Source organism: Oncorhynchus keta, chromosome 17, assembly GCF_023373465.1.
Source record: "Oncorhynchus keta strain PuntledgeMale-10-30-2019 chromosome 17, Oket_V2, whole genome shotgun sequence".
Lineage (NCBI taxonomy): Eukaryota > Metazoa > Chordata > Actinopteri > Salmoniformes > Salmonidae > Oncorhynchus > Oncorhynchus keta.
Genome location: NC_068437.1, coordinates 10,144,114 through 10,288,292, shown reverse-complemented (window position 1 = coordinate 10,288,292; position 144,179 = coordinate 10,144,114). Strand labels below are relative to the sequence as shown.

At 42.7% G+C, this 144,179-nt stretch overlaps 7 protein-coding genes and 2 long non-coding RNA genes across 17 annotated transcripts in view; 7 read left to right on the top strand and 2 right to left on the bottom strand.

Moving 5' to 3' along the window:
• Nucleotides 1–38,413: 38,413 nt before the first annotated feature.
• LOC118396398 (creatine kinase U-type, mitochondrial-like) lies at nt 38,414–54,727 on the top strand. Its single transcript, XM_052465437.1, has 10 exons — nt 38,414–38,535; nt 40,659–40,871; nt 41,941–42,139; nt 43,005–43,100; nt 44,130–44,351; nt 44,510–44,595; nt 48,354–48,477; nt 50,852–50,986; nt 52,362–52,487; nt 53,922–54,727. The coding sequence occupies exons 1-10, from the start codon at nt 38,441–38,443 to the stop codon at nt 54,027–54,029; spliced, it is 1,404 nt and encodes a 467-aa protein (XP_052321397.1). The 5' UTR covers nt 38,414–38,440; the 3' UTR covers nt 54,030–54,727.
• Nucleotides 54,728–60,228: 5,501 nt separating this feature from the next.
• Nucleotides 60,229–65,312, top strand: LOC127908188 (uncharacterized). Its single transcript, XR_008066244.1, has 2 exons — nt 60,229–60,378; nt 63,438–65,312. It is a non-coding gene; the product is annotated as an uncharacterized LOC127908188 (long non-coding RNA).
• LOC118396214 (cation channel sperm-associated protein 2-like) lies at nt 60,374–77,804 on the bottom strand. 2 transcript variants are annotated; one of them, XM_052465436.1, is made up of 11 exons: nt 76,770–77,804; nt 76,357–76,425; nt 74,169–74,341; nt 71,578–71,739; nt 66,763–66,887; nt 66,272–66,450; nt 65,864–65,963; nt 65,587–65,613; nt 65,344–65,429; nt 63,404–63,562; nt 60,374–61,940 (listed from the first exon to the last, which is right to left on the bottom strand). In XM_052465436.1, exons 1-11 carry the CDS (start codon nt 77,131–77,133, stop codon nt 61,909–61,911), a joined length of 1,476 nt encoding a protein of 491 aa, XP_052321396.1. In that variant the 5' UTR covers nt 77,134–77,804; the 3' UTR covers nt 60,374–61,908. The 2 variants fall into 2 exon arrangements, with proteins under 2 accessions (XP_052321396.1, XP_052321395.1); XM_052465435.1 differs by having other exon boundaries at nt 60,374–63,562.
• LOC127908189 (uncharacterized) lies at nt 70,402–74,293 on the top strand. The gene is made up of 3 exons (XR_008066245.1): nt 70,402–70,505; nt 71,586–71,755; nt 74,172–74,293. It is a non-coding gene; the product is annotated as an uncharacterized LOC127908189 (long non-coding RNA).
• A 382-nt stretch (nt 77,805–78,186) lies between the features above and the next one.
• On the top strand, nt 78,187–87,182 carry LOC118396396 (protein disulfide-isomerase A3-like). The gene is made up of 13 exons (XM_035790574.2): nt 78,187–78,484; nt 79,483–79,561; nt 79,753–79,870; nt 79,989–80,096; nt 80,233–80,362; nt 81,568–81,684; nt 81,985–82,110; nt 82,381–82,563; nt 84,885–84,993; nt 85,259–85,387; nt 85,478–85,557; nt 85,689–85,746; nt 85,894–87,182. The coding sequence occupies exons 1-13, from the start codon at nt 78,351–78,353 to the stop codon at nt 85,996–85,998; spliced, it is 1,476 nt and encodes a 491-aa protein (XP_035646467.1). The 5' UTR covers nt 78,187–78,350; the 3' UTR covers nt 85,999–87,182.
• Nucleotides 87,183–87,247: 65 nt separating this feature from the next.
• LOC118396397 (apoptosis-enhancing nuclease-like) lies at nt 87,248–91,303 on the top strand. Of its 2 annotated transcripts, none has more exons than XM_035790578.2 (4): nt 87,248–87,596; nt 87,937–88,695; nt 88,976–89,176; nt 90,342–91,303. In XM_035790578.2, the coding sequence occupies exons 2-4, from the start codon at nt 87,961–87,963 to the stop codon at nt 90,540–90,542; spliced, it is 1,137 nt and encodes a 378-aa protein (XP_035646471.1). In that variant the 5' UTR covers nt 87,248–87,596; nt 87,937–87,960; the 3' UTR covers nt 90,543–91,303. The 2 variants fall into 2 exon arrangements, with proteins under 2 accessions (XP_035646471.1, XP_035646469.1); XM_035790576.2 differs by having other exon boundaries at nt 87,249–87,596; nt 87,949–88,695.
• Nucleotides 91,304–106,667: 15,364 nt separating this feature from the next.
• On the top strand, nt 106,668–111,566 carry LOC118396393 (retinaldehyde-binding protein 1-like). Of its 2 annotated transcripts, XM_035790571.2 has the most exons (8): nt 106,668–106,761; nt 107,599–107,642; nt 108,299–108,427; nt 108,782–108,986; nt 109,372–109,550; nt 110,363–110,521; nt 110,786–110,896; nt 111,432–111,566. In XM_035790571.2, exons 2-8 carry the CDS (start codon nt 107,631–107,633, stop codon nt 111,558–111,560), a joined length of 924 nt encoding a protein of 307 aa, XP_035646464.1. In that variant the 5' UTR covers nt 106,668–106,761; nt 107,599–107,630; the 3' UTR covers nt 111,561–111,566. The 2 variants fall into 2 exon arrangements, with proteins under 2 accessions (XP_035646464.1, XP_035646465.1); XM_035790572.2 differs by lacking the exon at nt 108,299–108,427 and having other exon boundaries at nt 106,722–106,761.
• Nucleotides 111,567–112,148: 582 nt separating this feature from the next.
• LOC118396395 (monoacylglycerol lipase ABHD2-like) lies at nt 112,149–137,356 on the bottom strand. Of its 6 annotated transcripts, none has more exons than XM_052465431.1 (13): nt 137,242–137,356; nt 132,920–133,008; nt 132,603–132,664; nt 132,107–132,343; nt 129,942–130,117; nt 126,017–126,184; nt 122,310–122,493; nt 120,182–120,274; nt 117,005–117,106; nt 116,823–116,892; nt 116,418–116,502; nt 114,101–114,298; nt 112,149–113,856 (listed from the first exon to the last, which is right to left on the bottom strand). In XM_052465431.1, exons 4-13 carry the CDS (start codon nt 132,319–132,321, stop codon nt 113,840–113,842), a joined length of 1,308 nt encoding a protein of 435 aa, XP_052321391.1. In that variant the 5' UTR covers nt 132,322–132,343; nt 132,603–132,664; nt 132,920–133,008; nt 137,242–137,356; the 3' UTR covers nt 112,149–113,839. The 6 variants fall into 6 exon arrangements, with proteins under 6 accessions (XP_052321391.1, XP_052321392.1, XP_052321389.1 ...); XM_052465432.1 differs by lacking the exon at nt 137,242–137,356 and adding an exon at nt 133,280–133,298; XM_052465429.1 differs by lacking the exon at nt 137,242–137,356 and adding an exon at nt 133,074–133,247.
• Nucleotides 137,357–143,718: 6,362 nt separating this feature from the next.
• The window catches only part of mfge8b (milk fat globule EGF and factor V/VIII domain containing b), a 44,351-nt gene continuing 43,890 nt past the window's right edge, over nt 143,719–144,179 (top strand). The window contains exon 1 of the mRNA XM_052465209.1: nt 143,719–143,935. Coding sequence (XP_052321169.1) covers nt 143,854–143,935 — 82 coding nt within the window. The 5' untranslated portion in view covers nt 143,719–143,853. The remainder of the gene's footprint in view (nt 143,936–144,179) is intronic.

The following is a 144,179-nucleotide window of genomic DNA, read 5'->3' as shown; positions in this document are numbered from 1 at the left end:
CCCCCACCATTTCTCCTTTACCAAAATCCAGATAGCTGATGTTCTGAAAGAGCTGAAAAATCTGGTCCCCTACAAATCAGCCGGGCTAGACAATCTGGACCCTCTCTTTCTAAAAATATCTGCCGAAATTGTTGCAACCCCTATTACTAGCCTGTTCAACCTCTCTTTCATATCATCTGATTGGAAAGCTGCCGTGGTCATCCCCCTCTTCAAAGGGGGTGACACTCTAAACCCAAACTGCTACAGACCTATATCTATCCTACCCTCTCTTTCTAAGGTCTTCGAAAACCAACTTAACAAAAAGATTACTGACCATTTCGAATCCCACCATACCTTCTCCGCTATGCAATCTGGTTTCAGAGCTGGTCATGGGTGCACCTCAGCCACGCTCAAGGTTCTAAACGACATCATAACTGCCATCGATAAGAGACATCACTGTGCAGCCGTATTCATTGACCTGGCAAGGCTTTCGACTCTGTCAATCACAACATTCTTATTGGCAGACTCGACAGCCTTGGTTTCTCAAATGATTGCCTCACCTGGTTTACCAACTACTTCTCAGATAGAGTTCAGTGTGTCAAATCGGAGGGACTGTTGTCCGGTCTTCTGACAGTCTCTATGGGTGTGCCACAGGGTTCAATTCTCGGGCCGACTCTCTTTTCTGTATACATCAATGATGTTGCTCTTGCTGCTGTTGATTCTCTGATCCACCTATACGCAGACGACACCATTCTGTATACTTCTGGCCCCTACTTGGACACTGTGTTAACTAACCTCCAGACGAGCTTCAATGCAATACAACTCTCCTTCCGTGGCCTCCAACTGCTCTTGAACGCAAATAAAACTAAATGCATGCTATTCAATCGATCACTGCCCGCACCTGCCCGCCTGTCCAGCATCACTACTCTGGACGGCTCTGACTTAGAATACGTGGACAACTACAAATACCTGGGTGTCTGGTTAGACTGTAAACTCTCCTTCCAGACTCACATTAAGCATTTCCAATCCAAAACTAAATCTAGAATCGGCTTTCTATATCGCAACAAAGCATCCTTCACTCATGCTGTCAAACATACCCTCGTAAAACTGACCATCCTACTGATCCTCTAATTCCGTGATGTCACCTATAAAATAGCCTCTAACACTCTACTCAACAAACTGGATGCAGTCTATCACAGTGCCATCCGTTTTGTCACCAAAGCCCCATACACTACCTACCATTTCGACCTGTACACTCTCGTTGGTTGGCCTTCGCTTCATACTCGTCGCCAAATCCACTGGCTACAGGTTATCTACAAGTCTCTGCTAGGTAAAGGCCCGCCTTATCTCCGCTCACTGGTCACCATAGCAGCACCCACTCGTAGCACGCGCTCCAGCAGATATATATCACTGGTCACCCCCAAAGCCAATTCCTCCTTTGGTCGTCTTTCCTTCCAGTTCTCTGCTGCCCATGACTGGAAGACTGAGCTGGAGACTCATATCTCCCTCACGAGCTTTAAGCACCAGCTGTCAGAGCAGCTTACAGATCACTGCACCTGCACCTGTACATAGCCTATCTGTAAACAGCCCATCTATCTATCTACCTCATCCCCATACTGGTATTTATTTATTTATTTTGTTCATTCGCACCCCAGTATCTCTACCTGCACATTCATCTTCTGCCGATCTACCATTCCAGTGTTTAATTGCCATATTGTAATTACTTCGCCACCATGACCTATTTATTTCCTTAACTTACCTCATTTGCACTCACTGTATATAGACTTTTTGTTTTCTTTTGTTCTACTGTATTATTGACTGTATGTTTTGTTTATTCCATGTGTAACTCTGTGTTGTTGTATGTGTCAAATTGCTACGCTTTATCTTGGCCAGGTTGCAGTTGCAAATGAGAACTTGTTCTCAACTAGCCTACCTGGTTAAATAAAGGTGAAATATATATATTTTTTTAAATGAAACATACACCACCTTTCTTCTTCCTGGTGAGTTCTTTATTCCTGTCTGCGTGATGTTCTGAGAACCCAGATGTCTGTATGGACGGGGACAGTATATCCCGAGAGAGCCATGTTTCCGTGAAACAGAGTATGTCACAATCCCTGATGTCTCGCTGGAAGAAGATCCTCGCCCTGAGCTCACCTACTTTATACCTTAGACTGAACATTAGCGAGTAATATACTGGGAAGCGATGGATGGTGTGCACGCCTCCTGATTCGGACTAGAAGTCCATTCCAAATACCTCTTCTCTGCCGGCAGTGTTTTGATGCAGCCTCTGGAATAAGTTAAATTGCCCTGGGGGGTACGAACAAAGGATCCAATTTGGGACGTATTCCTGGTCGTAATGCTGGTGAGTTACCGCTGCTCTGATATCCAAAAGTTATTTCCAACTGTATGGAATAACACCAAAATAATGCTGGGCTAATAATGTAAGAAATAACACACACAAAAAAAAATACTGCAAAGTTTCTTAGGAGCTAGAAGCTAGAAACAGCCGTCTTAACAATGGCAGCCTCATCACCTTGATTGGGAATACACTGTCTGGCTATAGATAGCTAACTAGCTATCTAGATCATAGCTCATTATCTTAGTAATCATTATTGACATACACTGTAGATGTTTATTTCCGAGTTATACAACTAAAACAACAACTAAAATGTAGTGATAGACAAAAAATGTTGTTGAGGCTTATTTAATCAAGCCTAAATGAGCATTAATATTAAGTGTTATGGTATTTGTGGAGACCTTTTTGCACACCTTTAACTATTCTCGTCATTTGAAGTTTGATGGAATAACTGTTTCACTCACCCTCATGTGCACGTGTGTGCATGTGTGTGTGTAAGTTTATGGGTGCATCCACCTCTATGCTTGTGCACATGCATGATCTATTACACTCCACACCAATGGTGTGTGATTTGGTCGTGAGCCTGCTTGGTGACCCTGCTCGTGTAATGTCGTAAACAGACCCAGCACTCCAGACAGCTGGATGCATATAAATAGTCAATGACCCCACCAGGCCCTCCAAGAAACCCCAAAACAGGCTAATCATTGTGTTTACCATGACCTTCTATAGGTGTCATATATCTCATACATGTTCTTCTCATTTTACCAGACCATGCAAGTCAACAAACATTTGTTTCACAGATCAGAGGGCAGGACTTGAGGGAAGGGAGGGATGGAGGGGAGAGAAAGAAGGAGAGCAAGAAAGAGATACATGTTTTTCTCATTGCTCGTGTCGTGGTGACAGATTGGCCACTCTAGTTCATGTCTCCTTTCTCGCTCTCCTTCTCCAACAACCTACTTTTTATACTGTTGCCCTGGAGATGGGAACGAGTGATAAAAATGTGATTTACAAAAAACAACCCCCACCCTTCGCTTTTGGCAACACCTCCCTCCAAGGCTGATACTCAACACCGCTTCATTCCTCCTGATGCTAACTCCCTCGGACATTTTGATCATGAGCAACCATTCCGGCTCAACAACATGTTCAGTTTCCTTATCGTTAATGATGTTTCACAGTTGGTGATCCTCACTGTGCTGCTGTATATTGAGATACACTAGTATAACTAATATTTTATCTCACCCTATGTCTCCAAAAACTGTTAAGCCCAATGTTTGTTTGAGGTGTTTGTGTTCCAATGAAATGTTGTTTTTTGTTCTAGGCAGTATCATCAGTTGTTCTGTCGTTTCTTATGTAACAGTCTGTTCTGTTACATAAAGATTTCAGTTCCAGATCAGATGGAGTCTCACAGGGAAAGAGAGTGGTGGGGACAAGAGTCATGCCAATAATGGGAGTAAACAACAAGGCAACATGCACAGAACTCCTGCTTGTGCTGTGCTTATTAATATTCTTGCATTGTTTTGCCTTTTGAGCATCCATGCCTTGTCCAAAGGATAGTCAAGGTGAGTTCCATTGAGATAAGAATCCCGAGCCCCATTTATACCTGCTAACATTTGTCCTTTGACCTGATTGCGCCCACAGCCTGATTGTGCTCACATATTTTAGACAGGTGTAGACGATCAAAAAACACACTGCGAACTGATTATAATCGGATATTTTTGACCACCTCCGGAGGTAGTCTGGGACGCACTATGTATCGATAGCTCCCAAGTGTAGACGGATCTGGACCAGGAAAATCTGGTCACAATGCAGACATGGTGGACAGACGAGACACATTTTAATGCCATGTGTAGACGTAGATCATCTTGATCAAATAGTGATTGGATCATCTTGATCGGATGACGACAACCATATATTAGCACCAGGTATAAACGGCTTCTTTTTCAGGGGAGCCCAATATCAGTTCAATCGAGTACATGCTTAACCGAATGAACAACAAAGACGGATTGCAATATTACATTTTATTAAATAGTTTGGGGAATGGCCTGGTCTCTTAGGGAAGATCCTTGGAGCCAGATGATGTAATGGCAGTTTGCTCTATGGCTGGTTGCACAGGTTGCTTGTATCGAAACCCCACCGCTGGGCAAAAGGAGTTCCAATGACAGGTTATTATAGTTGGTGGTGGTGGGGAGGTAGATGGTTGTCAAAAACTGTGGCTGAAAACAACAAGTGAGAGAACGAGGGTGAGTTGACACACTGAGTGTACAAAATATTAAGAACATGACAGAGATTGACCAGGTGAAACCAGTGTAAATCAAATCAAATGTTATTCTCATGGCTTGGAGGTAGAAGCTGTTGAGAAGCCTCTTGGACCTAGACTTGTCGCTCCAGCACCGCTTGCCGTGCGGTAGCAGAGAGATCAGTCTATGACTAGGGTGGCTGGAGTCTTTGACCATTTTTAGGGCCTTCCTCTAACACCGCCTGGTATAGAGGTCCTGGATGGCAGGAAGCTTGGCTCCAGTGATGTACTGGGCCGTACGCACTACCCTCTGTAGTGCCTTGCGGTCAGAGGCCAAGCAGTTTCCATACCAGGCAGTGATGCAACCATGCTCTCGATGGTGCAGTTATAGAACCTTTTGAGGATCTGAGGATCCATGCCAAATATTTTCAGTCTCCTGAGGAGGAATAGGTTTTTGGCATGCCCTCTTCACGACTGTCTTGGTGTGTTTGGACCATGTTAATTTGTTGGTGATGTGGACTCCAAGGAACTTGAAGCTCTCAACCTGCTCCACTACAGGCCCGTTGATGAGAATGCGGCATGCTCGGTCCTACTTTTCCTGTAGTCAACAATCATCTCCTTTGTCTTGATCACATTGAGGGGGAGATTGTTTTCCTGACACCACCTGGCCAGGACTCCGACCTCCTCCCTATAGGCTGTCAAGTCGTTGTCGGTGATCAGGCCTACCACTGGCATTGGTAAATTTAATGGCAAACTTAATGATGGCGTTGGAGTCGTGCCTTGCCGTGCAGTCGTGAGTGAACAGGGAGTACAGGAGGGGATTGAGCACGCACCCCTGAGGGACCCCTGTGTTGAGGATCAGCGTGGTGGATGTGTTGTTACTTACCCTTATCACCTGGGGGCGGCCCGTCAGGAAGTCCAGGATCCAGTTGCAGAGGGAGGTGTTTAGTCCCAGGGTCCTTAGCTTATTTATGAGCTTTGATGGCACTATGGTGTGGAAGCTGAGCTGTAGTCAATGAATAGCATTCTCACATGGGTGTTCCTTTTGTCCAGGTGGGAAAGGGCAGTTTGGAGTGCAATAGAGATGGCATCATCTGTGGATCTGTTAGGGTGGTATGCAAATTGGAGTGGGTCTAGAGTTTCTGCCATAATGGTGTTGATGTGAGCCATGACCAGACTTTCAAAGCACTTCATGGCTACAGACGTGTGTGTTGCAGGTCAGTAGTCTTTTAGACAGATTACCTTAGTGTTTCTTGGGCACAGGGTCTGTGGTGGTCTGCTTAAAACATGTTGGAATTACATACACGGACAGGGAGAGGTTGAAAATGTGAATGAAGACACTTGCCAGTTGGTCAGCGCATGCTCATATTATACGTTCTGGTAATCCGTCTTGCCCTGCGGCCTTGTGAATGTTTCAGTGTTATTTTCCTCGAAGCGAGCATAGAAGTAGTTTAGCTCTTCTTGTGGGCTTGTGTCATTGGGCAGCTCTCGGCTGTGCTTCTCTTTATAGTCAGTAATGGTTTGCAAGCCCTGCCACATCCGACGAGTTTCGGAGCCGGTGTAGTACGATTCGATCTTAGTCCTGTATTGACGCTTTGCCTGTTTGGTGGTTCGTCTGACGGCAGAGCAGGATTTCCTATAAGCTTCCGGGTTAGAGTCCCGCTCCTTGAAAGTGGCAGATCTAGCCTTTAGCCCAGTGCGGATGTTGCCTGTAATCCATGGCTTCTGGTCCATTTCAATCAGTGTAGATAAGGGAGAGGAGACAGCTTAAAGAAGTATATTTAAGGCGAGAGACAATTGAGACATGAATTATGTATGTGTTCTAATCAGAGGGTGAATGGGCAAGACCAAAGGATTTAAGTGCCTTCAAACGATACATATATGATAGTAGGTACCAGGCGCACCGGTTGAACTGCAACACTGCTGGGTTTTTCAAGCTCAACAGTTTCCTGTGTGCATCAAGAATGGTCCACCACCAAAATGAATCCAGCAAACTTGACACAACTGTGGGTGTCACACCCTGATCTGTTTCACCTGTCTTGTGCTGGTCTCCAACCCCCACCAGGTGTCTCGCCTTTGTCCCCATTTTCTCCTGTGCATTTATACCTGCGTTTCTGTTTGTCTGTTGCCAGGCACACTGGACCCACTCCAATTTACCTACCTCTCCAACTGATCCACAGAAGATGCCATTTCCATCACTATTCACAAGGCCCTAACACATCTGGACAAGAGGAACAGCTACAGTATATGATAATTCTGTTCATTGACTACAGTTCAGCATTCAACACTATTGTTCCCTCCAAGCTCGTCACCAAGCTCAGAGCCCTGGGTCTGGACACCACCCTCTGCAACTGAATCCTGATGGGCAGATCACAGGCTGTGAGGATTGGCAACAACACCTCCTCCACACTGACTCAGTGTGTCCTCGGCTCTCTGCTGTACTCCCTGTTCAGATACGACTGCGGCACCAACTCCATCGTCAAGCTTGCTGAAGACACCACGGTTCTAGGCCTAATAACCAACAACAACGAGTCAGCCTATAGGGAGGAGGTAAGTGAACTGGCATTGTGGTGCCAGGACAACAACCTCAACACCAGCAAAACAAAGGAATTGATTGTTGACTTCAGGAAGCAGAGGAGGGAACATGCACATGAGGAGGGAACAGAGGAGGGAACATGCACATGAACACATAAACGGGACTGCAGTAGAGAGAATCAAAGTCACGCACACCCACACAGACTTACACACATCCACAAACGCATCCCCACACACACACACACACACACACACACACACACACACACACACACACACACACACACACACACACACACACACACACACACACACACACACACACACACACACACACACACACACACACACACACACACACACACAGGAACATTCATGCTACACACACATCACAACAGACACTTATTTACAATTTAACCACTTTCCCCCCAAACCCATTTCTCTGATACATGTGTAAATGTTGTACTATAAAACACTCCTATAATTGCAAGCTTCCGTTGTATCTCATCAGCCTTGGCTAACAGCATGTTTCTTCACTGACCTGTCCACTCAAGGGAATCCAACTTCAATTTGCCCATAAACTCACATACAGTAGGGGAGAATCGGGTAAGTTGAACCAAAGAGGTAAATTGAGACACCTTTGTTTCTAGGAAACCATACACAAAATGAATACTTTTAAATATTTAGGAAGAGGTATTCACCTCATGGAGTCTGTGAAGGAAGAAACCACATGGAAAAAGTGGTAAGCAAATTATGTTCAAAGAAATAAGTCAAATGAATTTATTGTGTTAGAGGTTTCATGATGTTTGTATCTAAACCAAATAAGATAATTGAACGATTGTTCTCTACATCAGTTGGGGTCTCTATAAGCTTCAATATAAGGTCATAAACCTAGCATGAAAGTGCATCCTTGTATCTGTCTGGGCTAATATAGTCCAAATGTTTGCCTTGGGGTAAGTTGAGCCAATGGTTGAGCCAATGGTTGAGCAAATGGCAAGTTGAGCAAACTGAAGTGTTTTCTTCCCAGGCGTAATACAAGGCATTATCGACAAAAGACAACAAAATAAATAAGCTATAGTGACAGTGTTGAATTGTGTTTGGGAAATAAAGATAGACACAGATTTTTAATAAGTAGTGGTAATATTTTATTCAGTACAGAAATTTGAAGCTGTCTTAACCCTGTCCCGCGGCTCAACTAACTCCATACCAAGGATAAGTTGTGCCAAGAGACCCCTTTTCTTTCGCACAAGCTATGTTTACTGCAATGTTTACATGAATTCTGATTATTTCCAGGGATACACAACATCCTGAAATATATGTAGATATCTTTGTTTCGAAATAAAACCATATTTCCCTTAATGGAGTGATGCTGAATGTAAAAAAAATCTCAATTGAACCCTTCTCCCCTACAGTACCCACCTCTGAGGCACAACCCAAATAATGGGTAAGGCAATCTGGAGATGTTTTGAGTTCGTATTTACCCCATGCCTCATCAAATTAAATCAAGAGAAATGTGCCAGTGTTTAGGTTACAGTTTCATTAGTACTTCCTTTAAATAACTGGGGACATTTTAGATTACGATACATTAGGTCACACATCAAAACGTTTTGCAACAGAAAACAAAAATTATACATTCTTAATGGACAAGTTCAGGTAGTCCCTCCCTATTTTAGTCCGTTTTCTTTCATTTGATGCCTCAGGAACACGACTCTCTTGGTCATTGTCATGAATACCACCGAAGGTGGCTCCCCTTCCTGCTCGGGTGGCTCCCCTTCCTGCTCGGGTGGCTCCCCTTCCTGCTCGGGTGGCGCTCGGCGGTCGTCGTCGTCGGTCTATTAGCTGCCACCGATCCCTTTTTCCTTTTCGTTTGTTTTTGTCTAATTGTTTTCACCTGTTCCTTGTTGGGGTTTTGGGAAGGGTGTTATTTAAGTTTGTTTTGCCCGCTGGTGTTTGTGCGGGCTTGTTGGTTGTTACGTTTGGTGATGTATCGTGTTTTGGTTGTGGGTTTTTCGCTGTCCAGTGTGCGTCTAGGTTTTGGGTTGGTTTATAGCGCCAGTGTTTTGGGCATTCACCCATGTTTTGGACCTGTTACGATTTGAAGGACATTAAAGCGTTTTCCCGTTCATTTCGCTCTCTGCATCTGACTCCTCACTCATTTCACTCACCCGGCGTTACAGTCATGCTATTTGCTACATGTGATTTGGGCTCCAATTCGTGCCTACAGTGTGTTTGTTTGATGACAGTCATTCCGTCCTTAACGAGATGAAATTCTACCCAGGATTTGGGAAATAAGCAGAAATCCTCTCTATAAGTGCAACACTAGCGAGACAGAACATTTCTGTCATGTCAACCGCTATCTTTGTTGAGCTTGACATCAGAGGTAACAGGATTTGAATGGCTGTATCTTACTTGTCGATCAGTTCCCGAGGTGTACGTATAATGATTGTACCTGACAGAGGTGTGGACTCGAGTCACAAATATGATGACTTGCAACTCGACTTTGACTTTAACACCAGTGACTCGTGACTTAACTTGGACTTGAGCCTTATGACTCGACCTGACTTGATACGCTTCCCCCAAGCCCAGATATTAAAAATGATGCCATTAAAAAAAGTGTGCGTGGCAATACAGAGGATCGTCGGCGGGTGAATTCAGAATACCGTAACCACACAGAGAGAGTGTGTGTGTGTTTTAAGGTTGGGCGAATGTGTGCAAGCCTACATCGCCCGATTGCGCCCCATAGCCATCCTCGATTATTGGGGGGTGACTTGACTTGATACTTGACTGTCTTGACTTGAGACTTGACTTGGACTTGCCTGTCTTGACTTGGGACTTGACTTGGGTGTCACGACTTCGGCCGAAGTTGGTCCCTTTCCTTCTTCGGGCTATGTTCAGCGGTCGACGTCACCGGCTTTCTAGACATTGGGACTTGAGTGCTAAGACTTGAGACTTACTTGTGACTTGTAAAGCAATGACTTGGTCCCACATCTGGTACCTGACACATGCTGTTCATACGGAGTGTACAATCATTATAAACTATAGCCATCAACCAAGTTGGAGATAATGGCCCTTGATATTTCACTCTGTCCCCATTTCTCTAAGGTTTATATGATTATGTTGGCTGAATGTATTTTTTGTTCAATTGATACATTATAACAGGGTAACATACACTACAACCTTCTTTAGGGCAGTGTACATTTTTTACTGTCAGACAGGAAGGAAGACACGCACACACACAGAAAAAGGGCCTGTGAGTGGGCTGGAAACATGTCTTAACTAGTCTCGTTCCCCAGCTGGCCCAATTACCTGGATGTCTGCTACCCAAATGGCAACCTATTCCCTATTTAGTGCACTGCTTTTTGACCAGGGCCCATAGGGCTCTGGTCAAAACAAAGTAGTGCGTGATGTAGGAAATTGGGTACCATTTGGCACGTAAGCCTACAACTAGCACTGACACCAACCAGACCTTTTGTTGAGCCACTCATGTAGAATACATTAATGGATATTTTTTACCTCAATATTTGCTTTGGAACAATTTTCTTTCACTGTAGTTTCAAAGCACCTCTTTGAAAATCCACCCACTGCTTGTACACTATCATGTAAAGTGGGTTCTTGTCATTGTTCGGGTGAGAGTGTGCATGGGTGTCCATATGTGCACTTCTGCTGATAACCCCCTTATTAATAATCCCATCTATTGATATTTAAAGTAGGCTAATAAATGCAGTCTCTAGTTTAGTGGGTACTTAATTGTTTACTATAGAGACGGGTTAGCTGACAACGTCACAGAAACGATGTGCTCACTTCAATGGGGCAGAAAGCTGTGTGTGTCACGCCTGCTCCCGCTCTCCCCACCCTCCCCCGGCGCAGTGCCAGGATCCCCAGCATTACGCACTCAAGCCACCATCAGTACGCACACCTGCCTCCTTCATGTCACGCGCATCAGCAATCATTGGACTCGACGTGGACTCAATTACATGTGTCATTACCTTCCCTATGTCTGTCCCCAAGCTGTGTTCCCTGCTTCGGGATTAATTGTCTCATGTTCGTGTTACCTGTGTTCTCACGCTGTTCCTGTCTTGCTTCCATGTCTGTTCCCGAATAAATGTCTGACTCCCCGTACCTGCTTCTCTTGTCCGGCGTCGGTTGTGATTCTGGATGGCCAGATAGTTAGCAACAATGACAGGAAGCTCACGGTTGCTCATTTCAGCTAATTTTATCTTGTTCTTGATACCATGTCTTTTTTTTCCTTCTTTTTTTACCCACTTTTTTCCCCCCAATTTTGTGGTATCCAATTGTTCGTCGTTACTGTCTTGTCTCATCACTACAACTCCCTACGGGCTCGGGAGAGGTGAAGGTCGAGAGCCATGCGTCCTCCGAAACACAACCCAAACAAACAGCACTGCTTCTTATTAACACAGCGCGCATCCAAGCCAGCTGCACCAATGTGTCGGAGGAAACACCATACGCCTTGCGACCTGGTCATGGTGCACTGTGCCTGGCCCGTAACAGGAGTCGCTAGTGCGCGATGAGACAAGGATATCCCTCCCGGCCAAACCCTCCCTAACCCGGACGATGCTAGGCCAATTGTGTGTCGCCCCATGGACCTCCTGGTCGTGGCCGGCTGCGACAGAGCCTGGGCTCGAACACAGAGTCTCTGGTGGCACAGCTAGCACAGCGATGCAGTGCCTTAACCATGTCTTGTTTTGAGGTGTTTTTACTGCTGTCACGTCTATGCGAATATGGCTAAAATTCCCTAGCTAGCTAACCAACAACTGTAACAATGTACTTGAAAGACAACAAGTGCAAATTGTGCAAATGTGTTTATGTTTTCAATTTACATTGGAGATGATATATAGTTTACATGTTGTCAACAATCTAAGCCAACCCTGTCTGTTTTGCACCATAGTTGCACACGTGTCGGTTTTGTTAATAAACAGCCAACCTGCCTATATGATAGACAAACCTAAACTGGCCTTGGAACCTTAGTTTGCATTCAAAGGCTTGAAAAGAAGACATTTGCATTTCAAATTTGAGTAGAAAAAAATATATATTGCTCAATTACCATACATAAGCTACTGAACTGTTCTGTCTCAGGTCAACAATAATCATTGATCCTTGAATGCCAAAAGCTCCTTGTTTGTGTAGAGACCATCTCTCTTTGTGGGAACGTTTAGAACCAGTACACACTCAGGTTGTGCAACTGATGTTAATCACATTTGGTTGTGATGAAACTGATATTTTGGTGACACAATAGACAGTGCCAAATGTGTGTACAGGGACTCTAAATATAACCTTTATTTAACTAGGCAAGTCAGTTAAAAATTCTTACTTACAATGACGGCCTGCCCCAGACGACGCTGGGCCAATTGTACACCGTCCTGTGGGACTCCCAATCACGGCCGGATGTTTTTCAGTCTGGATTCGAACCAGGGACTGGGATGCAGTGCCTTAGACCCCTGCGCCACTCGGGAGCCCCATGTAAATTATGATCAAAAGTCCATATGGAGTGTGTCTGTTTCTGATTTGACCAGTGATTGGATGGTGGGACAACCAGAGGGATTGCATGAAGTTGGAGATCAAAGCCAAAAATCAGTGAAGCAGAGAATTTTCCGAGAGAGAGAGAGAGAATTTTCCGAGAGAGAGAGAATTTTCCGAGAGAGAGAGAGAGAATTTTCAGAGAGAGAGAGAGAGAAATTTCAGAGAGAGAGAGAGAGAGAGAGAGAGATGCAATGTCTCTCAACACTTCACTTAGCATGCCAGAACAGGAAAAACAGCCTCTAGTGACCAGCTATTTTCCTTCTGCAGTCTCTGCCAGTCATCTGCTCAGAGACCGCTGACAGCGATGGGAGACCATGACAGTGATGACACACATTCAAAACCAATCAGCTACTTTTCGTGGGTTTGGAACGAACAAATATGAAGTCTTGGCATGTTCAACTGCTTGGAATGAAACCTTCAAACAACACTGCACTGTGTAAAGCCAACTCTTTGAATCCTGCTTACAAACACTCACATCACTGCTTACCTTGTTGAAGAGGGAATTAATCCTAAATATAAAACTGTCCTGGACTAAAAATCACTTAACATGTAGATTCTCCATTGAAAATGCTGTTTAGTCCCGGACTAAGGCTAAGGGCCCGAAACCATATGTATCGCTGAAGTGTAACTCCCAAATGAGCCGACATGTGCAGCGTTTACCGTGAATGCAGTCTCCACTAGCGTCCGGAACAATTTAAGACATTTGCCTTTAAATGTCAATGCTGTAACGTTGAACTTCCTCCATATGGATTGAATAGAGCCCTTTTATTCTTTGTCCGGGAAACCAGCCCTGAAAGAGCTTGTGTCTAGGGTGATATGAACTTATTTGGTTGTGGATGTGCCTTAAGCTTCAGTAGTCTTGTAAACCTACCTACCTGGTCAAATTTTGTTGACTGACACTACTATGTGACATGTCTAACAGAGGGACACAACCCACATTTTCAGTCCCATTATAGGCCCTTCTTTTACTGTTTGGAAGAGCACTGAGGCTGGGAAAAGAGCTTTGCTGTCTGGTGTTTGTCTGGTGCCAGGGCACATTGTCTATTTCTGTCTCACTTATTCTAAGCAGTCAGCACTGGCACATAGTGCTGTCTTGATCTGTATTTGGCCACAAACGGGTATTAAAACCCTTCAAGCTAAATGTGAATAAAATAGGGAGGCTAGAAGATGGAGAAACAGAGACTAGAGGTCACAGGATTTATTTAATAACTTGACATTATGTTACAGTACCAATCTTGTAATTGTTTCCATGATGCCAACATTTGAATGAGAGATGGTGTTTTTGAGCCCTGGAGGTGAATTGATAATCATTCATATGACCCGAGCTTTAGATGAGGTTATGATGTAAGAAATCTTGAGTTCAGGAGTACCATTTTGAGTCTACAAATTTACAGCAGGTTAGCAATTTTTTGGGATTAATCTTATTCTGGAGGCAGCTCTGCAGTAGTCACTAGCTAGCGCTATCACAAATTAATAACATCTGATTTTAAACCTAACCCTAACTTTAACCCCAACGTAACCACACTGCAAAAAAAATAAAAATATCTGAAAGCCATGCCCCAAATAGGCTACCCCTCCTGAAAATAACCTGATTACCCAAACATGGGTTAATTTAACCATCAGTTTGTTTTTTATTCACTCATGCTGGGTTGACCTAGCAGCTGGGTCTTTTTTATTGTAATCCATAGGTTATATTCAGGTCGGGTGGCCTATTGGGGGCGTGGTTTCCATAGTTATTCTTGGACACCCGTGAGAGTAAATGTCATTCCTGTTCAACATTTTAAGTTGTACATTGTAAACAAACATGTTCCTTCAATATTTATGCACATGAATAAATATTTTAATATAAATGTAATAACATTATTTAAATATAACAAAGTGGCAATTATCCCAACATTGGGATATGCATACAGTGGGGCAAAAAAGTATTTAGTCAGCCACCAATTGTGTAAATTCTCCCACTTAAAAAGATGAGAGAGGCCTGTAATTTTCATCATAGGTACACTTCAACTATGACAGACAAAATGAGAAAAAAAATCCAGAAAATCACATTGTGGGATTTTTTATTAATTTATTTGCAAATTATGGTGGAAAGTAGTTGGTCACCTACAAACAATGGGTGTGGCTGAAATAGCCCAATCTGCTAATTTGAAGGGGTGTCCACATACTTTTGGTGATATAGTGTATACTGTATGTGTACATTGTACTATCAATTGGTGAGAGAGATCCTCAAATATCACATTCAATTTTACATAACCACTGTAGGCTATATATGAATCGCAGCAAAGTTAGATCCTGTTTCAGTCACGTCTTTAGTCACGTTAGCATGAGTCAAACAAAAACACCCTAATGATTGGTTGACAATAGAGCTGCCCATAATGGAGGTGATGGCTGCAGGATGAAGTTGGTGAATAGAAACTGCAGAGATTTTCAGTAGACTGCAGTCAAAACTTCATGATCTTTGATCACATGGTTTTTGTAGAGTTCATGTAGTCGTCATACAGTCACAAGTCTGACTATTTTTATACCCATAATGCAACACACTTTGGAAGGATGACCAACGATGGTCACCAACTTGACAAAATGAAAGATATTCATGAGTGCTGTCATGTTGCCAGGGGTGGAAACATGCTCAGGAGGCCTTTGCTCGGACCAGTTCGTGTGACCACTGTCTCCGGCTGGGTTCAACTTCCGTTGGGAGTCGAGCTGTCTTCATGAGGAAGATTGGTGGTCGGAGTTGATAGGGGTGTCATCTCAGCCGAGCCTCATTCCGGGTTTCTCTTGTAGTGTTTAGAGTCCGGATTCCGGTGATGATATACTGTCCTTGATTGGCTCTGGAGGGTTTTCAGAGTGTGAATTGGCTGACTTCAGTCCGGGGCAGCCTGAAGCCCTGGTTTTGTATTCTGCGGGGGAGAGTGAACCATTGGTGGTGAATGCGCCTTTGATGGAGTTTTTCTCCGCCGCAGCAGAGTTCCTCCAGGTATAGGGGAAGGTATTTACCTCCTGTCTCTCCTGTTTAAAGATGTCGCCGATGAGTGGTGAGTTACTTAGCTTCAGAGGCTAACAAGGGGGCTAATCCCAGCTCAGAACTCCCTGAATCCGGTGTGGGCTGGGTTTCAGAACTCACCTTTCCTTCCCCACATTCAGACACATGTTTGTCAAGAGTGGTGAATATGAAAACAAGCATGACAAAAAAGTGGACAGTGGTGTAAAGTACTTAAGTGGTGTAAAGTACTTTAAGTAGTATCTGTACTTTACTATTTATATTTTTGACTACTTCACTGCCTTCCTGAAGAAAATAATGTAATGCAGACCTCATAAATTTATATGATTATTTATTTACTAACGAGCTAAATGATAACATAAGATATGCACACACATCGCCTCCACCGGTGCAGGGAGACCCTCTGTCATCTACTAGTGCTACCATCACCAGTGCAGCGAGGCCCTCTACAACGTCTACATCATCCACAAGTATGACCACCACCGTTGCAGCGAGACCCTCTACAACGTCTACATCATCCACAAGTATGACCACCACCGTTGCAGCGAGACCCTCTACAACGTCTACATCATCCACAAGTATGACCACCATTGTTGCAGCGAGACCCTCTACAACGTCTACATCATCCACAAGTATGACCACCACCGTTGCAGCGAGACCCTCTACAACGTCTACATCATCCACAAGTATGACCACCACCGTTGCAGCGAGACCCTCTACAACGTCTACATAATCCACAAGTATGACCACCACCGTTGCAGCGAGACCCTCTACAACGTCTACATCATCCACAAGTATGACCACCACCGTTGCAGCGAGACCCTCTACAACGTCTACATCATCCACAAGTATGACCACCATTGTTGCAGCGAGACCCTCTACAACGTCTACATCATCCACAAGTATGACCACCACCGTTGCAGCGAGACCCTCTACAACGTCTACATCATCCACAAGTATGACCACCACCATTGCAGCGAGACCCTCTACAACGTCTACATCATCCACAAGTATGACCACCACCGTTGCAGCGAGACCCTCTACAACGTCTACATCATCCACAAGTATGACCACCACCGTTGCAGCGAGACCCTCTACAACGTCTACATCATCCACAAGTATGACCACCACCGTTGCAGCGAGACCCTCTACAACATCTACATCATCCACAAGTATGACCACCAGCGGTGCAGCGAGACCCTCTACAACGTCTACATCATCCACAAGTATGACCACCACCGTTGCAGCGAGACCCTCTACAACGTCTACATCATCCACAAGTATGACCACCACTGTTGCAGCGAGACCCTCTACAACGTCTACATCATCCACAAGTATGACCACCACCGTTGCAGCGAGACCCTCTACAACGTCTACATCATCCACAAGTATGACCACCACCGTTGCAGCGAGACCCTCTACAACGTCTACATCATCCACAAGTATGACCACCACCGTTGCAGCGAGACCCTCTACAACGTCTACATCATCCACAAGTATGACCACCACCGTTGCAGCGAGACCCTCTACAACGTCTACATCATCCACAAGTATGACCACCAGCGGTGCAGCGAGACCCTCTACAACGTCTACATAATCCACAAGTATGACCACCACCGTTGCAGCGAGACCCTCTACAACATCTACAAGTATGACCACCAGCGGTGCAGCGAGACCCTCTACAAGTATGACCACCAGCGGTGCAGCGAGACCCTCTACAACATCTACAAGTCATGACCACCAGCGGTGCAGCGAGACCCTCTACAAGTATGACCACCACCGTTGCAGCGAGACCCTCTACAACATCTACAAGTATGACCACCAGCGGTGCAGCGAGACCCTCTACAAGTATGACCACCAGCGGTCATCCTCTACAACATCTACAAGTATGACCACCAGCGGTGCAGCGAGACCCTCTACAAGTATGACCACCAGCGGTCATCCAACATCTACAAGTATGACCACCAGCGGTGCAGCGAGACCCTCTACAACATCTACAAGTATGACCACCAGCGGTAAGACCCTCCAACATCTACAAGTATGACCACCAGCCACCCCTCTACAACATCTACAAGTATGACCACCACCGTTGCAGCGAGACCCTCTACAACATCTACAAGTATGACCACCAGCGGTGCAGCCATGGAAGATGATGAAATGGAGGACCACCTGAGATTATTATGAACCTCACGGAAGTGATCACTGAGGACCTGGTTGAACAGGATGTGGCCGTGGAGACAAACGAGGAGAGAAACAAAGAGGAACAAAGAGGAACAACGTCACACCAGGCGTCATCGGAGGTACCAGCCCCCAGATCCACTCAACTGATTTCAGCAGAGGCTCCTCCGAGTCGTCGAGGGGGATACAACCCAACCTGATTCTCACAGGAAGGAGGATGAAGGGACCCTCTTTGCCATGAGCCTGGTGCCAACACGGAAGAGGCTGCATCAGCAAAGAAAAGCAGCAGTCGAGGTTAAAATGTATCTGCTGCTTTTCGATGCCGAGTTCAATGGCACATTTTTTTTTCTCTCCACATCACAAGTAGTGTCATAAGTGTTGAGACAGTGAGGTAAAGTAGGTCATTTTTATAGTATACTCATGTAGGCTAATTGGTATTTCAGATCAAAGTATTAATATGAGGCAAATGTATAGCTGTTGTTTCTGGGTTAGAAAATATCCTAAAACAACAGTTTGCTGTCTAAATATTCGCCTGTCATATTCATCTTTTGATCTGAAATACAAATTCCATGAGTAAACAGCGAGAATTACCACCTTTACCACACTGTTCCAATACTTATGCCACTAACTACACTATGCAAGCAGCATTTAGTTAACATACATCTCACCTTTTATGGTGTCATATTATTTAAAGCTTGTATGTGTTGTTTTTCTCTTCGCTTCCAGAGATGGAGTCAATTTAGCCGACCAGCTCACAGGAAGGACAGGAAGAGGAGAGGAGTTGTCTGGTTGTTGTTTTGATCACCCTCATTGTATTTTTCTTTTCACACACACACACACACACACACACACACACACACACACACACACACACACACACACACACACACACACACACACACACACACACACACACACACACACACACACACACACACACACACACACACACACACACACACATCAGTTTCGTTTGCATTCAGTCAATTCATAAAGTAATATGTTTATAAAGTCTTAGAATAGCATTCATTATTAGAGTTACATAGATTTCTGAATTGACAGAATTGAAACTCGTACACAGGATAATTCACAGATGCTCTTGTTGGTCTCTCACATGACTAAAGGTCAATATATTTATTTCATTTAAAACTACTTGAAAACAAGGGTGTTGAAACATTTTGTGAAGTTTTGTTCCAACGTCATGGTCCATGACGTCCAGCGGCCATTTGTTTATTTAGCTGTGTTATGGCTACAAATTATTAGCTTTTTTTCAGAGACAGAGACACACCTATCCTCCACTCCTCTCTGTACCTCAGATCTCCAGTGCCCTGACCTCTCTCCCTTTATGGCCATGTCTGAAGTACCCCTACCACGTCTAGGCTTTATGAGTAGTGCCTGTATCTGTCTGCAATTGTGCCAAAAATACATGCTCTTGTTGTTCTCTTACAGATTACAGGCTACACATAATTTTTTTTTTACACGCACATACACACACTCAGTTAGGATCACCACTTTATTTTAAGAAAGTGAAATGTCAGAATAATTTTGGCGAGAATGATTTATTTCAGCTTTTATTTCTTTCATCACATTCCCACTGGGTCAGAAGTTTACATACACTCAATAGTATCTGGTAGCATTGCCTTTAAATGGTTTAACTTGGGTCAAATGTTTCGGGTAGCCTTCCACAAGCTTCCCACAATAAGTTGGGTGAATTTTGGCCCATTCCTCCTGACAGAGCATGGTGTAACTGAGTCAGGTTTGTAGGCCTCCTTGCTCGCACACACTTTTTCAGTTCTATCCACATATTTTCTATTGGATTGAGATCAGGGTTTTGTCATGGCCACTCCAATACCTTGACTTTGATGTCCTTAAGCCATTTTGACACAACTTTGGAAGTATGCTTGGGGTCATTGTCCATTTGGAAAACCCAGTTGATACCAAGCTTTAACTTCCTGACTGATGTCTTGAGATGTTGCTTCAATATATCCACATAATTTTCCACCCTCATGATGCCATCTATTTTGTGAAGTGCACCAGTCGCTCCTGCAGCAAAGCACCCCCACAATATGATGCTGCCACCCACGTGCTTCACGGTTAGGATGGTGTTCTTTGGCTTGCAAGCCTCCCCCTTTTTCCTCCAAACATAACGATGGTCATTATGGCCAAACAGTTGTATTTTTGTTTCATCAGACCAGAGGACATTTCTCCATGTGCAGTTGCAAACCATAGTCTGTTTTTTTTATTGCGGTTTTGGAGTAGTGGCTTCTTCCTTTCTGAGCGGCCTTTCAGGTTACGTTGATATAGGACTCGTTTTACTGTGGATATAGATACTTTTGTACCTGTTTCCTCCAGCATCTTCACAAGGTCCTTTGCTGTTGTTCTGGGATTCGCACCAAAGTACGTTCATCTCTTAGGAGACAGAACGTGTTTCCTTCCTGGGGCGGGCTGCCACCACCATGTTTGACAGTGGGGATGGTGTGTTCAGGGTGATGAGCTGTGTTGCTTTTACACCAAACATAACGTTTTGCATTGTTGCCAAAAAGGTCCATTTTGGTTTCATCTGACCAGAGCACCTTCTTCCACATGTTTGGTGTGTCTCCCAGGTGGCTTGTGGCAAACTTTAAACGACACGTTTTATGTATATCTTTAAGAAATGGCTTTCTTCTTGCCACTCTTCCATAAAGGCCAGATTTGTGCAATATACGACTGATTGTTGTCTCCCACCTCAGCTGTAGATCTCTGCAGTTCATCCAGAGTGATCATGGGCCTCTTGGCTGCATCTCTGATCAGTCTTCTCCTTGTATGAGCTGAAAGTTTAGAGGGACGGCCAGGTCTTGGTAGATTTGCAGTGTTCTGATACTCCTTCCATTTCAATATTATCGCTTGCACAGTGCTCCTTGGGATGTTTAAAGCTTGGGAAATATTTTTGTATCCAAATCCGGCTTTAAACTTCTTCACAACAGTATCTCGGACCTGCCTGGTGTGTTCCTTGTTCTTCATGATGCTCTCTGCGCTTTTAACGGACCTCTGAGACTATCACAGTGCAGGTGCATTTATACGGAGACTTGATTACACACAGGTGGATTGTATTTATCATCATTAGTCATTTAGGTCAACATTGGATCATTCAGAGATCCTCACTGAACTTCTGGAGAGAGTTTGCTGCACTGAAAGTAAAGGGGCTGAATAATTTTGCACGCCCAATTTTTCAGTTTTTGATTTGTTAAAAAAGTTTGAAATATCCAATAAATGTCGTTCCACTTCATGATTGTGTCCCACTTGTTGTTGATTCTTCACAAAAAATACAGTTTTATATCTTTATGTTTGAAGCCTGAAATGTGACAAAAGGTTGCAAAGTTCAAGGGGGCCGAATACTTTCGCAAGGCACTGTATAAAGTATATCCCTTTTATCTGTCAAGTTTCCATCCAATACGTTGTGCATACAGTATGAAAAAAACGATGAAAATAATTTGGTTGAGATAGGAATGTGATTTTAGGAGGTATAAGAGAATCTGTCTCTTATAAACTGTGCATAAGTAAGTAGCTACACCCCGAGTGAGGTCAGAGAGAGTGTCAGACTGACGGAACCCATTGGCCAGAGTGCATTAAAAGGCTTGGTAACGAAATTAACATTAGACCAGGAAATGTGAAGCTGGAACTACATGTTTGAAATGGTTAGATTTGGAGTCCACCTATGGTAAACACGAGGTGAAGAAAATACTTCACTTCCCAGATGAGACCAGAACATTGCCAGGTTGCAGCTGTCCATGTAAAGTGGTCTGAATCCTGAATGCTGAGTATCAACACGAGGTGTACGCGAGAAGCTCACCTTCCAGACAATCACTGTATGCTACTCTCATCACCCCAATGGGAACTGTCGATGGCTGGCTGGCTAGCTTCTAGAGTGAACAACAGTAGAAGAGATGGGTCCGGACCCTTTTTTTCACACTCAGAGCCTGACAAGCGTGACGCTGAAAGGCCAACTCACATCCTTCCTAAGAAGGTCTGGTTCCAACAGATATAAACGGCGAACAAAGGCATTCATACGTCAATACATTCATGATTTTGTATTCAAAACGGGTGGCGGATCATGTGCAAATGATATTACTGTGAGAATAGTTCTGAAATGTATCGGCGATAAGTGTATTTTTCTCTCTCTCTCCATGTTGTTGTGTACAAGCCGCCATATTTTGTCAGTCCACTAGGGACCTTTGCTCATGTAAAGGGAGTATGTTAATTCTGTGTTATTTAGTTAGCTAGTAAATAAATAATTAAACCAAATTGTGTAGCACTGAATCAAGAGTAAGGCTGTTTTTTTTGCAGAGACATGAGGTTACAACTGTTCAGAATGATGATAAGAGGTAATGATTAATACGTTTCAGGAGATGCGAGCTCTTTAAACAAACTCCTCTGTGGTGCTCAAAATTCCTAATGAGTTCATTGTTACATGATTAATTTAATCGGGTAACAATTACACATAAAGTGGGGCAAAAAAGTATTTAGTCAGCCACCAATTGTGCAAGTACTACCACTGAAAAATATGAGGCCTGTAATTTTCATCATAGGTACACTTCTCAACCCCATAGAAAATCTTTGGAGGGAGTTGAAAGTCCGTGTTGCCCAGCAACAGCCCCAAAACATCACTGCTCTAGAGGAGATCTGCATGGAGGAATGGGCCAAAATACCAGCAACAGTGTGTGAAAACCTTGTGAAGACATACAGAAAACGTTTGACCTCTGTCAAATGTGATTTTCTTGATTTTTTAAATTTTGTCTGTCATATTATAGTTGAAGTGTACCTATGATGAAAATTGCAGGCCTCTCTCATATTTTTAAGTGGGAGAACTTGCACAATTGGTGGCTGACTAAATACTTTTTTGCCCCACTGTAGTTAGTGGAAGTCATCAGATTAATGAAAGTAAAGTCACGACAATCGGGTTCTGGTTCAACTCCCTCCCCTGATTGCTCAGTTTGTCCGGGCTGCCCGCTCTAGGAAGAGTCTTGTTGGTTCCAAAATTCTTCCATTTAAGAATGAGGTAGGCCACTGTGCTCTTGGGGAGCTTCAATGGTGCAGAAATGTTTTGGTACCCTTCCCCAGATCTGTGCCTCGACACAATCCTGTCTCGGAGCTCTACGGACAATCCCTTCTACCTCTTGGCTTTTGCTCTGATATGCACTGTCAACTGTGAGACCTTCAATATAGACAGGTGTGTGCCTTTCCAAATCCACATTTACCACAGGTGGACTCCAATCAAGTTGTAGTAACATCTCAAGGATGATCAATGGGAACAGGATGCACCTGAGCTCAATTTCGAGCTTCATAGCAAAGGGTCTGAATACTTATGTGTTTCTGTTTTTTATTTGTAATACATTTGCAAAGATTTCAAAAAATCTGTTTTCACTTTGTCATTATAGGGGTATTGTGTGTAATTTGAAAAAATGTAATTTAATGAATTTTAGAATAAGGCTATAACGTTACAAAATGTGGAAAAGGGGAAAGGGTCAGAATACTTTCTGAATGCACTGAATTTAAAGCCCAAATCATGAATTTAAAGCCCAAAAATGGACGTAGCAATCGCAGATTGCCCCTCTAAACTTTTACTCTCTACAGTAAGTCAGTGTGTATCTCTCCCTCTGTCTCTCTGTCTCCGTCTAGGCTGCTCCATGCGGTGCCAGAGGGTGAAAGCGAGGAGGTCAGGGAGATGAGCTGACGGGCCCTCAGCAGGATCTGGTCAGCAGCCTGGCAGAGCTCTATCAGAGAATTACATCCCAGGTCCACAGCGACAAGACGCAGAAGAAACGTAAAGAACTGGCGCTGCATTTCCCCCATATGATAGGTCTATGCCCGCAGTGAGCTCTGTTGGGAATTTATCAATATGAAAGGCTCATGGCTCTAAAGTATAAAATTACGCCTCTTTTTTTGTACTAATCAGTGAGCGTCTCATCTAAACAGTTGGCTTTCGATTCTTCTGTGATACGCAATCAGTGTAACAGCTCAAAACCTACAATGGCGAGAAGCTCGTGACTATGTTCATCTTCCCCTGCGGAGTGTCTGTCCACATCTCCCCAGCCGCCTGCAGGTGGCGCCCAGCACTCTCCGGTGAGGCAGAAGATGAAGACGATGAACCGCTCGCTACAGATGCTTAACGTTGCCCGTCTGAATGTGGCCCAGAAGAGCCAGGCTAGGGAGACAGGGCCACGGCTGGACCCAACATCCAACGTAAGTGTATCTGTCTGACTCAACATGATCTAAGGGATTTATAGTTGGTATTCAGTCGTCATAAAATGTCTTATTTACTTTGAAGAACTACTAAAATAGTGATTTTGTCAGACAGCATAGCCAGCAGCTCTATAGGGATGAAATGATGACATAATAAAGTAATCAAATGAAACATGTAATATACACAACTGAAATATTTTATTGAAGTAATGTAATGTGAATCAATTATGGTTAAGTGACTGTCTTTCAGTGACTCTGGTCACTGAAGATCCCATGGCCCTCATCGTAAGAGTACGGGTGTTAACCCCGGTGTCCTGGCTAAATTCCCAATCTGGCCCTCATACCATTATGGCTACCTAATCATCCCCAACTTCCAATTGGCTCATTCATCCCCCCTCCTCTCCCCTGTAACTATTCCCCAGGTCGTTGCTGTAAATGGAATGTGTTCTCAGTCAATTTAACAGGTAAAATAAGAAATATCAACCGTAATGGGCAGTCACTACCATCATGGGACTTTTATTAATTGTTTTATTGTGTCATTACAGCAATCAACCCACATAGTGCATTTAATGCCTAAAGAAATCGAAACGGAAAACATTTTTTTTGTAATAATTCAACCGAACCGATTACTGTCTGTCTACTGTCACCACAACAACACACAACAGTGTTCTGCACCCAAAGGGCTCACCCATAGTCTCATGGTTCAGATTCAGCTTTTGTTGCAAAAATGATATGATGATAATTTAGGCCTATACTCATTGGCAGAATATTTAATAAAGATTAGCGTAGTCAAAAGTGTATTTCATTTGGCAAATCCGACCATAATTCTATCCTCCTGATTCCTGTTTACAAGCGAAAATTAAAGCAGGAAGCACCAGTGACTCGATCAATAAAAAAGTGGTTAGGTTAGGGGCTCGTAAGTAAGGTCCTGTACAAACACAAATTCCTTCCTTCCCAACAGCTCTTCGCTGCTCCACGAAGCGTAAGAAGCATGAATGCCCTGACTACTGCAGAGGCCGTATAACTCCAAATGCTGCACGGCCAATGCAGATGTCGGATTAAACATTCAGCGCCTTTTAGAGTTGAATACCCGATCAATACAGGGTTGTGTTTATTAAGCACGAAACGGACTGAAACAGGGAGAGATTACCTGGAATGGTCCAATAAGAAACGCTCATTTTTATTTTCTGTTTCAAACGGTTTTACTCCGGTGTGGCTCCGGCCCATGACTAACACTGATGTGTCTATTAGGTGCCAGCTGCAGGCGGTGCTCAGGTTCGAGATGTGCCAACTCCTCCCCTTGGAGCAGCAGGCCGACACGACTGGATGTGGAGTAGATGGTGGAGGAGGTAGGAAACTCGCTAACGGCTAATCATAGCTACCTCCACGACCCAAACAAAACAGTCATTGATAGGCTTTGATTTCCCTCTCCCTAGATGGCTGATATGCCGAGGATAATCTCTCTAACGAAAGTCCCGGTGCTCCTCGCCAGGCTCCTGCAAGACGAGGTCCTCCCCGGATCAAGTTCCCTCTATTGACATCTGACTTAACATTTGGGGTTGAATGCAGATGAAGGAGATGAGGAGAATAACGCAGTTCTCTAAGGTTATAACAGATGGTTGTGTGCTGACAGGTTCCTGACAGCCACCCCTAGGGTCCTAGTGGATGTTTACCATAGCCTGGGCATGCAGCCGCCCGCCGCCCTGTCAGCCGTGCTGCCCTCGGTCTTCTTCAGCGACGAGTCAATGACCATGGATAGCATCTCTCCCTCCTCGCCTCCCCTCTCCCTCATTATGGCCTCCGCCTGCGGGGAGCAACTTCAGGAGCTACACGACCGCTCCGCCAGAAAGAGAAGGTGAGTTGCCTCTGGTACCAAGAAAGAGAAGGTGAGTTGCCTCTGGTACCAAAAGGGGCATTCTGCTCATTCACCTAGGTGTTATCTGGTGTGGTGCAGCTGTGTGAAATTTACAGAATGGCCGTTCCAAGTGTGTCCTTGGTGAAGTGCACGAATGTGTGTTTGTTGTTGTTAGTACACTTTTAGATATTAATGCACTGTTGGAGCTAGAAACACAAGCATTTCACTACACCCGCAATAACATCTGCTAAACATGTGTATGTGACAAATAAAATGTTATTTGATATAGCCCTCTTTAACGAACCTCTGTTGTGTGTTAGGAGTGGGAAGTCGACTCGCCATCAGAGCATGACTGAAGCATCCCAGAGTCTCCGCCAGATAGAGATGCCAAGGATGTGAGCTAAAGCAGGATTTTATTTTGTATTCTGTAACAGCTGTAAAATCAGATCAAATAAAATATGGCTTCAATAGTACTACATCAGAAACAATACGGCTACATTCACAGTCCTGTCTGGCTAGATGTACAGTATGATCGCAGTAATCACCCATATATTGCTCTCTGTGTGTCCTATGAACAGGCCAAGGTTCTGTGTTGCTGTGGAGAAACCAGCTTCTGAACCCCCCCCAAAAAAAAAGCAGGCTGTACAAGGTAAGTAATTTCAATGCCATCCTCCATCTCCTCTATTAGATCATCATACTGTGATTGTCCAATTCCATTCAATACAACTTTATTTGGTCCATAGAGGTCATAAAGTTCCGGAGGAACTTGTTCAACCAGGAGACCATTTGCCCCTCCAACAAGGCCAAGATGCCTAGGAGCCTGTCTCAGCCGTGGAGGGACTAAAGCGCAAACGCCCCCAGACGACAGAAGGTGGCGGTAAAGAGACACTCTGATACTTAATTATTCGCCAGTATGTATTCCCTGATACTTCGGCATTCCAAGAGCTCATAGCATCAGTAACAAGGGAAAAGGTTTTGTTAGCACTGTTGACCCAGGGGAAATCTGCCCTTTTCAGATCGACATGCCCTCCGGACCAAAAAGGTGATGGAGACGCCACTTCACAAGCAGGTGTCCAATCGCCTGCTGCACAGGCAAAAGATGGGCAGGTGAGTTGGACATGTGATTTTTTTTAAAACCAGGATGTAGCCCTTCACATTCATACATGTATTCGGATAAAAATGGCAGATTTGGACGCTGATAAATGCCTAATTTGAAACACAGTGGCTGTACAGTAACATACTATACATGACGACAGAGCTCTGGCTCTGCGCTTCACAGCCCTGTATGGGTTTTGACTGACAGCTGTTCTGACCTTGAGCACGTCGCGCGATAAGAAGTTGCCCCCATAACTACCGCTAATTGGTCAAATTTTGCAAATGTTCTGCTGTCTGAGTGAAAAGCCATAAATTAAGAAGACTGTATTCTGAAAGCTGAGACATTGAGGACTGTAATAAATACCGCTTTGATGTCATGCAAGCCAAACACGTGAGTCCAAATGTGCACATTTCCATAGAATAAAACTCACGTCATAAAACAGTGTCAATATTTCTGATCACTATGTTTGATGTGCAGTTACAAGATGACAAGTCGTTACACCCTGCGTTGTGCTGAACCAAATGAGACTGTCTACTGGGAAGAAAACTAGCACCGGAAAACACTCGTGACTTCTTTCTATTCTCACCAAATTTACGATCACTTTCCCTGAAATGCATTGCGAAAGCTTAACACTGCAGTAATTGTGTGAGTGCGGGGATGCAGGGTTGTGTTCCAACCAAAACAACTACAAGTGTGCTCGCTTTAGATCCTCAACAGCACAGCTAGGAGAGCTAAGAAAAGCACCTTATAGTTGAAGACTCTTCTTTGAGTCATCAAAGTGCATCGAAATGACTTAGGATCAATGCACACTTTGCAGAGGTGTGTGGCCACTTGGAGACAACAGTTACTCCTCTCACACAATACCCCGCATTGTCCAGGGGAAATTCATATCATGTTACTGAATGTATCCAGCATATTCTTTTCATATTTATTCTGTAAGAATCATTTCAATTTAGCCCTATCCATGTAGGTCCATTTCCCACAAGGTAAAAAATGATACAGGGCCTTCGGAAAGTATTCACACCCCTCAACTTTTTCCACGCTGTGTTTTTCTACAGCCTTCATTTAAAATAGATTAAGTCGACACACGTGTTTTCAAATTAATACAAAATGAAAGCTGAAAGTATTCAATCCCTTTTGTATGGCAAGGCAAAATAGGGTTTGTGTGATGAACTTGTGTGATGGAAAAGATCACGATCGTTAGAAAGCAAATGACGGACTCCTCTTTACATCTGCATATTTCTCCAACGCTCAGTTGTCCTGAGTCTGCACATCACTGCTTGTCTGGAAGCAAGACGTCGGTGTCCGCGACGTGGCTGGTTTTCTCTTTGTAGTCCGTGATTGACTGTAGACCCTGCCACATACGTCTCTTGTTTGAGCCGTTGAATTGCGACTCCACTTTAGCTCTGTACTGACATCTTGCCTGTTTGATTGCCTTTACGAAGAGAATAACTACACTACTTTGTGTTCTGCCATATTCCCAGTCACCTTGCCATGGTTAAGTGCGGCAGTTTGTGCTTTCCGTTTTGCACGAGTGCTGCCATCTCTCCACGTTTTCTGGTTTGGGTAGGTTTAAATAGTCACAGTGGGTATAACGTTTCCTATACACTTCCTGATGAACTCAGTCATCGTATCCGTGCATTCGTCAATGTTATTCTCTGCTGATCACCGTTCTCAAAACTTGTCGTTGCACATCTCACACTACAGAGCATTGCAGATTTTGTGCCGACATGTTTGGGCCGTCTGGAATAGCACAAAGACGAGATCGTTAGCCCTCAGATTGCGTCTCTGACCCTCTCGCATTAAATGAATGTCGGCGATGGCCGCTCGCCCCTTTGTAGGCAACGACATGAGGATTTTTTTCTCCAACCTCAAACTTGTCTGGGACAGCTAAATCGGGCCAAAATCATGTAGTGTCTGTAACGGTTTTCATGTGATGAAGGAGAGTCGGACCAAACTGCAGCGTGTAGATTGCGATCCATGTTTAATAAACAACGTAGACACGAAAAAACACAAACACTACAAAACAATAAACGTAAAGAAAACCGAAACAGCCTATACTTTGTGTAAACTAACACAGAACAAGGACACTAAGGACAATCACCCACAACACAACCAAAGAGTATGGCTGCCTAAATATGGTTCCCAATCAGAGACAACGATAAACACCTGCCTCTGATTGAGAACCACTTCAGACAGCCATAGACTTACCTAGAACACCCCACTAAGCTACGATCCCACTACATACACACCACATACAAAAACCCATGTCACACCCTGGCCTGACCAAATAAATGAAGATAAACCCAAAATACTTCGACCAGGGCGTGACAGTGTCCACCCGGCTTAAGGATGGGAGAGACATCACAGCTCCTTGCTGAAGGTGACGTTGATCGTGTACTGCTTCTCGTGGGGTGAGCCTGATGTTCGGCATGTCACGCCTCATGTCTGAAACATCAAAATGCCTATGCATCTACAAATCCTTGTTTTACACAATATTGCATCATATTTTGAGTTGCTGACCTGTTCATCCACAGGCTTGTGCTGTAGTCTCCACAACTGGATCAGACTGACACAGGATTCCCATTCACCGGATGGTCTGAGGGATGCACTCATGTTGGACTGGAAAACAAAAAGAGACATTTGGTCAGTGGTAGGTATTTTTCAATGCCGTATCACCATCCAATCGTAACACATACCAACTTTTGACAACGTGACAAGTGGTCCCTCAACGCCCAATCTTAAGTCATGACACAAACATACCGTGCAGATATCTCTTCAAAGTCACTGTTGTACACAATATTGTATCACATTTGATGAGTTACTGACCTGTCCGTCCACAGGCTCGATCTGTTGTCGTCTCTACAGGTACAGGATGTCCACACACCGGATGGCCTGAGGGATTCACTCCCATTGGACTGGAAAACAAAAAGAGACATTTGATCAGTGCCGTATCAACATCTTTATCTGGACAGAAAATGTACCGTTTGTCATAACACAAACCCACCTTGGACAATGTGTGACAAGTGGTCCCTCAACAACCAATCCTCATGCCTCATTGTGTGTTCTCATTCCCCAATCAACAGTCTGGATCTTCCTCTCTGCCATGGTGGATGAGCTACCTTTTCCTGGTAAATTTTCCCACTGGAAAATGGCAGCTGCAGACCCGAGTGCTGTCACTGGGTTTTCTGTCCTCCCATCTGAAAGACAACACAAAAAAAGTTACTTTTACTAGCTAGCTAAGTTTATTACTAAAACGGTAACATCTACAGTGGGGCAAAAAGTATTTAGTTAGCCACCAATTGTGCAAGTTCTCCCACTTAAAAAGATGAGAGAGGCCTGTAATTTTCATCATAGGTACACTTCAACTATGACAGACAAAATGAGAAGAAAAATCCAGAAAATCACATTGTAGGATTTTTAATGAATTTATTTGCAAATTATGGTGGAAAATAAGTATTTGGTCACCTACAAACAAGCAATATTTTTGGCTCTCACAGACCTGTAACTTCTTCTTTAAGGGGCTCCTCTGTCCTCCACTCATTACCTGTATTAATGGCACCTGTTTGAACTTGTTATCAGTATAAAAGACACCTGTCCACAACCTCAAACAGTCACACTCCAAACTCCACTATGGCCAAGACCAAAGAGCTGTCAAAGGACACCAGAAACAAAATTGTAGACCTGCACCAGGCTGGGAAGACTGAATCTGCAATAGGTAAGCAGCTTGGTTTGAAGAAATCAACTGTGGGAGCAAATATGAGGAAATGGAAGACATACAAGACTACTGATAATCTCCCTCGGTCTGGGGCTCCACGCAAGACCTCACCCCGTGGGGACAAAATGATCACAAGAACGGTGAGCAAAAATCCCAGAACCACACGTGGGGACCTAGTGAATGACCTGCAGAGAGCTGGGACCAAAGTAACAAAGCCTACCATCAGTAACACACTACGCCGCCAGGGACTCAAATCCTGCAGTGCCAGACGTGTCCCCCTGCTTAAGCCAGTACATGTCCAGGCCCGTCTGAAGTTTGCTAGAGAGCATTTGGATGATCCAGAAGAAGATTGGGAGAATGTCATATGGTCAGATGAAACCAAAATATAACTTTTTGGTAAAAACTCAACTCGTCGTGTTTGGAGGACAAAGAATGCTGAGTTGCATCCAAAGAACACCATACCTACTGTGAAGCATGAGGGTGGAAACATCATGCTTTGGGGCTGTTTTTCTACAAAGGGACCAGGACGACTGATCCGTGTAAAGGAAAGAATGAATGGGGCCATGTATCGTGAGATTTTGAGTGAAAACCTCCTTCCATCAGCAAGGGCATTGAAGATGAAACGTGGCTGGGTCTTTCAACATGACAATGATCCCAAACACACCGCCCGGGCAACGAAGGAGTGGCTTCGTAAGAAGCATTTCAAGGTCCTGGAGTGGCGTAGCCAGTCTCCAGATCTCAACCCCATAGAAAATCTTTGGAGGGAGTTGAAAGTCCATGTTGCCCAGCAACAGCCCCAAAACATCACTGCTCTAGAGGAGATCTGCATGGAGGAATGGGCCAAAATACCAGCAACAGTGTGTGAAAACCTTGTGAAGACTTACAGAAAATGTTTGACCTCTGTCATTGCCAACAAAGGGTATATAACAAAGTATTGAGATAAACTTTTGTTATTGACCAAATACTTATTTTCCACCATAATTTGCAAATAAATAAATAAAAAATCGTACATTGTGATTTTCTGGATTTTTTTCTCATTTTGTCTGTCATAGTTGAAGTGTACCTATGATGACAATTACAGGCCTCTCATCTTTTTAAGTGGGAGAACTTGCACAATTGGTGGCTGACTAAATACTTTTTTGCCCCACTGTATATTGAAATGCCATAACCCACAGACTTGACTATAGTAATGGTCAAATAAACTGGTATATCTGCAACATATAAAATCCTACTATGTCGATGGGACATTTCTGCTGGGATGGAGGAACTATCTGGAAGGCTCAACTAGATGATCAGGACAGTCTAGGGTACTATTTGCTCGAAGAGTTGAAGTATTGCGATGAGCTATATAACTGTAATTCTGATTATAATTCTCGAGAGGAAAATGAAAACCCTCAGCCGTGAGGTCACTGAGGAGGACCAACAGTGATAGTGGGATCGTCTGAAAGGGACTGACATGTAGGGAATGTAACATACGGATTTGGGCACGGCCAGCAGACCACAATTTCTACTTGCCCGGGTAACATTAATTTCCTAAATCTGTGGCATGCCATGTTTGCAAAGGCAAGATTTCACTGCTATGTCAGGCTAGTTTGGCACATTCTCTACTAGCCATTTCACTGTTGTATCAGGCTAGTTGGGCACATTGTCTACTATCCCAGTTTAAAAAGTACTAGCCTCGGGCTAGCTTAATTTCCATCCCTGCTGGCATGTATAACTGACTTCACAGGTCATTTGGTTAATCATGTACAACAAATGCACTCGTGGAACAAAACCATTTGTGTTTTCTATGGGAAAACATTGAGCCAACAAGTCCTTTGTGAGCTCGCTAGCCAGTTAGTTAACGTTAGCTCACCATTCGTGTAGTCACACTTTTCCACGTGGTGACATGCTAGCTAATATTATCCCACCAGGGCACGGATATTTAGTTTACGTTTAGCTAGCTAATTGCGTTAGCTCATCGTTCATATAGTCAGACTTTTCCCCAGAACCCATGGGTGATGACATGCTAGCTAGTCCACCATGGCAAGGATAGGATTAGCTACTTAACGCTAATTTCTAACATTAGGCACTTCAAGAAGCTAAGTAGACAGAATGATCATTACACAGGTGCACTTTGTGCTGGGCGCAGTTTTGTCACACAACATAATGCCACAGATGCCTTAAGTTTTGAGGGGACAGGCAATTGGCATGCTGGCTGCAGGTATGTCCACCAGAGCTGAGAATGTAATGTTCATTTCCATACCCTTAGCATCATTTTACCTCCTCTATACATTGTTTTAAAACATTGTTTTAGAGAATTCGGCAGTACGTCCAACAAGCCTCACAACTGCAGACCACGTGTAACCACGCCAGCCCAGGGCCTCAACATATGGCTTCTTCACCTGTGGGATCATCTGGGGAGGAGGAAGGGGGAGTATTTTTGTCTGTAACTAAACCCTTTTGTGGGGAAAAACTAATTCTGATTGGCTAGGCCTGGCTCACCAGTGGATGGGCCTGGCTCCATTGAGTAGGCCTATGCCCCCCAATGGCTGTGCCACTGCCCATGTGAAATCCATAAATTAGGGTCTAATTAATTTATTTCAATTGAATGATTTCCTTTTATGAACTGTAACTCAGTAAAAATCTTTGAAATTGTTGCATGTTGAGTTTTATATTTTTGTTCAGTATATATATAGTTTTTGAACAATAATATATGAGGGATTGGAAATGATGCAGACAATTACATAGACAGAAGCTGTTAGGTTCTAAATAAACAGAATAAAAAATGGACAGATGCTTAGTAAAGCTCAAACCAAGTTTATTCACCCACATACAGCTGCATAAGACAAAGAACATATTAACACAAGTACTGATATTTAATCCTTTCTCCTATGCTGAGTCTCCAACACATCTGAAAAGCCAATACATCTCTGTTGCTAGACAGAACCTTTGTGATATCTGTTCTTCCTCACTTCATCTGACCTGACCTCTGCCCCAAATTCCTCACTCCTCTCCACAGGATCCCTGATGTCTAACAATAAAATATTTTGACGGAATGTAAATGTTCTAATTGTTCTTCTCTCTCCCTTAGTGACATGAATAAGGATACTTCATATTTTCAAATTAGAACAATCAAAGCCTTTGGTTGGAAAATCATTCCTCATGAAGCTGGTTGAGAGAATGCCAAGAGTGTTGCAAAGCTGTCATCAAGGTAAAGGGTGGCTACTTTCAAGAATCTCAAATATAAAATATATTTTGATTTGTTTAACACTTTTTTGGTTACTACATGATTCCATATGTGTTATTTCATAGTTTTGATGTCTCCACTATTATTCTACAATGTAGAAAATAGTAAAAATTAAAAAAAACCTGGAATGGGTAGGTGTGTCCAAACTTTTGACTGGTACTGTATAAGAGGTGTAAACTGTTGACCACACCCCCTGACTTTGAGAAGCTTTGAATCAAGCACAACCATAAAAACATTTATTCAGGATTTTGGAAATTCTCCCACGAACCCCGTCTTCTTATCAGTTGACCCCACATGGAGTCGTGACCCCTGGTTTGGGAGCTAAAATTATCATTTAGTTCTCAGGCAAGGCTTGATCATGCAAACCAGGTCTGTTATGTCATAAACCTCTTATTTTGTTCATTTCTAGTTAAAATGTCTGTACTTGTCACCATTTTTTAAACAAGCTGCTAGTTATTAGATTATTTTATCACAGTTTTGGTTCATGACTGGACACAGTGAACAGGCAGTAAATCTAACTGCTTTAAAAGTGTCCAGGTTTTTCCTGGCCAACTCCATTGTCCTTTGCTTATCAGCAAGTATATGTGATAAAAGGCACCTGCTAGTCTAAATCAGAAATCACCCTATCCTGTTCAAAGGTCAGAGCTGTAAAGCACATTATCCTAAACGACAGACAATCAGTGGTACAGTGCCTACAGAAGGTACACGCCCATTTACTTTTTGCACTGTATTGTGTTGTGACAGCCTGAATTTAAAATGGATTAAACTGAGATGTGTTTGTCACTGGCCTACACACATTACCACAAATCAGTGAAATCATGTTTTTTTTAGCCATTTTTCAAAATTATTTATTGAAATTAAATCTGAAATGTCTTGAGTCAAGAAGTATTCAAATCAAATCACATTGTACGTGTCACAAACACACGTTTAGCAGATTTTTATAGCAAAATGCTTGTGTTTCTAGCTCTAACAGTGTAACAGCACTCGTGGGTTGAAGGAGACCAAGGTGCAGCATGGTAGGCGTTCATGATTTTTAATATTAACTGAACACCGCAACAAAATAACAAAAGTGCACAGTTCTGTCAGGCAACCAAACTGAAAATCACAACTTATATATGATCCCCAATCAGAGACAACGATAGACAGCTGCCTCTGATTGGGAACCACACATGGCAAAAACAACAAAGAAATAGAAAACATAGAAACAGAAAACATAGAATGCCCACCCTAATCACACCCTGACCTAACCAAAAACAGAGAAATAAAAGGCTCTCTAAGGTCAGGGCGTGACAAATAGGACAGTAGTATCTAACAATACACACAATCTAAAGTAAAGGAATGGAATTAAGAATATATAAATATTTGGACGAGCAATGTCATAGCGGATAGACTAAGATACAGTAGAATAGAATAGAATTCAGTATAAACATATGAGATGAGTAATGAAAAATATGTAAACATTATTAAAGTGACTTGTGTCACTTTATTAAAGTGGCCAGTGGTTTCAAGTCTATGTATATAGGGCAGCAGCCTCTAATGTGCTAGTGATGTTTATTTAACAGTCTAATGGCTTTGAGATAGGTGTTTTTCAGTCTCTCGGTCCCAGCTTTGATGAACCTGTACGGACCTCGCCTTCTGCATGATAGCGGGGTGAACAGGCAGTGGCTCGGGTGGTTGTGGTCCTTGATGATCCTTTTGGCCTTCTTGTGACATTGGGTGCTGTAGGTGTCCTGGAGGGCAGGTAGTTTGCCACCGGTGATGCGTTGGCGGTACAGTTTCGATACCAGGCGTGTCTGTAAAAGTTTGTGGGTTTTAGGTGCCAAGCCAAATTTATTCAGCCTCCTGAGGTTGAAGAGGTGCTTTTGCACCTTCTTCCCAACACTGTCTGTATGGGTGGGCCATTTCAGTTTGTCAGTGATGTGTATGCTGAGGAACTTGAAGCTTTCCACCTTCTCTGCCGCGGTCCCGTCAATGTGGAAAGAGGGGTGCTCCCTCTGCTGTTTCCTGAAGTCCACAATCGGCTAATTTGTTTTGTTGACGTTGGGCAAGAGGTTATTTTGCTGGCACCACACTCCCAGGGCTCTCAACTCCTCGCTGTAGGCTGTCTCATGATTGTTGGTAATCAGGCCTACTACTGTTGTGTCATCTGCAAACTTGATGATTGAGTTGGAGGTGTGCGTAGCCACAGTCATGGGTGAACAGGGAGTACAAGAGGATGCTGAGCATGCACCCTTGTGTCCCCAGTGTTGAGGATCAATGAAGTGGAGGTGTTGTTTCCTATCTTCACCACCTGGGGGCGGCCCGTCAGGAAGTCCAGGACCCAGTTGCACAGGGCGGGGTTCAAACGCTGAGATATAGTCAATGAACAGCATTCTTACATAGGTATTCCTCTTGTCCAGATGGGATAAGGCAGAGTGCAGTGCGATGGCGATTGCATCGTCTGTGGATCTATTGGGGCAGTAAGCCAATTGAAGTGGGTCTAGTGTGTCAGGCCGAGTTGCAGTTATTCAGCCCCTTTGTTATGGCAAGCTTAAATAAGTTCAGGAGTAAACATTTGCTTAACAAGTCACATGGACACATGGACTGTAACCCACACATACAATTATCTGTAAGGTCCCTCAGTCGAGCAGTGAATTTCAAACACAGATTCAACCACAAAGACCAGAGAGGTTTTCTAATGCCTCACAAAGAAGGTCACCTATTGGTAGATTAGTACAACTAAAAAAGCAGACATTGAATATACCTTTTGAGCATGGTGAAGTTATTAATTACACTTGGGATGGTATATCAATACACTCAGTAACTATTAAGATACAGGTGCTGATTCCAAACTATGTTGCCGGAGAGGAAGGAAACCACTCAGGGATTTCACCATGAGGCCAGTGGTGACTTTAAAACAGTTACAGAGTTTAATGGCTGTGATAGGAGAAACTGAGGATGGACAAACAACATTGAAGTTGGAAGCATGTGTACAGAATATTCCAAAACATGCAGAAAATGTGGCAAAGCAATTAACTTTTTTGTCCTGAATGCAAAGTGTGATGTTTGGGGCAAATCCAATACAACACATTACTGAGTACTACTCTCCATATTTTCAAGCATAGTGGTGGCTGCATCATGTTATGGATATGCTTGTAATCGTTAAGGACTGGGGAGGTTTTCAGGATAAAAAATCAACTAAATGGAGCTAAGCACAGGCAAAATCCTAGAGGAAAACCTGGTTCAGTCGGCTTTTGACCAGACACCGGGAGATGAGATGAATTCACCTTTCAGCAGAATGCCAAGTCTAGACTGGAATTGCTTACAAGACAGTGAATGTTCATGAGTAGACGAGTTGCAGTTTTGACTTAAATCTACCTCAAAATCTATGGCAAGACCTGAAAATGGTTATCTAGCAATGATCAACAACCAATTGGATAGAGCTTGAAGAAGTTTGAAAATAGTAATAGGGAAATGTTGCACAATCCAGGTATGGAAAGATCTTAGAAACTTACCCAGAAAAACTTACAAATGTGATCTACAAAGTATTGACTCAGCGGTGTCAATACTTATGTCAATGAGATATTTCTGTATTTCCTTTTAAATATTTTGCAACCATTTCTAAAAACATGTTTTCACTTTGTCATTATGGGGTATTGTGTGTAGATGGGCGAGAAAGAGAGCGAGCACATTTTTTTTTGTTAATTCATTTTTAATGGACTCTACAAGGTGTCGTGTTTCATAGTGATGCTGGACCATGTTGACTCCAATGCTTCCCACAGTGTCAAGTTGTCTGGATGTCCTTTGTGTGATGGACCATTCTTGATACACACTGGAAACTGTTGAGTGTGGAAAACCCAGCAGTGTTGCAGTTCTTGACACAAACCATACCCTGTTCAAAGGCAATTTAATACTTTGTCTTTCCCATTCACCCTCAGAATGGCACACATATACAATCCATGCCTCAATTGTCTCAAGGCTTAAAAATCCTTATTTAACCGGTCTTCTCCCTTTTATCTACACTGATTGAAATAGATTTAACAAGTCACATCAATGAAGGATCGTAGCTTTCACCTGTATTCACCTGGTCAGTCTGTCATGGAAAGAGCAGGTGTTCTTTATGTTTTGCACAGTCAGTGTGTATATATATATATATATATATATATATATATATATATATATATATATATATATATATATATATATATATATATACACACTATGCATACAATACCATAATATCTACCCTTACCTGAAACCCAAATAATCTGCATAATAGCATAATAGGATAATCATTCATGATAAGATACCTATAAGGTTATTGGGAGTTAAATATGCCATATATATATATATATATATATATATATATATATATATATATATATATATATATATATATATATATATATATATATATATATATATAGTTAGATATTATGGTATTGGGGGGAGGGGAGCATGTAAATTCTTAGTCATGATGTGTCTTATCAGGTTCTCTGGTAGGCACAATCCACTCTAATGGAGATAAGGAGACACCACGCCTCTCACAGGTCTGCCAGGCAGCCAAAGGCATCAACAGGCAGTGCCATCCAGTACCTGGGTACTGCAACAAGGTGAGACTATCCTGAATATATTTTACATCTGTAGTGTGCCACAAGAATTGACTTCCAAAGTATAAATGTACACATTTTTAGAATTGGTTTGCCATGAATGTTAACTCAATTGCAATTGTTTCTGCACTGTATTGTGTTTAACGATTATTATTTATTGCAGTTACACTAAATATTTAGTAGATTTGGCTATTTCAGCCACACCTGTCGCTAACAGGTGTAAAAAAACTGAGCACGTAGCCATGCAATCTCCATAGACAAACATTGGCATTAGAATTGCCTTTCTGAAGAGATCAGTGACTCCACGTGGCAACATGATAGGATGCCACCTTTCCAACAAGTCAGTTTGTCAAATTTATGCCCTGCTAGCGCTGTTATTGTGAAGTGAAAATGTCTAGGAGCAACAACAGCTCAGCCTCAAAGTGGTAAGCCACACAAGCTCACAGAACAAGACCGACGAATGCTGAAGCCTGTAGGGCGTAACAATTGTCTGTCCTCAGTTGCAACGCTCACTGCCGAGTTCCAAACTGCCTCTGGAAGCAACGCCAGCACAAGAACTGTTACTGTTAGCTGGAAGCATCATGAAATGGGTTTCCATGGCTGAACATGTCTAAGATCACCATGTGTAATGCCAAGAGTCGACTGGAGTGGTGTAAAGCCATTGTACTCTGGAGCAGTGGAAACGCGTTCTCTGGAGTGAGGAATCACGCTCCACCATCTGGCAGTCCGACGGACGAATCTGGGTTTGGTGGATGCCAGGAGAACGCTTGCTGCCCCAATGCATAGTGCCAACGGTAAAGTTTGGTGGAGGTGGAATAATGGTCTGGGGCTGTTTTTCATGGTTCGGGCTAGTCCCCTTAGTGCCAGTGAAAGGACATTTTAACGCTACAGCATACAATGACATTGACCTCACTAATGCTCTTGTGGCTGAATGGAAGCAAGTCCCCACAGCAATGTTCCAACATCTAGTGGAAAGCCTTCCCAGAAGAGTGGAAGCTGTTATAGCAGCAAAGGGGGGGACCAACTCCATATTAATGCCCATGATTTTGGAAGGAAATGTTCGAGGAGCAGGTGCCCACATACTTTTGGTCACTTTTGGTCATGCATTTCGTCTTTTAATACTAACTAACTTATATTGCAAAAGCATAAGTTATGCAATCATCTATCCTGCAATGGAATTGCCATAGGCCTGTATATAAAACACCTCTTGCATCATTTCCTCCTGTGAACTTTGATCAGATAACCCATGTAAGCTTGCTATTTCCTCATTTCATGTCTTGATCACTGAATTATCCCCTACTAAATAGCCTTTCCTACAAGTCTCCCTCAGAATAATGCCTTTGGTTTTCTACAGTAATGCTCTTGTTTTTTCCCCACGTGATGGCATAAAGTACCTACCCATGCAGATCGTTTATAAAGAGGGATTTCCACTCAATAAAGCCCGTTTTATATACCATAACATGATCTCTTAAGGCAATACAGTACTGTACTAATATTCCCTTTCATAGCCTATATATTCAGTTGAATTAGGCTGTAGCTGAACAGGACTGTGTGCTTTTCTAGGCATCTTTAAAAGTTGTGTCAAAAGCAAGGTATTTAGTCACTATACTTGTCCTTAATAGATGGTAAGAGTCAGCCCCTTTCTAAACTCTTGGTTCCTGCAATACATGGTGACTGGTCGGTAATTACGCAAACCCAAACCCCAATACATTGATTGATAATCCAATTAAGGAATTGTCAAGAGTTATCAATTTGCTCGAATTTCACATGAATGATTCAACTATAGCGCTTGTCAAAGCCTACTACACCCATCCATGACGCATTGCATGGTTACTTGTAGTTGTGGAACGTTTGTCCGCGAGTATATCCAAAAATCCACAGATGCACATTGCACCCTGCTTTCACCGTCTAGCCACAACTAAATTAAGTAATTATGTGTCCAGTGTGTAGACCTATGGGAGGGGGAAATACAGACAGGCTACAGCGTAGCCTACAGACAGCTGCGTTAGTGTAGTGTAGACGGCTTCGTCTATTGCTGTACTCTCTTGGACCCCTTAGCATTCACGCAGTCTCCTCTATTCCAGTCTCACTCATCCACTCTCTCTGATTTCATCCTTTCCTTTTAGACGCTTAGCATCAACAAGGCTCCCTTTCATCCATCCCTACCTCTTGAACTGTGGATATAAAATAATGGCAAACAACTTCGCCAGAATGTTGTCCTCCAAACGAAATGTGAGGATTCTGTCATTAATTGGAGCCGGGTCTTTGACAGCGGGCTTTCTGCTCAATCGTGAACATGTCACCGCCGGAGCGCAAGCACGGAGAGTGTACCCCGCCAGGTAAGCCACGACGCCCTTTACTGCTATAGATGGACATTTTCAGTTTAGCCATGAAAAGTGCGAGAGCGTATTGCCACATTGTCATTAAGTATTTAGATAGAGTAGCTTAATACGTGAATAATATGCTGACCTCAATGAAATAATTTTACTATCAAAGCAATGCCAGCGACTGGGAGACGAATGTGGTATTTCGAGTCTTTCGATCATAAACTAACCTATTTGTAAAAATTATAACCTGACCTAAACCAGTTTATTCTCGAGATATATTTAATTTATATTGCACCACATGTTCTTTATGCCTAATGATGAATAATTAATATAGATAGAAATAATTACATATGCATATTTTCTAAATCATTCTCTGAATGCTATATGGTTCCACGAGGGAATGTTTTGCCAACAAATACTAGGCCACATTGATATGTTGTAATTGAGTTGTTGATGAGACAGGTTTTTTTCCTGAACCATGGTGGAATTGTCTAGATTCGACCTTATATGACCTGCATGGGGTCAGGGAAAACTCTGCTTTTGTGACTTTATAGGCCTAATGATAAGCACAATCTAGCGCAAACCCAACACCGAGTGGAGGTGCTGTAGACAAAATGCTCAGCTGGAAAATCGGATTGCATAATGTGTATTAAGAATGATTGGATATTCCATTTCCAAAGAATGCTCAACTTCTGGTGTGACCAGATTGTATCACGTTTGGCTACTATACACTGTTATGTCGTTGGCGAAGACATCGCTCTGTGCCAGGTGTATAAATAGCGCATGCATGCAGTACATACCAAAAGCCTAGTGGTAGGCTATGCCAAAGAAAAGCACAGGTAACCAATCTATAATTATAGCTATCTCTTAACAATCAGAGCCATAGATGGAAATCTGTGTAGGTGTTGACTTGCAGTGAGTCTTAGGTTATAATTCTCAGGAGCATCATAATAATGAACTCTAATTAGTCATGTGCACATTTCCAATTTCATTTCGAATTTTAAACTGTCCTTGTGGTTGTTTCTCAGTTACAATGATATAGCAATTTTTGGGGGGTGAGTGACTGACTGTGTCCTGACAGTGCCGAGTACCCGGACCTACGCAAGCACAACAACTGCATGGCCAGCCACCTGACCCCAGCCATCTATGCCAAGCTGGTGGACAAGACCACGCCCAACGGGTACTCCCTGGACCAGGCCATCCAGACTGGCGTGGACAACCCCGGGCACCCCTTCATCAAGACCGTGGGCATGGTGGCAGGGGATGAGGAGTCATACGAGGTCAGAGCAAGGGGCATTAGTTTGGAGGCAGTAGTTCAAGGTCAGTGTAGTGAAGCCGTAGGCTGTGTTTGTTCTCTCAAAGAGTAGGAGGAGAGGATCCGAAGTCCCTCCCTTTGGACCTCATCCTCCAATGAGCTTTGAGAGGAAGGTGAGGATTTGGGGAAATGAGCACGGGGAGGAAGAAAGGGTTTGACAGCTGGTAACATTTTCAGACAGCCCTTAAATGTATGGTTGAAGGTCAAGTTGTGGAGCATATTTAACGACAAAGAAAAGCAATTGCTTTTGCCATAAATAGCCAATTTAGTCAATGGTCTACATTTATCTCAGAGACATTGAGAATGAATGACTACCCTGTGGCCTATATAACACTTTTGGCATCTAAAATGATCAGTAGCGAGCGCAATGGTTCATGGACCACATTCTATTACAAGGCACATCCAACCCTCAAGTCCTGTTTTAGACTGAGGCCCACTACCACAGCACCAGCGGGGGTGCTGGTTTTAGGATAAAGGAGACCGTGTCATTTTGGGATCTCATTGCTTGAAAGGTTCTCAAAATAGAAAGTGATATCATTATTATTTCCTCACTCGTATGCAGATGATATTCTGTCTCATCATGTGGCTATGACTGTGCATTAGTGCCCCGCCCAGTGAGTGGACATTGCCAGAATACCACACCCCCTCGGGCCTTATTGCTTAACTCAACTGCATTACAATACTATACTGTAAGCCCGTCTAGTAGTTTATAAAGTGACAATGATCATTTAAAGAACTCCCATCCTTTCAGTTTATAGGTGTGACAACTGTTGTAGGCTATATGATGATGTTATATGGTCAGACCTCTGATGTGGATGTGGGTGTTTCAGGTGTTTGCAGACCTCCTTGACCCAGTCATCAAGGAGCGGCACAATGGCTACGACCCTCAGATTATGACCCATCCCACCGACTTGGACTCCAGCAAGGTATAGAGATGCAACTTCACTGAAAACCACAGTATAGGGTTTGCGTCCCAAATGGCGCCCTACTCCTTTGATCGTGCTCTACTTTTGACCAGACTCCGTAGGGAATAGGGCGCAGGCCCTGGTCAAAAGTAGTGCACTACATAGGGAGTCGGATGCCATTTGGGACGCTACCCTAGATGTGACAGTGAAGTTATCTAAAGTTTAGAAGGTGGACAGATTCACTCACTGGACACTACACCAGGGGAGAACGACTGCCCCCTTTCATTGAAGCCATGAAGTTCAAGGCCCACCAAGGCTGTTGATTTAATGAAGCAGGGTCCCCTATTGTAGTGAATGGGAAAATGACAATCTTCGCGGTCAATCTTCATGCAAGTAAAGAACAAATTCGAAGACAATCATGGTACCAATAATTGCTTCTATTACACCGGATGTATGTCCTTGAACCAATTATTTTAAAATCGCACACAGAATAATTTATAAGGATAGCTTAGTTGCAGCCTGCAGTACCCCGGTCGGCATTCAACTTGAGGTGCTCCATGAGACGGGGTAGTCGTACTCCCCTGGTCGCAGCTTGCAACAGCACTTCCTGGAGTAGCTCAAGCTTTAAATGCTATGTCTTGAGAATCCCAGCCATGAGATTTCTTACTAAGATAAAAACAAACTTCCTGAGCTTCAAATGCGCCATTGAGTCGTCACATAGCAATTAATGGTGTGCCGTTGTCTTTGTCCATTCATATACAGCCAATGCACTACACTAATTATACCAGCTAATATTATACAATTATGCAGTACATCCCATTGCGCATACTGGAATGTTATGTTACGTGAATATATTATAAGCTACAATGAATTATATGGCATACAAATCATTTGTTAAGGGAACAAAGTACTTTTTGGGGATTTGGGGATCTTTTTACTCTTTGGGGATCATAGATCATTCACAAATGTCCTCCCATCAATGCTGGTGTTGTGATACTGTTTACGAGACGCCATTCATTATTTATTTATTTTTTTTCTCCCCGCTTGCAGCTCACGTCTGGCAACTTTGACGAGCGCTACGTGCTGTCGTCGCGGGTCAGGACGGGCCGTAGCATCAGGGGGCTGAGCCTGCCCCCGGCGTGTACCCGGGCGGAACGCCGCGAGGTGGAGAGGGTGGTGGTTGACGCCCTGGCTGGCCTGAAGGGGGACCTGGCGGGGACCTACTACAGCCTCACCCACATGACAGACCAGGAGCAGCAGCAGCTCATCGACGTGAGTCAAGAGGCCAATCCATTTTACGTGTTGTAATGACATAAAGGAGAGTGAGAAAAGGGAAATAATAGCAAGGATTTTTTTTTTGGGGGGGGGGACATTGATATTGCTCCACTTTCATTAAGACCGCATTTCCTGTCTCTACCATGTTGACACAGGACCACTTCCTGTTTGACAAACCCGTGTCTCCTCTGCTGACCTGTTCGGGGATGGCTCGTGATTGGCCAGACGCACGCGGTATCTGGTAAGCACCTGTTAGTTATAGATACGGACCCTTAGTGGTCATTAACAGTCATCACAGTGAGAGGTGATTTTGATTGTTTCACAGTTATTTGCATACAGTTCATGCTACACATCACCATGACTCTTCTAGCAAAATAATGCCCACTAGCTTGTAGCTCCTCTAGATTGAGCCTTAAACGTGCATCAGTGGCATAGGGGTTAGTGTTGGTCGGGTAACCGAAAGGTCGCTGGTTCGAATACCAAGCCGACAAGGTGAACAATCTGTCGACATGTCCTTGAGCAAGGCACGTAACTCTAATTTTCTCTAGGGCTACCGTACTACTATAGCTTACCGTATGCTTCCCAGTTGATACTGTTCGCGCATATATTCTGACAAAATGTTGTGACATTTGTGTTGGTAATAAGATTCAATAAATGATGATGAACTTCACAGGGTGGTGAAAGTGCAAGGTGGTGATCTTGATGCTCCTTTCCAATAAATATCGAGGGTCTTATTCTGGTGACATGATAATCGATGCTTGACTGCTGTTTGACAAACAAAAGTAATCTTGCTCTTTTGTCCATAATAATAATAATAATAATCTCATCCGGTAGGCTACAGGTGCACTCTAGCCAACAGTGTGCCGGTAGCGGTGTGCGCACTTACCAATACCAGAGTGGGCACACTTACCATATAAGGCAAAAATAAAATTGTGAGCAAAACCATCAGTAGAGTTGAAAATGCAAAAGGTTATTTTATGTACACTACCTCACCATACACAGCATTTTATCTGCAACAAGCCATTTTGACGGAAACATCTTTGGAGGGGAAAATACGCTTCTTGTTTTTAATGCGGATTTGAGAATATTCACATTCAAATCTGTTGCCAATTGGATGGAAAGCTAGCTATAGAAAGGCACTCAACTAGCCCATTGCACCAGTCAATTCAAATGTTTTAAATTGGTAAATGAGTCCAATGAGTCTAGCCAGCTATCTACATTTCTAGTTATCATGGCTGAATTACTGACCGGGCATGCAGGGCACATGCCCAGGGGCCCTGACCTCCAGGGGGCCCCCATTGATTTAGCTAGTCACTCTTGCTCAGGTATCATATTAACGTGGTATACGGCATGGCAAAATGTGTAGAATTGCAGGAAATTAGCTGTAAAACTGCAACAACAAAAAAATAGAATCTGTAAAGCAAATGTATTTGTTTACTTTTTGTTAATAAAATACTTTTTCTGCCAATAGATCGCTCTGTCAATTATAGTTTTTAACCCCAGTGCAGTGTAAGTGTGAGTTAATTCGCAGCGGCTAATTGTATACAGTGCCTTCAGAAAGTATTCACACCTCTTAACTTATTCCACATTTTGTTGTGTTATAGCCTGAATTCAAAATGGATTAATTAAATAAAAAATCATCTCACCCATCTACACACAATCCCCCATAATGACAGTGAAAACATGTTTTTAGAAATGTTGGCAAATTTATTGAAAATGAAAGACAGAAATATCTCATTTACATAATTATTCACACCCCTGAGTCAATACTTTGTAGAACCACCTTTGTCAGCGACTACAGCTGTGAGTTTTTCTGGGTAGTTTTTTCCAGTCTTGCCATAGATTTTCGAGTATATTTAAGTCACATCTTTTTGGTAAGCAACTCCAGTGTAGATTTGGCCTTGTGTTTTATGTTATTGTCCTGCTAAAAGATCAATTCATCTCCCAGTGTCTGGTCCATCATTTGTTATCCTGAAACTCCCCGGTCCTTAACAATTACAAGCATACCCATTACATGATGCAGCCACCACTGTGCTTGAAAATATGGAGAGTAGTACTCAGTAATGTGTTGTATTGGATTTGCCCCAAACAAACCACTTTGTATTCAGAACACAATGTTAATTTCTTTGCCACATTTTTCTTTAGGAGTATTACTTTAGTGCCTTGTTGCAAACAGGATGCATGTTTTGTCATATTTTTTTATTCTGTACCGGCTTCCTTCTTTTCACTCTGTCAATTAGGTTAGTATTGTGGAGTAACTACAATGTCATTGACCCATTCTCAGTTTTCTCCTGTCACAGCCAATAAACTCTGTAACTGTTTTAGACACCATTGGCCTCTCCGGCAACTGAATTAGAAAGGACGCCTGTATCGTTGTAGTGACTGGGTGTATTGACATACCATCCGAAGTGTTAATAACTTCACCATGCTATAAGGTATATGCAATGTCTGCACTTCTTTGCGAGGCATTGGAAAACCTCCCTGGTCTTTATGGTTGAATCTGTTTGAAATTCACAGCTTTTTTTTTAAATGTATTTTTTTATTTAACCTTTATTTAACTAGGCAAGTCAGTTAAGAACAAATTGTTATTTACAATGACGGCTTCCCGGGAAACTGTGGGTTAACTGCTTTGTTCAGGTGCAGAACAACAGATTTTTTTTTTACCAGGTCAGCTCAGGATTCAAACCAGCAAACTTTCGGTTACTGGCCCAACGCGCTAACCATTAGGCTACCTGCCCGACTGAGGGACCTTGCAGATAATTGTATGTGTGGCGTAAAGAGATGAGATTCATTTAAAAATCATGTTAAACACTATTATTGCACACAGTGAGTCCATGCAACCTATTATGTGACTTGTTAAGCACATTTGTACTCCTGAACTTATTTAGGCTTGCCATAACAAAGGGGTTGAGTACTAATTGACTCAAGACATTTCATCTTTATTTTTGAATGAATTTGTACAAATGTCTAAAAACATAACTCCACTTTTACATTATGGGGTATTGTTTATAGGCCAGTGACCAAAAAATGTAAAATTCAGGCTACAACATAACAAAATGTGGGAAAGGTCAATTGGCTATGTGTTTGTAGATTGACTGAGGTGAATGTACAGCAACCAATGTGATAATGGCTGGGGTCATTTTTGCTTGTTTTTGGTGTTCTCCAAAAGACATTTTAGAGTTTGTAAATGGTATAGAAACGCAGTAAATGAGCTTTGATTTTCTTTGCGTTTATAAGAAAGTCAACCCCCTCTCACCCCCATCCAAAACCTCGCTAAAAACTCAGAACCTGGCTGTGGCCCTGCAGACAATGCCCTCACCGAATTGAGTTTCAGCCGGTGTCTAGAAATAGCCTGGTGCTGCTCCAGCATCGATAACCAGCTTTGCTCTTACCCCCCCCCCCCCTGTGCCTACATCATACCACACTCTTCTCCTCTCCTTCATAATTCACCCTCTCTCACTCTCCGTTTGACGGCCCTCTTCCTTTCATCCTGCCCTCCGCTCTCCTGGCTCCAGACCGATCCATTACTTTCTCTAATTGTTTTTAGGAAGTCTGTTTTTACTGAGTGCAATTCATTACAGTGCAATTACAATGAGATGTTTTAATTGTATTGCATTACTGTATGCATAACGATGCATTACTGTGAGATTACTGCGTATATGGCAATACTGTAGACGCCGACCATCACCTCTGTGTATGTTAAACGGAACCCGGGACATCAACTCGAGCCGGTGCAATGGAGAATAGGAAAATGATCTCTGAGTCGTATATTGATCTTGTCTCACTCAATCCATTATGACGAGGGCTCCGAGCACCGTGTTTCTTTTTTTTGTTTACCCAACATTAAGGAAAAGCATCGATATCAATGGCTGAGCTCAGCTCCCCCAAAACGAGTCTACGTACGCTGGTGGCAGCGGTGGGATCCGTTGATTTCAAAAAGTAAATTGGAAGTATTGATTTAAGAGAGTGTCTTGTGATTTTTAAACCATCTCCACTCAGGCACAACAACACGAAGACCTTCCTCATCTGGATCAATGAGGAGGACCACACCAGGGTCATCTCTATGGAGAAGGGAGGCAACATGAAGAGAGTGTTTGACCGCTTCTGCACAGGCCTGAAAGAGGTGCACACACACACACACACACACACACACACACACACACACACACACACACACACACACACACACACACACACACACACACACACACACACACACACACACACTCACACACTTTAGTTATTTATCTAATTTTTCCAAGTTCCTCATTAGAAGCAGGAGACGCCAAATTGTTAAAGCGAGGACTGTTATTGAACAGTAGTAATAGCCAAACAGTAGCAATGACGACACTACACACAGGTATTAATTAGTACAGTGCATTCGGAAAGTATTCAGACCCCCCCCCCCAGCCTAATTCTAAAATGAATTAAATAAAACATGTTCCTCATCAATCTGCACATAACACCCAATAATGACAAAGCAAAATCAGGTTTTAAAAAATGTTTGCAAATTTATGACAAATAAAAAACAGAAATACCTCATTTGCATAAGTATTCAGAACCTTTGCTATGAGACTCTAAATTCAGCTCAGGTGCATCCTGTTTCCATGGATCATCCTTGAGATGTTTCTACAACTTGGAGTCCACCTGTGGTAAATTCAATTGATTGAACATGGTTTGGAAAGGCACACACCTGTCTACAGTGCCTTCGGAAAGTATTCAGACCCCTTTTCCAAATTTGTTAGGTTACAGCCTTATTCTAAAATTGATCAAATTTGTTTTTTTACCTCATCAATCTACACAGAATATCCCATAATGACAAAGCAAAAACAGGTTTTTTATTTATTCTTTGATAATTTATTTAAAATAAAAGCAGAAATATAACATTTATATAAGTATTCAGACCCTTTACTCAGTACTTTTTTGAAGCACCTTTGGCAGCGATTACAGCCTGGAGTCTTCTTGGGTATGACGCTACAATCTTGGCACACCTGTATTTGGGGAATTTTTCCCATTCTTCTCAGCAGATACTCTCAAGCTCTGTCAGGTTGGATGGGGAGCATTGCTGAACAGCTTTTTTCAGGTCTCTTCAGAGATGTTGGATCGGGTTCAAGTCCGGGCTCTGGCTGGGCCACTCGAGGAAATTCAGAGACTTGTCCTGAAGCCACTTCTGCGGTCCAGAGCGCTCTGGAGCAGGTTTTCATCAAGGATCTCTCTGTACTTTGCGCCGTTCATTTTTGCCTTGATCCTGACTAGTCTCCCAGTCGTTGCCGCTGAAAAACATCCCACAGCATGATGCTGTCACCACCATACTTCACCATAGGGATAGTGCCAGGTTTCCTCCAGACATGACACTTGGCATTCAGGCCAAATAGTCCAATCTTGGTTTCATCAGACCACAGAATCTTCTCTCTCATGGTCTAAGAGTCTTTAGGGACCTTTTGGCAAACTTTTGTCATGTGCCGTTTACTTTTGTCATGTGCCTTTTACTGAGGAATGGCTTCTGTCTGGCCACTCTACCATAAAGGCCTGATTGGTGGATTGCTGCAGAGATGGTTGTCCTTCTGGAAGGTTCTCCCATCTCTACAGAGGAACTCTGGAGCTCTGTCAGAGTGACCATCGGGTTCTTGTTCACCTACCTAACCAAGGCCCTTCTCCCCCGATTGCTCAGTTTGGCCGATCAGCTCTAGGAAAAGTCTTGGTGGTTCCAAACTTCTTCCATTTAAGAATGATGGAGGCCACTGCATTCTTGGGGACCTTCAATGCTGCAGAAATGTTTTGGTACCCTTCCGCAGATCTGTGCCTTGACACAATCCGGTCTCGGAGCGCTAAGGACAATTTCTTCGACCTCATGGCTTGGTTTTAGCTCTGACATGCCATGTCAACTGTGGGACCTTAAATAGACGGGTGTGTGCCTTTCCAAATTATGTCCAATCAATTGATTGGACTCCAATCAAGTTGTAGAAACATCTCAAGGACGATCAATGGAAACAGGATGCACCTGACGTCAATTTAGTGTCTTATAGCAAAGGATCCATATATATATATATATATATATATATATATATATATATATATAATACTTTTAAAAATGCATACGTCTGCAAAAATGTCTAAAAACCTCACTTTGTCATTATGGGGCATTGTGTATAGATTGCTGTGGATTATAATTTGTTTTAATCCATTTTAGATTAAGGCTGTAATGTAACAACATGTGGAAAAAGTCAAGGGGCCTGAATACTTTCCTGAAGTACATACCATATATATATATATATAACGTCCCAAAGTTGACATTCCATGTGAAGGACCCACAATATAACATGGTAGCGTACAAGAACCTGGGTTTTCTGAAGATCATAGATGTCTGGACAAGACAAAGGTACACACACCCACACCCGATCACTATATGGCTGCTGATCGACAGTCTATGTTTGCAAGACAAATGACAATCTAGTATTCATCTAATCTCAAGATCTCATCATGTCATGTTTGGTTAGGTGGAGAGGCTTATCCAGGAGAAAGGCTGGGAGTTCATGTGGAATGAGAGACTGGGCTACATCCTCACCTGCCCCTCCAACCTGGGCACTGGGCTCCGCGCTGGAGTACACGTCAATCTGCCCAAGCTCAGCAAGGTAACACACGCACGCACACACACACACACACGCACACACACACACACACACACACACACACACACACACACACACACACACACACACACACACACACACACACACACACACACACACACACACACAGCAATATCTACTCAGAGCCTCAACAAATATACACGGCAAAAGCGGTCTTACCTAGATCTTTATTTATCTTGTTTTGAGTGCTAATACATTTTAAATGACTTTTTTTCTTACCAAGATACATTATCTGACTACATTGGCAGATAATGTTGCCTATTTTGACTTAAAAAAGCTTGACACATGGGGTAAGATACAAGATAAATTTTCTTTACAAGTCTGACTAAGATAATACATCTTTGGCTTGCCCCTATACAGATTCACACACTCACAAACCCACAACTCTTTATACCCTCACACCAGCGACCAACAAGATCCCCGCTTGCCAGTCATTCAAGGCCCATTTGTCTTCTGAAAATCCCTTTCCCCTCGCTCACCAGGGCCGTGCTTGTGAGGGCACACCCTAGCAAAACGTTTTTACATCGGAAACGAGGGTTTCCTGTTGGACAATTTCAGATAGTATCTCTTCATTTCCTACGTTTTTGTGCCCCGTTAAAATCAAATCAAATCAAATAGGTTTTGGTCGCATACACATACTTAGCAGATGTCATTGCGGGTGTGGTGAAATTGTTGTGTTCCTAGCTCCAACAATGCAGTAGTATCTAACAATTCACAGCAATACACCAAATCTAAGTCAAGTATAAAAAATTTAAAAAAATGGAATTAAGAGATAAATAATATTAGGATGAGCAATGTCAGAGTGGCATTGACTAAAATACAGTAGAACACAGGATGTAAACATTATTAAAGTGACTAGTGTTCCATTATTTAAGTGACCAGTGATTCCATGTCTATGTACATAGGGCCGCAGCCTCTTCAGGTGCAGCGTTGAATAACCGGGTGGTAGCCGGCTAGTGACTTAAGTTCAGTGCAGGGTACTGGGTGGAGGCCGGCTAGTGATGGCTATTTAACAGTCTGATGGCCTTGAGATAGAAGCTGTTTTTCAGTCTCTCTGTCCCAGTTTTGATGCACCTGTACTGACCTCGCCTTCTGGATGATAGCGGGGTGAACAGGCCGTGGCTCGGCTGGTTGGTGTCCTTGATGATCGTTTTGGCCTTCCTGTGACATCGGGTGCTGTAGGTGTCCTGGAGGGAAGACAGTGTGGCCCCTGGTGATGAGTTGGGCAGACCACACCACCCTCTGGAGAGCTCTGCGGTTGAGGGCAGTGTAGTTTCCATACCAGGCGGCGATACAGTCCGACAGGATGCTCTCAATGGCGCGTCTGTAAATGTGTGTGTCTTTGACCCCACTGCAGGACCCCCGCTTCGCAAAGATCCTGGACAACCTGCGTCTGCAGAAGAGAGGTACCGGAGGAGTGGACACTGCAGCCGTGGGCAGCACCTTTGACATCTCCAACCTGGACAGACTGGGCCAGTCAGAGGTAATAAGGAATACATAGTGTAGGGTGAAGTTTCTCTTAGACACTGATCTTGAGTCCGTTTGGATTGGGAAGGGGAAGCTGATCCTAGATCTGTACTAGGGGAAAATTCACCCCACCCACACACACACACACGGCCACGGGGTGCATCTCAAATAGTCTAAAATGGCGTACTCTCCACTCCTCTCCTTTACCTGCGCCTACAATACAAGGCAATGCAATAAGTTATTATCCCAAATGAGGATATTACAGCTAAGGCACGACCTGGAAAAACTTGCCAGGAACCGACTGAGATGGTGGACATTCATCGATAGCCTCAGCTCCTTAGGAGCCAAGGGCTTAAGAAGGCAAGTCAATACGCTGTTATTCAGAATCTGAGAAGGTGGGCCAAAACAATACGGCGAAGAGTAACAAATGCATTTACTTTACAGCTCTGTATAATAAATGAGAGGACACAAGCGAGGAAGCCGTTTTAGACTACTGAGATGCGGCCATGGCTTGTACTGGAAGGCTTGAACAGTGTCTCGAAGAGAGAGAGAGACCGTCTTGCCTCTGTTTGTGTGTTGTGTAACCCCTTGTGTACCCAGTCATGCTGTCATGCCTGTGTCTGCATGCGAGATGGTGACATAGATAAAATAAGACAATGGGACTATTCTGTACTGTGTGCTGCTGGCGTGGGTCCTGGAGAGCCACAATGTGTGCGGAGTACCAGACACTTGTACAATCTATGTCAAGGCGCATTGAAGCTGTTCTGGCGGCTCGTGTTAGCCCGGACGCCCTATTAAGACGCTTTATGTCTGTGTTTTCTTTACATTTTGGCACTTACCTGTAGATCCTCCGCGAACACTGCATTTAGACGCACACACACACCAATCACGCTGCGGTTGATTATTTTAACCAGGTACGGGGGGGGGGGGCGCACACACACTGCAGCTCTCCAGAACCAATCGGTGAGGAATGCAAGGGCAAGGGCAAGGTCTGTGAGTGAAAGGATGCGGGAAAGAGAGAACAAAAGCGTAAGAGGGTGAGGAACAGAGAGAGAGCGAGACAACTCTCGGCCGTCCAAAGTCTCTGTCCGCGTGATTGAGGTCATCGGTTTAAGCAGGGCTCAGAATCCGAATCACTGACCTGGACGACATAACGGGCAGTTATTCGGGCAGTTAAGATGAACCGTCGATCAAGGATTCTGCACAGTCTGGCTGCAAGGCGGTCGACCTCGAACACTCCAGGCTGACCTCATTGCAGATGTTGCAGCAACCATTGGTCCTGTGCCACGTCATCGACTGCGCCGTCGGGCATCACATTGCTCGGCCTATGTCATTCGATGTGCTTAGTTGATGTGTTAACTAGATCTTGTGAGATCTGGCACGGTCTGTGATGCAGTCGTCTCTCTCTCTCTCCAAAACGCCCACTGACTCTCTCTCTCTCTGTAATCAGGTCCAGCTAGTGCAGACGGTGGTGGACGGCGTCAACTACCTCATCGACTGTGAGAAGAAGCTGGAGAAGGGTCAGGACATCAAGATCCCTCCGCCATTCAAGAAGTAGACCGCCCAACCCCCTCCGACCCAGATATACCTCTTCTTACCGACCTGTCTGTCTCATCCCCATTCAGAGCCATAGGTAATGTCCAGATTTAGTCCCAACTCTGTTTGAGATGTCAAATTTAAAATGGCACCAAATGCTCCAAGAGCGTTACACTCCGGTAGGAATGCACATTTAGAATGCTCTAGTGCATAGCCATAGCTCTAATCCCAATGCAACTACATGCAATGGGACTCCTTCTACTTAACAGCCTCCAACCTGACACCTAGGCCTGTTACACCTAGACTACAGCATGTCCTATACTCTGTGTGTCCGATACTACTACTTCCTCGTCTTCCCTCTGTATCAGGATGTGGAGGAACACGGCTACATGCTATACTGACACTGCTACGGTAGTGTAATCCATCCATTTGTGGCTGTCTACACCCAGAGTGTAACCATGTAGTGATAGATGACGACTTGAATGGACTTGAATGCAGCACAACAACCATGTTGGCCTGAAAATACTTCTTAGGGGTTTGTATGCTGAGGTTCTAATAAGACACGGGTTAAACTAAGTCGTACTAATAATAACTCATGCTAAACTACTGTGCTCCGTGCTCGATGATGTACTGTATGTATCAAGCAGCAATATCATTACAGCCCACCATTGAATGTCATTCGCGGACAGATCTTATTAAAGGAACCATGTCTTTAATACATTTCCTCTCTCATTTGTCATTAATATTATAAACCTGTCACGTGCCCGTGTGTTGTTGATCCATAGGCTTATAGAATTGTGTCGAACTCGACCACATTGCAACCTGTAACTGTTCAAAGTGTGCGCGCGTGTGTGTGTGTGTGTGCGTGATTTCATCCCATCATGAAAGCAATGCTTTGAGTGACTTATTACAGTGGATGGGCGCCATAGTAACCAAGCTCTCAGTGCTTGATTGTGATCAGCTTGGTAGGGTTTGGGGTCATGTGACAATACTGATCCTCTTAACACTGCGCAGTGCTATAACCAACCGCTGTACTGTACCAAGACTTATGGCCAAAGGGAGTTAGCGTTGATTGGTTTTCTATGCACTTGATTGAATTACTGTAAATCACTGATTAGTGTGAACCAACTCTGATAATGTGTAGCCAATACACCAATCTGTTGTGCAGTTTAAGGTCATAAATCTGAGTAGCATTCACAATGTTGCACAACTACTACAATCGTTAAGACGTTCGTTGTTCATTAAAGACGGGTAAAGAAGTGATAACATGTTTTGATACTAGATGTTCTAACAAGAGGACTGTCTCTGACGACTGACTTCAGATCTGCCAGCCAGGCTATTGGACATTGTAACATAATATGTGCTAGAAAACTAGGGGAACAATTTGTCTTGTTCCTAAGGCTGAACATTGACATTGCGACAGCATCTGTGTTATTCAGAGCTGCAAATAAACCCTGAAGTGTTTGTGTTACAAGGTTTTAAGAATCCCTCTCTCTCTATCCAACCAGTGATCGTTTGAAAAGCATTGGAGCGGCATGTTGTGTTACTGAAATCTGGGTTGTTGACACCATAGCAAAACATTTTGCAACGGAGAACAGAAATAAGCAGTTCCTCCCGCTCTTTTTCCGTTTGGTGCCTACTGAACCCTGTACAATACAGCCGAGCTACTTGAAGCGCCTCCGTCAGCTTTGCATTGCAGTCTGCAGATCTTGGTCCTCCTCCCATGTCTCACAGGGAGAAATGGTACGTTGCCATGGCAACTGCCTTATGGAGGAACGGGAACTAGGAACTCCAAGGGGGGCTTTGTCTGTGCACAGCCAACTAATCCTCAAGCCTTCAATGGAGCTGCAGGATGCACGGGAACAATGACAAGCCAGAAAGCAGACTCATCATAGCACACAGAAGTCCTGTTTTATACCTGGTGTTAAAATTGTGCCCACATTTTTAGACCGGTGTAGAACATGAAAATGACTGATTTTGATTATCTTCCTGACCACTTACTTGAGGTAGACAGGGACTTGTTGTATCTGGATCATCTTGATTAGATCACACACAAAAAGCACATGTAACCAGTTGTAAGATGTAACCAGGGCCTGAGTATACAAAACATTAAGAACACCTGCTCTTTCCATGACACACACTGACCAGGTGAGTCCAGGTGAAAGCTATGATCCCTTATTGATGTCACTTGTTAAATCGGCTTTCAGAGACAATAATGTACACCCTATGGGAAGCGCTGAAAGCACACCTACGTGGCCAGATCATATCATATAACGCCGGCATGAATAAGAGGTCAGGGCATCTTACAGAACTTGCTAACCTTATAAACGACATTGATCAGAGGCACTCAACCACGCCATCGGCAGTCCTCTATAAAGAGAGAATCACATTACAGATGGAATTTTATCAGAGGACCTTCAATTAAAATCCATACAAAACCACGATGAGTATAAGGAACTGGCCAGTAAACTTCTTTGCCAACAACTGAGGCAATCAACAGTGTCTGGCCTAATATCTGAAATCACAACCTCAGCAGGTGTGACCACCTCCGACCAAAAGTACATTAATGATCAATTCAAACATTTTGACGAGGACCTTCTAAAGTGACACCGTATTAAGCGACATCTACGCAGAAAAAACATAAGCAGGGGTCACTCCCCCCAACCATGTCACAGGTCATAATATCAGTCTGAAAAAGACCCGCAGAAATGTTATTTGATGCATGGCCTACTGTTTCTAACTGGGAAAATACTCAGCAAATTGGATGCAGTCTATCACAGTGCCATCCGTTTCGTCACCAAAGCCCCATATACTACCCACCACAGCGACCTGTATGCTCTCATTGGCTGGCCCTCGCTTCATATTCATCGCCAAACCCACTGGCTCCAGGTCATCTATAAGTCCTTGCTAGGTAAAGCCCCACCTTATCTCAGCTCTCTGGTCACCATAGCAGCACCCACCCGTAGCATGCGCTCCAGCAGGTATATTTCACTGGTCACCCCCAAAGCCAATTCCTCCTTTGGCCGCCTTTCCTTCCAGTTCTCTGCTGCCAATGACTGGAACGAATTGCAAACAACACTGAAGCTGGAGACTCATATCTCCCTCACTATCTTTAAGCATCAGCTATCAGAGCAGCTTACAGATCATTGCACCTGTACATAGCTGTCACGAGAATTTTCAATCCCAATGATGATAACAATCACTGTAGCTTTGACCAATTCCCCCTAGGTTGTAAAACTAAGGTTAATAAGAATTAGGCAAAGACTCAGATTCTGCAAAAGGTTCATTGTTGTTTATTCATGAGAGCTCTAAAGTCAACCAAAATTCTTCTTCTTTATAACCCCCTCTATGCACACACACACACACACACACACACACACACACACACACACACACACACACACACACACACACACACACACACACACACACACACACACACACACACACACACACACACACACACACACACACACACACACACACACACACACACACACACACACACACACACACACACACACACAGTTGTATCACTTTTCTACCAGCCTTTGCAGTTTCTCGCCGTACTCTCCTCTCCTCCCTAGATTAGAGAGGCCTTGGAAGGGCCCTCCTGTTGTCAGATTTTTCAGAGTTATCATGTGTAGTCTACCAGCCTCTGTTTTCTCCACATATTTCTCCCTCTTAACTTGTCCCACACATGTATTATTGGAATATAGTCTTATATGTTTCAGGGTGGAATTCTTTAGTCATTTCTTTAAACATATAAATTCCCTTATCAATAGCCCATCTGTAAATAGCCCATCCAACTACCTCATCCCCATATTGTTATTATTTTTATTTTCTCCTTTGCACCCCAGTATCTCTACTTGCACATTCATCTTCTGCACATGTCACTCCAGTGTTTATTTGCAAAATTGTAATTATTTCACCACTACGGCCTATTTATTGCCTTACCTCCCTAATTTTACTTCATTTGCACACACTGTATATAGACTTTTGTATTGTGTTATATTTCTCAACTGCATACAGTGGGCAAAAAAGTATTTAGTCAGCCAACAATTGTGGAAGTTCTCCCACTTAAAAAGATGAGAGGCCTGTAATTTTCATCATAGGTACACTTCAACTATGACAGACTATAACTAATCATAATTCCATTATTTTTACATAAAAAAGAGAATACTTCAAAATGAGAAGATCCTGCCATGGAAAAGACGACTGTGTGGACATAAAGTGGAAAGGAGGGGAAATAACTCACACCATGCAGCAGGACACCTTCAGCTGTGGGGTCTTTGTAATGCAGGTTTGATAGTTATATTTTCAATAATGAATGGTTATGTCACGACTTCACCGAAGTCGGTCCCTCTCCTTGTTCGGGTGGCGTTCGGCGGTCGACGTCACCGGCCTTCTTGCCATCGCCGATCCACTTTTCATTTTCCATTTGTTTTGTCTTTGTCTTACACACCTGGTTTCAATCCCCCAATTACCTGTTCATTATTTAACACTCGGATCCCCCATGTTTGTTTGTGAGTGATTTTAGGAAGGTATGTTATTGTGGGCTCTGTTTTTGTATTGAAATGATTTTATGTTGAGTAAAATATCTTTATTTACTCATATCTGCTGTCCTGCGCCTGACTCCTATACACCAGCTACACACAGACTTCCATACATGTTAGCTGTTATGTGACAATTTGGTCAAAAACGCTATTTTATTTTTTGGTGTAGATGGCCAAGGAAGTTGCACAGAACTTCCCCAACATCCTCTCCCAAACTGATATTGAACCTTCAAAAACACATGGAGCAACTGCGAAAAGCAATGGCTGAGGATATGCTAAAAATGTCTGGTATGTAATTACATTTAATTCAAAGTAAATGTAAATACTTTATTTTTATGTAGTTGTGTGGGACAGCCATATGTTCAGTTCATGCCTATGATTTCAGAGTTCAACAAAGCCAACAACTGCTTCATGTGTGCCACTGATACAGAACCTGGATGTGCCTCAAAGACTGACTGGGTTAGTAACTTTATTTAACATGTTTATAATCTTTTGACAACAGTGATGGCATGTAAGACCATTTATGATTTAACACAATGGATGGCTAATTCGTCATTCGTCGTACTGCGTTGATATTTGATATTATTTATAACGTGTTACACTTTGTTTTGTTTTAGATTGACTGTATTGCATGCCAACGGTGGTTCCATGTGCTGTAACTAGGTATGAAGACTAAAGAGTTCAACAGAGTAAAGAACACCAACTGGAAGTGCGGTCTTTGTTGTTGAAAATGTATGCTATACCCCATCCACACTGAAGAGGCTCTGTAATGAACCAGGGATAAAGAGAAAGTTAACAATTAAATGTTTTGTATTTAATTGAAGTTAAGTGTCTGACATGTTGGAAAAGATTAAAGGTCTACAATTTGTTTAATTTGTCAACATTACATTTTTATTCATTGATTTACTGGCCACCATTACTGTGGTTACATGTTCAGTATATGTATTGACCAGCAAACCCACTGCAGCCTTCCTCACTAGCTCACTCTCCATCCCTGCTTTAGACAATTAAGTCTCGTACTTTGCCCTTTTCCTTTATGGTTGATATTAACGACGAACTGAGATATTATCTGTCTCTCTCCTATTGTGTACCACTGTTAAATACTGTGGAAAAATAAATAACAGCGAAAAAAAGTACTAAGAACTACCAATTATTGTAGATAAATATTTTTAAAAAGGGTAAACACTGGACTGAACCCCCTAATTGTCAAACTAATATTAATGTTCAACAATATAGAAGATGCATGACTAGAGGTTATGTAATATAGGTGTATATCCACTGCATGATTCTTAGGTGTGTAATTGACATGACCAAATTGCAAATTTCAAAAATTCATGTAAAACCATGTGAGATAAAAATGGACAAACTGTTGTCCATGTCTGTGTGCAATATGTAGGGCCACTGAGTGGACATTCTGAACCCTGTTTGAAGTCACTAGATCACATGACCAAGGAGCCATTGAAATTCTACATTTTAAAAAATTGTATAGATTGTATAGATGTATATGGACAAGCTAAATGGTGTGCAATGTGTCTATGCTATCGGGTTAGCCACAACCAGTTTTGAAAGTGTTAGGAGTAATGGTTAGAGAGCTATTGAAATATTATTTTTTAAAATTTTATTTGTCACTATGTTGACGGTCCCTAACTATTGTTGGTGGACGTGAGGAAAACAACAGGCGAATATCCGTTGAATATCCAACCTGAAACTGCCTTTACCTCGGTAAGATATACTTACCAAGGCTCTGGCTATCTGACGAGAAATACCCCGCCTTTCAGACGGGCTTTAGGGCTTCTGGAGTGGGGGAATAATTTGGTGAGTAAAGAATATTGAATAAGCGCCGTAGGTTACCGAATGATCAGCCACAATTTTTCGGGGCATTGACACTACTACATCTTGTCGAAAGCGGTTGCCGAAAAACAGTAGGCTTTTAGGGATGGTATAATGACCTTCCTGACGAGTAAATCATTTAACCTACTGAATCGGACGGGACTAAAATGACGGATGTGGTGATTTGTGCTCTTACACGTTTACATTAACCGAGCTCCCCCAGTAAAAAAAAAAATCCCGTCTGAATAAGGCTGAAATCATGGAAAGAGCAGGTGTTCTTGTTTCGTATACTCTGTGTATCTTTTGATTCAATTCCTTTTCCCCAATACTTTCACCTATGTAGGGAACGTACAATCGTTCATGGGAGGAAGAGTTTGGAATCGAGATCTCCGATATCACCTGGCATTCTGCAATTGACAGGATACACCCATCCTCTATCTGCATTAGACATGATTTACTAAAGTTTTCAAGTATTTCATTGCCTACACTTTTGCAGGAGTAGACCTGTCAGATTGTAAACAGAAATAGACTCAACCTACTCTAGATGCCATCAGCCAACCGCCACTCTGTATCACATGTACTGGTCATGCTTGACACCAGGTCCATTCTGGTCCTCTATCTTTGAGACTTTCTCATATATATGCAATAAGATAATTGCCCCAACTCAATTTTGTCCCTATTATTGAGGCGCTCCCGAAGGGATTACTTTCTGCATTACCCAAGCAGAGGCCATAGCCTTCTTGTCCCGTCTGGCCCGCCCACTTATTCCTTTTTTTAAGTGGAAACGGGACGTTATGGCCCATCTTAAACTGGGTTAGTGATGTTATGGCCCATCTCAAACTTGAGAAGGTAAAATATTCCACCCGTGGCTCCTCTCAAAAGTTTTCTAAGGTCTGGCAGCCATTTCTTGACTACTTTGAGAGTAGCCTCTGCGCTGAGAACTTAATGTAGCCTTCTTTTATTTAAATAAAACCCCATTGTTATTGTCCACCAGCTATTGCATAGGACATTACCAATGTAACCTTGATCTGTCTAGGATGTCACATGTCAATCTAAGATTGCAGGGAATAACCTTAAGGAGAACTGTGGTGGACACGGTCCATGACCTCCCAGGGGACTCAGTGACACTGTGTAAGAGTGCCCCCTATTACATATTGGGTGGAACTGTGAGACCATTCAAGTTGACTACTACTAGGAATAAATATATTTGACCTCATTGCCTTAGCCTGGCATCCAAACTGAGGTGAAGTAAAACAACGGTGTGCACAGCATTCAGTATGGTTTAACCAGGCTATCGTTGGCTCTCTCTGCCCTCCACATCAGCTTTAGTTCTCAAGGGTGAACTAGATGACTAATTGAACATGGACACTGACAATTTGTAAGTCGCTCTGGATAAGAGCGTCTGCTAAATGACTTAAATGATGAATAAATGACAATACTGGGAAGAAGAAAAAAAACATGTTTTATTTTCTTCAAAATATGGTGGCTCTTCTGAATAGATGTCGATGTGGGGTCCTATGAGTCGTGCAGGTTTAGCAACGCCTGAACTGTGTCAGAGAAGACAGAGAGAGTAGGGAGAGGGACAGAGCGAGAGAGACAGAGAGAGTAGGGAGAGGGACAGAGCGAGACAGACAGAGAGAGAGAAAACATTTTTGACTCAAACATCCTGTAGGTCTACTGTGTCTATTATGTACTTTACAATGAGGTTCTAAAATGAGGCATACTTATTACATGATTAAGGCATCTGGCAAAAACACATGAAACCTATTCAGAAGTGTTGTTGTTGTTTCAATAGTTCAGACTCATTTCTACTAGTCTCGGCTACCAAGACTATTGCCAAGTGCATAGTCTCAAGTGGTTTCCTATCCCTTTCTCATCTTGTGGCGGTTGAATCAGAATTAGTTGGGTAACATAGATAATTAAGATGTTTTATTTGCATAATATGCTCATGTGAGATACTTGTCATTAGAATGTATCCCTTTGGACAATAGTGTTGGCAGTTGCACTTTTCCCTCAGCTGGGTCTCAGTCACTTGGGGCCCAGAGAGGGGAGAAGTCAGGCTTGTCTTTCACATGTCCCTGGTGCTATGCAGAATATCAGAAAGGGAAGAGGACAGAATGGAACATTGTCTTCATATGTGAATGTGTCTTTACCAATTCTTAAACCATGTGAAGGGATGGCGTGATTAATGGGGAACCAATTACTTGTCTCCACAATGTCTGTGCACCAGTCACTCCCTCCTTTTCCCATTGGGGGGAGATGTATGGCAGCGTCTGGAAACATTGTATGTCCTCTCTGATCTATCCTGGGATAGTGTATGACCTAGAGGCTCACTCCCCTCAGTGAGCTTGTCCAGGAGTGGGGTCAAGAGGGGGTTTACTAGAGATGGGAGTATCTAGAGTTGGCAATTGATATATGCCATTGGATGAGTTGGTGTTTTTGTACTATGAAGTACCAGGAATGAGATTAGAACCTTGTCGTATGGACCAAACTGAGCGATAATTTATAGTGACTGTTATCTGGCTAAGGGATACTCCTTTGTCAATTATAAAGTCACTTTGTGAAGAGTTCCTAAGATCTGTGGTTCGTCATGTAGGTTGAGAAGGGTGTATCTTGGCTATAAAAGATCTTTGTAATTTTCTGTAGCCACTCTCAATGGTTCATTAGAAATAGTGAATTGTTGAAAGTCAAATGCTATTGCAAAGCTTAATTATTATTAAAGATGTAGTTTAAGTATAACTCTGACTGGTGTGTGAAGTTTGTCTCTCTCTCCTCATTTGGTAAATCAGAAATTAATCCACCACAATCTCCTTCATCAGCACTCAGTGCCACCTCTAGCCTTTTGGGGGCCCTACGAGAGATTTGGTTGGGGGGGCCCCACCCCCTTGCAAAACCTTTTAGTCTCTTCGCCATCTAAATACAGTCCTGGAGGGGACGACTACTACTACTACTACTACTACTACTACTCCTACTCCTCCTCCTCCTGCTCCTCCTCCGTGTGATTCCTTACCTGCTAAGTTCTGCAGCCTCTTCCTCTCGTCCAGGTTGTGCTGGAGAACCTCCAGCAGCTCAAAGTACCTGAAAAGGGAATCCCGGGGCCAGGTGACCTTCTCGTCCTCCTCCTGCTCCTGCATCACCTTCATATTCTCCTCCACGTAAGACTCCCAGTCTAACAGAGAGGGGTAATACGAGTTCATTAGGGCATGAAACAGAAAAATGCTGTAAAACTGTTTGCAGCAGAAAACGAGTCCAGGGATACCCTCTCTGTTTCAGTTTGTTTCAAGTTTGGTGCCTTTATGATGGCCCAGATGGCCCAGACTACTCTTTTAGAGTGCATCATAGTAATGAGATCTCAGTGTCCAGGGCATGTTGGTATGTTCACTGTAATTCTTAACAGAATTGATGTACTGTACCAAATATCATCACAAACTCCAAATGTACTCCCTATGATTTATTGGGTATCACCAACATTTTGACACAAATTTGGTTCTTTGGAAGTTGTGGGAATGTGTGTTTTTGGTTTCAGATTGGTTTCCAGGAACCGAGCCCTAAGTTTTCTGACGGGTAAAACTGAAAGTTTAAAAAAAAAATATTCCAGACTGTTATGGGAACATTAATTTTTTTGGTTGCAGGGAGATTCTGAGAACATTTCACTCGAGTTTCTGGGAGGTTTTATTAACTCTCTGAGAATGGAAATGATAGTTTATTTGAAGGTAATTAAAAAACATTCTCTAAATGTCATGAAAGTTTTGTTAAGTTATTAGTGAAAGTTTGCCAACAATCACAGTAGGTGTGATCTTGCACACACTTAACAAGCTGGAGGATTAGAGAGTTTTGTTGATGCTGAGAATGTAATGTATATGTAAATAACATTCTTAGAGCGTTCTCTGAAAGTTACTTAAGTTTCTGTATTTTTTCTGGAAAGTTTTCTTCATGTTCTGAGAACAGAATTTAGAGCTTATTGATGGTAATGTTTTTCGTAACATTTAGAATTCCATTTTTGTTTACAACATTCCCAGAATATTACCAAGAACGGACATAAAAGAGAACCATACACTCTCGGAAAGTTCTGAGAAAATTGCTTAAGTTACACCGTTTTTGAGAATGTTCCCAGAATGTAGTCAAAATATTGCATTAAATAGAACCACATGGGAACTTGTGCAGAATGTTCTGTACTGAAATTCCCACAGAAGACCGTTGTTTCTTAACATTGTCTGAACAATTTGAGAACATTCCCAATGTCAAACCATTTAGAGAACGTTCTTCAAATATTATCCAAATGTAATTAAATGTAACCATGTGTTAACTTTTAGGAATCGTTCTGTTAAAGTAATGAAAGAGTTTTTTTTGTCAAGTTCCTTAAATGTGCTGAGGATGTTCCAAAGCCAAGCAACTATCCTGCACCATTCACAAAACGCTGTGGGGAAGTTGTATGCAAAATAACCATAGGACAACCTCTAACCTCTCAGCTCTAAGAAACGTAGGGTTCTTAGAATGTTCTTTGTTCTGTGACAAAATAAATTGCTCTTTTGTCTCATTGCAGGATCGCAAAGAAATAGTCCCTATTCAAAGTATGATGAGTTTATTACGGTGTCCCAATGGTGGTTAGGTTTGAAAATAACCCACTGTCACGCCCTGACCTTAGAGATCCTTTTTATGTCTCTATTTTGGTTTGGTCAGGGCGTGAGTTGGGGTGGGCACTCTATGTTTTGGCCAGGTATGGTTCTCAATCAGGGACAGCTGTCTATCATTGTCTCTGATTGGGAACCATACTTAGGTACCCCTTTTCCCACCTGTGTTTGTGGCAAGTTGTCTTTGTTTGCGGGCGCTAGTGCCTTTAGCAGCACAGTTTGTTTTGTATGGTTTATTTTTTTGTTTTTGTTGGCGTCATTCTTTAATAAAGTAATATGTACGCTGCACCTTGGTCTGCATCTTTCAACAGCCACCCACCTTTTTCTGGAATATTAGATCTTGTAAACTGTAGTAGATCCTCAGTGGAAAATGACTCTTCACCATCCTCTGCCACTTTGCTCAGCCTAAATGTATATTTGAATATATTAGACCTAACCTGAACTTTTTTCAATTGTGAATTTAAATGAAACTAATTAAATTGTGTTGACATCATTGTTTTATACATTTTACGATATGACAGGGACGAGAACGTACATTAAAGGTTATAAGAAACTGCCTTACCCGGCGAATTTCGAATGACTTATCCTCCTACAAAAAGAAAAGAAAAACACATTTCTCACGGTATTTTTCAAAAGACATTTCAATGACAACATATTTGATCTAAACAAAGGTAATATATTGGGTAGTTTCTCACATATTAGCCCAGAAAGTAATGGTGAACATCAAAGACATTCTATCTTGAAAAAGATAATACTGTTTCATTTCTTTACTGTAACGCTACATCTTATTAGCCAATCACACCGGTCTGAAGAATCCAATAGAACATCTCCACACTCACCTGTTTATGATCTCAGCTTTAAAGAGATCAGCTTTGGCCTGGATCTCAATCTGCTGTACCTCTTTAGAGAGGTCACTCCGGATGGCCTGGAAGTTATTCACTGGACGGACAAAAAGGAAACAGACAATTAGGTAAAAAATCTGAGCATTATCACATTAGCATACCACTTAGACTGCATGCCCAGTAGTATTTATGCAAGTAGTATGGACATGGGAACAGTATGATATAAAACCCTTTTATATCCAGCTGGCCTTCAAAGTTAGAGAACTTTTTAAATTTCCATTTTAATGTGAAATATCTAGATAAAAGACAAAAGACCCACAAACAGTCAAGTCTGAGAATATGAAAAAAGAAAATGAAATAGCTAAATGGATGCGCTTTATCAAAGCATTACGGGGAAGTACCTACCCATAATACCCACAAAGATATTGCGGAATACGAAGGAGCCTATGAGGAGCCAGAGGATGATGTATAGGCCACATATGGCTTTGTCCAGTTCTGGAACTTTGCGGGTGTCGGCGAGCAGAGCGTACCAGTGATCCATGGTGAAGAGGATGAAGAGGGTGATGAAGGAGTTGTAGATATCTCTGGGAGGTGATGAAGATTCATGAAAACGTGTCAAAAATCTTCAAAGATGTAACATGGCTGTCGGTTTAGTTCCTGAACTGAAATGGATTCTGACTGGTTGGACTCTAACCTTATCTGTAGTGTTATATCAAGTGTTTGCATTCTACTCTTGAAGCACTCTTAAAATGTGTGAGATTTAGGAAAATGTGATGTTTCTCAATGACCACTGTTCACATTAATATTATCTTATCATAACTGTGAATGAGAGAAATACTACTGTTAAATACTTCCAAAGAAACCAAGCTTTCATAGTAAGAGCAAATGTCACACACTTAAAGTTCATATTGTAGACCAGGCCCTCAATGTTGGAGCGAGTGTAACTCTCGAACAGGATGACTCCAACCACAGCGAAGATATAAGCAAACACCAGCAGCAGTAAGAATATGAAGGTCATAGCCTGTAAACACACAGAGATATTTTGTCATCCTTCAGTAGAATAGAATAGAGGCTCTTCATAACAGTGGGACCATTTCTATGTTCCATGAGGTCACAAAAGGACCACACATGTATACAGGTATTATTAATCAAATCATATGTATTACATTCGCCGAATACAACTGGTATAGACTTTACAGTGAAATGCTTGCTTACGAACCTTTAAAAATAATAACACAAAATAAAATAGTAACTAACACGAGGAATAAAATACACAAGAATGGCACTATATACAGGGAGTACCAGTACCAGATTAATGTGTATTTGAGGTAAATACACTGCATGACCAAAAGTATGTGGACATCTGCTCGTCAAACATCTCACTCCAAAATCATGGGCATTAATATGTAGTTGGTCCCCCCTTTGCTGCTATAACAGCCTCCACTCTTCTGGGAAGGCTTTCCACTAGATGTTGGAACATTGCTACAGGGACTTGCTTCCATTCAGCCACAAGAGCATTAGTGAGGTCGGGCACTGATGTTGGGCGATTAGGCCTGGCTCGCAGTCGGTGTTCTAATTCATCCCAAAGGTGTTCGATGGGGTTGAGGTCAGGGCTCTGTGCAGGCCAGTCAAGTTCTTCCCCACCGATCTCGACAAACCATTTCTGTATGGACCTTGCTTCGTATACAGGGCATTGTCATGCTGAAACAGGAAAGGGCTTTCCCCAAACTGTTGCCACAAAGTTGGGAGTACAGAATTGTCTATAACGTCATTGTATACTGTAGTGTTAAGATTCACTTCAGTGGAACTAAGGGGCATGGCCCAAACCATGAAAAACAGACCCAGACTATTACTCCACCACCACCAAACTGTATAGTTGGCACTATGCATTAGGGCAGGTAGCAATCTCCTGGCATCTGCCAAACACAGATTCGTCTGTCTAACTGCCAGATGGTGAAGCGTGATTAATCACTCCACAGAACGCATTTCCACTGCTCCAGAGTCCAATGGCGGCAAGCTTTATGCCACTCCAGCCTACGCTTGGCATTGAGCTACTCGGCCATGGAAACCCATTTCATGAAGCTCCCGACAAACAGTTCTTGTGCTGACATTGCTTCCAGAGGCAGTTTGGATCTTGGTAGTGAGTGTTGCAACCGAGGACAGACAAGTTTTACGCGTTACGTGTTTCAGCACTCGGGGGTTCTGTTCTGTGAGCTTGTGTGGCCTACCACTTTGCTGCTGAGCCGTTGTTGCTCCTAGACGTTTCCACTTCACAATAACAGCACTTACAGTTGACCGGGACATCTCTGGCAGGGAAGAAATTTGACGAACTGACTTGTTGGAAAGGTGGCATCCTATGATGGTGCCACGTTTAAAGTCACTGAGCTTTTCAGTGAGGCCATTCTACTGCCAATGATTGTCTATGGAAATTGCATGGTTGTGTGCTCGATTTTATACTCTTGTTAGCAACGAGTGTGAATGAAATAGCCAAATTCACTCATTTCAAGGGGTGTCCACATTTTGTATATATAGTGTATGTACATAAAGGCAGGGTAAAGCGACTAGGCATCCGGATAGATAATAATATGAGTAAAATAAAGAGTGTGTGAGTATGCGTGTATGTTTGTGTTGTGTCGGTATCCATGTGTATGTGAATGTGTGGGAGAGACAGTGTAGTGTGTGCTCCCTCTCCAGCCTTTAGGTCACCAGGCTGCTCGTTATGGCTCACACCTTTCACCATCATTACGTGCACCTGCGCGTCATCAGACTCACCTGGACTCCATCACTTCCCTGATTACCTTCCCTACATATGTCACTCCGTTTGGTTCCTTCCACGGGCATTATTGTTTCTGTTCCAGTGTCATGTCGGTGCCTTGTTTGTGTTTCTTGTTTTGTATTTAGTTGCGTTTATTTATTGAAACACTCACTCCATGAACTTGCTTCCCGACTCTCAGTGTACTAGTTATAGAGTGTGTATATGGTATGTGCAGTGCATTCGGAAAGTATTCAAACCCCTTGACTTTTTCCACATTTTGTTATGTTACATTCTTATTCTAAAATTGATTAAATTCATTTTTATTGCTCATCAATCTACACACAATACCTCATAATGACAAAGCAAAAATTGGTTTTTAGATTTTTTTGTGCAAATGTATTACAAATAAAAAACAGATACCTTATTTAAATAAGTATTCAGACCCTTTGCTACGAGACTCAATTGATCTCAGGTGCATCCTGTTTCCATTGATCATCCTTGAGATGTTACTACAACTTGATTGGAGTCCACCTGTCATCAATTAATTTGGAAAGGCACACACCTCTCTATACAAGGTCCCACAGTTGACAGTGCATGTCAGAGCAAAAATCAAGCCATGAGGTCGAAGGAATTGTACGTAGAGCTCCATGACATGGGATTGTGTCGAGACACATCTCTGCGGAAGGGTACCAAAACATTTCTGTAGCATTGAAGATCCCCAAGGGCACAGTGGCCTCCATCATTCTTCAATGAAAGAAGTTTGGAACCTCCAAGACTCTTCTTAGAGTTGGCCGGCTGGTCAAACTGAGCAATCGGGAGAGAAGGGCCTTGGTCAGGGAGGTGACCAAGAACCCGATGGTCACTCTAACAGAGCTCTAGAGTTCCTCTGTGGAGATGGGAGAAACTTTCAGAGGGACAACCATCTCTGCAGCATTCCACCAATGAGGCATTTATGGTAGAGTGGCCAGACAGAAACCACTCCTCAGTAAAAGGGACATGACAGCCCGCTTGGAGTTTTCCAAAAGGTACTTGAAGAACTCTTAGACCATGAGAAACAAGATTCTCTGGTCTGGTGAAACCAAGATTGAACTCTTTGGCCTGAATGCCTAGCGTTACGTCTGGAGGAAACCTGGTATCATCCCTACGGTGGGGGATGTTTTTTAGTGGCAGGGACTGGGAGACTAGTCAGGATCGAGGGAAAGTTGAATGGAGCAAAGTACAGAGGTATCCTTGATGAAAACCTGCTCCAGAGCACTCAGGACCTCGGCGACGAAGGTTCACCTTCCAACAGGACAACGACCCTAAGCACACAGCCAAGACAACGCAGGAGTGGCTTTAGGGACAATTCTCTGAAAGTCATTGAGTGTCCCAGCCAGAGCCCGGACTTGAACCAGATTGAACATCCCTGAAAATAGCTGAGCAGTGACGCTCCCCATCCAATCTGACAGAGCTTGAGAGGATCTGCAGAGAAGAATGGGAGAAACTCCCCAAATACAGTGCCACACTTGTAGCGTCATACCCTAGAAGATTGTAATCACTGCCAAAAGGTGCTTCAACAAAGTACTGAATAAAGGGTCTGAATACTTATGTAAATGTGATATTTCAGTAAGACATATAATATTGCAGCTTCTTCAAGTCTCTATAATAGGAGACTCTGGAACGAAGCTCATCCATTTTATTCTCGAGTGCCTAGAAATTTGCCAATAGAACAGACCGGAACGCCTTTCAGTTTTCTCTTTGCCTCAATTTCCCCAGGACTCCACCTCGTCTCCTGCGTTTACGCCCGCAGCGTTTTGATAGCCCATGGAACAAAGAAATATGGTCCAGTATGAGCAGTGGAACAGCTGAGTCTGAGTTGAAGTCGTATTTGAAGTTGAAATCGAGGTTAGTAACTGTCAATCCGATATCCAGAAGTGCTTGGCAGTCATATGTCATAATAGTATGTCTAGAAGTTGACCATGTTACCTGCCTGGGGCCTCATTTACAAACCAGTGTAAATGTCTCACTAAAATCTGGCGTACGTGGAGATTCTATGATTTAAGTGCACAACAAATTATTGGGATTCATCAAACTGTCACACACAACATATACGCATGTTTTCATTGATACATCAGACACATACCCGCCTGAAAAACGTCATCCATTCACCTTTTGTGTTGACAAAAACACTCTCATTTGCTGTACAATTTGGACATGCTGGAACTGGGCCATGAGCAGAGTGTTTAAATCCTTTGCAGTGACTTTTTCAAACCAAAAACGCATGCCATCTATAGCGAGTGCCAAATACTGGCCGCGCATTCTGGAGGATTGATTGCCATTTTGAACCATTTCCTACCTAATTACTTTCGAGCATACTCAGGCTATTGATTGAGAGATGGATAAATGTTAGCGTCATTTGTTGTGTAGAGGATATAAACCAGTCATGTCAGAAAGGAGAGATGCCCTGCAATACGATTATGATTTAGGACCTATATAATACAAGTAAAAGAAACATATTAGGCTAATTGCTGCTACGCGATATACTTACAGCAAATGCATGTTTTATCATTAGGCCTACCTTTTAATGTTTTTATTAGTCTACTCTTTTTATATTTCCTGTGCCTCACATTTCCCACAAAATAACAATATTTGCTTGCAATACAATTGATCAACCACTAGAAGTTGAGCGTATGCATGAGCTGAGCTGTACCGTGGAGATACTCACACTTTCCTGTCACGTTCCAATTGATCAATGCCAACCTTTGCGAGAAAACTGGCGCGCAAGGTTGAGTCCTTTTCGTGCACGCGCACCTTTGCAAAATGTGTCATTCATGTTTGTCCTACTCCCAAAGTCTGTATCACTCAGTCTCTAACTGCACAATAAATGCTGACACCAAATGCAGTGGGAGTGTAAAACTGTTGGATCCATAGACATAGAATAAACAATTATACTGTATTTCTATGGTTTGTTCCCTACCTTGAAAGCTTTGGAGATGGCCAACACGATAAGGCGGATCTGCCTGAATTTGGAGATAATTTTCAGGGAGCGGAGGATACGGAACTTCTTTAGGAGTGCCACAATCTCCAGGTCGTCAGTGTCCACCCCTTTGAAGACCTTCACGATCTCTGGTATAACAGACTGGGGGAGGAGAGAGGTAACCTGAGTACTGTAACTGGGATTTGGACTTGTATGTACAGTGCCTTCAGAAAGTATTCACATCCATTCACGGATTCCATTTGTTGTGTTACAGCCTGAATTCAAAATTGATTAAATATATATTTTTTCTCTCTCACCTATCTACACAAAATACCCCATCATGACAAAGTGAAAACACGTTTTTAGAAATTGTTGCACATTTATCTAGAATGAAATACAGAAATATATAATTTACATAAGTATCCACACCCCTGAGTCAATACATAGAATCGCCTTTAGCAGCAATTAGTCTTTCTGGGTAAGTCTCTAAGAGCTTTGCAAGCCTGGATTGTACAATATAAAATGATATAAGCTAAGTCAAGTTGGTTGTTGATCATTGCTAGACAGCCAATTTCAAGTCTTGCCATAGATTTTCAAGACAATTTTAAGTCAAAACTGTAACTTGGCCACGCAGGAACTTTCACTGCAACTCCAGTGTAGATTTGGCCTTGTGTTTTAGGTTATTGTATTGTTGAAAGATTAAATAATCTCCCCGTGTCTGGTGGAAAGCAGACTGAACCAGGTGTTCCTCTAGGATTTTTCCTGTGCTTAGCTCCATTCAGCTTTATTTTTTATTCTGAAAAACTCCCCGGTCCTTAACGATTACAAGCATACCCATAACATGATTCAGCCACCACTATGCTTGAAAATATGGAGAGTGATCCACAGTAATGTGTTATATTGGATTTGCCCCAAACATAATGCTTTGTATTCAGGACAAAAAGTTAATTTCTTTGCCACAATTTTTGCAGTATTACTTTAGTGCCTTGTTGCAAACAGGATGTTTCTGAATATTTGTGTTCTGTACAGGTTTCCTTCTTTTCACTCTGTCAATTAGGTTAGTATTGTGGAGTAACTACTATGTTGTTGGTCCATCCTCAGTTTTCTACCCTCACAGTCATTAAACTCTTTTACTGTTTTAAAGTCACCATTGGTCTCATGGTAAAATTCCAGAGCGGTTTCCTTCATTTCTGGCAACTGAGTTAGGAAGGACGCCTGTATCTTTGTACTTACTGGGTATATTGATAAACCATAACTTCAACATGCTCAAAACGATATGCGACGTCTGCTTTCTTTATTTTAACCAATAGGTCCCCTTCTTTGCGAAGCATTTAAAACCTTCCTGATCTTTGATTCGTCAATGGAAAACCTCCCTGATCTTTGATTCGTCATTGGAAAACCTTCCTGATGTTGAATCTGTGTTTAGAATTCACTGCTCGACTGAGGGACCTTACAGATCGTTATATGTGTGGGGTATGGGGATGAGGGGTTCATTCCAACATCATGTTAAACACTATTACACACAGTGAGTCCATGCAACTTAGTATGGTTTCTAACTCCTCTAGCTCCACAATGAGATAGGGTGCAGGCCAGGCAGCAGGATAGGGTGCAGGCCAGGCAGCAGGATAGGGTGCAGGCCAGGCAGCAGGATAGGGTGCAGGCCAGGCAGCAGGATAGGGTGCAGGCCAGGCAGCAGGATAGGGTGCAGGCCAGGCAGCAGGATAGGGTGCAGGCCAGGCAGACTCTGTCTCGACCTTTAAGTCTTTATTGAAAACTCATATCTTCAGTAGGTCCTATGATTGAGTGTAGGCTGGCCCAGGGGTGTGAAGGTGAACGGAAAGGCACTGGAGCGAAGAACCACCCTTGCTGTCACTGGCTTACTGGTGCAATTACGTCCCTATGAGGAGTGCGTCACTTGAGTAGGTTGAGTCTCTGACGTGATCTTCCTGTCTGGGTTGCTACCTTGTTCCGGACCTGCTGTTTTCGACTTTCTCTCTAGTGCACCTGCTCTCTCTAACTCTGAATGATCAGCTATGAAAAGCCAAATGGCATTTACTCCTGAGATGCTGACCTGTTGCACCCTCTACAACCACTGTGACCCTGCTGGTCATCTATGAATGTTTGAACATCTTGGTCATGTACTGTTATCTCCACCCGGCACAGCCATAAGAGGACTGGCCACCCCTCAGAGCATGGTTCCTCTCTCGGTTTCTTCCTAGGTTCCTGCCTTTCTAGGGAGTTTGCAAGGCAAAGGGATTTTAATACTTATTGACCCAAGACATTTCAACTTTTCATTTTTTATGCATTTGTAAAAATGTCTACAAACATAATTCCACTTTGACATGATGGGGTATTGTGCGTAGGCACAAAATCTCAATTTAATCTATTTTAAATTCAGGCTGTAACACAACGAAATGTGGAAAATGTCAAGGGGTTTGAATTCTTTCTGAAGGCACTGTATGTGTATATCTACATAATGCATAGGCCTCTATGTATAGGTCTATGTATAGGTCATCTATCTACATAACATCTACAGTACATTCACATGGAGACAAGACATTATTCAATTATTTGCTGGTTTTGACTCTTACCAGCATGGTGACAGCAAAATCAAAGATGTTCCAGGTGCTTTTCCAGAAGTTCCAGAAGTTGTCCAACCACTTCAATACGATCTCCAGGAAGAAGATGGCCAGGATGCTCCAGTCCAACATTTCCAGAACCAGTTTCACAATCTCCAGCTTGGGGTCCATGTTGTCAAACACCTCTTGGGCAGAAAGAATAGTCAGGTTGCCAGGTCTGCTTGTTGACCAGCCAACAACAGTCAATGAGTTGGCTAAAGCAAAGATGAATAATTTGCAAACCTTAGAATACATTTTGAAGCTAAGAAAGATCTAAGCTCAGTGTTGATTACATTTTTACATTTTTTTTATTGCCAGGCAAAATAGTTTAGAGATTGGGTGATAGTTATTAATGTCGGAGGGGTTACCACCTTTGGTGCGCATGGGTAGCTTTCCAAACCCTAGGAATAGCACCCACGACGAAATATTTCAATGATTCCGCAATCAGAGTAGCAGAAAGATGCAGTAAGAAAGGATTGAGCAAATCAGCCCCAGTGGATTTTTAAAAAACATTAATCTTAAGCAAGGTGTCAAGCACATCTCAGTAGAAAGTTGTTGAAATTAAAACAAAGATTCAGTAGAAGTTGACTGATCTTTCATTGAGCCAACTGGAGGTTGGGAGAGGGAAGAGCGGTCGACTAACTGACCAGGGTCAGTTAAACCACCATTTCTTCCAAATAAAAAGCCTGCCGAGATAAAAGCATCGCTTTACTCATTTTTCTCAGTAATGCCAGTCTGACACGATGTGGGGAAGGAGAGGAATTTCCACGTTTCAGTGCATTAACTGTTTTCCCAAAATTCTACGGCTCACCAGCAGAGTCTGAGATAGAACTTAGAAAGTAGCTTGATTTAGCTTTCTCAATTAAGGAAGTGTATCTATTTCTCAATTGCCTGAAACACTGCCAATCAGCTACCGAGTCAGTTTGTCTGCCAGAGACAGTATAAAAATGGATGAAAAAAGTTATAGAGCCAGTTTAGGGTCAGGCATGCTGCCGATAGAGGAAAGCTCGGAGCAAAACATACAGTAGTAGCTTGAAGAGATACTCGGGGAGTTATCTTTTTTAAATTAATCTTCATAATTATATGAAGATCACAGTGTTTTGTTTCATATCTCTAATACGTGCAATGATCACTGATGTCATTAGCAAAACATTACTTGATGAGTACTTGTGGGAGCTATTTGTCAAAATTAGATTAATCAGCGAGGACTTTGCTGGGTTTCTTACATGAATCACTGTAGGTTTGGGGAGATTAGTTGAGTCAGGTTATAGCCCAGACAAATATTCTTCAAATGATCAGAGGCCATGTTAAGCCAATCCAGGTTCAAATATTCTAACATAACTAATTCAGATGACATAAAATGTTATAAATACTCGGAAATAGTACCAACAGCATCCGCCAATGCAGCAGGAGGGCATTAAATCCCTGCTACAAACAAGTTAGTATTTTGGCATAAAGCCACATCTATAAGCAAACACTCACACTTTTTGTGGATAGTGACACTTAGAGAACATGCATTGATTTCACATGTATAGCCACCCCTCACTCTTTTTTTCAGGATATCACACCTGAAGATGTTGTAATCCCCAATTCCAATGTCCTTATTCATAATCGAACCACTGAGCCAGGTCTTTGTGAGAAACAGAATATCAGGGTGTGTGTCATGCACCCAGAAATCAAGAAGGTTCATCTTTGACGTGACGTTAATGTGCAACAGCCCAAGCCCTCTAATTGATTTGAAAACCGAGGGGGGTATCCATTTGTGGAATTCACATAGGAACTAATAGCACTGGTCGAGCTAACGGCTATCTGCTGACAGAGTTATCACTGGAATGACAGTGGTATTCAGGGGAGTTAGAGGAACATAAATTAGGTTACTGACATTGAACACATAACCATTTCTATGGGAAATAACATTCTTTCCATGTCCTCTGTTGCTAACTATGACAGGGGGGACTGGAGCACTAACAGAATCGGACCGTGCACTTCGAAATATAGTAGGCATTCAATCTATGTAGTGAAACATCTTATGTCATATTGAAAATTGCAGTCAATGCTCATAGACCCCGGCTGTGGAAATATGGGGATGAAATGCATTACAAGTGTTAATGATTTATTTGACATTGACTTGATATGATGAGAGACTTTGATATTTTTTTACCTGCTTGTATCTCCAAGACAATGGTGTTCAGAATGATGAGGATGACAATGATATTCATAAATATTTTACCTGGAGAATTCAGTCAAGTAAACAGTACACTTGAAAGGAATATGTACAAAGCTATTTCCTGAGACAACACTTGTTCACTTGTAATGTTCCTATGAATAATCATGAAAAACATTGAAAAACTCTTGAGCCCAAACAACAAAAAAGACATACATGAGTCTCTACTAGATCACAAATTGTTTATATTTTTTAAATATATATATATATATATATATATATATATAGGTAGTTTGTTTAGGTTTTGTTTTGAAATGGCTTGCATCTATATGGTTAATCACTTTACGTCATTGCAGTACAACTAAAATTCAAGGCTTTGGTTTTCCATTCAGGACTGGGTGTAAGGATACTCTCTAGAATCCAGTGGGCAAACATGTTCAAGGGCGGATAGTTGGCATGGAGGTTCTCCAGTCGTCCCTGGCGACGGAGGTCCATGGTGATGGTGCTGCCCCTCTGGGGGGAGATCTCGAAACGCACTAGCTGGTGTGTGTCCTTCCCCATCAGGCTGGTGTAGTTCTCCTCGTCTGTCAAACACACACACACAGACAGGCAGACAGACAGACAGGCAGACAGACAGACAGACACGAGATAAGCATCCTTGTTATTTAGCAATGCCTTCTTAAAAACAAATACACACGATAGAATCACAGTATTCCTGTATTGTAAAGTGTAGGCCAAGCAGGACCAAAGTGTGTAATCATCTGAAGTAAACATACTTCTACAAATCTCTTCACAGACAAACACCTCTATTCTCAAAACAACTCAGGCCGGTTTCATTCAGACCAAATAGGAAGCTATGTCATTACTGTGGGCTACCTAAAACATCATTGGTGCAGTATTTGGGGCTTCCTCTCTGCTCCTCCTGTAACTGGTCCAGCAGGTAGAAGCTCTGGATGAGTTTGGACCTGACCACCTCTGCTCTGGGAAGGAACTTCTCATTGGTTGACTTGCCCCTCTCATCATGGCTGTTGTAGGAGGGAAGATCCATGGAGGGGGGCTCCTGGAAAATGACCATGCAAATTACGGCAATTGTTGTCAGTGATTAGAACCTGAATTTACAGTAAAGTTTTTAAAGAATTGCCATCCATATGACAATTTGGATAGCCATAAATTCACAACATGAAACAGTATTGTTAAATTATTACTTACCTGTGTCCCCATTTGTCTATATGAATATCGTTCAGCTAAGCAAAACAAAATAAGTTTGACATGATTTCACCAAAGCAGTTTGACATGACTGAAATGTTCTCTTCAACAGAACACAAATGTGTCATAAATCGAAATGGTATTTTACAATGTGTGACGTCACAACAGTGTAATCGTTCTACAACGTCATCTCTCACCTGTTATTACGTTGTCTGTACTCCATAAATCAATCAACTCTGTCAGGCTCTTAGTTCAAAATACTGTAGTGATTAATACATGTAAAAAAAATTGTATCATCTGACACAGAACATTTTTGTTTGGAAAGAAAAACACAATGTATAAATATTAATGAATAAGCAATGAACATTATAATGCATACTATTTTAATATCTGTGATTTTATATATTTCCCACAACAAATAACGTTCGTTGTACTGTATTTAGATTAATTGAACTCTGTGATCAATATTATCAGTATCATTTCTGCGATTTAAATTAAATAAAGGGGATGAATGGGGATTGGTAGTGAACAAGGAAATCATATGTGCCTGACTCTTATTGGCTGATTCAGACAGTATGACGCTGTTCAAAATCCAATGGTGAGATGCCACACTTTGTTTAGCAGCGCAGTCATTCACATCCTTACCATCTCCACTAATAGCCCTTTCTCTTTCTCTTTCCACAAGTGCCTCCAACATTGGGCCTAGCACATTATCACATTAGGAGGGTTTCCAAAAAAAACCGGCGTTTACATTTGAATTTGCTCCTCTTTTGGCACGTTTTGCAATGTTGAAATTGTTTTTTTTCATTGTTCTCGCCGGGGCTGCCCGGGCGAGTGATGTGATAGAATTCTCTGATGATGATTTCGACAGTAAAATTGGAGATCACGGGATGATTCTAGTGGAATTCTTTGCGCCATGGTAAGGTCTACAGAAACGCATAGTTAACTACATGTTGAGGCTAAATTGTTACAATTTTGTCTCCAGTGAATATATACTGTTAGCTAGCTCTACTGTCCACTAACTCGCGCAAGAGGAATACACACAATAAAAGAATAGTTAACGCTCTATACAATTGAATAGTTGACTCTGGCTGTCAACTAACTGTTAGCTAGCTGCTAGCTAACTATATGTATTAACGTTAGCTGGTTGAGGAAACAAACACTTTTCTAACGTTACCTACTCATAACATTTGCTAGGAAATGAATGTCAAATTGGCCATAGTGACCCATTTCTGCTTCTTATTTCTTATATGCACTTTGCTGGCTACATAGCGTTGCTCGTTATCAAATATAATATGTTATACTAGCTAGCTGGGTGTCTCAGAATGGACACAGTTAGTATGTAACTAAGTTGGCTACTTTGGATGTGGCCTGGCAAGCCACAATGTTTCATATACTAGAAAATTGAATTTTATTTCGTAGAGTTTCAGGTTGAGCATGAGTTTCCTCAAATGTAACTTGTTTGCCTCTCAAGCTTAACTTGGAGGCTATAAGCGAGCTAAAATGGGTTTAAAATCACCTAACGTGGGGGCTTGGCATACCACTTTTGTAACCTTATGATTGGCCAGTGAAGTTTGGGTGGCTACTCCTGATTGGTCCCCAGAACAGTTAGCAGGTTGTTCAATGCTGTCAAACTTGAACAAGACTTCATCGGGTGATCAGAACCCTCTATCCTTTTCAAGATAGTTAATATTTGATAACTTCATTCACAGATGTGTATTTGCGGCTGTGTTTTATTAAAACGTTAATTTACACCCATCCATTTAATCCATCACGGTGGTATCAAATTCATCCTGCTTTTAAAGCCCATCCATCCTCTAGATTTCAAACTAAGGTCTGAATGGATTATTAACGGCAACATAAGGGTCAAGCTTTTGTTTTACTGATCTCCGTTTACCTCACATGTGTGTCCCTTAGGTGTGGCCATTGTAAACGGCTAGCTCCGGAGTTTGAGGTGGCAGCAACACGCCTGAAAGGCATTGTCGCATTGGCCAAGGTACTTTAGTCACTTAATGCACCTACCGTTTGTACATTAAAATGTTACCTTTGGATTACAACCGGTTGTGTGAAATCTCCATACTCCTGTAAAGACAGCCATGTCTACAAGGTTTAGAAACTGGGTTAGTCACCTAGTTTGTGCTCTTTGTCACATTCACTAAGTAATGGCCACCTGTCATTGTGCTTTAGGTCGACTGCACGGTCCAAAACAATGTGTGCCAGAAGTACGGAGTTAGCGGTTACCCAACACTGAAGATCTTCAAAGACGGGGAGGATGCCGGTGCCTACGATGGGCCCAGAACTGCAGGTATTTGGACTTAACATGCCGTGTTAAGTCTGATACGCTTAGATACAAAAGCATAATAAATGCCTGTCACCTATTGCATGTTTTGACCAGGTATTTCAATGGTCTCTCTCTCTGTCAGATGGGATTGTGAGCCATCTAAAGAAGCAGGCTGGCCCATCTTCCGTAGAGCTCAAGACCGAGGCAGATTTTACAAAGTATGTCGGAGACCGTGACGCAAGTGTTGTGGGTAGGTTTAGCCTTTGGAAGTTGACCTCTTCATAAATAAACAAAACTAAATGACAGAGTAAAGTTTTTCTAACTCTTTCCTTTGTTGTCAATCATATTTGACTGTATGGCATATTTCCTGTGTCTGTCCTGTCCAGGTTTCTTTGCTGACGGTGGAAGCCCAGCCCAAGCAGAGTTCCTTAAGTCGGCCAGTGCCCTCCGAGAGTCCTTCCGCTTTGCACACACCAACTCTGGAGAGCTTCTCCAGAAGCATGGCGTGGAGGGAGAGTGAGTGATCCTCTTAACATTGTGTTTTCGCCACTTACCCCGAGGGTAGACCAGCTTTAACTTTGCAGATTGTGGCTTCTACCAATATAATTGTCTGTATCATTTCCAATTCCCCATATATTTGTGTGTTATTATTATATTTCCCTAACCCTACCACTCCTCCCCTAGTTGGAGTAAACTAATGCACAACAACACTTAGGCTTCTACTTCCAGCTCATACATACTATATACATTTTATAAACACCATATTTTACATTGTTAGGTTCTAATTCTCAGAGTAAAAAACTCAATGGACGCTATGAAAGCTCAACCAAGTTTATTCTTCCCAGAGGATCGATACAGCTGCATTAGACACAAACCTTTTCACACAAGCACTGATATTTAACCCTTCCTCCTAAGAGTGTCCAATTACACATCTGTAAAAACATTGTCTTTACTGCTAGGCAGGACACTAAGTGGTACAGGCAATTCACTTTTTATTTCTCCCTTAACGTGACCTGACCTGATCCCCCCCCATCACTAATCCATGGCTCTCGCTCCTTATCAATTCCTGCCACGTGATCGCTTCCCTGCACTCAATATTTCAATTGGATACCTGATATCATGTAAATGTTATACATTACCCTCTCTCCCTCAGTGACATGAATAAGTATATTTCATATTCTCAGACCCTGACAACATTAGTTATTTTGTTTGCTTTTAGTCTCATCCTTCAGTTACCCTCAACCCCTCCTATCTCTGAATACCATCCAGATGATTTGCTATATATATTAATCAGCTGTGATTCACTAAAGTTCTGAACCTTTCTAGGCGCATAGTTTCTACAGATTGTAAATTAAATGGAACAATTTTTGCTCGGAGCATGTGTGACTATGACTTTTCAAATCACCCAGTGGTGCTATTTGCAGAGTTGGCTCCAGGTAATTGTTGCAATTCTTCAGCCATTCCTGAACCTGTGACCAAAAACAAGCTACATATGGACAAAACAAATGATCTAATTATTGTCTCTTCACAGCAGAATATGCAGAGCTGGGATGCTTGTATCCCATATATATATTTAATTCCATTGGTTGTGAGAATTTTGTATACTTTATGTTGAAAAACTCAACCATTTTGAATCTGGTGTTTTGTTTATCAGTTCATAGATTATGTTTGAGTGTCCTTGTGTCTCTCGATCTGACTGCTTGTGGTCTGTTTTATTGCAGGGGAATCATTCTGTTCCGTCCAGCACGCCTCAGCAACAAATTTGAAGAGAGCAGTATCAAGTTCAGTGAGGACAAGTTCACCAACGCCATGATCAAGAAGTTTGTCCAGGACAACATGTGAGTTTTTCCACCTCAAAATGTTCTCCCTCGTGTTGCCAGCAGTAAAAAAGCATAGGCAGTTTGAATGGATTTTTGTTGTTGACGTATTTAATGAATTCTTGGGAGATGTATGGGCCAGTTAAGTCCAATTTCTCTGTGAAGAGCAGCCTTGTTTTTTTTTTTACAGTCGAGATGGATGAGATGGTGACATATTTTTAACAAGTTGTACATCTTTTACACTGCATTTTGGATGCTGACATTAATGAAACGAGTTGTACCTCTTACACTGATATAAAAAATAAAAAAAATCTCCATCAGCTTTGGAATGTGCCCCCACATGACTGATGACAATAAGGACCAAATGAAGGACAAGGACCTGCTGGTGGCCTACTATGATGTGGACTATGAGAAGAACCCCAAAGGCTCCAACTATTGGAGGAACCGGTAGGGTCCCTAATAAATAACACTTACTCCCAGGAAGGAACCTCCTTTGTATGCATTAGTGTATTTTCTCTAGCTGTCAGTTCCCAAGACTAAACTTGTACATCATTTTGTGTACTCTGAACTCTGGTTTCCTGGACACTGATGGGGAAAAGCATGTTCAATGGAGATTTTGCAACAGATTTGCATACAAGTGGACTCTTTGGGATCCATGACAAAATGTTCCAAAGCATTGTTGTATGAACCCAGCTCCCTCTCTCTTGCTGTCTATAGGGTAATGAAGGTGGCAAAGAGCTTCCTGGACCAGGGCAAAACGCTGAACTTTGCCGTGGCCAGCAAGAACAGCTTCAGCCACGACATCTCTGAGATGGGCCTGGACGCCAGCTCCGGAGAGCTACCCGTGGTCGGCATCCGCACTTCCAAGGGAGACAAATACGTCATGGCTGAGGAGTTCTCGTAAGTGTCACTCACCATGCAACTCAAAATGGCACTTCGGACATGGCATCTCTTAGGTTAGGGTGACGTAGAACTGGGCGAGTATAGACACAAATGCGATAAATTACGTAATTTATTTTTGGGGGAGTGCTAGAGCTGGGAGATATGGACCAAGTTATATCACGATAAATGTAACTTTTGCTCGATAACAACAAATACCATAACATTTAACTGACAGTTGCTTTGCATTACAAGCGGCAGGGCTCTATAGAGTTTTTTTGGAAAAAATAATAATAATAATTTTCTTCCCAGTGCCAAGACAACTGAGATGGTGGCCTAATGATTCAAAAAAGTAAACTATTTGATCTAGGAAATGCATCATTGATATTTTTATGTGCAACCTGTCAAAATAGGATCCAGAATAATCAATGTATTTTTCGGCTCCTCCGAGAATTTGCTGACGTCTTTGTGCACATTGGCCTAAGGGATGTATTATTGACCACCCGAGGAAGTGGGAACTCAAAACACTTAGCTAGATTGCTAAATCTAAAATATGGTATTACTGCTTAATTTCTGACTCTTATCAGTGAATGTAGGCTAATGTCCTACAAAAACATTGTCCAGCGCTAGGGCTAGGCTACTTGATGCAGGGCTATTCACTGCGAGCGATGTGCTCCACGGCACATCAAAACCATACCACTCTACAGCCTACTCCGGCTGTAAAGTGGCACCCCCTTGACTTTTTCCACGTTTTGTTGCAGCTTGAATTTTGTCCTGAATGCAGAGTGTTATGTTTGGGGAACATCTGCTACAGCACATTACTGAGTACCTCTCCATATTTCCCAGCATAGTGGTGGCTGCATCATGTTTGTGTGCCTGTAATCGTTAAGGGGGAGTTTTTCAGGATAAAAAAATGAACGAAATGGAGCTAAGCACAGGCAAAATGCTAGAGGAAAACCTGGTTCGGTCTGCTTTCCACCAGACACTGGGAGATGAATTCACCTTTCAGTAGGATAATAACATAAAACACATGGCCAAATCTACACTGGAGTTGCTTACCAAGAGGACCATGAATGTCCCTGAGTGGCTGAGTCAGATTTTCAAGCAGATTTAAGTCAAAACTATAGCAAAACCTGAAATGGTGGTCTAGCAATGATCAACAACCAATTTGACAGGGCTTGCCCATTTTTCTTTTCAGAAATCTTCAAATGTTGCACAATCCAGGTGTGGAAAGCTCTTAGACTTACCCAGAAAGACTTAATGCTGTAATCGCTGCCAAAGGTGATTCAAACATGATTGATTCAGGGGGTTGAATATTTATGTAATCTATTGTATACATTTTTTTTTTAACATCAATTTGATTTTTTCCCCCCCCCCATGAGTATTTTGTGTTGATCGTTGACAAACGACTAAATCCATTTTTAATCTCACTTTGTAACACACCAACATGTGGAAAAAGTCAAGGGTTGTGAATATCTTCTGAAGGCACTGTATGCTTGGGGTTCTCAAAATGCATCGCTCCCTCGTCTTTGTGCACAGTGGGGCGAGGGAGTGAGCGTCAGCAGCCGACAGGGACAGGTAGATACTGTTAACTCCAAATGACACAACAAGGTTCCAGTTTAACAAAGTTTACTATACCGTATGAACACACTACAAGGTAGCCATTCCACTCAAGGCTAGGTCCTTCAACAACCAAACTTCCCGTGCAGGTGTACTCTTGACAGAGCAGGCGCACTCTTGACAGAGTGATAGCCCCGTAATAACAGAAATATAGGAATACTTAAAACATGAACTTAACAGATACTTTCATAGCAGGAATCAACATAATGCATAGGCTATTACTGTTGACCAAATAATGGTTTTTAGAACAATCTACAGGAACGTTGTGGATCAAAATGACCAATGTAAGCCAAAATGCTTTGGTAAGAGGAAGACAATGTGGGTGTCTGTAATTTTTCGTTGTATCATTCCAGCTCTAGGGTGACAGAATGGTTAATGATTTAGTGGTTATGAGTTTATTGATCATACAAGTGCGACCTGTAATTTACCTAGAGAATTCACACGCACTAATCACCTTCACGTAACAGTGAGTACAACCTGCCATTGAATACCATTAACATTTCAAGCGACCCTTGAATGCTAAAAAGCACTTGGGGCTTTTGGAGCCAAATTTGTGACATTTAAACTCTGTGGCAAAGGATATCATGTACACTTTCCACCCAATATAGAAGCACTAATGGGTCTTGATGACCTCAGTGGAAGTAGAAAAGTCCTGTGTCTGGGTTTTATTTCCCCACGTGCTATTCCCTACTGATTCAGTCCAATGTCTTTGTCTTCCACAGACGTGACGGCAAGGCCCTGGAGCGTTTCCTGCAGGACTACTTTGACGGCAAGCTGAAGCGTTACCTCAAGTCTGAGCCCAGCCCTGAGAACAATGACGGCCCCGTCAAGGTGAGTCAGCACTTGAGACTGAAATTGCAAGTAGTTAAGGGTGGGTGCTCCCAAACCTGGGGGAGAAACACAGCAACTCAATGATTTCCAATGAGAGCAGTGTGTTGGGGGGGCGGGGAGGGCCTTAGGTTTATGTTGTGCTGTTTGAGAGATTCCCCTAGTTTATGCCATTTTTTAAAAAAAAGCACGGGTTTTCTCAAGGTTTGTCTGTGTAAACCATTCTCACCAAGGCTAACTTTTTTTTTTTTTCTCCTCTGTTCTCCAGACTGTGGTGGCTGAGAACTTTGACGCCATTGTGAACAACGAGGAAAAGGACGTGCTGATTGAGTTCTACGCCCCGTGGTGCGGCCACTGCAAGAGCCTGGAGCCCAAGTGGAAAGAGCTGGGAGAGAAGGTAAGGGCTACTGATTTTTAAATCTTGACTATGTCATGGCCATTCTACATTGGCACGTGAGACTAACCCTTTCCCTCCCCTACCTCACAGCTGTCCAGTGATCCCAACATTGTCATCGCAAAGATGGACGCCACAGCCAATGACGTCCCATCTCAATACGAAGTCAGGGGGTGAGTGCTAAGTCTTCCAAGTCAGAACTATTTGGAAAGTGCTTGACACACACAGGACCTACATGTCAAACAAGTCCCGTCTGTGTTACACCTTGATCTTCATGTTTCCCCACCCCATACCACTGTTTCAGATTCCCCACCATCTTCTTTGCTCCAGCTGGACAGAAAATGAGCCCAAAGAAATATGAGGTTCGTCCCGAGTATACATAACTTTAACCCAAGGCGTATAAGTTATCTGGCTCATGTAAGACTAAAAGGGTACTCCCACTTAGACCTCATTGTCTCACGTTGATGCAGCAGCTTACCTGGATTTGATGTTTTTTTTTTTTTTTTCAGGGTGCTCGCGAGGTCAGTGATTTTATCTCCTACCTGAAGAGGGAGGCCACCAACCCTCTGGTGGCTCAAGAAGAGAAGTCCAAGAAGAAGCAGACCGAGCTATAGAAGCTCAACTGGAGCCAACATTCCGAGGCGGGAAACACTGATGGAACTAAATTATATTCCAATTTTTAGTGAACTACAGAATGCTCTGAACCCTCCCTTGGGTCCTGCTGCTCTGGGAACACTGGAAGGTGGTGGTGGTGGCCAGGCCCTGCCTGATTTTTTAAAAATGTATGGAAAGAGGGACAGTTTTGAAATTGAGATGTATTTCCCCTGGTCTGTCCCTCTGATGCACTTTGGTTTGAGACCAATTTCCAGTCATCTATTGTTTAGTTTTTTTCTGAAAGTGGGGTGGTTATGGTAATTTTATTTTTAACCACGTTTTTGTACATTTTGGAAGGATTGGGAATAAAAGGCCCACAAAACAAAATGCATGTTTTTATTTGAATTTATGTATCTGTTTTCAGTCAGGTGTATAGAACATTATTAAGCTGTGTATGACCTTAGTAGTAGAATAGAAAGAACATATAATTCATTGAGGAATTTTATGGTAATTAGGATCTAAAACATATTCTTCAAAACCACAGAGGACCATTCTATAGAATGTTGCACTTTTAATGGGAGTGTTTTTATAGCTTACTCCTTGACCTAAAAGCATGCTCCATGGAGATACTCTATTGAAAGGGTGTTTTAGTCCAGGAATAGGCTTATTCTGTTTCCAGGAAACCAGCCTTGATTATGAGAGTGCACTCTGGTGTCTTTGGAACTGGCCTATCTTTTGTAACAAAGTAGAGTGTAATGGTTTATTTTCCTCTTGTGAAAACAGTTTGCTTTGCAGATGTTGCTGTGTAATGTCATTGATCTTTGAGCAGAGGTGTGAAATTCTTCTGTGACCACTGATTCATAGATTAAGCACCTGAATGGTTAAGAGCAGGGGTAATTGAGTACTATATGAGAAGGTATTGTCACTTTTCCTAGGTGGCAAAGGTCTGCCTACAGACCGCTATATCGAACTGCTAATACAGTTTGGGGTGGCAGGTAGCCTAGAGGTTAGAGCGTTGGGCCAGTAACCAAATGGTTGCTAAATTTAATCCCCGAGCTGACAAGGTAAAAATCTGTCGTTCTGTACCTGAACAAGGCAGTTAACCCACTTGCGCAAACTAGCCTGTCATTGTAAATAAGAATTTGTTCTTAAATTACTTGCCTGGAAAATAAAAATACAGGACTTGTAAAGGCCCAGTGCACTACTATTGTGAAACAATATTTTTGCCCTAAAATATGTTGTATTAATTTATTTTCTTTTGGGGGTGCTGCAGTACCCCTACTTCCTGCTACTATGTCTGTGAGTTCCAATCTGTGTGAATCAGACTTGAACGCTGGAATGAACTGATTTTCCTCTCCAGTAGAGGGCAGCATCTTTTGGGCTTTTTCAGCACATTTTGTTAACCTGGAAGTTATTCTGTGAAATGACTCACATCAGGCCACGAGTTGGTATTTTTCTCTGATTGGTAGGAATGGTTTAACTATATGGTCCAATCAAAGTTGAAAACGAAGGCCAAAGGCGGGGCTTACTTGCGTACGAGCCAATCAGTGCCAAGTCAGTAAACCTTGCCTGGGCTTGTTCAGTCGAGTGTTCGGGACGGGTGGACGTGTCCGCAGAGGTACTGTATGCTATCCATGCTTTAGGTGATTCATGTATTAAGTCGTTAGCATAATGTTTTGGTTAGTCAATGTTATACAGCTAAGCAATTACCTTGTTATGTTATTTTTTCGACATTTTGATTTGTTCGTTTGATTTTGCCACGTTGGTAACACGCGGTCCGGAGCACGGACAGATGTGACATTTAGACACTATCTTTGGCATCATTTCCACTCTTTTTAGTCATGAATTTGTTCGTTTTCTCAATTGAGGTAGCTAGTTCTAGCTATTGTGCCATAACTTAAACTTGTAGTCTAATTTTGTCTTTTCGTTCGTTTTTTGCCAATGAAATAAATAAAAAGGGTGTGTTGCAGATGTGATACTACATGGAAAGAGCGATGTCTGAAGCATGCACTTCAACTGGAAGTAAAACCCATCGCAAATCTTGGGGACTTATCAACAACTACAGATATTTATCCCGGAAAGCCATGTTCCTCAGTGCAGTGGAGAACCCCAGAGCACGGAAGAAGCATCAAAAGAAGAATAACATCTCCAATAAGAGAAAAAGGATAGAGGAAAACAATAAAACGCCGGACACTATCCAAAGAGTAAAAAATATAAAATTACCTGCGAGACACACGTGTCTAGAAGTTGATAGCACTCTAAAAACCACAGACTCATGGACTCATGTTGCTAAATTTGGACTGTCATTGCCCCCCACAGTAGAGGGTTTACCGATAGCTGCTTCTGGGGACAACCGTGTAGCCAACCAGCAGACTTCAGAAGGCAAAAATCTGGTTGGGGCCGCTCTGAGTGAACTATGGGAGGTGGACAGTGGATTCTCGTCTGAGGCCAGCCCTCCTGCTAGTGGACGCACTTCTCCCTGCCTCACCATGTGCCCGACCACGGTGGTGGCAATGGACTGCGAGATGGTTGGTACAGGGCTGGCTGGGCGCACTAGTGAATTGGCACGCTGCAGCTTGGTAGATTACCATGGCAATGTCCTCTACGATAAGTACATCCGTCCGTGCCAGGCTGTGACCGACTACAGGACCCGTTGGAGTGGCATCCAGAGGCACCATTTACAGAACGCTCTGCCCTTCCCCAAGGCTAGGACAGAGGTAAGAAGAGAACTGACCCCTAATCATCACAAGATTGTCTGGTTCTATTTGGCCTTTTTAATAGTATTATTTCCTTTGTGACTTCTGGACCAAAGATTACAGTAGTCTATATGCTAAGAATCCCAACTGGACCTCGCCAGGGTCTCAAAGGAAAGTAGATGTGCAATTTGAAGCCGTTTATCATTAGTTTTAATACTTTGATTATTCCTATTTGTCTTGTATGTGTGTTCCTGTTGATAATGGCCACCAATAAAATACTATGTCTGCTTTTCTGGTCCAGATACTAGGAATACTGGATGGGAAAGTGGTGATCGGCCATGCTCTGTACAACGACTTCCGGGCCTTGGATTTCAACCACCCGGGTCACATGATCAGGGACACAAGTGGTATGCGTCTGCTCAGGCGACTGGCTGGCTTCCCCACAAAGCGCTGCGTCTCACTCAAGATCCTGGCCAACAGCCTCCTAAACAGGAAAATACAGGTGAGCGTTCCTCTCGGTGTGTTTGGTGACCATGTTTTTAAAAGCGTCTGAGGTTAGGGATCTGAAAAGATTGATGGTTATCTTAACCTCTCTAGGGTATGTGGGTCCCACCTGGCCAACATCCAGTGAGATTGCAGAGCGCCAAATTCAAATACAGAAATACTCATAAAAATTCAGAAGAGATACAACTATTAAACATAGGTTTAAAGATGAACTTCTCGTGAATCCAAACACTGTGTCAAATTTCGAAAATGCTTTACGGCAAAAGCATACCGTACAATTATTTGAGAAATAGCCCAGCAGACAAATCATTACAAACCGTAACCAGCCAAGTAGAAGAGTTAAACAAGTCAGAAATAGAGAAAATGAATCCCTTACCTTTTGATCTTCATGTTTGCACTCAGAAGACATTAATTTATTCAATAAATGTTCCCTTTGTTCGATAAAGTCTCTTTGTATTTGAAAACCTCTGTTTTGTTTGCGTTTTATTCAGTAATCCACAGGCTCAAACGCAGTCACAACAACAAATCCAAATTGTATCCGTAAAGTTCATAGAAACATGTCAAACGATGTTTATATTCAATCCTCAGGTTGTTTTTAGCCTAAATGCTAAATGATCGATAATATTTCAACCGGACAATAACGTTGTCAATATTAAAAGGTATACAAGAAAGGCACTCTCTCTGTGATACGGCAGGGTCCACACATTCAGACTGCTCTTACTCCCTCATTGTTCAGAATACAAGCCCGAAACTATTTCTAAAGACTTGACCTCTAGTGGAAGGCATAGGAACTGCAATTTGAGTCCTAAGTCAATGGATACTGTAATGGCATTGAATAGAAAACTACACACACAAAAATTCCTACTTCCGGAATGGATTTTTCTCAGGTTTTCGCCTGCCAAATCAGTTCTGTTATACTCACAGACATTATTTTAACAGTTTTGGAAACTTTAGTGTTTTCTATCCAAATTGACTAATTATATGCATATCCTATCTTCTGGGCCCGAGTAGAAGGCAGTTTAATTTGGGCATGCTTTTCATCCAAAATTCCAAAAGCTGCCCTCTACCCTAGAGAAGTTAATAGTCCTGTGTTGGGTTGGTCATTGGCGTTTAACGTTTGTCATTTTGAGTCTGTCACGTGGTCTTTGTCTTGTCCCTGACAGGTTGGAAGGAGGGGCCACAGTTCAGTGGAGGATGCTCTGGCTTCCTTGGACCTGTATAAACTCGTGGAGGGGGAGTGGGAACAGGACATGCGAGAGAGAATGACGGACCGAGGCACAGGCACTCTCCCAGACCCCGCTACCTTAAACCACTACATGCAGGACCAATACTGGCCAGAGGACTTGACCGATGATGGCCATTGAGAGAAGCCTGTATAGGAGGGTTGACGGGGTAGATGTAGGCCAAGGGGTTTTAAGTCAAATGATCCAAGTTTGGCAAGCATGGCAGTATGGTTTAGTCAATATCAAGCTGCTCTTCTGACTGGCTATTAACTGAAGTTCATGGAAACAGAGGTGATATTAAATGAATCTGATTAGCTGATGTTGCACACATTCATGGTGGGAGCCACAGTTTCCACAGGGGATAAGGTCATGGCAACACATCCAGTCGCTCAATGTCAAGAATGGCAATCTTGGAACAAATGCAATGACACGGGATTTATTTGAATGCATTGCATCCATATGTCTTTTGTGTATGTTGAGCATGTTTGACTTAACATGCAGATAAAGTGGTAATCGGATACGAAACACATGCTTAACTACTTGGATAATTACAACAATGCCTGGAAGTCTATGGGTATCTGCTAGCAGCCCAGTTTTGCAAACCAATGTTCACTTCATACTGGACACACACAATTTTATTATCCATGGATTCATCGAACTCTGGAAGTAGATAATGGGCCTCTGTGGCAAAATCCTGAAGTATTCCTTTAACTCACCATTTAAAGCTTTCTTGCATGAAATTACACCAGTATCTCCCGGTGAGTGGTCCATTGCCCCTTCAGTCACCTAATAGTGAACCATACTGCCAACTTGATGTTTTATGCTGCTGTTCTATGAAGACCCTGCTGTGCCTGTGCCCTAATTGGATATCAATATATTGGAATAAAAATAATTTACGAAAATGTTTACTGTCTTATCTAGAGGTCGGCCGATTATTTTAAATTTTTAATACTGATTATTGGAGGACCAAAAAAAGCTGATACCGATTAATCAGCCAATTTTTATTTATTTGCAATGACAATTACAACAATACTGAATGAACAATGAACACTTATTTTAACTTAATATAATACATCAAATAATGAAACATGTTCAATTTGGTTTAAATAATGCAAAAACAAAGTGTCGGAGAAGAAAGTATAAGTGCAATATGTGCCATGTAAAAAAGCTAACGTTTAAGTTCCTTGCTCAGAACATGAGAACATATGAAAGCTGGTGGTTCCTTTTAACATGAGTCTTCAATATTCCCAGGTAAGAAGTTTTAGGTTGTAGTTATTAGGACTATTTCTCTATACCATTTGTATTTAATATACCTTTGACTATTGGATGTTCTTATAGGCACTTTAGTATTGCCAGTGTGACAGTATAGCTCCCGTCCCTCTCCTCGCCCCAGGAACACATCGACGACAGCCAACCTCGAAGCATCGTTACCCATCGCTCCACAAAAGCCGCAGCCCTTGCATAGCTAGGGGAACGACTACTTCAAGGTCTCAGAGCGAGTGACGTCACCGATTGAAACGCGATTAGCTAGCCATTTCACATCGGTTACACCAGCCTAATCTCGGGAGTTGATAGGTTTGAAGAGCTGCTGGCAAACGCACGAAAATGCTGTTTGAATGAATGTGTACGAGCCTGCTGCTGACTACCACCTCAGTCAGACTGCTCTATCAAATATCAAATCATAGACTTCATTATAACATAACACAGAAAAACGAGCCTTAGGTCATTAATATGGTCAAATTCGGAAACTATCATTTCGAAAACATTCTGTGAAATACGTAACCGTTCCGTATTTGAACTAACGGGTGGCATCCCTAAGTCTACATTTGCTGTTACATTGTACAACCTTCAATGTTATGTCATAATTATGTACAATTCTGGCAAATTCATTTAGATCTTTGTTAGGAATAAATGGTCTTCACACAGTTTGCAACGAGCCAGGCGGCCCAAACTGCTGCATATACCCTGACTGCTTGCACAGAACGCAAGAGAAGTGAAACAATTTCCCTAGTTAAAATAAATTAATGTTAGCAGGCAATATTAACGAAATATGCAGGTTGAAAAATATATACTTGTGTATTGATTTTAAAGAAAGGCATTGATGGTTATGTACATTCGTGCAACGACAGTGCTTTTTTTCGCGAATGCGCTTGTTAAATCATCACCCGTTTGGCGAAGTAGGCTGTGATTCGATGAGAAATTAACAGGCACCGCATCGATTATATGCAACGCAGGACACGCTAGATAAACTAGTAATATCATCAACCATGCGTTGTTAACTAGTGCTTATGTTAAGATTGATTGTGTTTTTAAAATATAAGTTTAATGCTAGCTAGCAATTAACCTTGGCTTCTTGCTGCACTCGCGTAACAGGTAGTCAGCCTGCCTCACAGTCTCCTTGTGGAGTGCAATGTAAAACGGGGTTAGAGCGTTGGACTAGTAACCGGAAGGTTGCAAAATCGAATGCCCGACCTGACAAGGTAAAAATCTGTCGTTCTGCCCCTGAACAAGGCAGTTAACCCACTGTTCCTAGTCCGTCACTGAAAATAAGAATGTGTTCTTAACTGACTTGCCTAGGTGTAAAAAAAAAAAAAAAATGATCCACAATCAGTGTCCAAAAATGCCGATTGTTATGAAAACTTGAAATTGGCCCTACTTAATCGGTCGACCTCCAGTCTAAACTGGACTTCAAAATAGATGTGCCAAAGCATTGCACGAACATGGAATTTCACTTTTTTCTCTAAATGTTTCAGATCAAACGCTGTGTTAATATGATCTGAATCCATCTTTTTTGTGTGCCTTGAATATGAGCAACTAGTTCGTTTTCGCCACTAGGTGGGAGTGCAATCTTGGAACAAACTCAGTTTAGTTTTCGATCTCGTTTCAGAGTCGTCTGTGATGTCAAATGTACAGCAAGTCCTCTAGTCTTCCATATAATCAGCTTTTCTCTGGAACCTCTATACATGATTTATACTGCAAGATACTTTGGGTCATGTATTGTATCGGCTCGTCAAACATCTCATTTCAAAATCATGGGCATTAATGTGGATGTGGTCCCTTCTTTGCTGCTATAACAGCCTCAACTCTTCTGGGAAAGCATTCCAGTAGATGTTGGAACATGGCTGCGGAGACTTGCTTCCATTCAGCCGCCAGAGCATTAGTGAGGCTGGGCACTGATGTTGGCCGATTAGGCCTGGCTCGCAAGTCGGCGTTCCAATTCATCCCAAATGTGTTAAATGGGTGATTCTACGGAAGTGGTGGATTCTGAAGAGCCAACAATTCAAATATTTTTTTTTTTACCCAAAATTTAGTCAGATAATAGTTAACACTTAACCATTATAAATCAACGTGCCATTTTAAAATTAAGATTAATAAATGACATAAAGTGCAAGTCCTACCTTTTTGTCACTGGTGTTAACTATATTTTGGATGACAAATTGAATTGTATTAGTCACATGCGTCGAATACAACAGGTGTTCGCCTTACGGTTAAATGCTTACACATGAGCCCCTAACCAACAATGCAGTTTAAAAAAAATATGGATAAGAAATTAAAGTAACAAGTAATTAAAGAGCAGCAGTAAAATAACAACAGCTCAGTTGGTAGAGCATGGCGCTTGTAACGCCAGGGTAGTGGGTTCGATTCCCGGGACCACCCATACGTAGAATGTATGCACACATGACTGTAAGTCGCTTTGGATAAAAGCGTCTGCTAAATGGCATATATATATATATACAGGGGGTTAACGGTACACAGTCAATGTGCAGGGGCACCTGTTAGTTGAGGTAATAAACGAATCAAAAAAAGAAACGTCCTCTCACTGTCAACTGCATTTATTTTCAGCAAACTTAAAGTGTAAATATTTGTATGAACATAAGATTCAACAACTGAGACATAAACTGAACAAGTTCCACAGACATGTGACTAACAGAAAGGGAATAATGTGTCCCTGAACAAAAGGTGGTCAAAATCAAAAGTAACAGTCAGTATGAAAAAGTGACGTTTCTTTTTTTGCTGAGTTTATGTACATGTAGGTAGAGTTATTAAAGTGACTATGTGTAGATGATAACAACAGAGAGTAGCAGAGGTGTGGGAGGGGGGGGGGGCAATGCAAATAGTCTGGGTAGCCATTTGATTAGGTGTTCAGGAGTCTAATGGCTTGGGGGTAGAAGCTGTTTAGATGCCTCATGGACCTAGACGTGGCGCTACGGTACCGCTTGTCGTGCGGTAGCAGAGAGAACAGTCTATCACTAGGGTGGTTGGAGTCTTTGACAATTTTTAGAGCCTTCCTCTGACACCACTTGGTATTGAGGTCCTGGATGGCAGGAAGCTTGGCCCCAGTAATGTACTGGCCCGTTTGCACTACCCTCTGTTGTGCCTTGCGGTCGGAGGCCGAGCAGTTGCCATACAAGGCAGTGATGCAACCAGTCAGGATGCTCTCAATGGTGCAGCTTTAGAAACTTTTTAGGATCTGAGGACCCATGTCAAATATTTTCAGTCTCCTGAGGGGCAATAGGTTTTGGCATGCCCTCTTCACGACTGTCTTGGTGTGCTTGGACCATGTTAGCCTGTTGGTGATGTGGACACCAAGGAACTTGAAGCTCTCAACCTGCACCACTGCAGTCCCGTCGATGAGAATGGGGGCATGCTCAGTCCTCTTTTTCCTGAAGTCCACAATCATCTCCTTTGTCTTGATCATGTTGAGGGAGAGGCCTACCACTGTTGTGTCATCGGCAAACTTAATGATGGCGTTGGTGTCGTGCCTGGCCGTGCAGTCATGAGTGAACAGGGAGTACAAGAGGGGACTTAGCACGCATCGCCGGGGGGCCCCTGTGTTGAGGATCAGCATGGCGGATGTGTTGTTACCTACCCTTACCACCTGTGGGCAGCCCGTCAGGAAGTCCAGGATCCAGTTGCAGAGGGAGGTGTTTAGTCCTAGGGTCCTTACCTTAGAGATGAGCTTTAGGGCACTATGGTGTTAAACGCTGAGCTGTAGTCAATGATTAGCATTCTCACATAGGTGTTCCTTTTGTCCAGGTGAGAAAGGGCGGTGTGGAGTGCAATAGAGATTGAATCATCTGTGGATCTGTTGGGGCGGTACGCAAATTGTTGTTGATGTGAGCCATGACCAGCCTTTCAAAGCACTTCATGGATATAGACGTGAGTACTACGGGTTGGCAGTCATTTAGACAGGTTATTTTAGTGTTCTTGGGCACAGGCACTATGGTGGTCTGCTTGAAACATGTTGGTATTACAGACTCGGACAGGGAGAGGTTGAAAATGTCAGTGAAGACACTTGCCAGTTGGTCAGCGCATGCTCGCAGTACACATCCTGGTAATCCATCTTGCCCTGCGGCCTTGTGAATGTTGACCTGTTCAAAGGTCTTACTCACATCGGCTGCAGAGAGCGTGATCACAGTCTTCCGGAACAGCTGGTGCTCTCAAGCATGTTTCAGTGTTATTTGCCTCGAAATGAGCATAGAAGTAGTTTAGCTCGTCTGGTAGGCTCTTGTCACTGGACAGCTCTCGGCTGTTCTTCCCTTTGTAGTCTGTAATACTTTGCAAGCCCTGCCACGTCCGACGAGCGTCAGAGCCGGTGTTGCACGATTCGATCTTAGTCCTGTATTGACGCTTTGCCTGTTTGGTGGTTCGTCGGAGGGCATAGCGTGATTTCTTAGAAGCTTCCGGATTAGAGTCCCGCTCCTTGAAAGTGGCAACTCTAGCCTTTAGCTCAGTGCGGATATTGCCTGTAATCCATGGCTTCTGGTTGGGGTATGTATGTACGGTCACTGTGGCGACGACATCATCGATGCACTTATTGATGAAGCCAATGACTGATGTGGTCTGCTCCTCAATGCCATCGGAGGAATTTGATTTGGTGCATTGTGAACTAGGCTTTCCTGAATGTAAAAGGTTAATGCTAATATTAATACATTGTTTTGATTAGTAATAATTTACTTTGAACCGGTATGTGTAAGGTTCTATTGTGCAACATTTTGATATTTCTACCACGTGTTTTGTGTTGTAACCAAAATTATTGAGGTGGAGTCATCAATATTGGATTATCATATTCTTAAAATGCTTCCTAATGAATGCAGAAACATTTGGATAGATACACAAACATATATGAAAATTGGCAACGCTGATGCTGGAACATCAATGTGCCATGCAGTAACGCCAGTGACGGAATGTGAAACCAATGACATAACTTACGATTATTTCATCCAATTTTGATCAATTTAGTCATAGTTTTTTATTACAAATCATTTTATACCACGTGTTGATTTCATATGAACATTAAAACGAAGGTTATTGGTCAAAGATTAAGACCAAAAGATGAAGCCTATTGACTAAAATGTCTTTCCTAACACAACATTGTCATACAAACATATAACTTGTCTATTAGAGCTATAGAACAATTGAAAACACAACAATGAATGTAAACGAAGACTAAGTTTTCCCAAGCGCACTGAGAAACATTTTGTATGCAGTAAAACATGTTCATGGTATAGGCCTATTTCCTCTCTATTTTCCTGTACTAATTATTTCCCATTCTAACTTTTACTTGAGAATGGTTTGTCTTTGACATGTTATTGTGTCACATCCATCTGTTATCATCGCCGAGCCATTCTCCATTTCTTTCTAGCCACTGATGGCTTCTTCTCTCTGGCAATCAGTTTCACACATTCCTCCAAGTACTTCCAGATACCGTGGTCAATCTGAGCTGATCTTTTGGCAGCGACTTTGGCTTCAGACACACACACACACACTCTGGTGTCATCCCCATACCAGTTGATATCATCTCTTGGGCTTGGCTAGAAGAACTTGTTGACTCCGTTCCTGTGGATGCACTTAACTTATGACGTTTTGTTCTTCGACCCCCAGTATGGTTGTTCATCATAGTTCACAATGCACTAAATGAAATCAAATCTTATTGGTCACATACACATGGTTATCAGATGTTAATGCGAGTGTAGCGAAATGCTTCTGCTTCTAGTTCTGACAGTGCAGTAATATCTAACAAGCAATCTAACAATTCCCCAAAAACTACCTAATATATAAATCTAAAGGGGCGAATGAGAATATGTACAGTGCCTTGCGAAAGTATTCGGCCCCCTTGAACTTTGCGACCTTTTGCCACATTTCAGGCTTCAAACATGAAGATATAAAACTGTATTTTTTTGTGAAGAATCAACAACAAGTGGGACACAATCATGAAGTGGAACGACATTTATTGGATATTTCAAACTTTTTTAACAAATCAAAAACTGAAAAATTGGGCATGTAAAATTATTCAGCCCCTTTACTTTCAGTGCAGCAAACTCTCTCCAGAAGTTCAGTGAGGATCTCTGAATGATCCAATGTTGACCTAAATGACTAATGATGATAAATACAATCCACCTGTGTGTAAACAAGTCTCCGTATAAATGCACCTGCACTGTGATAGTCTCAGAGGTCCGTTAAAAGCGCAGAGAGCATCATGAAGAACAAGGAACACACCAGGCAGGTCCGAGATACTGTTGTGAAGAAGTTTAAAGCCGGATTTGGATACAAAAAGATTTCCCAAGCTTTAAACATCCCAAGGAGCACTGTGCAAGCGATAATATTGAAATGGAAGGAGTATCAGACTACTGCAAATCTACCAAGACCTGGCCGTCCCTCTAAACTTTCAGCTCATACAAGGAGAAGACTGATCAGAGATGCAGCCAAGAGGCCCATGATCACTCTGGATGAACTGCAGAGATCTACAGCTGAGGTGGGAGACTCTGTCCATAGGACAACAATCAGTCGTATATTGCACAAATCTGGCCTTTATGGATGAGTGGCAAGAAGAAAGCCATTTCTTAAAGATATCCATAAAAAGTGTCATTTAAAGTTTGCCACAAGCCACCTGGGAGACACACCAAACATGTGGAAGAAGGTGCTCTGGTCAGATGAAACCAAAATTGAACTTTTTGGCAACAATGCAAAACGTTATGTTTGGCGTAAAAGCAACACAGCTCATCACCCTGAACACACCATCCCCACTGTCAAACATGGTGGTGGCAGCATCATGGTTTGTGCCTGCTTTTCTTCAGCAGGGACAGGGAAGATGGTTCAAATTGATGGGAAGATGGATGGAGCCAAATACAGGACCATTCTGGAAGAAAACCTGATGGAGTCTGCAAAAGACCTGAGATTGGGACGGAGATTTGTCTTCCAACAAGACAATGATCCAAAACATAAAGCAAAATCTACAATGGAATGGTTCAAAAATAAACATATCCAGGTGTTAGAATGGCCAAGTCAAAGTCCAGACCTGAATCCAATCGAGAATCTGTGGAAAGAACTGAAAACTGCTGTTCACAAATGCTCTCCATCCAACCTCACTGAGCTCGAGCTGTTTTGCAAGGAGGAATGGGAAAAAATGTCAGTCTCTCGATGTGCAAAACTGATAGAGACATACCCCAAGCGACTTACAGCTGTAAATCGCAGCAAAAGGTGGCGCTACAAAGTATTAACTTAAGGGGGCTGAATAATTTTTCACGCCCAATTTTTCAGTTTTTGATTTGTTAAAAAAGTTTGAAATATCCAATAAATGTCGTTCCACTTCATGATTGTGTCCCACTTGTTGTTGATTCTTCACAAAAAAATACAGTTTTATATCTTTATGTTTGAAGCCTGAAATGTGGCAAAAGGTTGCAAAGTTCAAGGGGGCCAAATACTTTCGCAAGGCACTGTATATATAAGTATATGGATGAGCGATGGCCGAGTGGCATAGGCAAGGTGCAATAGATGGCATAAAATACAGTATATACATGTGATATGAGTAGTGTAAGATATCTAAACATTATTATAGTGGCATTGTTTAAAGTGACTAGTGATCCATTTATTAAAGTGGCCAGTGATTGGGTCTCAATGTAGGCAGCAGCCTACATTGAGACCCAGAGTTTGTGATTGCTGTTTTTCAGTCTCTCGGTCCCAGCTTTGATGCATCTGTACTGACCTCGCCTTCTATTTTTTTTTTGTTAACCTTTATCAACGGTGCCAATACGTTTTGGTCATGACTGTATACTATATCAAAGGAGGCTCAGAGAAGCCTGCTCTGGCAGTTACAGGTGTGAGCATGTATATAGCTTTTTTATGCTCATGATGCTGCACACAAATATCGTCTTTAAATAAAAAATAAAAAAGGAATTGTGTCTATTTTCCTCCTTTAGTTTGCCCCCCACAAATGCCCTCATACATTTCTGTAGTAGCCTACAGGTATCTACAGAATTCAATCACCGGTCAGGGAGTATCACATTTTCATTTCATTACAGTACAACGGTTTGATTTGTTTGATCGTAGCTAGCTACATAGCTAGCTACATAGCCGTCTTTGTTTCAAAGATAATTGTGTAGTCTAGACCGATTTCCTAGGTTAGCTAGCCAGCTATTGTCGTTCTTTTAACTCAACGTAACGTAAACAACACTGCTAGCTAGCCAGCTAGCCCCCGAATAGCAGCACTGTAGAAATTATTACACTCAACGGAACGACTTGATTAGTGTAGTGTCAACAACGCAGCTACTGCCAGCTAGCCTACTTTAGCAGTACTGTATCATTTTAATAATTTTAGTCAATAAGATTCTTGCTACGTAAGCTTAACTTTCTGAACATTCGAGACGTGTAGTCCGCTTGTCATTCCAATTTCCTTGCATTAGCGTAGCCTTTTCTGTAGCCTGTCAACTATGTGTCTGTCTATCCCTGTTCTCTCCTCTCTGCACAGACCATACAAACGCTCCACATCGCGTGGCCGCGACCACCCTAACCTGGTGGTCCCAGCGCGTACGACCCACGTGGAGTTCCAGGTCTCCGGTAGCCTCTGGAACTGCCGATCTGCGGCCAACAAGGCAGAGTTCATCTCAGCCTATGCCTCCCTCCAGTCCCTTGACTTCTTGGCACTGACGGAAACATGGATCACCACAGATAACACTGCTACTCCTACTGCTCTCTCCTCGTCCGCCCACGTGTTCTCGCACACCCCGAGAGCTTCTGGTCAGCGTGGTGGTGGCACCGGGATCCTCATCTCTCCCAAGTGGTCTTTCTCTCTTTCTCCCCTTACCCATCTGTCTATTGCCTCCTTTGAATTCCATGCTGTCACAGTTACCAGCCCTTTCAAGCTTAACATCCTTATCATTTATCGCCCTCCAGGTTCCCTCGGAGAGTTCATCAATGAGCTTGATGCCTTGATAAGCTCCTTTCCTGAGGACGGCTCACCTCTCACAGTTCTGGGCGACTTTAACCTCCCCACGTCTACCTTTGACTCATTCCTCTCTGCCTCCTTCTTTCCACTCCTCTCCTCTTTTGACCTCACCCTCTCACCTTCCCCCTACTCACAAGGCAGGCAATACGCTTGACCTCATCTTTACTAGATGCTGTTCTTCCACTAACCTCATTGCAACTCCCCTCCAAGTCTCCGACCACTACCTTGTATCCTTTTCCCTCTCGCTCTCATCCAACACTTCCCACACTGCCCCTACTCGGATGGTATCGCGCCGTCCCAACCTTCGCTCTCTCTCCCCCGCTACTCTCTCCTCTTCCATCCTATCATCTCTTCCCTCTGCTCAAACTTTCTCCAACCTATCTCCTGATTCTGCCTCCTCAACCCTCCTCTCCTCCCTTACTGCATCCTTTGACTCTCTATGTCCCCTATCCTCCAGGCCGGCTCGGTCCTCCCTCCCGCTCCGTGGCTCGACGACTCATTGCGAGCTCACAGAACAGGGCTCCGGGCAGACGAGCGGAAATGGAGGAAAACTCGCCTCCCTGCGGACCTGGCATCCTTTCACTCCCTCCTCTCTACATTTTCCTCCTCTGTCTCTGCTGCTAAAGCCACTTTCTACCATTCTAAATTCCAAGCATCTGCCTCTAACCCTAGGAAGCTCTTTGCCACCTTCTCCTCCCTCCTGAATCCTCCCCCCCCTCCCTCCTCCCTCTCTGCAGATGACTTCGTCAACCATTTTGAAAAGAAGGTCGATGACATCCGATCCTCGTTTGCCAAGTCAAACGACACCGCTGGTTCTGCTCACACTGCCCTACCCTATGCTATGACCTCTTTCTCCCCTCTCTCTCAGATGAAATCTCGCGTCTTGTGACGGCCGGCCGCCCAACAACCTGCCCGCTTGACCCTATCCCCTCCTCTCTTCTCCAGACCATTTCCGGAGACCTTCTCCCTTACCTCACCTCGCTCATCAACTCATCCCTGACCGCTGGCTACGTCCCTCCCGTCTTCAAGAGAGCGAGAGTTGCACCCCTTCTGAAAAAACCTACACTCGATCCCTCCGATGTCAACAACTACAGACCAGTATCCCTTCTCTCTTTTCTCTCCAAAACTCTTGAGCGTGCCGTCCTTGGCCAGCTCTACCGCTATCTCTCTCAGAATGACCTTCTTGATCCAAATCAGTCAGGTTTCAAGACTAGTCATTCAACTGAGACTGCTCTTTTCTGTATCACGGAGGCGCTCCGCACTGCTAAAGCTAACTCTCTCTCCTCTGCTCTCATCCTTCTAGACCTATCGGCTGCCTTCGATACTGTGAACCATCAGATCCTCCTCTCCACCCACTCCGAGTTGGGCATCTCCGGCGCGGCCCACGCTTGGATTGCGTCCTACCTGACAGGTCGCTCCTACCAGGTGGCGTGGCGAGAATCTGTCTCCTCACCACGCGCTCTCACCACTGGTGTCCCCAGGGCTCTGTTCTAGGCCCTCTCTTATTCTCGCTATACACCAAGTCACTTGGCTCTGTCATAACCTCACATGGTCTCTCCTATCATTGCTATGCAGACGACACACAATTAATCTTCTCCTTTCCCCCTTCTGATGACCAGGTGGCGAATCGCATCTCTGCATGTCTGGCAGACATATCAGTGTGGATGACGGATCACCACCTCAAGCTGAACCTCAGCAAGACGGAGCTCCTCTTCCTCCCGGGAAGGACTGCCCGTTCCATGATCTCGCCATCACGGTTGACAACTCCATTGTGTCCTCCTCCCAGAGCGCTAAGAACCTTGGCGTGATCCTGGACAACACCCTGACGTTCTCAACTAACATCAAGGCGGTGTCCCGTTCCTGTAGGTTCATGCTCTACAACATCCGCAGAGTACGACCCTGCCTCACACAGGAAGCGGCGCAGGTCCTAATCCAGGCACTTGTCATCTCCCGTCTTGATTACTGCAACTCGCTGTTGGCTGGGCTCCCTGCCTGTGCCATTAAACCCCTACAACTCATCCAGAACGCCGCAGCCCGTCTGGTGTTCAACCTTCCCAAGTTCTCTCACGTCACCCCGCTCCTCCGCTCGCAAGTGGCTGTTCCACTGGTTGTCATAAGGTGTATGCACCAATTTGTAAGTCGCTCTGGATAAGAGCGTCTGCTAAATGACTTAAATGTAAATGTAAATGTATCCATGCATGTTATGCAATGCCACTACTTAACTTGAAATGGTTGATCAATACTGAGTCTTTCGAAGGGTTTACTAAAGCTATACAGAGGTTCTATGCAAGTCCACTTCAGTCTACTGTGGTTCTTAAATGTGGTAAAAACATACAAATAGGGCTTCCCAAGATGCACAGCGGTCTAACGCACTGCAATGCGTCACTACAGACACGGGTTCAATCCCAATCTGTGTCACAACCGGCTGTGACCGGGAGTCCCATAGGGTGGCACGCAATTGGCCCAACATCATCCGGGTTAGGGGAGGGTTTGTCCGACGGGGTTTTACTTGGCTCATTGCGCTCTAGCAACTCCTTGAGACAGTGTTTCCTCTGACACATTGGCGCGGCTGGCTTTCGGGTTAAGCGGGCTGGTGTTAAGAAGTGCAGTTTGGCTGGTCATGTTTTGGAGGACGCATGACTCGACCTTCGCCTCTCCAGAGACCGTTGGGAGTTGCAGCGATGAGACAAGATCAAAATTGGGGAGAAAAACGTGGTAACACACACACACTTAAGAAAATTAACTGCCTATTCTAAAGAGCAGCTTGTCTGCATTTAGGAAGAGCCTGTTAAAGCTAAACAGTGATCTACTTCCATATTTTACAGATTTAAAAAAAAAGTTGCACCAAAGATAATTTTATAACTAAACCAAGAGACCACAGCCTGTCATTTCCAATGTGAACAAATTCGTCATAGTGGGCAGAACAGGTGGGAAGAGCTAAGCACGAGCTAGCGAGATCCTGTTGGTCAATTCTAGCCTTCTTCTGCATATTTCCGTTAGGGAACGCCTACCCTGTGACGTGTGCAATAACTCAATTCGCCTTTGCACTCCTAATAAACAAAGATATTTTTTAAACTTTGGCAATGGTAAAGTCTACTAAACTTAGTCCACTCTGTTCATAACAGATTCTAGTTTTGGAGATCAAATGGTTCACATTGATGAGAACATTTGCAGAATGTCAACCAAACTCCATCTCCTCTCACTGCCAGCAACTGTGATTCCTCTCACTACCATATTTGGTAGTGAGTGGAAACGCCAAACGGATGCTTCACATTTATACATCCGGTGAAATATCTGTCTCATTGTTCTGTGGTTGCACTATGCAGAAATTTCTCTGCCATTTCCTGGTTTCTAAAATTCTAATAAACTGAAATTAGGCAAACTAAGTGACAAACTAAGCTAGTATAGTGTAGAGAATCATTGTACCATCTAAACCACTGTGAAATATACTTTCCATAACCAAACATATTGGTTAACCAAACATAACCAAACATATTGGTTAACCAAACATATCGGTTAACCAAACATATCGGTTAACCAAACATAACGGTTAACCAAACATAACGGTTAACCAAACATAACGGTTAACCAAACATAACGGTTAACCAAACATAACCAAACATATTGGTTAACCAAACATAACCAAACATATTGGTTAACCAAACATAACCAAACATATTCAGCTGTTAGAAGCTGGTGTACAAAATCGAAAGTAAGAAAATGCTCAAATGAAACTTAACAGAAAGCATAGAAATATGGCACACAGACCAGGTCTACCGCTTCTTAGACTTGCAGATCTGTAACTCACATTTCTATGTGGTCAGGTCACCCAAGACGTTACATATTGCCACTTTAACGATTAGGGTTGGAAGAACAGACATAATTGTGTAACGTTTAAAACTTACAAGCAAAAAAGATAGCCAGAGGGTCTTCGCAAGTCTACGTCCTCAAAAAAGCCTTGGGGTGACACGGTTCCCTGGCAAACCAAGGCCGGGATTCAATGAAAGGTGCATTGTTGACAAGCGCATTGCACTTAACTTTGAAAAGTACATTTACGCTTCAGCCGACGTCCACAGTGTTTACCACAAATGCGATCCCCGCCTACGTTGGGGAACTCGGCAATTTCAGATCGCTATTTCTTTTTAAAAGGCACATTGGCAGTAGTGCGGTGCTGAAACAAGTCGTTGAATGAATCCTGTTCTTAGGGAATGTACCTTTAAAATGGTTGCCATTACATCAGAGCTTCCTTTTGCAAAGCTTAACAGTTCATCCAAGTTCCTTCCTTCCACCTTTTTTTGTTTGGTCATGCTGAGGATTGAGAGAGAACTGCCAGTATGGCGTCACAGAACACGTCAAAGAGAAATCCTGCAGCTTGAGCCACTTAGATCAACACTTGCATTAGCAGAAACAAAAAACGAGTCTTGTTCGGAAAGGCAGATCAGCTCTGAAAAAGAGCTGCTGTGAAAAGATCTCTGATTGGTAAAAAATATATATATACTTATCAGAATTGGGCTGCCTGTCTAAATGCAGCCTATATGGTCCCAATATCTGTGCTGCTGCTGGTTCACTCATTCTCACACATTCTCTCTCTCTAACACACACACACACACACACTAAAGCTTTCACTTAGCGCTTGGGCTCAGGACTGACTATGGGAACACAGAGCCTGGCATTGTGCTGCCATTCGGGACGCTTTAGTCACACGCGCTCCCCCCCACATTGAGCGGATCAGACCTGGTTTAAGATATTACTCCTGCTCCACCATTGCATCAGTGCGAAACGTGCATCAGTGACATTTCTGTGGGGGAAAAGGGGCTCACTTCAAAATATCCTTCATCTGCTTTATACTGTAACACCCATGGCTACCTCAACATGTAACTCTTGGTTACTTCCTACGTCACTCATTATTTCACCATCGCTGGTTATATTCCTCACCTACTTCCCACACTTACTCATTTCATTGTTCCTCAAATGTTTTCCCCGTGCCACGAACTAAAGACCACACCTAACACCTAGTACTTGCATATTTCTCTCCCTGCATAGCTGAATGCACTCAATTCACCTTACTCCTTAGTTCAAATCACTCTTTCACTTTTTCCAACCCTCATTCTATTCTGATTAAATGGGGGACTTTTGTACCTGTATGTACCTACGTAACAAACCTTACATTAAACTTGTCCCCATTCTATAGGGTTAACATTGTTTGTAGCCACACACACCACAACGCTACTGTACTATGTCATATAGCACGGGCACAGACTTTCAATCCTCTATAGTACACAAGAACATATGTATTTCGAAAGCGAACCCGAGAGAACACCTGGATAATAGAACTCGTGGCTCATTTGGGCTCTGCGTTTACGGATACGAATAGACCTTACTCCACATTCTAATGCATGGGGGTGGGGTCCAGTAGTCATTGGGTGGTGGAGAAGAAGGTGTCATGATATATATATATATAATAAAAAAAATTAAAAAAGGTTTCGACAATCTTGGCTAGCCCCATTGACTTGTCCTCTCATTGCACTTCATTGCCAGTGATACAATATTATACAAACTCTTGCTTTATACACTTTACCTGGCTGCACAATTGGTGGCAGTGGGGGGATGACCTGGTCCTATACAGCAAAGACAGAGCTCCCACTCATATGCATGGTCATACACGTGAAGGGTTAGAGTGCCTTCAATACCGGGTCTGAACCTCCCCCTCTCCAGAGCTCTGTTCATGTTCCAGGCCACAGAGAGAGCACGAACCACTACTTTTCACTTGTTCCAAGAAACGTTGGAATGCAATAAACTCTTCCCTACTAAATGCCCCCCCCCCCCCACCCCCTTAAACCACCTCTAACCTAAAAGTGTATCCCTTCCATTACATCTCACCTCACAGCAACCCCTACCGTCACCCACGTGACTCTAGCCCACCCTAACCCCACCTTCTCTTCTATTGGCTCAGCATCATTGCCCTCTTCTGTCGTTCCCTCCTTTCTTCCCCCCTTCCACTTTATGCTGATTATCAGAGAAATCTGATGGGCGTAATCCAGTGTGACGACACCAATCCTGATGCTACAAATGGTAGGGCCTGGCCGTCCTGCTCCACACAGACTCTCGACAGCGCCCAGCTTCCTCCCTCCCCAGGTAAGGCTCAATCTCCTCGATCCGGAAGCCTCCGATATCGGGAACCCACTGTGACCCATCTCCCTCACACCCAGGGGGTGGTGCATTCCAAATCCTGCTGGGGGTTTGGCAGTTCTGATGGACCCAGTGGAGTGTTGCTGGATTGGAGCCCAAATTAGGAAGTTTCTTTGCTCAGGAGGAAGGAGTGAAAAATGATTGGTATTTCATGACATATTTACTCCCCATGTTTTACAAGGCAGAGCATTGCCCTGTATGCTGGTTTGGTTGTTGAACACTGGGGTGTTAAATTAGCTAAACACGAGAGATTTGAATACTTTGTGGTTTATAGACCATATCTCAGATGTGGACAGGCGCGGAATGTTTCAGCTTCCTTCTTGCGCCTAGCAGAGGACTTGGGAACCCACTGCCTGTAGCTATCAATGGAGTCCAGTGCTTCCGCTCTCTAGCTGACTCCGACAGAAATTTGAGGGAAAGCTTTGATGGTCGCGCCGATGATCTGAATGCACTATGGGATCAGTTGCACAGTTACTCCGAATTGAGTTGCTGACCCACGCCTGACCCTGTCCATACAACTGTGCTATTGTGTCTGATATCGTGATTGAGTCTGGTGTTTTTACTTGAATCCTCCTGCTATATAAAATAACAACATGTCTGATTCTGTGTAATTCAGATAACGGACAAATAAGGCTAACAAATCTGAAGTGTTACAAATGCTGGCGGGTTAAGATAGAGGGAATTTAAACCTGGAGCACAATACGTGAATTGTTTATTTTGATGTTTTCCTGGAATCCAATCTATTCTCCAATTGTGAATAATTAAATCCCTCTTATTTTCCAGTGGGTACAAAGCTGCTCTAAACAACTGAAGAAATGGCTGTCGTCGTAAGTACCTCTAAGCTCTTCTCTTTTTATGCAACAGGCTTAGATGCCGCACTGTAATTATTCAGTGGTGTTTGTATCGCAGATCAATGGTCAAACTTAACAAGTCTGTGGAATGACGAATGTAGAGACATTGATCCTGAGAGTCACGTTCTGAGAAATGTTGTTTTTCATACAGTGACGAGCAGAAAACAAGAGTGCATCATCATGTTCCTTCGGAGGATGCAATCCACAATAGATCCGCTTATTGTGTCACGGTGTTCTTCTGTCACTTCCCACAGTAGAGTTACTCAAACAGCAGAAATAGAATGGCACTCAATTTGGCCGCCAGACAGTCCACCCATCAGGGAACGTTGACTCAAACGTCATATAACGCCCTGTGCCATGGACAATGGCAGCTCAACATTTAACCCCTAAGCATTAACCCCTAAGCAGATCTCAGCCCAGGTTAACCAGGCGTTACTGTGCTCATGCGAGGGTGATTAACCAATGCTAATACTTAAGCCCATTGATAGAGGCCTCCTTTTGGATTGTATATTGGCGTACGCCCTGGTTTTAAACCTCATTCGTACGGTAGCTATTTGGTAGTCTTGCGAGCGAATGGTGGTTGTTGGCAAGTCATGCTTGTGAGATCATCACCCCCCTCTCTCCCCCCCCAGAGTGGAACGTTCCGTATGGTGTCGGAAGAAGAGCAGGCTCTCAGGGCCAAGCTGGAGCGTCTCACGGTCAAGGACCACGGTCCCGTGTTCGGTCCCTGCGCCCAGCTGCCCGACCACACCGTGCAGAAGGTCTGCGGTCACTCGCTCACAAACCTTACACTGTCAAGTCATTTCCCATCATAAGCCCTGCCCCAAACTCAAGTGCAACCACAAATCATATGTCGTGTTCAAATGGAGTCCAGACTACCTGTACCATCTCCCTCTGGTCTCAAAAACAAGAACACTTAATTGTATCTTAAATTTCCCCCAAAAGAGCTATTTCTTTGCAAAGGCTAATTTCAAGAACAAGCATGACGTCATACTGTGTCGATGCCACATATAGCACAATCTGAAAAAAAAAATATATATATACCTGCTCTTCAGTTCTGAGGTTGTAGACCTCATCTGAGGTTGACTGACTGATGCTTTGATGGATCCCTACAGGCCAAGGACGAGCTGAACGAGACCGACGAAAAGCGGGTGTTGGCAGTCAAGGAGCTAAGGGGAATCATCAAGGAGAAGGCAGAGGCTGAGGACGACCTCGCCAAAGGGGTGCTGGAAACCTTTGGCGAGAAGCCCGACGGCATGCTGGTCCGCTTCATCCGCGCCAGGAAATACGACGTGCCAAGAGCCTTCGACCTAATGAAGGGTGGGTCCCCACAAACTACCATACTGTATGTCAGTGAAGCTTAGTGAGCACATTTTCTGTCTATTTCTTTGAAGCTGATGTCATGGGTTATAAATGCTATCTTAAAATGACAAGCAGCTACAGCCTGGTCCCAAATCTGTTCCTGTATAGCCAAGTACTGTTGGAGTTGGCAAGAGAGCACAAATACATTTGGGACCAGGCTAAGGACGCCATGCTATTGTGCACATGATCATTCTGAACAGTGGCATTAGAACAAAATGTAGTTTGGTTAAACCTAACCGGCGAACAGTGGGCAGAACCTAACCAAACAGCGAAGTTCCTTTATGCTTAACTCCTAACTTGGCCAGACTATATCTGATCTTGATGATCCTGTGTCTGCGTTCAGGTTACGTGCGCTTCAGGAGAGATTACCCGGAGTTGTTCGAGAACCTGACCCCGGAGGCTGTCCGCAGCACCATCGAGGCTGGCTACCCAGGCATCCTGTCCAGCAGAGACAAGTACGGCCGCATCGTTCTGCTCTTCAACATCGAGAACTGGGATTACGAAGAGATCACCTTCGATGAGGTGACTACCGGGGACCTGGGTCCCCACAATGCACACATTTGAGATACATTGGGGGCGGCAGGGAGCCTAGTGGTTAGAGCGTTGGGCCAGTATCCGAAAGGTTGCTGGATCGAATCCCCGAGCTGACAAGGTAAAAATCTGTCGTTCAGCCCACTGTTCGCCGGTAGACCGTCATTGTAAATAAGAATTTGTTCTTAACTGACTTGCTTAGTTAAATAAAAAATATATAAACATTGGTGGTCCCCGCACGGCACTAAAAACAGGACCAACATTTTCGTAGATATACAGTAATGGTTGTCAAATGGGAGTTATTGATCATTGAAATCATCTAATGATAATCATTTGAATTGGCTCATGAGATCTGTGGTCATCAAGGGCTTCTGTCACACTCAATATTGGAAGAGAACGTGCTCAAAATATGAAAAAATAAATACACTACAAATCTGTGTAGACAGGTAAAAAGGTTGCTTGGAACCAAAAATAAATCACGTAAAAATACAACAAAAGAGCCAACACTCACTTGATTACGATTTGCAATTATAGAGGCTTAGTTTTAATTCTCTTTCATAGCAATATTACCTAATAGTCCACACACTGGCCCTAAACATATGGTCTATTGAGTCATGTTGCTATGAAAGAGAATTAAAAACAAAGCTCCTACTATTGCAAATCATAATCAAGGGAGTGCTGGCCTTTTTTTCCCCATTCCTCTTGTCATGTTAACAGAAGTGTCAACGGGTGTGTGCTTCAAACGTGTGTGTGTGTGTGTGTCTGCACACATGTGACTATGCGTGTATATGTGCGCTCATCAGATCCTGCGTGCCTACTGTGTAATCCTGGAGAGCCTGCTGGAGAACGAGGAGACTCAGATCAACGGTTTCTGCATCATTGAGAACTTCAAGGGCTTCACCATGCAGCAGGCCTCTGGCATCAAACCCACTGAGCTCAAGAAGATGGTGGACATGTTGCAGGTCACTTTCACACACATTCCAAAGGAATAGTAAACAGCACATTACCTTATGATACAAAATAATGTATTTAAAAAAAAATGTATTTTCGGGTTATCGTGTCGACTCTAATCTAATGCGCCGAACTTTGTTGTTGCGCAACAATGATAGTTTCCCTTTCCGTTACTCGTACAACGAGGATGATTATTTATGGTCATAATGGTGGTGAGATCTGTAACGAATTGAACCTCTTGTGTGTGTGTGTGTGTGTGTGTGTGTGTGTATCAGGACTCCTTTCCTGCCCGTTTCAAGGCTGTCCACTTCATCCACCAACCCTGGTACTTCACCACCACCTACAACGTGGTCAAGCCCCTCATGAAGGGCAAGCTGCTGGAGAGAGTGAGTGAAACAGGCCCTGTGAAAGAACATGAAAGAATGAATTTTAAAAAGATTGAGCCTTTTTATAGTGAGAGGTTGGTGGGAAAGTAGTGGGGGAAAACTTGGGATTTTAAAAACGGGGAAATATCTGAAGTAACATGATAAAAATCAACAAGTAAGGAAGGTGAATGGGTTCTTAAATCAACATGCAATCAAACACTGGACAATGAAAGAGTGGGAAAAACATGGTCAGACTAATCCTGCTTCCTGTTGAGTCATGCTGATGGCAGAGTCCGGATTTGGCGTAGGCAGCATGAGTCCATGGACCCATCCTGCCTGGTGTCAAATGGTACAGGTTGGTGGCGGTGGTGTAATGGTGTGGGGAATGTTTTCCTGGCACAAGTTCGGTCCCTTGATACCAATTGTGTGTGTTGACCAACGTTTCTGTGCCACTAAGAATTCAAGTTGTTCTGGAGGCAAGGGGGGGGGGGGCTAGCCACTGAGTGTATATGGTGAGAATATTTTAGTTAATAGGTTTGTCTGTCTACCAAATCAGGTGTTTGTCCACGGAGACGAGCTGGACAACTACTACAAGGAGTTTGACGCGGACATCCTGCCCTCCGAGTTCGACGGCAAGAACTCCAAGTATGACGGCAAAGCCATAGCAGCCAAGCTGTTCGACTGAACCCCCCTCCCCATCCGCAACATCTCCATCAGGACACACACACACCGCCAAAAAGACTTTGGAGAAAAAAACAAATAAAAACACAAGTGTGGCTTCAGAAAACTGTGTGAAAAAAGGGGTGTGGTATTGCACTGATTTTGTTTTCCAGCGGTTATTAAGTAGTAATACACCTTACAAAAGCACTCCCAACAGCACAGAGACTATACATCCTTGGCTCAGGCCTTATGTTGGGTTACTTAACAGCCCTAACCATCGAGCTTTTCGCTGTGCTGTGGGGACGGGCTTTGTGTTAACCCAACTCTGACCCAGACAGTTAGTACTAGTTAAACCTGGCAGGATCCAGTTTGCGCTATCCACCTCACGGTGATAGAAGGCCAGGAATCCAACAAGTCCCCGTCTCCATTTGTTTCTGCTTGGAGAAGAACGAGCGGTTTAATCCTCTGAATTGCTGCAGAGGCATGAGCACGTCACCACTGTGTGTACAGTAAACTGTATATAAAGAAAGATGACAATCTGTTCACCTTGGCTTGTAGAATCTTTGGAAAACACAAAACATAGGACAGAAAGGAATACACAAATGCAGAGAAATCCACAACAAAATAGTGTATTTCAAGGATACAAGTTCCATGTCCCCCCCCATAAATATATTGCATTTTGTACACCTTTATCTATCGGAACCAAAACACACACGATTACTTTATACATCACGCCAAGTTGTGATTCTACATTATAATGACTGAACAGCATTGTACATCTATAGGGGTTGTAAACTAAATAAAAGGCAAACAAAGGATGAATTCCATAGGGATAAATAGTGGAAGTTATGTCATGACCTTAGTTCTCTCTGCAAGGCTCCTAGTCCAGCAGCTCTTCTCTCATCTACCCAATGATATCACAGTAACTTGGTCCATTTTTACACATGGAATAGAATACAGACAAGCGCAAATAAAAAGACAGAGCCCGGGATTCAATCAAAGGCGCATTGTCGACAAACGCACTGCACTGATCAACATAACCCCAAAATTCCCTGACACATGTAGAGATCACATTCAGAAGTCAGGTCAAGTGCAAATTACCTTCAAAAAGGGAAGTACGTTTGTCTACAATGCGCCTTGGACTGAATCTCGACCAGAGTATTTAAGCCAACTTAGTCTATGCTCTACATCTCAGGAACCACACCAGAATAAAGTGTCATTGACATTGTACCATTGAACATTGGCTACTAAGGCAAACCAACTGAATGACTGAAATAGCACAGTGGACCCTTGCCTCACAGTGGCTGTGATTAAGGACTTTAGTCAGTGCACTCGGCTTGTAAGAATCAACTACTTAGAAAAGGTCAGAAATATTCCTATACTCACAACTCAAGTTACAATATATAAACATCTATGTATTTGAGTCTCAGAAGTAGAGTGCTGTGTAGTGCAAGCCAACCAGTGAGAATATCAGAGGCTCTTCCACCAAGAATACAGTACAGGACAAGGGAACTTGTCATTAATGTGTTCTGGGTAGGATTGGGTGCTTCCTCAGAATGTCAGATATTTACAGAGTGTGGTCCTTGAACACTATGTCTGCGTATTGAAAATAGTAATGAAGTAATTTAAACCATTGCCATCCTTTCTTGGTTTGAAATATTTTTATTTTTTATGTTTGAGGCACAATGTGAAGACAAAATATATTCTCACTAGGGCCAGATTGGAGTTTTTCCTCAGACGATGACCTGACCAGGAAAGTATTGCCTATTAGCCTAGAACTAGAGGCCTCAATTATTAAAAAGAGCTAAAGAAGCTTAACATAGAAATAAAATGTCTGTTCTAGGATTTCTCTGCTTAACAAAAGCCTTCAGAGTTTCAACCTCCCAGAGCTCCTATTTGACAACATCACGACAACAGTACACACACTCGGAACAAACAGCTAGGAGAGTCGGGACCAAGTAGCAACCCAAGTGAGAAGGAGTGCTGGCTGGGACTTTGCACACAGAAGCTAAATCTCCTCTCTAGTCTTTTCCATGGACAGAACGGAGCAGTAAATAAGCCAGTGTGAGCAGGTGCAGGATACACTGTGTATCCACGTTTAGAGGAGCAATCCATTCGACTGACTGGAGTCCATGGGTAAAGGCTTTCAATGAATGTCATTCGCAGCTGAATGCTGTGTTTCTCTAAGCAAAGCTATAGTCAGAACAAAGTCAGGCGAGCTACTGTGCCCATAGATCATCCCCGTCCCCCTTTTGAAGAGAAGAATACAGGTTTCGGCCTTCTCCGGTGGGCGTATTTGTGTCCTTATAAACTAGGAGTCCCTTTAAAAAATAAAAAAAAAAGTGTGAGTGACAGATAAGTGACTCTTGATTGACAGGATGTTAGGGGACTAGGACAGAGGAATACTGGATGTGCGTATATTAATAATAACAATAACGTGTGTGTGTACGCCTGTAAATGTAGGTAGAGTGTGAAACCTTTCCTTTTGTCTCATGGCATCCCAGTTTTATCCCTGGCAGTGTGTGTCCATACAAAATACATGAGCATGTGTGCGGTAAGCTTTACCGTCGGCCTGTGGACAGAGTCCACGACGTGTCCTCAGGCAGGGCGGTCTGTGTCTTTCCCACCGACATATTGCGTTGGCATAGCCCACGATAACCTTGTCCATCCAGGTGAGGGGCTGGGGAAACAGCACAGCCCCCTCGAAGAAGCCCAGGTGACCCCCGTGGAGTGTCAGGGCGAAGATCACATTCGGCTTCTTTTCTGACGGGTGTGGAGAAAGATACGGTGATGCTAACAGTTAGCATGTGGTGGTGTCGTTGCGTAAACAATGGTGGATGCTGATACTACTGGCCTATTACTCGGTAAGATGCCACCAAAGTGGTATTGGGGTGCAGAGAAGTATTTCTGTCTGTAGTATAAAGCCCCTTTGTGGGTAAAAACTCATTCTGATTGGCTGGGCCTGGCTCCCCAGTGGGTGAACCTAGGCCCACCCGTGGCTGCGCCCCTGTCATGTCATGTCATGTCAAATCCATAGATTAGGGCCTAATGAATTTCAATTGACTGATTTCCTTAAATGAACTAACTCAGTAAAAAGAAAAATGAAATTGTTGCATGTTGTGTTCAGTATAGATTAGGTCATTGCACTCTTACTCGAAACACAGTAAACACGATGCAAAACCTCTCAAATGGTAGATGTAACAGTGCAACTCGATGAGGTAATGAATTAGATATTGCCAATGTACTGACGATTCATTGGTTTAGTTTTGTGTAAGCTCGCAGGTAGCCCTTTCTGGCAGAGCCTCGAGTTTCCTCACAGACATGTGACTCCTAGGCCTAATTTCCTTTCCATTTCTGCCACCCAACACTCTCAGCCCTGACTCGCTCTGTCTTTATTTCCCTCTCGTAACTTTTAGTCACTGCAAACTGAACGCGAGAGGCGCTCAGATACAAATCAAAAAACGTGTACGGGACAGAATATTCTAAAAACGGGCAGCACAGGTTAGTGGTGAGGTGGTAGCAGCTGACCTGCGATTAGCTCTCCATATGGAGGAAGCACACGCGCACCGAAAACACACGGGCCAGTTTTAAAAAAAGGCAGCTCATCAGCGCCTGAGAGGGAGCAGAGAGGCACACAGCAGAGAGAAGCTGGTCCCGGCCGTGCAGCCCAGCGCTGGCTGCTGAAAGGGCCCAGGCAGACTGAGGGTGGCTGGATGGCTTTCTGACTGACCTCCAGATACAGACAGACAGCGCTAATGGGATTAAGTGCTGGCCTTTGAGGCCAGAGAGACGACAAACTGGAGTAACACTGACTGAACCCATCTATCTTTATTAGAGAGCATGACTCACCCTTAAAGAAATCAGGTTGTGTGCGACTACATATGGTACATGAGGCTACTTCCATATCCGCGTGTATGCAGTTGTCCAATACAATAGGTTTGTTTGCACTCTAGTAGCCTTTGGTGGTGAGGATAGCCTGTATACCCTTTATGGGACACCGCCACAACACAGTCCCCTATGGAACATGCAGGCAAGGCGTAGAGTTACAGGGCTCGCCAACCCCGCTCCTGGAGTGCTGCCCTCCTGTAGGTTTTCAATTCAACCCCAGTTGTAAACAGCCTGATTCAGGTTATTTAATTATTAGAATAAGGTGTGCTAGATTAGGGTTGGAGTGAAAACCTACAGGACCGTAGCCCTTCAGCCACATGGTTGGAACGCCCTGGTCTCAGGGGGAAGTAGATGCCAGCACCTTTCTCCCACAAGCCTTGTGGCTGTTGATTTACTCACTAAATGGGGGTCGGGCCAGTGACTCCCGGCCACTGAGGCAAAGAAATGCTTAAATGCGGGCGACACATGGCGCACGTGTGGAAAACAAACACACGCTGTAAATAATACCACAGCACAGGGGATCGCATGGCCATGAAAAATTCAAAAAGACAGTCTGGGCAGGGAGACGCTGCAGAAAGATAGCGAGAATAATTTATCAAAACTTAGCGGTCAAAACTTTAAAAAAAGAGTGTGTCCAGCAGAGAAAGGAAGAAGCGGCCAAGTTGATGTGACCCCGGTGTTGATTGAATAATTAATTGCGCTACTACTAATGACATTGTACAACGTCACAATGACCAGTTTAAAAGGATTTTGCATGAAGCTAAATGTAATCAAATAAGAATGTTCAGTACACATTTCTTTGAGGTGATTTGGCCATAAATTGTGAACTTGGTGAGCGTGGCCCATTTACTCCCATCAATTTGTTTTGGAAGATATCCTGTCCTGGCTACTAAAACTGCTGTCACTCACTATGAATAAATAATTGGTATTAATGAATCAACAAAATGTGATGAGTACTCAATTAGTTACAACTCTTACTGAATAGAGTGAATACCTGCGAGTGTGCGTGGGATGGTCAGAAGTGACCGATGGACCAGAGGGTCATCTGAGGAGTTGACCAGCAGTAGAGGCACATTGATCTGAAATACGATTGTCATCATCACCCTCATTCATCATCATCATTAAGTTTGAAAACCACTTTGTAATCACTCTGGGCTAGGTTTCTCAAATCCTTAGTAGCTAAAATAGTCAAAAGACAAATCTCCACAACCCAGACCGACAACCACATTAGTGGAACAATTATAAAATCAATATCTGACTTCAATCTTTGAGCAAAATGTGTTCAATGAAGCACTTTGTGTGTCTATAGGAGACTTGAGTCTGGGTCGTCAAGAGCAATAATGTACTACTTCAGCTACGAAGGCTCTGGGAGACTCCGGTCTGGTCCGTGTTCACTCACATTGTGAATGTAGTGTACGCAGCTTTCCTTCTCGTAGTACTCTTTCAGCGTGTCGTGACCATGGAACTTTCTGTGAAACATATGAACAAAAAAACAGGCTTCAGGTTATAGCAACAAGGCCACAATTACTAAAGACAAGATTATTTCAAGATGGCCACCAGAGTCAGAAAGCCGGCCGTCACCTCATGATATTGTCATCGATCTGCATGAGGGAGGTAGCTGTGTACAGTCGGCTCAGGTCTGCGTCCTCCATCTTGCTCGAGGTCATTCCAAACAAACTCCCCCTGTCAATCAGAAACAGCGTACAGGTGGTACACAATGTATGACGTAAAATAAATTCCTGCAAAAAACAATTCAGTATCAGAAATATCCCTTAAGAAAAAAATATTGCAGTATGCTGAAAATACTGCGTCCAAATGTTTTTTTTTACTGCAGTAATTTTGCAGTGCGACTGCAGTTACAGTGCAGTATATACTGCAGTTCAACTTGAGTTATTCTGCAATTAAGGTGTCCAAAATACCAGTCGACTGCAGTTACTGCACTTCTACTGCAGCTTCAAAACTGCTAGATTCTTTTGTAACGGGTGTTAACAGACAATGCCAATAAAGCCAGACTAAGTGCCAAATAAACATTTTTTTTTGTGGTTTAATATATCTCGAAATGTATAGATGAAAGATGAAATTTGCCACTTGGGTCACTTCAAAGTGATACAAATGAAGGTTTTACGAATTATAAGTCCAGCAGCTTTATTTACAAATTGCAGGTCAGATTTCTCCAGGTAATTTTGGCACATAGGTCTATTGATAATTTACCCTGTGCACAGTCTAACGGTTCCTCTGATCCATCCACAACAGCAGCAAATCAACACATACAGCATCTAGCTATATCCCGCTCAATACAAAATGACACTCATTATAAATGAAGAGTTGAGGGACGGAATAAACGTGTAATTTATGGACAGTACGTTATTTCTAATGAGGGACACCTGGAGAAAATCTAACTTCTGAAGTGGGCAAAAGACAGCCATTATAATATGAGCACTGTATGAATCTCTTATTTGCGGTCCGCGAAAGAAACAGTCTAAGCACAGGGAAGGAGGGTTCTACTAAGCTATATGGAATTGTTAAAAAATATATATATTTAAAAAATCATACCACGGATCATTTAGTATATTTAATTAATGAATTAATAACATTTTAAAAAGACCCCTTGAGGTATATATATATTTTTTTAAATGTAAAAACATTATTTGTTGGGGGAAAAAAATGTTGGGGCCATATCGCTATTAGCCGAAACAAACACGTTGAATAACAGATTCACTACACGAAACAGATAAAATCAATTCAAAAGGCACTGTTGAATGACTGTATAGCCTAATAAGGCACCTTTCGTTTCATCATTATTTTAAATGTCATTTTATACAGTTTAAATGTGCAATTGTACAGTTTAAATTATTTACATTGTAGAAAGATAGTGAAGATATCAAAACTATGAAATAACATATGGAATCATGTAGTAAGCCCCCCCCCCACCCCCCCCAAAAAAGTGTTAAACAAATCTAAATATATTTTATATTTGAGATTCTTCAAGAGTAGCCACCCTTTGCCCTGATGAAAGCTTTGCACACTCTTGGCATTCTCTCAACCAGCTTCACTTTGAATGCTTTTCCAGTCTTGATGGAGTTCCCACATATGCTAAGCACTTGTTGGCCGCTTATCCTTCACTCGGCTGTCTGACTCATCCCAAACCATCTCAGTTGTTGAGGTCGGGTGATTGTGGAGGCCACGTCATCTGATGCAGCACTCCATCACTCTCCTTCTTGGTAAAATAGCCCTTACACAGCCTGGAGGTGTGTTGGGTCATTGTCCTGTTGAAAAACCAATGATAGTCCCACTAAGCGCAAACCAGATGGGATGGCTTATCGCTGCAGAATGCTGTGGTAGCCATGCTGGTTAAATGTGCCTTGAATTCTAAATAAAACAAGCAAGTCACCAGCAAAGCACCGCCACACCACTTCTTCCATGCTTTACATTGGGAAATACTTATGTGGAGATCATCTGCTCACCCACACCGCGTCTCACAAAGACACGGCGGTTGAAACCAAACATCTCCAATTTGGACTCCAGACCAAAGGACAAATTTCCACCATTCTAAATGTCAATTGCTCGTGTCTCTTTTTTAAAATTTTATTGGTGTCCCTTTAGTGGTTCCTTTGCAGGAATTCGACCATGAAGGCCTGATTCATAGTCTCCTCTGAACAGTTGATGTTGAGATGTGTCTGTTACTTGAACTCTGTGAAGCATGTTTTGGGGCTGCAATTTCTGAGGCTGGTAACTCTAATGAACTGCAGCAGAGGCAACTCTGGTCTTCGTTTCCTGTGGCGGTCTTCATGAGAGCCAAATTCATCATAGCGCTTGATGGTTTTTGTGACTGCACTTCCAAAGTTCTTGAAAATGTTCCATATTGAATGACCTTCATGTCATTAAAAGTAATGATGGACTGTTGTTTCTCTTTGTTTATTTGAGCCGTTCTTGCCATAATATGGACTTGGTCTATACCACCCCTACCTTGTCACAACACAACTGATTGGCTCAAAGTAATTGAGGAAAGAAATTCCACCAATTAATTTTTAACAAGGTACACCTGTTAATTGAAATGCATTCCAGGTGACTACTTCATGAAGCTGGTTGACAGAATGCCAAGAGTGTGCAAAGCTGTCATCAAGGCAAAGAGTGGCTATTTGAAGAATCTCAAATATAACATATATTTTGATTTGTTGAACACATTTTTTGGTTACTGCATGATTCCATATGTATTACTTCATAGTTGTATTGTCTTCACTATTATTCTACAATGTAGAAAATAGTAAAAAATAATAAAGAAAAGCCCTTGAATGAGTTGGTGTTCTAAATCCTTTGACCGGTAGTGTGAATTAGAATGACATTTTATTGCTGTAATGTTCATTGCAGACTCCACTTGTAAATTGTCATTTTTATACAGTAGGGAAGCCTGCATACTTGTTATAGGCTACAAGCAAACAAGAACACCAGCTGTCTGATACTGATGGATGGCTGGCCCAGCGGCCGCTTGAGAACTATTATTATTATTATGATGATGATGATGATGATGGACGTCTTATCTGGGTTTGTTTTGTCGTCCAGACAGTTTGATATTTTGTAATCACAAATGACGTCAATTAGTCTGGCTTGATGCATGTAGCTCGTAAATGAACCATTACGGCAATTTATTTAGGACTTCTGTCTAGGTCTTATTTCAAAGACTGAACATTGCATAGGGACTATGACAATAGTGATATGTGTACTAACTACTGAGACGTGTGTTTTAGCAGTTGTATGTACCGGTGGGAGAGGATTATCTTCTTCATGTTGTCTGCCATGAGAAAGTTATAGAGCCTCCGACACTGGTCCCACTGTAGGAACGTCTTCTGGGCCCTAGATTAACACACACACACACACACACACACACACACACACACACACACACACACACACACACACACACACACACACACACACACACACACACACACACACACACACACACACACACACACACACACACACACACACACACACACACACACACGAGAGAGACAGTCAATAACGTCACCAAGTCAATACCACACAATGAGTGGTTCTTTTATTGTGCATGTATTTCTACAGTGCCTTCAAAAAGTATTCATACCCCTCGACTTATTCCACATTTGTTGTATTACAGCCTGCAATTCTGGCACTAACAGGCTCTTGAACAGCTTCTATCCCCAAACAATAATACTGATAAATAACTACATGGACTGAGTTAACCTGAGTATCCTCGTTGAACTTTTTATTTTTGCACTGCCTCTATGCAATCACAGGGCCCTACACACACACATTTATACTGACTACACACACAACCTGCTGCTACTCTGTTTAGCTTATATCCTGATGCCTAGTCACCTTACCCCTATACATACACACACAAAAGCATGTGGACACCCTTTCAAAATAGTGGATTTGGCTACTTCAGACACACCCGTTGCTGACAGGTGTATAAAGTATAAAACTGTAAAGTTTGGTGGAGGAGGAATAATGGTCTGGGGCTGTCTTTCATGGTTCGGACTTGGCCCTTAGTTCCAGTGAAATCTTAACGCTACAGCATACAATGACATTCTAGACGATTCTGTGCTTCCAACTTTGTAGCATCAGTTTGGGGAAGGCCCTTTCCTGTTTCAGCATGACAATACTGTGCAAAAAAACGAGGTCCGTATAGAAATGTTTTGTCGAGATCAGTGTGGAATAACTTGACTGGCCTGCACAGAGCCCTGCCTTCAACCCCATCGAACACGTTTGGGATGAATTGGAACGCCAACTGCGAGCCAGGCCTAATCGCCCAACATCAGTGGCCGACCTCACTAATTTTTGTGGCTGAATGGAAGCAAGTCCCCGCAGCCATGTTCCAACATCTAGTGGAAAGATTTCCCAGAAGAGTTGATTGAGGCTGTTATTTGATGTGTATGTGTCCACATACTTTTGGTCATGTAGGGTATTTATTGGTTGACTGATCAGGGCAGAGCAAAGTGCATCCTGTCTGTTTAATGAACAAAATAAACTATTGATTAGATTTGCATGGCACAACCAATTAGGCTTCATAGATCAGTAGCATAATTTACAAAATACTTGCTATTCCATTCTTTTGAAAATACACTTTATTAGTCAATGAACTAATAATAGACATATTTGCGATTGCGTATATTCAATGGATTCATTAAAATAGATGCCCCAACCACATCTACACAGCCCTACTACCATGTACTCGGTGCTGGCATGTGCCCGGGAGGTATAAAAGGCTTATGCCGGGCCTGTTTGAAAGATGCCTATTTTTTTTTATGTTGTTAACAGGCAACATACAGTAAATCCTATGTGAAACATGTGTTAGCGGTGTAAGCACTTTGGTAGCACTTAATACGTGGGTGTGGTTTGTATAAACGGGTAACGGGCATATGTGATGGCAGGTTTTTAATAGCCCGAGTCTACTTACTTTAGACTATTTGCAGAGTGCACGTGAACAGTGTCGGTGTCTAAAAGTGAACGGGGAAACAAGGCGAATTGAGGTCTATGAGAGACAATAGCAGTCAGAGGCACTGAGGTGGAGTCACACGCGCATTTGTGTGTGTGTGTGTGTGTGTGTGTGTGTGTGTGTGTGTGTGTGTGTGTGTGTGTGTGTGTGTGTGTGGTGCTCTGCGCGAGATTAAAAGGAGATGAGGACAAACACAAAAGCTACACGGGGTAAAGTGGTGGCCATGGCCTACCTATGGGTATGAACAAAGAGAGGCCAGACTGGCTGCCTGCCCCTTCCACAAATCCTCACGGGCGTGGATCTAGACACACGCATGTCCGCATGTAGCCGAATCACAGTATCAATGACGTTCTACTTGACAGTGTAGTGGGTGCCGTTTGTATAATGCTTTATTTTGATTCCACGTACCGGAGTGCGCTGTATCCCTGGCAGACACTGACGCAGCACAGCACTCTCTCCTGGTTGATCCTGTTCTCCCCAAGGAACTTACACACAATGTTCCCCCCTAGGCTGAAGCCCACCACGATGAGCAGTGTCTGGGGGAAGGCCTGCTTGATGGAACCCACCATGGCTGCAAACTCCCATGTACAACCTGGAAAAGGAATCACAGAAATGTGCATTTTGCTTTTCAACCAAATGCACTGAGATGCACAAACAAATCCCAAGGGATTGAAACCCAGGGTTGGCCACGGTGTAGTGCCCCTGGATAGATTTAGGGGCAAGGGCACAACGGCAGAAGATAGCATCTAGGATACAGATGCCAGCAACCCTCCGGTTACTGGCGCACTCCCCACCAGATTTTCCAGAAGTACTAGGGATTCAAACCGGCAACCCTCCAATTGCTGACCTGCCTTTCAAACCTCCAGGCTACCTGCCACACCCAGTAACAGTTAGAAAGACAGTGCAAGTTACAGGTAAATGCAATACATTTATTAATTAACCAACTTTTCTACATCAAGCTTTTACTTGGAATACTCCATACAGTGGGGCAAAAAAGTATTTAGTCAGCCACCAATTGTGCAAGTTCTCCCACTTAAAAAGATGAGAGAGGCCTGTCATTTTCATCATAGGTACACTTCAACTATGACAGAGGAAATGAGAAGAAAAAAAATCCAGATAATCACATTGTAGGATTTTTTATGAATAGCGTGTCCCAGATGCTAATATTTGCATATTATTATTAGTATTGGATAGAACACACTGAAGTTTCTAAAACTGTTTGAATGATGTCTGTGAGTATAACAGAACTCATATGGCAGGCGAAAACCTGAGAAAAATCCAACCAGGAAGTGGTACATCTGAGGTTTGTAGTTTTTCAAAAGCTTGGCCTACCGAATACACAGTGTCTATTGAGTCAAGGTGCACTTCCTACGGCTTCCACTAGATGTCAACCATCTTTAGAAACTTAAATGAGGATTCTACTATAAAGGAGGGACTCATGAGACCTCCGAGTCAGTGGTCTGGCATAGTGCCTTGGTCTCAGGGCACTCCCGACAGAGTTACCTCTCATTCCAGAGCTTTTCTTCAGACATAGGAATTTTCCGGTTGGAACATTATTGATGTTTTATGTTAAAAACATCCTAACGATTGATTCCATACATCGTTTGACATGTTTCTAAAGGACTGTAACGGAACTTTGAGTTTTTGTCTGGACGAAGTGCTTAGGCCTCATGAAGATTAATTAGTGGGCTGAACACACTAACAACAAGTGGCTATTTGGACATAAATGATGGACTTTATGGAACAAATCAGTCATTTATTGTCGAACTGGGATTCCTGGGAGTGCCTTCTGATGAAGATCATCAAAGCTACGTGAATATTTATGGTGTTATTTCTAACTTCTGTTGACTCCAAAATGGCAGATATTTCTCTGGCTGTTTTGGGCTGTGAGTGCCGTTCTCAGATGATGCTTTTTCCGCAATTCTTTTTAAAAAATCTGACACAGCGGTTGCATTAAGGAGAAGTCTCTTTAATTCTGTGAATAGCACATCTTTTATCAATGTTTATTATGAGTATTTCTGCAAAATCACCAGATGTTTTGGAATCAAAACACTACTGCACGTAACGTGGATATGTAAACAGATTTTTGAATATAAATATGCACATTATCGAACAAAACATACATGTATTGTGTAACATGATGTCCTATGAGTGTCATCTGATGAAGATCATCAAAGTTTAGTGATTAATTTTATCTATATTTCAGCTTTTTGTGACTCCTATCTTTGGCTGGAAAAATGTCTGTCTTTTTGACTTGGCTATGACCTAACATAATCATATGTTGTGCTTTCGCTGTAAAGCATTTAAAAAAAAAAAAAATCGGACACGATGGGTAGATTAACCTCTTGCAATGAGCAAACCCGTATCCGGGAGCGTAATCATAGCCTCAAACACATTAGCATAACCCAGCGGACATAAATACGAAAAAAATAATAATAATAATTAAAAAAAATTGCAAATGAAATGAAATAAATATATTCAAACACAAGCTTAGCCTTTTGTTAACAACACTCATCTCAGATTTTCAAAATACGAGTTACAGCCAACACTAGACAAGCCTTTGTGGAAGTTTATCATGGCATAACGCTATGCTAGGCTCTGCTGGCAGCAGGCAACATTTGCATGAAAATAAGAAAAGCAACCAAATTAAATAATTTACCTTTGAAGAACTTCAGATGCTTTCACTCAGGAGACTCCCAGTTAGATAGAAAATGTTCCTTTTTTCCAAAAAGATTATTTTTGTAGGCGAAAAAGCTCCCGTTTCTTCATCATGCTTGGCTGAGAAATTGACAGGAAAATTCTGCAACTATAACGCCTAACTTTTTTCAAAATTTGCTCCATAATATCGACAGAAACACAGCAAACGTTGTTTAGGATCCATCCTCAAGGTGTTTTTAACATATATATTCGATAATATATCCGTCGAGGCAATTGGTTTCCCATAAGAAACGATTGGAAAAATGGCTACCTCAGTATTTTACGCAAGATTTTCTGCGGGAGACACCATGCTATATATGGTCCGTTACAGCCATTCTTCAATGGAAATGCCTACAAAGACGTCACAATGCTGTAGACACCTTGGGGAATACGTGGAAAACGTAAGCTCATTCACAGCCATATAAGGAGTCATTGGCATGAGGCGGTTTCAAAAAATGCAGCACTTCCTGGTTGGATTTTTATCTGGGTTTCGCCTGTAACATCAGTTCTGTGGCACTCACAGACAATATCTTTGCAATTTTTGAAACGTCAGAGTGTTTTCTTTCCAAAGCTGTCAATTACATGCATAGTCGAGCATCTTTTCATGACAAAACATCTTGTTTAAAACGGGAACGTTTTTCATCCAAAAAATGTAATAGCGCCCCCTAATGCATAATTAACTAGATGTTTATCTTTCATTTGCTGTATTGGACTTGTTCATGTGTGAAAGTTACACATTTCAAAAAAACATATTTCTGAATTTTGCGCACTGCCTTTTCAGCGGAATGTTGTCGAAGGGGTTCCGCTAGCAGAACGCCTGCACTACAAAGGTTATGGACACATTCTATTTTACAATAGTTATATTTTGTTTATTTTTAGTCTTGGTTCTTCCTCTACCCCTCCCATCTATTTCTGATGTCCATCCAGTTTGATTTCTGTTTGCCATATATTTGGAACTGTGCTGTTTCACAAAAGTTCTGAACACACACACACACACACACACACATACACACATACATATATACATATATATATATTTCTTTTACAGACACAGCATATTTTACATTCGTTATCAGTCCCACCCTTCAGCTCCATTCAACTCCACCCATCTATCTCTTAACAATATCCATATTGGACTTCTATTTGACATATATTTTTCAACTGTGCTGTTCTGAAACTTTCTATTCTCATTGTTTCTACAGATTGTAAATTAAATCATTATTAGATTTTTGATCGATTGACTATGACTTTTCAAATCACCCAGTAGTACTATCTGCAGAGTTGGCTCCAGGTAATTGTTGCAATTCTTCAGCCATTTCTGGACCTGTGACCCTAAACAAGCTACATATGGACAGTTGTATTATTAAAAAGGACAACAATATGCGTACTTAACAGAGCCCTGGCCCTGTCGGTCTTACCGTAGGTGAACATGCGTGGCGACGTGAGCTCGATGTTGGGCAGGGACCCCAGATGGTTGAGAACAGCACACCTGTACCCCTGCCTCTGGGAGTGATTCACAAAGGTACGGATGTAGTGCTTCTCACTGTGGTTACCAATCCCTGGGCAGATCACCATGGTGATGTCATCTGTGGAGTAAAAACACAGTAAACACACAGGTGATAAAGAGGAGTCCGTGGGTAGGTGGTGGTAGGGCAAATTGAAGGCCGAAAAGCACGCTATTCTATGTGCAACAGGGGTCTTTAGTGCACACAAATGTTCATTAGTGCACACAGTGGAACACGCTTTAAAACATTTTGCAACAGGAAATTAAAATTTGCATTGGACCAGTTCCGGTAGTCCTTCCCTGTTTCAGTCATTTTCTTCTGTGTGGTGTCTAATGAACAAGACCAAGGAGTAGGGTTAGGCAGTATCCAGACTTTCAAACTGCTCTGTACCATATCGGGTATTAGTGCACAAAAGGGGCGCAATTTCTTTCCAAATGATATATTTTTCAACGCACAACACGTTTAGGCAGCAGGGGCCTCTTCTAACCGCCGCTTAGAATTTCACAACATTCCCACATGCGCAATTTCTGAAAAGTCGGCGCAGGTACAACAACATTAAGATTTATAAACTTGGCGCACGCATGTTTCCCCAGTTATAAATCAGACCCGTAGTAAAACTGTGCAAGCGTGAACGAGCATTAAAACTTTGCCTGGACAAACGACCTTCATTAAACTTACGATGACAAATGACACCCTTTTACTTGCTGTAGAATTTGGAACTATTGGCATTCAAAATGTAGTTTATCAATAGCTTGTGTTTCTATGTCCTGCCTTGGTATAGGCTCCGAGATTAAATAGGCAATGATGTGGCACTCCTATCGCACACCAATACCGAAGCCTACCCATACCGTCAAATATTTTACACAAGCTGCCAGTCTATCTACTGAGTTGGCAGAATGCTTTAAATCTTTGGCATTAATTTATGCTGCATCTGGCAAAGGACTGTCAGTTCTGAAAGAGAAAACAATGGCAAATTATTGTGGACCTGGCAGCACAACAACATTGACTTTTCCTACAACCCATGGGGCGGTGCACAATTGGCTGAGTGTCGTCCGGGTTAGGCCGGATTTATAATATACAGTCGAATTTAACATATCTCCATTTGCACAAAATACTTGCCAGCTTACAATACAATATTTCAACCACTAGCAGAGATGTGTGTACACATGGCCTTAAATTTGCGAGGAGGTGAGCACATTCATCAAGTTCGATTTTTGTGAATGCCAACTTTTGCGTGAAAATTGGCGCACACACATTTGGGTGGGTATATCGTGTACTTACACAATTTATAAAATGAGGCCCCAAGAATCTTGATCCGGGAGGGGATTGATGGCCTCTGCAGTAACCAAGAAGCTTGATCTTGCAGGCTAGCCACTTAGTTGACAAACCAAATGCATGGCTGAAGCGATTAATACTATTTGAAAAGTCATACCGTCTATATTTCAAAATATCCCAGTATACCATCCAAGCCTACCAGGGAGTCACTACACAGATAAAGGGTGTGTGCTACTCTTTCCTCAGGGCTACCATCATGCTAATGGTCTCAAACCCAATTAGATACCCTAGGGCATGTGCCCAAAAGGTCAAAACAGTACGAGAGGATTTTTAATAAATAAAATAAAAGTGTTCCCTTGACATACATTACTCAAGATAAGGAAACAGTAGACACCAACCAAAGCCAATTCCATTCGATGAATTACCTAAATAAATGCACACTAGTCGCAGACCTGTTGCATTAAACCTCATTTTGAAGTTCCACTACACTGAGGACTTGAAGGGATGCGGACAGTATTGAGCACAGCTGTTTTTGTAAGCCTAACCAATAGGCTGAGTCATGCCCATATCACAGATACAGTACATGGCATGCGGTACATGACCAGACCTGGGTTCAAATACTATTTGAAATCATTTAAAATACTTCAGCTGGGCTTGATTGAGCTCATCTGGCATAATTGAACCAACACAATAATTGCAAAAGTGCAAAGCCCACCCATCTACAAGTCACCTTTAGAATAGATAGGATCACGTTTAAGGCTAGGATTGGTTTAGCCCCTACTTACAACTTACATTGCCAGAGGAGATCAGGCTTGCAGATTCAGTGCCTCTTTAAATCCCCCCTGAAAACCCACTTATGCACTTGATGCGAAGCACTTTGTTAACCTGTTATTGAAAAGAGCTCTATAAATAAAGTTATTAATATTCAAGCAAACACTAGAAGTATTTCAAAGATTTCAAATAAACTCATAAAAAAAAGAAACGTCCTCTCACTGTCAACTGCATTTATTTTCAGCAAACTTAACATGTGTAAATATTTGTATGAACATAACAAATTTCAACAACTGAGACATAAACTGAACAAGTTCCACAGACATGTGACTAACAGAAATTGAATAATGTGTCCCTGAAAAAGGGAGGGTGTAACAGTATCTGGTGTGGCCACCAGCTGCATAGAGTACCGCAGTGCATCTCCTCTTCATTGACTGCACCAGTTCTTGCTGTGAGATGTTACCCCCAGGCTCGTTGCTGGCCATGGCAGAACACTGACATTCCTGTCTTGCAGGAAATCATGCACAGAACAAGCAGTATGGCTGGTGGCATTGTCATGCTGGAGGGTCATGTCAGGATGAGCCTGCAGGAAGGGTATCACATGAGGGAGGAGGATGTCTTTCCTGTAACGCAGAGATTGCCTGCAATGACAACAAGCTCAGTCCGATGATGCTGTGACACACCGCCCCAGACCATGACGGACCATCCACCTCCAAATCGATCCCGCTCCAGAGTACAGGCCTCAGTGTAACGCTCACTCGACGATAAATGCGAATCCCGGTGAGACAAAACTGCGACTCGTCAGTGAAGAGCACTTTTTGCCAGCGACGGTGGGTTTGTGCCCATAGGCGACGTTGTTGCTGGTCCTCACCAGCCATCAGTCCAGCCTCTCTCAGCCTATTGCGGACAGTCTGAGCACTGATGGAGGGATTGTGCGTTCCTGGTGTAACTCGGGCAGTTGTTGTTGCCATCCTGTACCTGTACCACAGGTGTGATGTTCAGATGTGCAGGGTTGTTATACGTGGTCTGCCGTCACGTCTCCCTGTAGCTGTCTTAGGTGTCTCACAGTACGGACATTGCAATTTATTGCCCTGGCCAAATCTGCAGTCCTCATGCCACCTTGCAGCATGCCTAAGGCACATTCATGCAGGTTTTTTAATTTGACCTTTATTTAACTAGGCAAGTCAGTTAAGAACAAATTCTTATTTTCAATGACGGCCGAGGAACAGTGGGTTAACTGCCTGTTCAGGGGCAGAACGACAGCTCTATAAAGCATGTTACCTTGTCAGCTTGGGGATTTGAACATGAAACCTTTCGGTTACTAGTCCAACGCTCTAACCACTAGGCTACCCTGCCGCCCCAGATGAGCAGGGACCCTGGGCATCCTTCTTTGGATGTTTTTCCAGAGTCAGTAGAAAGGCCTCTTTAGTGTCCTAGGTTGTCATAACTGTGACCTTAATTGCCTACCGTCTGTAAAATGTTAGTGTCTTAAAGACCGTTCCACAGGTGCATGTTCATTAATTGTTTATGCTTCATTGAACAAGCATTACGATTTATCTTTGAAAGACAAGAGTCCTGAAAAATGTTAGTACTTGAACCCAGGTCTGTACATGACGTGGTACAGTACAAGGCACTGAATATCTCGGAGTAGGGTGAAGCTGCCCCAGCCGAGACACTGATCTTGGGTCATTTTTGCATTTCCTCACTAAAGGTTAAGGTTAGGATTGTTGCAGGGGAAGCTGAGCCTAGTTCTGCACCTAGGGGAATATTTACTCTGGAGCGAATATCTTACCTCCAGTGCGGTGGTCCCCCAGCGACTCGAAGAGGTCAAAGGTGGCAGTGGCCCCATCCTGCATGAGGAGGTACTTGCGCTCCCCACAGGGGTTTGGGGAGCAGACACGCCCCATCTTCCCATACAGAGCAGTCTGGAGGTGTCCACTCTTCCCCCACAGCAGTGGTGGTTCGTACCTGTGTGAATACACAAACGGGCAAGAGTGGATGTGTGAGAGCCAAAGTGATGTAAGAGCAGTAATGTCAGTGCCTTGTGGAACATTTTGTGTTGTGAGCATGGTATGAAATCCCAGTGTGAACTGGTACATTCCACACACACACACACACACACACACACACACACACACACACACACACACACACACACACACACACACACACACACACACACACACACACACACACACACACACACACACACACACACAAACAAACAAAATCTAGCATGACGTTAACATGTATAAACATCTCATTTGTGGGCCTCCCAAGTAGTGCAGTGGTCTAAGGCACTGCATCACAGTGCTAGCTGTGCCACTAGAGATTCTGGGGTCGAGTCAAGGCTTTGTCGCAGCTGGCTGCGACCGGGAGACCCATGGGGCGGCGCACAATTGTCCCAGTGTCGTCCGGGTTAGGGAAGGGTTTGGCCGGCAGGGATGTCCTTGTCCCATCGCGCACTAGCAACTCCTGTGGTGGGCCAGGCAAAGTGCACGCTGACACGGTCACCAGGTGTATGACGTTTCCTCCGACACATTGGTGTGGCTGGCTTCCGGGTTAAGTGGACATTGTGTCAAGAAGCAGTGCGGCTTGGTTGGGTTGTGTTTCGGGGGTAGCACGGCTCTCGACCTTCGCCTCTCCCGAGTCTGTACGGAAGTTGCAGCGATGAAACAATTGAATAACACGAAATTATAGGAAGAAAAAGAGGTATAACAACAACAAAAAATGATCTAATTTGCAAGTAACTCAAAGAAACACAACCGTTTTAAGTAACCTCCTTTCCCCACTCTGTGACCAGGCTTTGGCCTGTAGGATCAATTATATATCACTGGTAGCAAGACATTAACATCTTCATGTCTCATGGAAGCCATTTACATTTTACAGCAAATATGCCTCAATGAAAAACAGCTCCTTGAGTTAGAGAGTTTATCTTAAAAAAAATGTTCACTTCATCCAAGTAAAGACAGTGTAATTTAGCCATGCTAAGTCTGCAGTGTGGTCCATAGTGTAGATGTTATGTAATTGCGAAGTGGCTGTAAAATAATACAGTGTTAATAAGACACCTCCTATAACCACACACAGGGCATCTCGATTGGCTGGACAGCCGTTGACTGATGCAGGGAGTGTTGAGAACCGGTCTAACAGGGAGGTACGGTGAGAAGGGCACGATCACGACTGGGTTGAAAGTGATCACGACTCAGGGGGAAAGGAAAGATTAAGGATGTTTATGAAAGTGGGATAGTATGTCCTGTAGCTACAGTACATGTGGGTTTATGAGTATGAGCTTGTGACTGTCTGTGTATGTGTGGCATGTACCAGTCTGCTCTGGAATTTGTATATATTGATACCATAGTCACAACAACATAACATGTTCCAGGAAGCACTGCATGGCATGACTGCTATTTCGCTCACAAGTGTGTGTGCTTGCTCTCAAGTAGGCATGTGTGTGCTCCGGTGCATGGGAACAGTGGACACGGTTTGCGGCCCAAATGGCACCCCATTTCCTATATAGTTTATTACTTTTGACCAGGGCTCTATAGGTGATAGTGGCTGTGTCCCAAATGGCACCCCATTTCCTATATAGTTTATTACTTTTGACCAGGGCTCTATAGGTGATAGTGGCTGTGTCCCAAATGGCACCCCATTTCCTATATAGTTTATTACTTTTGACCAGGGCTCTATAGGTGATCGTGGCTGTGTCCCAAATGGCACATTTCCTATATAGTTCATTACTTTTGACCAGGGCTCTATAGGTGATCGTGGCTGTGTCCCAAATGGCACATTTCCTATATAGTTCATTACTTTTGACCAGGGCTCTATAGGTGATGGTGGCTGTGTCCCAAATGGCACCCCATTTCCTATATAGTTCATTACTTTTGACCAGGGCTCTATAGGTGATCGTGAATGTGTCCCAAATGACATCCTATCTGCTGGGTAGGTATCAGTACTCACTCTTTGGTCAGGATGGGGCAGGACTTGAGCAGATAGTGGTTGAGGGGCGTGTCCCGATAGGTGATGTCAGGCGGAGCCGTGGGACTCTTCAGATTCAGACAGCGCACCAGGAAATAGAGCACCGTTGCTATGGCAGCCAGCTTCATGCCATCAAATATGGCTGGCATCTCGGGGGCAATGGTGTGGACATCGCCTGGCTCCACGAGTGCACTCATGGTTGACAGAGAGGACCTATGTCTAGGCACAATTAACATATGATCACAACAGCAACACATGGCACACAGGTGCAGAGGGTATATAAAGAGTCACATGCAGTCGTAGCATTGATACATCATGTAAATTAGAGCATGATAAGAATAATGAGATCAAATATGACCACAATAAGACTGGCTCCACGAGTGCACTCATGGTGCACTCGGCAATAAGACTGATTTGAAGTCCACAAACAGCAGAAAGAAACGAAGTCGGTTAGACAGTGTCAAAAAAAATTGCCCACCTTGTTCAATAACTAATGATACTCAGTCACCCCCTGGACATGCATTTCAGAATCTGGCATTGCTGGAAAAGAGGAACAAAAAGTCACCCAAATAGCTAACTGTCAGCATATTGTTGAATGCAAAAGTCTAATCTGTTTGACTTTACGTAGATACAAATTACATCATATACATCATTGTACGAATTCCAATCATTCGGACGTTATTATTTAGCAGTGAAGTCTGCCAGTTAATGTTTGTGTTAGAGTTTAATTTGCGCAAGACAACTCATTCTACGCTTACAATCTGGTCTAGAATAGAATACATAAATGTTACCCACTTTTGATACAGTGAAACACGCAGAAAAAGTAGACTGCCCTCTGTCAGCCGACAACCCTCATTTCAGCACACACGCAGTAGCAATTGTTTCTGTAAAAAAAAGCCAGCAAGTCAGCTGGTTGGCAACCATGCACAACGTACCATTTTTTTTTTACCTCAAATATATTTTCGCGGTCTACTCGAGCTTTCGTCCGAATCAGTGTCCTTACATGCATGTATGTTTACAAGCTGTGTTGCTCTCTGTGCACAGCTGCTCCGTGTAGTCACGGACTGTTTACTACAGTGGAACAGAGTTGAAACACGCGAGCACCTAGCAACTGCAGCCCGACTTCCTACTGCAGAAGAGGTGATTTACATATACCTATTTTTTATTGGAGCTCAGTTACCGCTACGTCACATGTTGGGTAATTTTCGGTGCCCAGTTTTGGGCCACGGCGAAGTCGGCTCAAAACAAAAACAAAGGGGTGTGAGAACGTGGAGTAATATTCCGTGTTTTACTAGCTCAGCGCGTTTTCTGCCTTACCAATGAAACTTGTTTGAACATATATTTTATGGGAAAGAGCTGTATGCTTCTGAACGATACGCAATGCTGCCTTGTTAACAATATGACCGAGCTGCGCAGATTCCTGTTTGTTTTGAGAAGGGCACTCACCGTTTTCACGTCACGGGCTAATGCGCTGTGCACTTATAGAACAAAATGTTTCGCGCATAGCATGATACCTATGGTATTCACCATCTACGTATAAAAATGTAGTAATTGATAAGCATACATAAAAAAGTATTTTGTTACGCCCAGTTGGATTATTATTTTATTATGTTTTATTGTAGCCCCCTTCAATGTTTTCCATGTTGTCAATACTTCTTGAGAAATATTTGTAGTGTTGCAAATCATGATTTTACAATGTATATATTAATAACCATTTTAATCTTTCATTTTGCGCTACTTGTGTACAGCACTTACAATTTCGCAATAACTGTCACAAGCTCCTTAGTGCCGCAGCAGTCTAAGGCACTGCATCACAGTGCTAGAGGTGTCACTACAGACCCTGGTTCAATTCCAGGCTGTATCACAGCTGGCCGTTATTCGGAGTCCAATAGGGCGGTGCACAATTGACCTGGCATCATTGGGGTTTGGTCGGGGTAGGCATTCATTGTAAGAATGTTCTAAACTGACTTAAATATAGGTTAAATAAAAATACTATTTAAGCGATAATACCAGAGAAGTGGGTGTTTGGAGGATATATTGGCATGGGTGTTGTTTTGTAGAACTGTGTCAATATGTCCTCCAAATACCGGCTTCGAGGATATTATCACTTTTATACAAGGGGCTACCAACATATTCCAATAATGATGGACATATTTTCATAAACAAGGTTATTTTGATGAATGTATTCATACCATTTAATTCTTCCATGAGATACAGTGCATTCGGAAAGTATTCAGACCCCTTGACTTTTTCCACATTTTGTTACATTATTCTAAAATGGATAAAAACATTTTTCCTCGTCAATCTACACACAATACCCCATAATGACAAAGCAAAACATGTTTTTTTAGACATTTTTGCAAATGTATATAAAAAAAACGGATATTTACATAAGTATTCAGACCCTTTACTAAGTACTTTCTTGAAGCACCTTTGGCAGCTATTACAGTCTTCTTGGGTATGACACTACACGCTTGGCACACCTGTATTTGGGGAGTTCCTCCCATTCTTCTCTGCAGATCCTCCCAAGCTCTGTCAGGTTGGATGGGGAGCATTGTTGTACAGCTATGTTCGGGTCTCTCCAGAGATGTTCGATCGGGTTCAAGTCCGGGCTCTAGCTGGGCCACTCAAGGACATACAGAGAAATGTCCCAAAGCCACTCCTGCATTGTCTTTGCTGTGTGCTTAGAGTCGTTATCCTATTGGAAGGTGAGCCTTCACCGCAGCTATGAAGCAGGTTTTCATCAATGATCTCTCTCTACTTTGCGCTGTTCACCATTCCCTCAATCCTGACTAGTTTCGCAGTCCCTTCCACTGAAAAACATCCCCACTGCATGATGCTGCCACCACCATGCTTCACTGTAGGGATGGTGCCATGTTTCCTCCAGACGTGACTCTTGGCATTCAGGCTAAAGAGTTCAATCTTGGTTTCGTCAGACCAGAGAACCTTGTTTCTCAGGGTCAGAATCCTTTATGTGCCTTTTGGCAAACTCCATGTTGGCTGTCATGTGCCATTTCCTGAGGAGTGGCTTCCGTCTGATCACTCGACCATAAAGGCCTGATTGGTGGAGTGCTGCAGAGATGTTTGTCCTTCTAGATGGTTCTCCCATCGCAGCAGAGGAACTCTGGAGCTCTGTCAGAGTGACCATCGGGTTCTTAGTCACCTCCCTGACCAAGGCCCTTCTCCCTCGATTGCTCAGTTTGGCCAGGCAGCCAGCTCTAGGAAGAGTCTTGGTGGTTCCAAACTTCTTCCATTTAATAATCATGGAGGCCACTGTGTTCTTGGGGACCTTCAATGCTGCAGAAATGTTTTGGTGCCGTTCTCCAGATCTGTACCTTAACAAAATCCTGTCAGACAATTCCTTCAACCTCATGGCTTGGTTTTTGCTCTGACATGCACTGTCAACTGTGGGACCTTATACAGACAGGTGTGTGCCTTTCCAAATCATGTCCAATCAATTTAATTTACCACAGGTGGACTCCAATCAAGTTGTAGAAACATCTTAAGGATGATCAATGGAAACAGGAAGCACATGAGCTCATTTTTGAGTCTCATAGCAAAGGGTCTAAATAAATACTGTACCAGTCAAACATTTGGACACACCTACTCATTCAAGGGGTTTTCTTTATTTTTACTTGTGTCTTGTTAAAGTTCATTTGTGGCATTTTTTTTTACAACACAATCAGTTGTGTTGTAACAAGGTAGGGGTGGTATACAGAAGATAACCCTATTTGGTAAAAGATCAAGTCCATATTATGGCAAGAACATGTCAAATAAGCAAAGACAAACGTACACCATTACTTTAAGACATGAAGGTCATTCAATATGGAACATTTCAAGAACTTTGAAAGTTTCTTAAAGTGCAGTTGCAAAAACCATCAAGCGCTATGATGAAACTGGCTCTCATGAGGACTGCCACAGGAAAGGAAGACCCTGAGTTACCTTTGCTGCAGAGGATAGGTTCATTAGATTTACCAGCCTCAGAAATTTCAGCCCAAATAAATGCTTCTCCGAATTCAAGTAGCAGACACATCTCAACATTGACTGTTCAGAGAAGACTGCATAAATCATGCCACCATGGTTGAATTGTTGCAAAGAAACCACTACTAAAGGACCCCAATAATAATAAGAGACTTGCTTTGGCCAGAAACACGAACAATGGATATTAGACCAGTGGAAATCTGTCCTTTGGTCTGATGAGTCCAAATCTGAGTTTTTTGGTTCTGACCATCATGTCTTTGTGAGTTGCAGAGTAGGTTAATGGATGATCTCCGCATGTGTGGTTCCCACGTGAAGCATGGAGGAGGAAGTGTTATGGTGCTTTGCTGCTGACCTTGTCTGTGATTTATTTAGAATTCAAGACACACTTAGCCAGCATGGGTACCACTGCATTCTGCAGCGATGCGCCATCCCATCTGGTTTGCATCATTTGTTTTTCAACAGGACAATGACCCAAAACACCAAGGCTGCGTAAGGGCTATTTGACCAAGAGGGAGAGTGATGGAGTGCTGCATCAGATGACCTGGCCTCCACAATCACCCCACCTCAACCCAATTGAGAGGGTTTGGGATGAGTTGGACTACAGAGTGAAGGAAAAGCAGCCATCAAGTGCTAAGCATATGTGGGAACTCCTTCAAGACTGTTGGAAAAGTATTCCAGGTGAAGCCGGTTGAGAGAATATCAAGCATGTGCAAAGCTCTCATCAAGGCAAAGGGTGGCTACTTTAAAGAATCTAATATATGTTTAACACTTTTTTGGTTACTGCATGTTTCCATATGTGTTATTTCATAGTTTGATGTCTTCACTATTATTCTACAATGTAGAAAATAGTCAAAATAAAGAAAAACACTTGAATGAGTAGATGTGCCCAAACTTTTGACTGGTACTGTATGTAAATAAGGTATTTCAGTTCTTTTTTTTAATACATTTGCAAAAACAATTAAAAACCTGTTGTAACTTTGTCATTATTGGGTACTGTGTGTAGATTGATGCGGAGGAAAAGTAAGGTAATCAATTTTAGAGTAATTCTGTAATGTAACAAAATGTGGAAAAAGTCAAGGGGTTGGGATACTTTCTGAATGCACTGTATATTCCCGACACAAATCTAAGGTTGTTACCCAAGCCGGCTGGTCGTTGGTTCTTTCGGTTCGGTTGCCAGAGACGTGACCCAGCCCCTTAGTCTTTTTTTTCTGTTCCCAGTCGTTCGTTCTAAAAGTTCCATTCCATACTGGCTGGCAACGTTCTTATCCCTTGCTTGCTACTGTAGCTAGCCAATTACGGCTAATTTACAGTCACGTCAAACAGTGCAGCCAGAATAACAGCAAAGTAGCTGCATTTGCATTTGTTTAAACTGGGTTCTAGTGACATTTATTTGCACTCATCCATAACGCTAATGATGCGTGATTTCGCATGGCATTGAAAATGTGCTCTCTCGTCATCTAGTCAACAACACAGCTAACACAATCACTTCAAACGGAAGCTGGAAGGACTGCAAACTATCTGCATCTCGTTTCGTTTGACCTGTTTTCTATTGACATTTATTTTTGTATATTTGCATAAAAATCATGCCAGTTGATTCATGATTTCGACTGGCTGAGAAAAGCTGTCTGCAGCTAGGTTTATACAAATCAACGCTGTTGAAAACCAAATGTTAGTCAAAAAGAAATGGGCGATAATGTCTACATGCTTCATATAGTGGAGATCAAGTTTATACATTGTCTGCTGGGCTGATGAGACAGTTGATTGCGCAATGAGACGCGACAGAGTAAATATGTATTTTAATGTCATAGATTTAGCCAGTGGTAACTTGTGGAATAAACAGCGGCTGGAATGCGATTTTAACCAATCAGCATCCAGGGTTAGATCCACCCGATGTATAAGTAGGCCAAATAATACAGTGAATCACTAGGCTGTTTGTTTCTCAGTTATTTCTCAGGGTTTGATAAATGGATTATTTTCATTTCAGTATCAGGTTGTTATCAGTGAAGTCGATCGTTTCTAATCAATACAATTTGGCCACTGGGAGGCGACATTGGCATTTACTAAAGTAGACTATTCACTCAATGTGAGAAATCAACCATTGCTTATGAGAATGAGGGCAATTTGCTGCACCAAATAAAAGTACATAAAGTTACAAATTGCCTTCATATTGAGAAAAGCTGTATCTTAATTTAAAAATATTTGTAGAATTAATACAAAATGTGTGAAATATTGCAAAACAAATTATTGTTTATTCTCTGCACACATCAGGGGTCTGAAAAAACTAAAGGTTTCACTCAGATAGGAAATACAGGAAATACAATACAAAGCCTATTGATATGAGAAATAACTATACTGTTTTTGAGTACATTGAAATCATGAAAAATGTGTCCAAAATCGAAATTTCCAATATTGACTCAGGATTATTAACTCAAACATTACAATAAAGATTCAGTTATCATTCATTTAACCCACCAATAATAATCTGGACCAAGGAATCAGTGATTATCATAGATTTTTTTTTAATGAACCAATTGAACCCAGGGACAGACTGGAGACAGAAATCCTCCTGGGAATTTCTAGCACACCGCCCTAATTTTGCCTCAAGGCTCCCACAATTCTCTTCCCTTGAGGCCACCATTATTAGCTAAATAATGGCAATTCTGCACTAAAACTACCATCATCTTTAGACCAGCCCTCTGGGCTAAAGATGAAACCAGTCAATCTGGCATTTGCCAGAACCGCTCTATGGCCAGTCCGTTTCTGATTAAGCCCCTTGGAGAGAGGCCTGATATTGGAGAGGTAAGTCATGAGGAAAAGCCCATTTAGACAAGAGGTGAACATCATAGGAAACGTATGTGATGACTCACACCATACCTGACTATTTGTTTGAAGTTGACTGAATGACTTATCCAAGCCGACTATACAACGGTTGTATGGTTCTGTCCGTACGATAATGACTTTTGACAAGGTTTCAAAGCCACATGGCTTAGTCACAGGGTAGGAAATACCTTGGTGTGGTTCTCATGCATTCAAACTGTGGACCCCTCTCACTGAATAATAGACTGTTTAATTGTTACTGATACACAACGGATAGCCTATCTTTTACAGTTTAGATATAATATAATAGAACAGATCAGAATGGAATAGAGTAGAATAGATTGTGTCAGTAGTGAACTTCATTATAACACTATATCCAGAAAGCTATGACAGATATATAACCAGACACCTCTGTTCTCTTGGCCCTCCCAGGGTTCCTACAGAAGGAACATAATCCTGCAGCAATAGGAAATGTGAATTATTATGTGAATTATAATTCATTGATATTTTTTGCTTTACAGGAAAATTCTCAGCAACAAAAGAGGGATCAAATTAAGATCCTACATCTGTAAAATGTCAAACGTAAATGTAAAAATGAATGCGTTTCTCATCTGAAAATTACATCTGAAAACCTCTGTTGTATCTCGGTATCAGTTAGAAACAGGAGTCATTACAGATTCCCCATGCAGTAAACATGCTGACCCTCTCCATGAACTGATGCTAATCTTATGCTATTTGGGAGCCTATGGAGCGTTCATATCATAGGCCTACTATAGAAGAGATCAGGAATACATGTTTGAAGTTATTATAAGGGGTCTTCAAAGAGCTTTACTGGAGAGCACTGTACTGGAAAATGCACCAAATCCTTTCCACAATGGTAATGTTTTGAGAAATCTATTTTTAGATCAGAACTCTACCAGTTACTAGGTTACAGTAAATGGTGATGTCAGTCAATGTGGTGTCAGGGAATGTAATGTATGTGTCAGTCAATCAAAATGTACTTAGCAATTCTATTAATAGAAATGGTGGGTTATTGGTTATTACCATTGGTTATTTTTTAGAACGAGTATATCAGAGAGTCCTACAGCTGATATGGACTCTTCCCAGCTAGCACATGTAGTTCCTTGGAAGTTGTGAGAAAGTAAATTTTTGGTTTCCCATTGGTTCTGGGAATAAAGCCATAAGTTTCCTGACCAGTAAAACAGAATGTTTTTTAAACGTTCTGAGAAGGGAACGTTTTGCCTGTTCTTGGAAAGTTCATTTTTAGGTTGCATGGAGGTTCTGAGAACATTTTACTATGGTTCCCTGAACGTTTAATTGGAGGTTTTATTAATGTTCTGAGAATGGAAATGATAAGTTATTTGAAGGTAATTAAATAATGTTCTGAGAATAAGATTTTTAATAAAAAATTTAATAACACTGCTGTCTTAGTTTGGGTTAACTGTTTTGAACTCCAAGCACAGATAGGAAATTAATTTGCCTACCCATTAATCATTACCCCTTTACTTACCCCTGGGGTGGCAGGAAGCCTAGTGGTTAGAGCGTTGGACTGGCAACCGAAAGGTTGCAAGATTGAATCCCCGAGCTGAAAAAGTAAAAATCGGTTTTCTGCCCCTGAACAAGGTAGTTAACCCACTGTTCCTAGGCCGTCAATGAAACTAAGAATTGTTCTTAACTGACTTGCCTAGTTAAATAAAGGTTAAAAAAACAATTGTGTTCTGAGAAAATTATATGAAATAGAACCATGAGGAAACCTGCAGAAAATGTTATGCGGAAGTACTGAAATTCCCACAGAAGAACGTTGTTTCTTGACATTCTGGGAACAATTTGAGAACACTACTTTAAATAGAACCAGGAGGAAACCTGTAGGAAACATTTTGTGGAAGTACTGAAATTCCCACAGAAGAAGGTTGTTTCTTAAAGTTCTCGGAACAATTTGAGAACATTGCTTTAAATAAAACCATGAGGAAACCTGAAGGAAACGTTATACTGAAGTACTGAAATTCCAACCTGAGAAAAATATGGTTCTAGCACAATTCCGAGGAATGTTGTGGGAAGGTTGAATGCAAAATAACCATAGGACAATCACACTATCCCAAGCTTTAAGAAACATATAAGTCTCAGAACGTTATGTGCTGCCTGGGTCACGTATCTCAAACATGTTTTCTAGTAAAGATTGGATCTCAAAATGTTACATTTACTGTTAATAATGTGCACACACAAAAGAATAATAAGAACAGAGAGAGAACACATTGAGTTCAGTTTACTTACACCCACTTACTCTATCAACACACAAATCACCTCTGACACCACGGATGGATCTCAGCCCGAATAACACCCACATTCAGTCTTTTAGTGTGTGTGTGTGTGTATATGTGTGTGTGTAGAGTAGTTAGTTAGACCCACCACCACCAAATGACAATTTCTGCATACTCAGCAGTTGACTTCTCTAGCACTCCCTCACAAGAGATTTTAAAAATGATCCACAGATTCTGCAAAAGTAAACATCCGTTGCAGCTGTCAGACTAAATCTTGGAAAACAACATGGTCTTTCAACAATATAGTGGTGTAGGAATGATGCCATGGTCTGTGTCTATATAGAGGCAATGTTATAAGCCACTTCTTTTGTTGTTTCACCCCTTTTTTCTCCCAAATTTCATGGTATCCAATTGGTAGTAGTTACAGTCTTGTCTCGTCGCTGCAACTCCCGTACAGACAAAGGTTGAAAGCCATGCGTCCTCCAAAACACAACCCAACCAGGCTGCACTGCTTCTTTACACAATGCCCAACCATGCGTCCTCCAAAACACAACCCAACCAGGCTGCACTGCTTCTTTACACAATGCCCAACCATGCGTCCTCCAAAACACAACCCAACCAAGCTGCACTGCTTCTTTACACAATGCCCAACCATGCGTCCTCCAAAACACAACCCAACCAAGCTGCACTGCTTCTTTACACAATGCCCAACCATGCGTCCTCCAAAACACAACCCAACCAAGCTGCACTGCTTCTTTACACAATGCCCAACCATGCGTCCTCCAAAACACAACCCAACCAAGCTGCACTGCTTCTTTACACAATGCCCAACCATGCGTCCTCCAAAACACAACCCAACCAAGCTGCACTGCTTCTTTACACAATGCCCATCCAACCCGGAAGCCAGCCACACCAATGTGTCAGAGGAAACACCGTACACCTGGCTACCGTGTCAGCGTGCACTGTGCCCATCCCGCCAGAGGAGTCGCTAGTGCCGGCCAAACCCTCCCCTAACCCCGACGACGCTGAGCCAATTGTGCGCCGCCCCGTGGGCCTCCCGGTCGGGGCCGGCTGCGACAGAGCCTGGACTCAAACCCAGAATCTCTAGTGGCACAGCTAGCACTGCGATGCAGTGCCTTAGACCACTGCGCCACTCGGGAGGCCTATAAGCCACATTTTAATCAAAAGTTGGTTTGCAACCACAGTTGGCTTATCAGATACAAAACACATTCGAAGAGCATTACAAAAACATTGTTTATTTTTTATAATGACTATGTTTTCACCTTTCCATACTTAATTGATTGGCACTCAAGATTTATTCAGTTCTAACCAAATGGACAATCAGGTATCTATTTATATTCTATTATATTTCTTTCTATATTATTTATTTTCTGTTATGATTTGATCTGATCTCTTCTGTTCTGTTCCCAGTGGTGTAAAGTAACTAAGTAAACTACTTTGAAGTACTACTTTGTATTTTTGGGGGGTATCTGTACTTTACTATTGATTTTGTTGACAACTTTTACTTTTACTTCACTCCATTCCGAAAGAATAATGTAGTTTTAACTCCATACCTTTTCCCGAGACACCCAAAAGTACTTTTCAAATGCCTAGCAGGACAGCATAGGAGTCCAAATCACACACTTATCAAGAGAACATCCCTGGTTATCCCTGCTGCCTCTGATCTGGTGGGCTAAATGAACACAAATGCTTCATTATAAATGATGTCTGTTTTTTGGAGTGTGCCCCTAGCTAGCCACAAATGAAATAAGCAAGACAATGGTGCCCTCAGGTTTGCTTAATATAATGAATTAGAATTTGTTATACTTTTACTTTTGATGCTTAAGTATATTTTACCAATTACATTTACTTTTGATACTTGAGTGTATTTAAAACTTAATACTTGGTTTTAAACTTTTACTCAAGTAGTATTTTACTGGGTGACTTTCACTTTTACATGAGTCATTTCTATTAAGGAGCCTTTACTTTCACTCAAGTATGACATTTGGGTACTTTTTCCACCACTGTCTGTTCCGTTCCATGCTATTCCCATTCCATACGATTCCATGCCATTATAATGTGTGAAGGGAAATATCATTCCACCAAATCCCTGGCTGGTAAAAAAAAATGGCAGTTGATCATACCATACTTCATAACTAAACAGTTTTTTTTATTATCATACCATACTTCCTAACTGAACAGTTTTTAAAATGATCATACCTTACTTCCTAACTGAACAAGTTTTTTTGTCATAACTTACTTCCTAACTGAACAGTTTTTAAAAAATCATACCTTACTTCCTAACTGAACAGTTTTTTTTATTGTCATACCTTACTTCCTAACTGAACAGTTTTTTGTATTATCATACCTTACTTCCTAACTGAACAGTTTTTATTAGGATACATAATAATGTATCAATAACGCATCACTACTCTAACAGTTACACCCCACGCCTTTTCACCGTGCTATATTTACTTTAAACCGTTTTTCAAATCACACCCCCAGGGAGGGCTTACAATTATAAAACAGAAACTCGTTGGATGGAAGCAGAGATACACGCGCTCTCACTCTGACACCGCCTATCTTTCAATCTCACCAACCAACGCAGCAACACCACACGGAGCAGCTGTGTTTTTGTCCCAACAGTTCAAAGAGAGAGTGAGAGAAGCCACAATGAAGACCCAAATTCGTTTCGCGTTCTCCATACCACTCTTTGTAGTTTGTTTTCTGGTTGGTGCCATTTCCACAGTGAATGGTAAGTTGTTTTTGTTTTGTTTACAGTTAACCTAGTTTAAGCCGTTTATAATGCGCTGAGCACACCGTGTGTCGGTCCGAGGTGGATATTGAGCACACATTGGAAAGCGGTGTCCTTTTCTCTACGCAATTTATATATATATATATTTTTTACAGTGTTTGGGTATAAACTGGACATTCCAAGGCTGGCATAAATGGCACTATCAATTCAGTATCCCAAAGTAACACCCCATTCCTGTTTTGGG

Coding starts and splice junctions, on each gene's coding strand:
- LOC118396214 (XM_052465435.1), bottom strand. CDS start 77,133: ATGTTTACTTCAGATGATTACACACTTTGGTCCTGCTTGGCCTACACT. Junction 71,740..74,168: donor ATTTTGCTGTCACCATGCTG/GTAAGAGTCAAA, acceptor CTCCTCCCCCAG/TCTGTTATACCAGAGATCGT. Junction 66,888..71,577: donor CCATCTCCAAAGCTTTCAAG/GTAGGGAACAAA, acceptor GTGTGTTTACAG/GCTATGACCTTCATATTCTT.
- LOC118396395 (XM_052465431.1), bottom strand. CDS start 132,321: ATGAGTGCACTCGTGGAGCCAGGCGATGTCCACACCATTGCCCCCGAG. Junction 120,275..122,309: donor CAGGGATACAGCGCACTCCG/GTACGTGGAATC, acceptor GTGTTAATCTAG/GGCCCAGAAGACGTTCCTAC. Junction 117,107..120,181: donor AAGATAATCCTCTCCCACCG/GTACATACAACT, acceptor TCTGATTGACAG/GGGGAGTTTGTTTGGAATGA.
- LOC118396398 (XM_052465437.1), top strand. CDS start 38,441: ATGGAGATAAGGAGACACCACGCCTCTCACAGGTCTGCCAGGCAGCCA. Junction 44,352..44,509: donor AGCAGCAGCAGCTCATCGAC/GTGAGTCAAGAG, acceptor ATGTTGACACAG/GACCACTTCCTGTTTGACAA. Junction 52,488..53,921: donor ACAGACTGGGCCAGTCAGAG/GTAATAAGGAAT, acceptor CTCTGTAATCAG/GTCCAGCTAGTGCAGACGGT.
- LOC118396396 (XM_035790574.2), top strand. CDS start 78,351: ATGTTGAAATTGTTTTTTTTCATTGTTCTCGCCGGGGCTGCCCGGGCG. Junction 78,485..79,482: donor GTGGAATTCTTTGCGCCATG/GTAAGGTCTACA, acceptor TGTGTCCCTTAG/GTGTGGCCATTGTAAACGGC. Junction 79,562..79,752: donor GCATTGTCGCATTGGCCAAG/GTACTTTAGTCA, acceptor ATTGTGCTTTAG/GTCGACTGCACGGTCCAAAA.
- LOC118396393 (XM_035790571.2), top strand. Junction 109,551..110,362: donor AAGAGATCACCTTCGATGAG/GTGACTACCGGG, acceptor TGCGCTCATCAG/ATCCTGCGTGCCTACTGTGT. Junction 110,522..110,785: donor AGATGGTGGACATGTTGCAG/GTCACTTTCACA, acceptor TGTGTGTATCAG/GACTCCTTTCCTGCCCGTTT.
- LOC118396397 (XM_035790578.2), top strand. CDS start 87,961: ATGGAAAGAGCGATGTCTGAAGCATGCACTTCAACTGGAAGTAAAACC. Junction 88,696..88,975: donor TCCCCAAGGCTAGGACAGAG/GTAAGAAGAGAA, acceptor TTTCTGGTCCAG/ATACTAGGAATACTGGATGG. Junction 89,177..90,341: donor TCCTAAACAGGAAAATACAG/GTGAGCGTTCCT, acceptor TGTCCCTGACAG/GTTGGAAGGAGGGGCCACAG.